The following is a 144179-nucleotide window of genomic DNA, read 5'->3' as shown; positions in this document are numbered from 1 at the left end:
ACTGGGTTTCAACATGTTGCCCAGGCTGGTCTCGAACTCCTGGGCTCAAGCCGTCTGCCCATCTCGGCCTTCCAAATTGCTGGGATTACAAGCGTGAGCCACTCAGCCCAGCCCACCGTGATTTTAACTACGTTCTTTGTTCCTATAAATCCAAAGAGACTAATCTTCATCTAATATTTAATATCTTTGATCCAAAGTGACTTTATAAGACCTTGAATCATCTAGTCTTCTTGCAGTTGCACCCATTTCTGGGTTCATGGCATCATCCCTTTAATTTCTTCCTAAAAGAACTTTACTCAAGTAACACAGCTTGACAATGAATTACTAACTCTGTTGGTTTCTAGGCCCTGTTATTAAGGCAGAGGTGGGACAGACCATCAAAATCACTTTCTATAACAACGCTTCCCTACCACTCAGCATTCAGCCTCATGGACTCCTTTACAACAAGAGCAAAGAGGGCTCATTCTACAAAACACCTGGAGAAAGTAAGTAGAGCTCAAGGGAGGTCCAAGTGAGCCATACCGCCATATAATGCCAGCAAGAAATATAACTCCTATTGTGCAGCCTACCTGTCACAGTGTAACAGCTCTGCATACTTATTGTGGCAGAGTTATTACTTTAGTTCCTATTCAACTGTCACCCAAAGAGAAAGATCTGTTCTTGCTCTCAGAGAACTCACAGCCTAGACTAGTGTACTTATGGTTTTAGGTTATATTCTATAAATGTTTATTTCTTGTTAGGTACCCCTCCACCCTCTTCACATGTAAATCCTGGCACAACATTTGTCTATACATGGGAAGTTCCAAAAGATGTGGGTCCCACCTCCACAGATCCCACCTGCTTGACCTGGTTCTATTACTCTTCAGTAAATGAGAAAAGAAACATCAACAGTGGCCTTCTGGGGCCTCTCCTTGTATGTAGAAATGGAAGTCTTGGAGAGGATGGCAAACAGGTGAGTCCTGAGGCATATGGCCAGGTAACCCTTGGTGAGAGGTGCCTGAGACAGAACTGCAGAGGAATGACAATGTCTCAGGGCCAGAGGAATCAGCAGCTTCAACTTCTGTGTACTGATGTCTCCCAATTCTATTCTTTCCTCAACTAAACACCTGGTTCTGCCCAATAAACGTGCACCCTGGCATGTCCCACAGACATCTCATCCTTTTGGGCAGACCTTTACCGCCCCTCCCTTTCCTAAATCAGCCTCTTTTCTTCCTCTGCTCTATGCCTTAGTTAATAATATCACCAAACCTTGGACTTTCGTCAACAACTCCTTCTGTCTCACATACACATTTATCACTAAGTCTCCAATACCTCTGCATTATTTTAGGCACTATCATCTCTTTCTGAATTCCTTTCATTCTTAACTTCCGTCTCCACTCTTATCTTGCTTTAGTACAGCTAGTCCACATCCCTCCCTAAGGAATCTGGTTATAGCACTCCTGAAACAAAATCTCCCCACAATTTGTTGACGCAGAAACCAACACATCAGATCCTGACAATTCCCTCAGATTTATGTCCCCTCCTACCCCTACACTGCTGAATTAGCTTCTTCTAAATGGCAAAGTAGAATTCTGCATTATGGTGGAATTAGCTCCTTAGGCCCTGAGTAAGGAAGGTTATTTGACCTCTCTGATTTTCCCCTCTTCTCTCCATCTGGAATGGCCTTTCCTCACTATTTTATCTGCCAAAAGTGGGAGACATTTTTGAAACTCAGACTGAGAGTACCTTCCTTTGGACAATGTTTCCTGACTAATGTCAGTTGAAGCTCCTGCAGGTTACCATAGTCCCTTAGGTATGTTTCTATTAGCATATTTATCCATGCAATTGTTTTCATTGGCCTGTTTCTTCCACTAGGCTGTTTCTAGTGGAAGTATACACAAGGTTTTCTAGAAAGTTTCTAGAAAGTATAAACAAGATTTTATTAATTTTTTAATAACAACCACAGCTCCTCTTGGGCATATAATAGGTGCTCAATAAATGTTAGTTAAATGAATTTCCCTTTTTTCTCACTCAGAAGTGAACTAATATCTAGTTCTTTTCTACATTTATATAAAAAGTATAGGTAACAAAGCTTTATAAATCCATACATATATAACAATGTATATCTTATTCAAAATTATAAATATATATTTATATTTATCTATATAATGAGTCATATTTATAGTGTCATCATTCTTATAACACATATAATTTTTACATTTAATCTAGTAATATGTTTATATTAAATTTGTTCAAAAGCCCTAAAAATTCAGACTTTCTAGAATTGAAAACTATTTATTTAACTTACTTTCCATAGAGTACATTATGTTAAAAGCCACTATAAACATCTTATGGTTTAGTTTATGAAGTTTAGATATAGGAATCTCTGGAGTAAACACTTTATATTAAAAAAGTCACAGAGATTTCTCCCAACTTCTTAGTTCTGTGATAATTCATTCACTGGGAGTTGTGCCTTTCTATGGACTATCCAAAATCAGAAAGTCCATTGATCAAATTTTTCACAAGTACACAATCTCCTTGTGTGGGAAACACTGTATGCAGATCAACCATTTGGCTAGATTTGAATATGGACCGTCTATACTTCATGTCTATTCCTTTTTCTATTCTCTTCCACAGAAAGGAGTAGACAAAGAGTTTTACCTACTTGCCACAATATTTGATGAAAATGAAAGTGATCTCTTGGAGGAAAATATCAGAACGTTTATCACAGAGCCTGAAAACATAGATAAAGAGGATCCAGACTTCCAAGCCTCAAATAAGATGTACTGTAAGAAACAATTTAACTTACAAGATAAATGCATTAAACACTGAATTTTATTTTGCCTAAAGAACTATGGATTAAAATGGACTTAGGTTTTCCCCACAACAGTTGGCTAATACACTTATGTTTCCTTTAAATATCATTTCCCAGTCAGGTGCGGTGGCTCACACCTGTAATCCCAGCACTTTGAGAGGCCGAGGTTGGTGGATCACCTGAGGTCAGGAGTTTGAGACAAGCCTGGCCAACATGGTGAAACCCCATCTCTACTAAAAATACAAAAATTAGCCGGGAGTGGTGGCGCATGCCTGTAATCCCAGCTACTTGGGAGGCTGAGGCAGGAGAATCACTTGAACCCAAGAAGCAGAGGTTGCAGTGAGCTGAGATCGTGCCATTGCCCTCCAGCCTGGGTAACAAGAGCAAAACTCCATCTCAAAAAATATATATATATATACATAATAAATAAATATCATTTCCTAAGAAGAATATTATCTGCTAGGGTGATTATTTTGAATTTAACTTACCAAATATTTACCAACACCTTCATGGTGCAATATATTTTATCTATAGCTAAATGTGAAAGGTCACGTACTTCTCTATTGCCAAATTCGAAGAGTGGGTGGAGTAGGGTGTTTGTTGAGCTGGTTGGGTGGGTTGGTAGGTGGCTGGTTGGTTGGTTGTTGGTTTTTGAAGACTGTACAGTGCAGTGGGAAAAGGGTTGATCCACAATCTGGAGACTTGGACTTTGGTCTTAACATTTTAGTTTATTAGCCATATGACATTGGACAAGTAACTACTTCTCTGGCCTTGGTTTCCTCAACTCTAAAAGGAAGGGCTTGACTGGAATAACCCAGTGAGAGTATCATGGAATTCTGTCATTCTCTAATTCTATAATGTCATTTTTAGCCCCCATGAAGTGATTAAATAACAATAGAGGACAGGAAAGTTGACAAAATTGCTTTGCTTTTTTTACATGAATGAGCTGCTTCATGATTAATACTTTGTTGGGTTTCAAAAGATATCAAGTACCAGTACATTAAATACTCTTTCCTTTGTTACAAATGCCTTACAGCCATAAATGGATACATGTATGGAAATCTGCCTGGATTGGATATGTGCTTAGGAGACAACGTTTTGTGGCACGTTTTTAGTGTAGGATCAGTGGAAGATTTACACGGGATATATTTTTCAGGAAATACCTTCACTTCTTTAGGAGCAAGAAAGGACACAATACCTGTGTTTCCTCATACTTCTCAGACACTTTTGATGACACCTGATTCTATAGGTGAGCAGTGGGTCTTTTCATTCAGCCTGAAACATTAAAGTATGCAGAAGCACTATCTTTATATGCACTGAATATTCTGTACAGAAAAAAAAAATTGAACTGATACAAACAATGCTTGAGAAACCTTTGCCCTGCTCCATTTCATTTATAAGAGCCTTAGTGTCTCATTTTCCTGTACACATAAATCCCCTCTGTTTTTTCAGGTCCTCTTCCTAGTTCTTTAGGCTTTAAACCATCCCAATGCTCTTCAAACATGATGCAGATGTTTTAAGCCCTTTAAACTCATCTTCATTTTGTTGTCTTCTGCATTTCTTACTCTTCGGTCCATTTGTTTCCCAGACCTTCCTCCTGCTTCGACCTTACCCTGCTGCCTTGTGCCTTCCTCTTTCTATCCTCCTTACTTGCTTTGCTCTCTAGATCAATGTTTTAGCTTCAGTGAGGTTGATCCTTGCTGGCAACATTTTTTTTTTAAGAAGGCGCCCCGTATCAAAGAACTGTGTGGGGATCAAAGGAAACCAGCCTTCTTTCTGAACCTCATTTCCTCATTTGTAAAATAGCAATTGTAAAAACTTGTAATTTGCAAAAAGGAATAGACAATGATCAATGAGATAGGTAAAGTATAGTAAAGTGCCTGCCATATGTTAGACTTTCAATAAATGCGAGTTCCTTCTTTAATCCAGTAGATCAACCCTTGTCCTTTACACCTGTCCCCCCAAAATCCATCTATCTTGGTCAAAAATGACTGATACCAACCAAAACCAGGCTATATGATAAACTACTGTGTAAATACCATGAATTGGTATCTTGACTCTTTGTGATGCCAGATGTTCATTTGACTACATTTTCTTCATTTCAACATTTAAAATTTTACTTTTCAAACAAACAAAATTTGTGATTCAGAGTAATTGGAGGGGAAAAGAAAGAGATCTTTGGCCGGGTGCGGTGGCTCATGCCTGTAATCCCAGCACTTTGGGAGGCTGAGACGGGTGGATCATGAGGTCAGGAGATCGAGACCATCCTGCCTAACACAGTGAAACCTCATTTCTACTAAAAATACAAAAAACTTAGCTGGGCGTAGTGGCAGGCACCTGTAGTCCCAGTTAGTCAGGAGGCTGAGGCAGGAGAATGGTGTGATCCCAGGAGGTGGAGCTTACAGTGAGAGATCACACCACTGCACTCCAGCTTGGTCGACAGAGCAAGACTCAGTCTCAAAAAAAAAAAAAAAAAAAAAAAGAGAGAGATCTTTCTCTGGTGCTTTTTTTCCCTCCTCTTTGTTAGAGATGTACCTGCATGCTCATTCAGGGACAAGTTATTTCTTTTTCCTGCCCCAGTCCTTCCTCACCTCTCCCATGCAGGTGTTTTTCTGGATTTAAAAACTACCTTGTCTCATTCTCTTTTCCAAGGCATATCAACTGTAGCAAACAAGTGGAGACATGTACACTATATGTCAAACATGGTGCTAGAGCTTGTACAGGGATTATTTCGTTTTAAACAAATTCTTTTTCTCAAACCCTCTGAGTCTGAAGGTTTTGCTTTCTCGTACATCTTCTTAAACCTTACCCTCAACAAAAGTCACAGCAACAACAGAAATATGTAGAGTTGAAAAGAGCATTCGTCAAGAAGCAGTGTCAGCACGTGGTGGGCCTAAAATTACCAAGGTAAAAGAAAGAAAACTGGAATTCAGGTGGAATGTTCTGGTCGGAATCAGGCTAGAGTTTTTTTTGTTATGGTGGTTTGTTTTAGTTTTTGTCATTGTTTTGGATTTTTAATGTATTTTTAATGTATTCAACTTTTTTTCACTCCCTCCTCTGCTATCTGCCACTCTGATCAAAGCCATCATCTCTCATCGATTATTTTTGGTAGTCTCTCAACAGATCCCGTTTCTTCCACCATTGTACATGCCAGTCTATTCTCAGCACAGCTGCTAGAGTGTCCTTATACCCTTCATTGACTTAAAATCCCACAGTGGCTCTCCATTTCACTCAGTGAAAGCTATCATGTATTCAGTGGCCCACAAGAGCTCCACGACCTGGCCCTCCGCTCACTAGTACTCTCACCCTCTCCCTCCCTCCAGACACACTGGCCTCTTGGGTGGTCTTCATACACACCAAACAGACTCCTGGCCTGGGGCCTTTGCTACCTGTTTCTTCTGCCTAGAGAGAACACACTTTTACACTTTTCTTCCAGACCCACCTCATCTCTTATAAATTTTTGCCCAGATATCACCCTCTCATCGAGGCCTACCCTACTTACCCATGATATTGCTCACTGCTTTCTTGAGCCCTTCCCAACACACAACCAGAATTCTCAGTCCTCCTTATGCTGTTTTCCTTTTTTTCTTTAATCATAGCTCTTATCACCTTCCAGCATACATACAAGTTGCTTAACGTGTTTCTTGTCTGTCTCCACAACACCTTGCAATATGAACTCTGAGAGCAAGAATTTTTAACTATTTTGTTCTCTGATGTTTCCTGAATGCCTAGAAATACGTCTGACACAAAGAAGGTGATCAATAAATATTTGTTGAATTAATGAAAGAATGAATGAATGATTTTACTATACTTCTTTTGAGGGTTGCAGCTTATGAATAATTTTACAGAGGAAAGAAATCTGAAGGCAAAGCTTTAACCATTCCTTTCTTATTCGTCTGCAGGAACTTTTGATTTGGTTTGCATAACAATAAAACACAATCTAGGAGGCATGAAACATAAATATCACGTGAGGCAATGTGGGAAGCCAAACCCTGATCAAACACAATACCAGGAGGAGAAAATTATTTACATTGCAGCCGAGGAAATGGAATGGGATTATTCTCCTAGCAGAAAGTGGGAGAATGAACTCCACCGCTTACAAAGAGAGAAGTATGGTGATAGCTCCAGTCTCTAAATGGGAAGGGTTCTAAGGGTTCTTTCTGAGTCTTCCTGTCTTTCCTTTCAATCTGTCTGTGTGTGTCTGTGTCTGTGTCTGTGTTGTATTTATTTGTGTTTGGTATGGTGGGTGTGTGTGGTATATTTGTGTTTGTTACGGTGTATGTGTGCATAATGGGTATATAGGTGTGATATTTGTGTGTTTAGGATATTCTCAATTATAAATCACTTCAAAATTTGTGTGTGTGTGTGTGTGTGCGCGTGTGTGTGACATATTCAATTGCAAAGGGCTTCAAATCTTTCTAAATATCTATATAACTTACTTATGGGCTTCATTTCTTCCTGCCTGTCTTTTCACTTCATGCATCCTTCCTGGACATATGTTACTGTCTGATCTCACCACAGGAATAGTAACATAACTTCAGCTACTTTCAGTATTTACAATCTGTCAGGTTTTTCTTTTGTCTTCATTTTCTTCTACCTCTGTTCTTCTGAGAACTGCAAATTAAAGACACCCGTTTTTCTCTTTTTGTACAATTTGATTTCTTTTTCTGGTTTTTCTCTCTTACTATTTATTTATAAAAACTAAATTTTATCCAGAAAATATGCTTTAAAATGTAGAGTGAATAACTATCTTGCTAGAATTAATATATTTTTTAAAAAGATGACTTATATTTTTAGGTAAAACCGCTTCCAGATATAAGAAGTTCTTCCATATGAGTTCTTTGTCTAAATTAATGGTTAAATTAACTAACTTTGTGGGGGTTTTTTGTTTTTGCTCTTATTTTCTTAAAGCCAAACGAGCATGTTTGTGGATAAAAGTGGAACACTTCTTGGGTCCAAATACAAGAAAGTCTTATATCGTCAATATGATGATGACACGTTCACAAATCAAACAAAAAGGAATGAAGATGAAAAACATCTCGATATACTAGGTATTGATATGCCATAAGATTGGTTTTCGAGTTTTTCTTGTCCTCAGCCATTAGAAATTGTTGTACGCATGGAGGCCGTTGTCAACCTCTACTTTGAAAGAGGAAAGTTCCTGTAATTCTAATTTGTTTGCTGATAGGCATTTTCACTGGGGAAAAAAATGATTCAAGTGTTGTTTCCTAAAAAATAAGGAGAATGTGGAAAAGTAATGTGCTCAGTGTCAGATTATCTGGATTCTTGCTCTCGGAATTAAAAAAATTCTAGAAAGGAGTTTAGAAGTAGCATTTAGGGATCATTTCAATAAAATTAAAACAAAGTCCAGGGGACCCTAGTAGAGTGAGGAAAGGAACTTCTTTATGTAAATTGAAGTGTCTTCTGTCTGAGTGAGGACATTACAACTCTTTCTTCCACCCTTGATAGATCAACTAGGAAACCTCTGAGTCACCCCAGGTGCCCACATGCGACATTTCCACACGACCAACTCCTGTTTCAGTCTTAATATCTATGTGTATGTTAGAGGTTATTTTATGATGTGGGACTCTGAGGAGATGGATTTACATGCTGATGAAGAGGAACTTTTGCTCCTCTTGGCTCTCCGTGAGCCTCTAGAGCTTGTCTCTTTGTGAGCCCTGGAGGGAAGCCTCTTTGGAGGGAAGCCTATGCTATCCTGTTGTTGCTGCTTTTGAGTGGGCTCCTATCTTTAGTAGCCACAGGATGTTTGTTTTCTCTAGGATTCTGGCTGAATGCATGAAGAGAAATAATGCAATCTGACCCTCAAGGTTCTATTATTATGTATGCAAAAAGGAAAACACTTATTAAAAAGAAAAAACATGCATATTGTTTGGGGAGGTGAAATGGTCACAGGCAGCAAAGAGGCCCTGTCTTTAGCTAGCATTTAGCCACCAGCAGGCATCTTCAGGGCTCTAATTTTAGTAACTGTAGCACAGGTTTGCAGAGTTCTTGCTGCTTATCTCATCTCAAAACCACCTGTGTTTCAGAAGTTTTCAGAGCCACTGATTCAATCTGCTTCCAAATAGAAAGAAGGTTTAAAATTAATTTTATACTTGTAGTTCTTGGCTTAGGATGAAAGGGAGAGAGGGTAAAATGAAGGTTTTTAGTCTGTAAGAGAGAAAATCACTTTGGGTCAATAAACAGGCCTTGCAGCTCCTTGCAATCCTCCAGTAGAATAAGGAGCAAGAGAATAAAAGCCTTGAAATTTGAGATTGGTCAACAAAGAATAGAAAGGGTTTCATCTTTAAATTGTATGTTTTCCTAGGCATAAACCGATGTTCATTAAAATAAGTTTTCTGGCAAAAACAAGACAAAACAAAAACTCATAAAATTCTAAATGATTTAAAAATTTCAGGCAAAAATCATGTCTCATAAATCAGCAGTGATCTACTTGTTAAATGTTTTTATTTCATTTGGCTGCATGTTAAGTAAAAGGATAAGAATAAGTCACTGTGTAAATACTTAAGAAGACAGATGACTCATAATTTAAAATAAATAACAATTATCCAGACATATTCCTTTTTATATTCCCTAGGTCCATTAATATTGCTCAACCCTGGTCAAAGAATTCAAATTATCTTTAAAAATAAAGCCTCAAGACCGTATTCTATCCATGCTCATGGAGTGAAAACAAATAATTCCACTGTTGTTCCAACTCAGCCAGGTAATTACTCTGGAAGAAAAAAAAAAAATCCCCAAAGCTTTTATGCAGGACTACGAGGCTAATGTTCTTTTAAATATATGGGTGCAGTTCCAGATGAGAGAGACCAGTGGACTAGTAAGATGGGCCTGAAGAAAGCATTTGGCGGGGAAATTCCTTCTGCAAGTCAAGTTTACTTCCAGATTGGGGCACCATGAGCAAAACTGTGAAGTGAAGGTTTGGTCTTCAGGGACCACCTCCCCAGTGTATCAATTTCTCCTCTAGATCCACCCTCCCTTCCACCTCTTTACCTGTCCAGCTGCCAGGTATTCTTATACTATATTCAATCTCTCCAACTAAGGTGCTAAAGTAGGAGTTGAGTACAAGATGCAATATGTGAGAAAGCAGGGGAGGATTGAGCCAATAAGAGGAAATGATGGACCCCGTGTATTAACATTTCCATGAAATGGAATCACTGCTACACAGCATGCCATTCAACATAATTAACTCAGAAGAACATTCATATTTTTTAATAAAAAATGTCCATTAAGCAGACTCTGATATGAGGATTTGTGTGTAGATAGTGCTCTTGGAATCAGCTAGTATGGAAAGAATGAGAAATGAGTAGGATTGGACAGGGAGTGAGGTTGAGCAGAGATGCAGCCTCAACAGAAGTCACAGTCAACCCCGCTCTGATGATAGGGTGACCCTCAGCTGTCCTAAGCTGGAGTGAGAGAGCTGGGCTGTTATGTCCCTGCAGCAGTTATTAGATGCAATCTTGAGCAAGGTGGCTTTCTTCAGCCAAGTCTCTCTCTAAAGCGGGCTGACACCTGCTGGAGTGAAATGTTCTTCATTCTTGATTGGGGATCTAGGGATGTCCTAGAATGTCCACTATAGTTGCTCACCAAAACAAGTAGTTTTGGAAATTAAGAGTATCAATGAAAGCCAAATTCAGAAAGAAATGATTTGTAAAGCAGAGGGACTGATGATAGACTTTGATGGTGGGCAAAATATTTCTTTTTGTTTTTAAAAACAGTCTTATGGTCTGTTGAGTCTCGTATTAAGGGAGTTTGCAAGTCAGCCCTCTGTTCTGATTAGTTAGGAAAGGATCTACTACATGCATTCCACAAACACTTCTGAGTACTCTACCTGCTATATGCCAGGCATTGTGTGGTGTACTGGAATGCAAGGGTTAGTGCTAAGTAGATTGTTACAGATTTGGGAGCTGGGGTTAGGGTTGGTTAATGTCACAGGACTATAACTCCCATGGAGCTTTGGAAGTGGGAGACACAGGATTATGGTGGGGAGGGAGCAAAAGAACTTTACTGCAAGAATATAGAATTAAGATCCAATAGGACTAATATGCACAGCCTTGAGGTCAGGGAGGAGGTACATGTGATCCACACATTGGAAGGTTCAGAGCTGGGATTCAAGGCTTTGTCACATTGAGTAATTGCCACATTGACTAAGATCAGAAAGCAAGAAGTGAAACCAGAAGTGAAAGCTAGGACTATGCTGCCTACTATTTTTATAGCTTCAGTGTTTGCTCATCGTCTGGTTCTCCATAAAGAAGTCTGATTTTAAAAGCTCTATTTAAATACACTTCATTTGTCTATTTCAGGAGAGATTCAAATATATAATTGGCAGATACCTGATAGAACTGGTCCAACCTCACTGGACTTTGAATGCATACCTTGGTTTTACTATTCAACTGTATCTGTGGCTAAGGTAAAGTTTAAATCAAATAAGAGTTATTATCCTATCTCCTCTTAGAAATTATAATGGAAGAAAGAAGGTGTTTATCATTGTTCTTAAAAATCTTAGTTCTGTGTAAACTTTCTATTAAGTAACTTAACTACTGTTCAGCTTTTATTCCTACATGGGTCTGCGTTTTTCAAAAGCAAAATAAATTATTACATTATGGTTACTTAAGTTTATAATTCATTGCATAATCTCACTGTGAATTGAAAAATATAACTAATTATACAACAATAGACTATACTTTGTTCCACTGAATAGTATTTGGATTACAGAAAACAACATACTGTAAAGAATTTTAAAATTCAGTTGGATGTGGTGGTTGATGTCTATACAAAAAATTTTAAAATTAGCCAGGCACAGTGGCACGTGCTGTAGTCCTAGCTATGGGAGGCTGAGATAGGAGGATCTCTTGAGTCCAGGAGTTCAAGATTATGCTGAGCTATGGTCACACTATTGCCTAGGTGACACAGCAAGATTTGGTCTCTAAATAATAATAATAATAGTAACAATAGTAATAATAAATGAAGAATGGTATAATTCTATGATTAATAAGAAATGAATATATACATATTGTGTGTGTGTGTGTAGGGGGTGTATGTGTGTGTTTATATTTAAAACCCTCAATTACAGGGTTCAGGTTTATTTGCACTAAAAAAAAAAAACAGTGCAAGTGTTCTGTTTGAACTCTTATCTTGGCCCACTCTGTCTGGAACAAGAATCTACACAGAGATTTAATTCAAAAACAAAATGAAGACTCTCAACTAAAATTTGCTGCAGGGGCAAAAGCACAAAGGTGAAGGGACTAACTCCTTTAGACTTCCTGCCAACCAACTTCAATGCCAGGAATTCTAATTAAAACCAAAATTCTTTTTTTATTAAAATGTCAAAAATAGAGCTAAATCCACTGAAAAATGTATCTAAAATCCCTTTCAGAGGTCTGGTGTTCTCTTTAGACTTCAACTCTAATGAATGAGGTTACAATTTTTCTTCAATCAAGCCTTGAGCACGTCAAACATTTTGTTCCTCATTCTCAGAATCCTGATAATTAAAAACTCAGGATCTGACCTCATTAAAAACTAAAACTTGAATCTACCTCTTTTATTTTGTGAGGGAAAATGTTAGTTGTGGCCACAGTGAATGATCTTGCTTTGCCTCCTCAGGACCTCTACAGTGGACTGGTAGGCCCTCTGATTGTATGCCGCAAAGACATCAGCCCCAACATAGTTCACCGTGTTCTCCACTTCATGGTTTTCGATGAGAATGAATCCTGGTACTTTGAAGACAATATCAACACCTATGCTTCAGAGCCAAACAAAGTGGACAAGGAAGATGATAATTTTCAACTCAGCAACCACATGCATGGTAACATTCACTCACTGACTCACCAATGGTAACCCACAGGTTGCTCTGCACAAATGAAACAGATGAAAGGGCCTCACTCAGCACAGTTTATAGAATTCAACTACATAGGACTGGTATAGATCATGTAGGCCAGGGGTCGGCAAATTTTTCTGCAAGGGCCAGATAGTAAAGAAGTTAGGCTTGCAGGCCACATGGTCTCTGTCATAAGCCATACTCTACTCTGCCACTGTAGAACGAAAGTGGTCATAGACAATAGGAAAGCAAATGGAAGTGACTGAGAGCCAAAAACTTCATTTATGGATGCTGAAATTTTTATCTCATATACCATGTCAAGAAATAATATTATTTACCTTCTTTTTCCAACGATTTAGAAATTTTAAAACCATTCTTAGCTCATGGGCTGCAGTAACAGAGGCAGTGTGTTGGGCCTTGCCCATATGCCACAGACTACTGACTTAGCCAGCACAGCAAATGCTCATGCTTTCTAGAGCTATGCAGACAATGTAAAACCAGGAACATCAGCTGTCATTTCAGGAAGGCCTTACTATCATAATTTTCTAAGTATTTTGCCTGGATGAACACAGGGAGAGGTGGGGGTTGGGGCAAACCAAAGTGAACATGGCCTCACCCTTCCATCACATTACCTTCACAGGCAGAAGTTTTGAAAACTTCATGCTCATCAACCAAAATTATTTTATAGGTTGACTGTGACTAGATGCATCTAGGTACATCTAGATGACCTCCCCCCATCTAGAATCACAGTAACAAGACAATTATTCCAATAGAAAGCACATAAACAATCTCACTTTCTTAGCCAGGGAAACTTCTGGTCTTAAGCTGCTCAGCTGAGGGGGTTCAGAGATATGACTGGGTAAAAGATCCTTAACTAAGGCAAATTCAAATATAGTAATTTCCCACTTCTAAGGTTTTTTTTTTTTTTCCTTTTTAGAAATATATGTAAATATTTTTAGAAATATATGTCAAGGGTGACATCCATTTTACCAATAGTCTTTTTAATAAGTGTCATAGAGGGCACAAAGCACCTTGCAAGGCCCTAAAGAGATACAAAGGCCCATAATATGGGTCATCTGCCCTCATGTTGTTTACAGTCTAAGGGACGCCAGACTTGCGACAATCCAAGGAGTATGACGCGGGATGGGATGCTGTCATGGGAATTTAAACACAGTGCAGTGCTTTAAATCCTTATTTGGAAGATTTGGAAAGGCTTCATGATAGGGAAGAGACATTCAAGTTGATTTTGTAAGGTTGCATAGGAGTCTGTCCACTTAGAAAAGGAGGGATATGACATTCTGGGTAGATGGAAGAATGTGATCTAAGTCACATGGCACTTGGGAAGAAAGAGCCAACAGAATTGTGGAAGACCTCAAACACCTTGTTAAGAATTTAGACTTAATCTAAACCAGAGTTTCTTAACTTCCTGACCTTTTAGGTTAAATAACTCTTTGTTGTATGGAGTTATCCAGTGCATTGTAGATGTTTATCAGCATCTATATCCTCCACCTACTAGATGCCAGTAGCAGCTCCCCACAAGTTATGACAACCAAAAATATTTCTAGGCATTGCCAAATGTCTCCTGTGGAACAAAATCACCTCCTGTAGAGAACCACTGTACTAAAGCACCAAGTATACTGAGCTTGGTGGGGATAGATTTTAGGAATAACTCTGGCACTCGTCTGGGCAATTGTACTCCAAGTATGGCCCAAGGACCAGCAGCATGAGCATCATTTGGGAGCTTGCTAGAAATACAGAATTTCAGGCTTCACAGACCTAAGTCAGAATCTGAATTTTAACAAAATCCCCAGGCCATATTCACATTAAAGTGTGAGAAGCACTAGTCTAGAGCAGTGTCTTCTAGTTTCTTCTATTACATCCCTCCATCAGCTGAAAGCATTAGAGTTTAGCCTCCATAGATATATTAGTTATAAATTATATACTTGTACCACTGTACCAATGCATTTTATACATTTAAAAAATGCACACAAAATAGCAAAGTAAAAAGAGGATATGTGTGTGTGTATGTGTGTGTATGTATGTGTGTGTGTGTGTGTGTGTATGTGTATGTGTGTATATATAATCTTCATATTTTATTTACATTACCCTTTGGAGACCACACCTATAGAGGATAAGAGGGGGCCCGGACCTCACAAATGGCCATTCCAGACATACAAGTGGCAGATCACAGAAGTTTGACTTAGGGCAGTTAAATAAGAATGCACGCTCTTAATATTTTTCTTTGTCTTTTATGGAGACAGGGTCTCACTATGTTGCCCAGGCTGTTCTTGAACTCCTGAACTCAAGTGATCGTCTTGCCTCAGCCTTCCAAAGTGCTAAGATTAAAAGCATGAGCCACCATGCCTGGCCATTCCTGATATTCTAAGCCTCTTGTGATAATTTTAAATACACAATTCACCAATATAAGTATGCTTAGCTGTGAAATAGTCAAATTCAACCCGATCATGTTAACACAAAGTCAGTGCCTGATTTCCTTGGGCAAAACAAACTCCTTAGAATTAGACACATCCATGAATGGATGTCTTGGTCACATTTAACAGCTTCCTCAGGCTGGCTTTAAAATCCCCATTGCTTCTGAAAACATTCATGATATTTTCTATAAGGATGATTATGCTTTTATAAAGTGGTTATTTTTAAAAAGCCCACATTATTTTAAATCCTTGTTGAATATAATAAACTGTGCCTTTCCCTGCCACCCACAGCAATTAATGGAAGACTGTTTGGAAATAACCAAGGTCTAACATTTCACGTTGGGGATGTAGTGAATTGGTATCTGATTGGCATGGGAGATGAAGCTGACGTGCACACCGTTCACTTTCATGGCCATAGCTATGAATACAAGGTAAGAGCCTTCGACGGGTCCATATACTGTGAGGCCTTGTAAACCAGTTATGGAGTAGTATGGCAGGATAACAGGGCTGGAAAGAAAATGACCAAGTCAGAAATTTGATCCATATCATCTATATCAGGTACAAGAAAATAATTATAATTTAGCTCTTTATATCCCATGGTCCCTTGATAAATGCTGACCAAAGAATGAAATGCCGACGAAAGAAAGAGATTCTCACTCTAATCTATTGTTAGTTAATAGATAAATAAGACTTTTATAGTCATTTCTAGTTTTTCACTTTCTATCCCAACTTAAAAAAATTTTTTATGCCCTCAGTAACATAAAGAAAAATACTCTGAATGCTCATATGCATTTTGCCACATTAGCTTTCTCTTCTATGTTTTTTTCTGAATGCAATTCAAAGTACGTTGCAAACTTTATGACTCTTTACCCCTAAATACTGAATCATCCCTAAGAATAAGGACAGTCTCCACCCCAACTACAATAAAATGATCACACCCCCAAATTAACATTAATTCAATAATATAGTCTAATGTACAATACATTCAAATATCCCAAGTTGTCCTAAAAATGCTCTGTATAGCTGTTTTTTGTTTAAAACCTAGGACCTGATCAAGATGCATACATAGCATTTGGTTGCCATTGCCATACCATTCCTAAAATCTGAAGAGATCCCCTTGCCTTTTAAAAAAATTCCTCCCTCATAACATTTCATTTTTGAAGGGTCCAGGCCAGTTGTTTTGTAGAATGTTCCATATTCTGCATTGGCCTGATAGTTTCCTCATGATTGGATCCATGTTTAACAAATTTGCCTAGAACACCACAAAGGTGATGTTGTATGCTCCCCATGCATCACATCAAGAGGTACATGATGGCAATAGGTCCTCATATTGCTGAGGCTAAGTTTAAGAACTTGATTAAGGTGATTCTGAGAATATAGGAATAAAAACCGTATCAAAGTGATTTTCCTGTTCTCTCACTCAAAATCAGTTACACAGAAGACTTCTTTGATCTCTGGTCACAAATAAGGGTGGGGAGATTTCCCTTCCTCTGCAACCAATCAATCAGTTCTGCATTGGACACCATCTAGGTGTCCTCCAATTCAATTTTGACACTATCTACCTGGATACAGCGTCAGATCCCACAGGTTGAGAGCTCAGTTCTACAAGGCTGCCCCCACTTCCAATGCCAATCATAAGCTCCAGGTTGTTTTCATATGCTTCTGTGCAGCAGGCTATAAATTGGGATTCCTATGACCCCCTCCTTGAATTCAATTAATTCCCTAGAATGACTTACAGAATGAAGGGAAATACTTGCTTACATTTACTGGTTTATCAAAAAGGATATTAGAAAGTGTGTTAATGAATACCAGGTGAAGAGATGCTAGGGTAAGGTATGGGAGGAGCACATGGAGCTTCTATCCCTTCTCCAGGTGAGCTACCCTCCAGGAACCACATGTTTGGCTATCTGAAGCCTCTCTGAATCCTGTCCATTTGGGTTTTTATGGAGGCTTCATTACATAGGCATGATTCATTAGATGATTGGCCATTGATGATTAATTTAACCTTCAGCCTCTCTTCCCTCCCCAGAGGTTAGGGGATGTGGCTGAAAGTCCCAATCCTCTAATCCTGCCCTGGGCTTTCTGGTGACCAATCCTCACTGTAAACCAAAAATAAAATTCTAAGCCCCCCAAACAATTGAAAAATTGAATAAAATTCTAAGTATCCTCTAGACCAAGTGCATTCCTAAGTTAACCTGAAGAACTAATTCAGGCCATGATGGGAAGTGAGGGTTGGATATGCCTCATTATACTCTCCACCCTTTGGAATTCATTCTTAGCTGACCAGCATTAACATTAAAATGAAGACCTTAAGACTGAAAGAACAGACTCTTTGTAGTAATAAGATACCAACATGACAGTTAGCAGGCCCTAAATTAGGAAATCAAAGTATTTTACCCTAAAATATATTTCTTTGACATTTTTTGAAACAGCCCTGCAAATCTAACTGTTATGGGGAAAATCTGTATTCTGCAGAGAATCCTCTTCTCTTTCCAGGTCTTTTTCCTGATCCAGGAGAGAATGAACTTACAAGAGTCTGGTACTTTTTTTTTTTTTGAGATGGAGTCTCGCTCTGTTGCCCAGGCTGGAGTGCAGTGGCATGATCTCGGCTCACTGCAAGCTCCACCTCTCAGATTCATGCCATTCTCCTGCCTCAGCCTCCTGAATAGCTGGGACTACAGGTGCCTGCCACTACGCCTGTCTAATTTTTTTGTATTTTTAGTGAGATGGGGTTTCACTGTGTTAGCCAGGATGGTCCCGATCTCCTGACCTCATGATCTGCCCACCTTGGCCTCCCAAAGTGCTGGGATTACAGGCATGAGCCACCATGCCCGACTGGTTTGGAATGAGTTTCTTAAAATGGATTTCTAATTTGATCATGCTGTGGTCTGAGTGACTGTTGTGGTTTTAATTATTTTTGCATTTGCTAAGGAGTGTTTTACTTCTGATTATGTGATCAATTTTAGAGTTAAGTATCATGTGGTGATGAGAAGAATGTATATGCTTTTGTTTTTGTGTGGAGAGTTCTGTATGTATCTGTCAGGTCTGCTTGATCCAGAGCTGAGTTCAGATCTTGAATATCTTTGTTAAGTTTCTGTCTTGATGGTCTGTCTAATATTGTTAGGAGGGGGTGTTAAAGTCTCCCACTATTATTGTGTGGAAGTCTAAGTCTTTTTGTAGGTCTCTGAGAACTTGCATGATGAATCTGGGTGCTCTGTATTGGGCACATATATATTTAGGATAGTTAGTGCTTCTTGTTGAATTGAACCTTTTACCATTATGTAATCCCCTTCTTTGTCTTGTTTTATTTTTGTTGGTTTAAAGCCTGTTTTGTCAGAAACTAGGATTGCTTTTTTCTGTTTTCCATTTGCTTGCTAAATTTTCCTCCATCCTTTTATCTCAAGCCTATGGGTGTCACTGCATGTGAGATGGGTCTCTTGAAGACAGCATACAGATGGGTGTTGGTTCTTTATCCAGCTTGCTATTCTGTTTCTCTTAACTGGGCCATTCAGCCCATTTACATTTAAGATTAGTGTGTGAATTTGATCCTGTCATCATAATGCTAGCTGGTTATTTTGCAGACGTGTTTATGTGGCTGCTTCATAAACCACTATATGGTTGCTTCATAGTGTCACTGGTCTCTGTACTTCACTGAGGTTTTATAGTGACTGGTAATGGTTTTGTCTTTCCATATTTAATGCTTCCTTCTGGAGCAAAGCAGGGTGGTGGTGACAAATTCCTTCTGCATTTGCTTGTCTGAAAAGAATCTTATTTTTTCTTCACTTATGAAGAAGCTTAGTTTGGCCAGATATGAAATTCTGGGTTGGAAATTCTTTTCTTTAAGAATGTTGAATATTGACCCCTGATCTCTTCTGGCTTATAGGGTTTCCATTGAGAAGTCCACGGTTAGTCTGATGGGCTTTCCTTTGTAGATGACCTAGCCTTTCTCTCTGGCTGCCCTTAACATTTTGTCTTTCATTTCAATCTTGGAGAATTTGATGATTTTGTGTCTTGGGTTGATCTTCTCATGGAGTATCTTACTGGGGTTCTCTGTATTTCCAGAATTTGAATGTTGGCCTGTCTTACTAGGTTGGGGAAGTTCTCCTGGATGATATCCTGAAGAATGTTTTCCAATTTGGTTCCATTCTCCCCATCTCTTTCAGGTACCCTAATCAGTCATAGGTCCAGTCTTTTTATATAATCCCATATTTCTCAAAAGTTTTATTCATTCCTTTTTATTCTTTTTTCTCTCTTCTTGTCTGCCTGTCTTATTTCAGAAAGATAGTCTTCAAGCTCTGAGATTCTTTCCTCCATCTAGTCTATTGTACTATTGTTACTTGTGATTGCATTGTGAAGTTCTCGTGTTGTTTTTCAGCTCCATCAGTTCAGTTATGTACCTCTCTAAACTGGCTATTCTGGTTATCAGCTCCAGTATTGTTTTATCATGATTCTTAGTTTCTTTGCATTGGGTTACAACATGGACCTTTAGCTCAGTGAAGTTTGTTATTACTCACCTTCTGAAGCCTACTTTTGTCAATTCAGCCATCTCAGCTTCAGCTAAGTAGAAGAGGCACTCTGGCTTTTTGAGTGTTCAGCATTTGCACGTTGATTTTTTCTCATCTTTGTGGGCTTATTTACCTCTGATCTTTGAGGTTGCTGACCCTTGAATGAGGCTTTTAAGGGGTCTCATGTCATTGTTGTTTTCTCTTTGTTTATTTTTAACAGTCAGGCCACTTTTCCATAGGGCTGCTGTGGTTTGCTGGGGGTCTGCTCCAGATCTTAGTTGCCTTGGTTTTTCCTATACCTGGAAGTATCAACAGTGAAGACTGCAAAACAGCAAAGATGGCAGCCTGATACTTCCTCTGGAAGCTCCATCCCAGAGGGGTACTAACCTGTTGCTGGCCCGAATGCTCTTGTAGGAGGTGTCTGGAGACCCCTGTTGGGAGGTCTTGCCCAGTCAGGAGGAACAGGTTCAGGGACTTGCTTAAAGCAGCAGTCTGGGTGCTTTTTGGTAGGGCAGGAGTGCTGCATTGCTGGGGACCCTTCCTGGACTCTTCAGAGCCAGCAGGGTGGAATGGCTGAGTCAACTGAACTGCAGAGATGGCAGCTGCCCATTTCCCTGGGAGTTCTGTCTCAGGGAGAGGTCAGAGTTCCGTCTGTATAACCCTGGCTAGAGTTGCTGAAACCCCTGCAGGGAGGCCTTGCCCAGTAGGAGGAATGGATCAGGGTTCCACTTAAAGAAGTAGTTTGGCCATGTATGATCTGGCAGAGTGACGGTGCTGTGTTGTAGGGGATCCCTCCTCATCCGGACTGCCTGGGCTTTCCAGAGTTGGCAGGCTGAAACAGCTGAGTTGATTGAACCACAGAGATGGTGGTTGTCCTTCCCCCTAGGAATTCTGTGCTGTCCCAGGCAGTTTCCAACCTGTTTCCATTGGCTGCCTGGAATTCCAAGCCAGTGGGTCTTAACTTGTGAGGTGCCATGGAATTGGGGCTTGCAGAACAATGCTGCTTGGCTCCTTGGATTCAGCCCCCTTTCTAGGGGAATGTATGGATGGATCTCCTGACTTGCCAGGATTCCTGGGGCCGGAGTATATAAAACTTCTGCGTCTCCGTGTGTGACTCCATGGCTGCTCTGCTGAGTCCATACAGTTTTGTGTATGGGACCAAGGCCCTGATGGCATGGGCTCATGAGGGGATCTCTTAATCCTCAGGTTGCAAAGATCCATGGGAGAAGCATGGTTTCCTGGGTGGTGTCACACAACCACTCACCACTTTCTTTAGCTGGGGTTGGGAGTTCCTTTGGCTCCATGCCACTCCCACATGGGCTGTCACCACACCCTGCTTTTGTTCATTCTCCATGGATCCGAGTGGTTTGCCTAGTCAGTCCCAATGCAAGAACCTGGATATTTCAGTAGAAGTTGCTGAATTCACTTGCTTCTTTCATTCCTCTCCGCGAGTGCTGCAGACCACAGCTGCTTCTAATAGGTCATCTTGGCCCCTCCCCCACACTTCTTTACAATTGTTATCATGACCACTTTTGACTCATCATTTCTTTATGATAAGTATTTTAAATTTTATCCTTCCTCTTTCAGTTTCCAAGTTTGTATCATTCATTAATGTTTACTTAAAGAGCTTTTTATTTCTTCATCCTAATTCCTTATGTAAACATTAATGTATAATTTAGGATCAATTATATTTTCTGTGTTTCACACCTTAGACATTTAATCCAACCACTAGGCATTAGTACAGTTCACCTTTTCCACACAGATAAAAGTTTCAGATAAAGCTTTCCTGAATTCCAGATGTATTATGTTAATAGCTTCTTTAATGCAGTGTCTATCGTACAAATAACTTAGATAAGCAAGCACCTTTTGGTTTGCACAAAGCCTTATTGGTGTGCTGCTTTATTTCCCACCATTTAATGAACAAATTTATTCCTTTTAAATTTATTTTTGGCATAAAAACTCTTTATTACGGAGAATTTTATATAATAAACAGAATAATGTAACGAAACTCTATTACCCAAATCTAATCACCGTAAACTCACTACACTTTCATCTACACTCCCCATTTTTTTTAAAGCAAAAGCCTACATATTAGGATTACTCATTTCATAAGTGTTTATATTAAAGACTTTTAAAATTGGGCCAAAAGAGGGCTGGGTGTGGTGGCTCACGCCTGTAATCCCAGCACTTTGGGAGGCCAAGGTGGGCAGATCACAAGGTCAGGATATCGAGACCATCCTGGCTAACACGGTGAAACCCCATCTCTACTAAAAATACAAAAAATTAGTCAGGTGTGGTGGCAGGTGCCTGTAGTCCCAGCTACTTGGGAGGCTGAGGCAGAAGAATCACTTGAACCTAGGAGGTGGAGGTTGCAGTGAGCCAAGATCACGCTGCTGCACTCTAGCCTGGCCAATAGAGTGAGACTCTGTCAAAAAAAAAAAAAAAATTGGGCCAAAAGAGATATTTAAAATCTGGTCATCATGTTTTACAGATTATCTGATTTTGTCAAATATAATAGTTCAGTCCAGCAAATGCCTCTAACATGCCTAGAACCATGCTAAGTGTTGCATGGAGCTGAAAGGAAATCAGAATTGTTTTTCAGGGACAATTGCAGGGAAATTATATGAAGCATTAACAAAATAGGGAACTTTCCTACAAGCAGGAAGTGATAGAAGTTGGATTTAAACCCTGGCTCTCACTCTAGAGTCTGAACTCTTTAGTGCTTCACAAAACCGCCTCCCTTAAGTATAATCCTATTTATATCACAGAGCCTAGTATCACTGGCTCTCAACTTTAACCACTCACTCTAAACCCATTGCAGGATATATCTAGCCTCCCACCTTGAGGCAGAATGCTATCACACCAGCATCTATGCAGACACTGGGCCCTATTCCCTGAAACTCCCAGGGCAGTGAAGCAGCCCTCTGTGGTTACTAACTGAGTTCTGGGACAAGCCAGCCAGTCACAGCTTGTTCCCTAAAGCTACAGTCTGCTTGGGTGCCAGGGCTCTAGGTATATTTTCCACATTTACTGGTGCTTTGGACATTGCCAATTTGTAGTTAGATTTTTTTTTTCATACTGTTCTCTACATTTTTCTGATATTCAAAAAGTGTATCCTAGGTCATCTGTATTATTTTCACTTTAGTTGCAAAATTAAGCCTTCCGATATCTGCAGGGAGTCTTGAGAGCTTAAATGTCTTCTATTCACCCCAACTCTAACTTCCTGCTTCTGCTCATCTCCCTTGCCTCTCAACTCCTGTGGCTGGTATTTTTTCATATCTGTGTGCAATTCCAAACATGCAGCAATCCCATTTCCTTTGGTACTCTTAACCAACCACAAAATCAAGGTCATCGTGAGTCACAGACTTTTAGTGAAAGAGTAGGGATAAATGAAGTTTTTTTTTCAGTGCTACATAATGAAAGCACTTACCATGTGACATTAGATGCCCCACCCCCAATTACCCTTTCACCACCATCACTGAGAGCCTCTAGCTCATTTGCCTTTTATGCTTACCCTCAGGACTTGTTTCTCCACATTTTTCCTCTCTAGACTCTCTGGCATCCCTTCTCTCCTCAAATTATTCAGAACTCTTAAGCTGCAGTTCCCCAACCCACCCCTACCACCATCCTCCAAATACTTCTCATTTTATTTTGTAGAGCAATTCACCTTCCTTTTAGTCTCTTTCAATCCATCTGGACTAGGGCCTAGGACTTCATCTCTAAAACTCTAAGCAGCCTACAGAGATAGTTTCCTAAATATTGCGTTCTTTGCTTAGGAGAGAAATTAGCTAAAAAGTGCCCTCAGCCCTCAGCTCCAATCTCCAGAAGGCAGACTTGGTTGCAGATGCCAAGGGAGCTCCTCCTCCCTTCTCCTCCCTTTCCCCTTCTCTTTCCTGTAACAATGAGTTTTTCTGATTAGCTGCATCTCAAGAAATGACAATCTTTCACATCAACATGTTATGTCACATCAACATAACATCTTGAGTTAGAAATATGTCCGTTAGAACCTTTGGGATTTGAGACTAGAAGTTCTCTGAAATCTAGAGTGCTCAGTGGTGTGAGACATTGGCAAGTTTCTGACACCAGTACTAACTACAGGTACCCTTGTAGAGTGAAACATTTTCTTTGCGTTCTACCTAACACTGGAATGTTCTGGGACTTACTTCTCCAAAGCCTCAAGTGTACTCAGAGAAGAGAACAAAATAGCTTTAATAGCTTAATCCCTGCCCTGCCCTGCCCCGCCCCGCCCCGCCCTGCCTCGCCTCGCCTTGCCTTCTCTTCCCTTCCCTTCCCTTCCTTTCCCTTCTCTTCCCTTCCTTTCCTTTGCTTTCCCTTTTCTCTTCCCTTTCTTTCTCCCTCCCCTCTCCTCCCCTCTCCTCCCTTCTCTTGGCTTCCACTCCCTTCTCTTGCCCTCCACTCCCTTCTCCTCTCCTTCCCTTTCTTTTTCCTTTTCAGATGGCATCTTGCTCTGTCACCCAAGCTGGAATACTGGAGTGCAGTGGCGTGATCATAGTTTACTGCAGCCTTGAACTGGGCTCAAGCAATCCTTCCACCTCAGCTTCCCAGGTAGCTGGGACTATGGGCACGCACCACCGCCTGGCTAATTTTTAAAAATATATATATTTTTAGAGATGAGGAGCTTGCTATGTTGCTCAGGCTGGTCTTGAACTCCTGAGCTCAAATCATCCTCCCCTGCCGCCCCAGCTTCCCAAGTGATGGATTACAGACATAAGCCACCGTGCCCAGCCCAGCACCTAATGCTTTCTAATTGTTACCTAATTAGGTATATCAGAATTTGGGAATTATAGCAAGTGGTAAAGTGACATCTTTTAGAAGCCATGTAATGGTGTTTAATCTCCTTGTTAAGGATTGGGGAGTGTATCGATCTGATGTTTATGACCTTCCTCCTGGGGTCTATCGAACTGTAAAAATGTATCCAAGAGATGCTGGAACCTGGTTATTTCATTGCCATGTTTTTGAGCACATTGGTGCTGGAATGGAAAGCACTTACACTGTACTTGAAAGAAAAGGTAAGATCCATTGGCTAAATTAATTAGAAGTGATATTTAACAAATGTAGTATTTCTATAAGGATATTATAAATGCATTGTACAGTCACATAATGTGATGTGCCACTCATTCATTCAAAGATTACTATTTGGAGATGACCAAGATACTCTAGTTTTATTTTCTTTGTAAAACTCAGATAACTTTTCATGATCTGATAAAAGATACTCCAGAGTTAAATGTAATTTCCAGATTCACATAAGATATGCATATAAGGTATAAACAGACAATTCATAGAAGATCAAAAACAAATATCTTTTGAACCTATAAAAATATCCAAACTTGCCAATAATCAAATCACTTCAAAATCACATTTAAGCAACAATACAATACCTTTTTGAGTATATTTTGGCAAATATTTATCTATTTTTAATGATAGCATCAATAACAGTGCAGTGAGATAGGGTGCATTGCATATACTTTGGTGGATGAGTAAATTGGTTCTGCAGATCTTGCAGGAACCTAAATCATGATCCCCATATTTTGACTCAGTATTTCCACCTGGCATTTGATCTCAGAAAATTATCAACAATGAAGAAAAATATGTATCACCACATTATTTTATGCTAATGGAAAACTGAAAACAAGCAAATGATATACGTAATGTGTGTAAAAATTGCAACATATCATCTAAAATATCCAACTTTAAAAATTATGTCTTAAAAATTTTAATCAGTAAATGCTTATAATACCATATTGGGTGGCAAAAAAAGCAGTCTACAAAATAGTGTCTGAAATATATATATGAAGACTGAATAGAAATTTAGTGAGATGTTACTGATGACTCTCTCTAGGTAGTGAAATTATTAGTGAGATTTATTAAGAAAATGATAAGATATGTATTAAGAAAGAATAAATCTCACTAATAATCTGTTTCTTCCAAGGTTTCTGTAAAGTTTAAATTACTTTCAAAATTAGGAAACCTATTGAACATATATATCATACACAATTTAAAATATACCATGCAGCTCTCAAGTTATGTGAATATTTTCTCTGTGGGGCTCTTCGCAGGGCTGATGGAGCGGAGCCTCTGAAACAGAGAAAGGAGTGTCTGCATGAACAGTTTCTCAGAATCTTCTCTCAATATCAGGACTACGTTTGTCAACAAAACCAAAAACTGATTAGCCACCAATATAATTTTTACCTACAACATCCTATTAATGTCAATAATATCATTATTGATACAATTCTAATAATCATTACCCTTATTCCTATCAGTGTTCATGCACATTCTTAGTAAAAGAGACTTTGGTGTGCTGTCCATGAAATAAATCCCCCACTGCTAACACTCTTTCTTTGGGAAAGTAGATTTTGCATTTCAAAGAATATAAAGTCAAATTTGATTGGATTTATAGGTCATCTGTTCCCACAGAAGGGTGATATTGATGTTGCTATTAACTTAGTAAGTAAACTTTTTGTGGCAAAAGTGATGGTAATCATTTTAAGGATGTTCCTAAGACTAATATATATTTTGTGTTTATTCCTTAAATGTATGCAATCATTTTGGTTTAGTATTTTAACTTAGAACTACATGCTATTATATAATATTATCTATTTTTGAAACTTCCTTTTCTACAGCATAAATATTTGATATGATATGAATATTGACAAGCTTACAAACCAAGGTAAAGCTGCCAAAGAAGGAAAACTCCAGGGACAAAGGAGTCTGGGAGGAACCAGCTAAAGACTTTCATGACAATGTGCCAGGAAAAGTAGTTTGAAATAAAAGTTTTCTTAGTAAGTTTTGTGTGAGAGCTGCTTCTTGTTTTCATAAATTGACCCTGAAGTGGTGTCTGTATTGTCTTGTGAGTGATGTAATAAGGTTTTAACAAATGCAATGGGGGTAGGTAGGAGAGACAAAGAGAGCAAGAGCAAAGTCTTGCTCAGTTATAAAATGTACCAAATGTATGCAACCCAAGACTTTACCCTAGACTGCAACATTTGTAAACCTTTAAAAAAATTAAATTCTCATAGCATGTGTAAGCATTTAAATCAATCTTTGAAATGCAAATCTATATATTATATTGTGCCTTAGGATTGGAAGATGATAGATTACAGAATATGTAATTTTCAGTTTTCCAGAACAAAAAAAAAGGTGGGGGGGGGCGAGCCGGGGGACTCAAGTTCTGAGCTCATATCTGGCAGTACTAAGCAGTTAGGATGTGTTCTATAAGCAACAGAAAACCCAGCTAAGAGAGAATTATCAGTGCTGTTTGTCTTATATAATAAAAAAGTTTGGAGGTAAGTGGCTGCTAGGATTGGTTTAGCAATTTTTTAAGACAGAATCTCACTCTGTTGCCCAAGCTGGAGTTCAGTGGCATGATATTGCCTCACTGTAACCCCCACCTCCCTGGTTCAAGCAATTCTCCTGCCTCAGTCTCCCCAGTAGCTGGGACTACAGGTGTGCACCACCACACCTGGCTAATTTTTGTATTTTTAGTAGAGACAGGGTTTCACCTTGTTGGCCAGGCTGGTCTTGAACTCCTGGCCTCAAGTGATCCACTCGCCTCGGCCTCCCAAAGTGCTGGGATTACAGGCATGAGCCACTGCACCCAGCCTGGTTTAGCAATTTGATGATATGAGGGCCAGTGTCTTTAATTCCCTTGGCCTTTTCCTCATAATTGTTGCCTCACGGTTGCAAAATGGTTGCTGCAGCTCCAGATATTACATCCACATTGAAGGCAGAGAAGATGGAAAAAGGGGGAGCATCAGTCACATCTGAGGAGACACCAGCCAATTTCTGCCTTTGTCTTATTGGTCAAAACCATTATTAGCTGGCTACTCCTAACTGCAGAGGAGACTGGAAAAGAATTTTGTAGCCTCTATCATGAAAGGAACAAGGGAGACTGGGTTAGAAATGTCTTGTGAGTTGGCTAACAGCCTTTTCTTTAGACAATAAGTAAGAATACTTGAAATCAGAGCTTGGTTAAACAAGAGTTCAGGTTTTTACTTTCTAGCTTCTTAGCTGTGTAGGCAGTACATGAAAACCTGGAGTGTAATCAAGCAAATTCCTGATACTATATCATTTCACTCCAAAATACTCCACTATGTATCTCCAGCATAAAATAACTTTTAAAAAGTAATATAGTGGCTGGGTGTGGTGACTCACGTCTGTAACCCCAGCACTTTGGGAGGCCGAGGCAGGCGGATCATGAGGTCCAGAGATGGAGATCATCCTGGCCAACATGGTGAAACCCTCTCTCTACTAAAAATACAAAAATTAGCCAGGCGTGGTGGCACATGGCTGTAGTCCCAGCTACTCGGGAGGCTAAGGCAGGAGAATCACTTGAACCCAGGAGGCAGAGGTTGCAGTGACCTGACATCACACCACTGTACTCCAGCCTGGCAACAGAGCGAGACTCTGTCTCAAAAAAAAAAAAAAAAAAGTAATATAGTAAAAATGCTATTATAAAATCAGACAAAATTAGCAGTAATACCTCATTATTTGATATTAAAACTATTAAGAACTTATGAAATATGGATGCAAGTAACTCCCTCCATAGAAACATTCAAGTCTGAGACTTTCAAAGGTGCTGATAAAACTAGAGCATTCTTTTTTTTTTTTTTTAATTTATTTATTATTATTATACTTTAAGTTGTAGGGTACATGTGCATAACGTGCAGGTTTGTTACATATGTATACTTGTGCCATGTTGGTGTGCTGCACCCATCAACTCATCATTCTTTAAGAAACTGCAAAAGATATTGCCCAAATTTCACCAAGAATGTTTAATTAACCAATTCATTCATTCATTTAAGAACACAGTTCCAAACTTTGACTTATCAGGTGGACGAAGTATGATTTAGTAAATGGAGTTGAATGGAAGGGTAGTAATCTGTATGAATTCTTAACAGAAGAGATTCAAAGACTAAGAATGTGTCAATGGAATGTGTCACCTGCACAGCTGTTGGAAGGTGCTCTTATTCTAATAATGAGTACTCAGTATTCAGACAGAAATCATGTTAATTTTTAAAATGTCAAAGAAAAAAGAAAAGAAACATGCTTTAAGAGTATCTTCCCTTTTGTGAATGAGATCATGTCCTCTGCAGGGACATGGATGGAGCTGGAAGCCATTATCCTCAGCAAACTAACGCAGGAGTAGAAAAACAAACACTGCATGCTCTCACTTATAAGTGGGAGCTGAACAATGAGAACACATGGGCACAGGGAGGGGAACATCATACACTGGGGCCTGTCGGGGGGTGGGGTAAGGGGGAGGGTGAACATTGGAAAAAATAGCTAATGCATGCGGGCTTAATACCTAGATGATGGATTGAAAGGTGCAGCAAACCACCATGACACACATTTACCTATGTAACAAACCTGCACATCCTGCATATGTACTCCAGAACTTAAAATACAAATTAAAATTAATTTTACAAAATTAATTACAAAATTAATTTCTAAAAAATACCTACCCTTTTGCTCAAACTCTATACTTGGGAAGGAAACTGTGTTCCATAATACAATTTTCTGAGTGAATCTATAAACAAGGACGGAATGCCCCCAAATTGAAAAAAAACCAATAATATAAATGATATAAATTATGGCTATTATGCTTTATTATACTTTAATTTTACATGAATTATTTAACTTTATTAATGAATAATGATTTATTCTCCAAGCTATTCACAATCAATCAGCGCCTTTAAACCCAGTCACCTTTAAGTAAACTGACAAAACGAAGGTTTGGAATCTACCATGTGACAACCCCAACCCAGGCAAACTCCTTCTAGAGTGCAGACAGACTGGGAAGCCCGGCCTGGAGCTACTCCGGTGCTTTCCCACATGGCCCTCTATAGTGTGCTGTGTCTTCTGCTTCCAGGGGAGCCATGAGTAGCAGTAAGCTTTTCTCTCAATGGCATTGGCCTCTCAGAATTGTCACTCAGTCACCTTTTGTAAATTAAGACCCAGACACAAATCAGTGTTAAGAGCTATGCAGTGTATAGAACCCTCACATGGGGTCAAAGCAAGAGAAAATGGGCCAGGGGTGTTGTGAGAGGAGAGCATTTCAAGAAAGTCATGCATTAAATTTCTGTGTAGTCAAAGTAGTGAATTAAGTTATTCCTTTAAAAAGGGTTGTTCTTTAATCTTTTTAAAAATTATAATTATATTATTGTGGTTCTATTTCATTTTTGATAAATCACATGCTTTGATTTCTATAGCAGTCAAGGTAGTGAGAGAACAAGAATGGAGGATTCAGCTACATTCTTATGCTGTTTTTTTAAAGTCTCTTTCCCATAGTACTACTGTATGTTAAGGCTTTCTGTATGTTAAGAGTCTGGGCTTTCTCTCTTCCCTTGCCTGGGACCATTTTACATCCCAGGAGCTGACGACTAGGGCCATGACCCCATTAATGTGCAGCCAAAGGGGGATGGTGACATGACTGAAGACCTATCTGACAGATCATTTCCAAAATAGTCATGACCTGACCGATAGGGGAGAATAGTATCAGCAATGCTCACACTGTGCTAGGGCAAGTCAGTGTACTCATTAGCAAAGTCTGTACGTGACCACACTCACCTCTAAAATTCCAGAGTTACACAATTTCCTGTGAAAAAGAAAGCAGCATGGTTATCTGTCCAATTGGTCATAGTCAGAATGACCTGCTATTTTGTACTTAGAGTCTCCAGCTGTCACAAAGTGAAGGACAGTTCTCGATGGTTTCCTAATAATTCTGTTGGCATGGAGTAGAGGTTAAGAGCCAGTTCTCAAGGGTCAGCAAAAAATGGAACTAGAAGGTATATACAGGAATAGTGGCAGTAAAGAGAGATTGCATCCTGCCAGACAGAAATAAACAGAGGGGATATTCTCTAAAGAAGGCAGCTTCCTTGACGTTAGCCATCCACAGTCTCAGAATCGTGATTGCCAAATGCAGATAAGATTCACCCAGTCCAGAAATCCTTAAGATGACAAAAAAAAAAAAAAAAGTGGAAAATGATTAAAACTTCTGTTACATAACTGTACTCAGGTTACTAAGCTGTTAACTTAGACATATACTTGTTGTTTATAACAAAGATATACCCTGGGATTCTGAGGTAAAAACCTTTTGACAAGCACAGCGAAGAGGACAGGCTGTTTCGCAGTCTAGATTCCTCTCTTTCTTGCAACGCTGTAAGTTTCCTAGGCTGCTTCTGGTGCCCCTCTGCTCCTTCTTGTCTCACCCCAGTCTGTGCTGTTGTGGTGCATTTCTTGAGTGCAGAAAACTCTCAACTGCAACATTATGCAAAGTTCATTTTAAAGTACTATCTCTGGAATCACTGTAATGAAGTTTGCAGTGCAAAATGACTCTGCTAATGGCTGAGCTTAATAGCTCCCAGGGGCTTCTCCCTCCTATTTTTATTTATTTATTTATTTATTTATTTATTTATTATTTGTTTATTCTTTTGAGACAAAGTGCAGTGGCGTGATCTAGGCTCACCACAAGTTCCGCCTTCCCGGGTCACACCATTCTCCTACCTCAGCCTTCGGAGTAGCTGGCACTACAGGCGCCCACCACCATGCCCGGCTATGTTTTTTTTCTTTTTTTTTTTTCTTGATATTTTTAGTAGAGACGGGGTTTCACCGTGTTAGCCAGGATGGTCTCCATCTCCTGATCTCATGATCTGCCTGCCTCGGCCTCCCAAAGTGCTTGGATTAGAGGCGTGAGCCACCGCGCCCGGCCCCTCTCCCTCCTGTTTAAATAGTCCTAAGGCTCAGAGAATTCTCCCAACTTCCTGTCACATGCCCTTTGATGACAAGAGTAATTACCACAAAACAGAACAGAAATATGGACTGCATGACCTTTTTTGCGTTACACCATTAAACGTTCACAAGGGCACTGGTCGCAGTGTTACTGTTTAACCATTTCATTTCACCACCAATATGAGGGGTGTGCTATGCATACATTCTGGAACCTTCAACAACTATTTGAACAGGTTTGTTTGTTCGATGGTTGGTTGGTACAATTTGCTGAAACAAGTGACTTTGGGCATGGTTACTGTGCTCTGATCAACATCTTTCCATCCACAGGATTGGGGTGGAGTTTGCGCACTGAGTGAAAAATGAAACGCAAATGGCTGGGACAGTTGCTGGTTCACATCATGGCTTCATGCCAATTAGAAAAAACACTGCCCCCTTCCCCATGCTCTGGGGAGGATAAACGGCTGAAAGATGCCCCCTATCTGTGTGAACCATTAGGGAAAGCAGCTTCTTGCAAGGCACAGGGTTTGGCCAAGGGCAAACCTTGGCCGGGGTTGACATCTGGGCAAGATTTTAATCCCTCGTCAGTCCTCCCAGTGGACATGACAGCACAATTATTCAAGGCAGTCCTAGAAGGAGGTCTTGGGGCATCCTGGGCAACATGATTCAGTTTTCTGTATCATGCCATTTAGTTAAGGTTATTACCAGCTGGTGAGAGAAGCTCCTCCACCGTCTGCTTTAACATGGGTCATTTCAAGTAACCTGAGATTTTCAGATGAGGAAACTGAGGCTGAGCTGAAGTATCTTACTGGAGGTCATGTGGTAGCATCAGATTTTGATCTTTACCCTGTTGTTTTCCCTAGCACTCCTTATTCTCCTTCTCTGATTTATTTTTCTCCATAGCACTTACCACTAATACTGTGTATTTCATTTTCCATTTTCATATTGTCAGTTTCCCCCAAGTAGAATGTAAGTTCCATGATGGTAGGTGTTTTATTCACTGGCTGTATTCCCAATGACTAGAACAGAACTTGGCACACGATGAGGCTCATTCAGTAATATTTTCTAAATGAATGAATTTTTCAAATATCAGGATGCTTTCTTCTATACCAATCTATTTCAACAAGTGACCTTTAGCAAATACACAATATTTTGAGGTATTTGAGAGAAAAAAAATTATACTAACACAGTGTCAACTGTTATCAGGATTTTCTTCAGCTAAAAAAGCCACTTCATACTTTTAGACATATACTTCCTGACTAAAAACAGGGTTTTAAAAAAAAGCCTTCCACCTTAAAATTCATGTCCACTTCAAAGAGAGAAATCTCACTCTTATATAATAAACTGGGGTACTTTCTATTTACTAAGACTAATCTTTGCTTCTGAAGACAGGTTTAGTTATGGTTGGTTTATTTGATGATTAAAATAAAGTTATTAGCCCCTGTTAGGCTCTGCTAGTTATTTGCATATAGCAATACAGAATGATCTGGTAAAGTTTTTATGCAGATGTGGTCCAAGCTCATAAAATAGATACATTCTTCTAAATTAAATTCTTATTTTTGTTTACTTAAATTTGGCATGCTAGATATCATGTTCCATATCATAAAGCTGCAATTAATCACTTGTTAGACTTTTAGAAATAGTCATGAACCACATAATAATGTTTCAGTGTATGACAAACTGCCTATGTGATGGTGGTCCCATAAGATTATAATAATGTATTTTTACTGTACCTTTTCTATGTTTATATATGTACAGATACACAAATATAATTGTGTTACAATTGTCTACAGCATTCAGCATAGTTATATACTGTACAGATTTGTAGCCTAGGAGCAATAGGTTATACCATATAGCCTGGATGTATAGTAGGCTGTATCATCTAAGTTTGTGTAAGTACATCTATGATAGTCACACGGTGAAAAACGAGCCTAACAATGCATTTCTCAGAACATATCCCTGTCATTAAGAACGACTGTAGTAAAAAGCTACATGTTTTTTATTCATTTTACATAATCCTTATCCTGATTTACTAAAAGTGCACTGTTTGCAGGACTCTGTGCTGTGACATATTGTCAGAGGAACAAAGGGAGCATTTAGACATGTTGTCTGCCCTCCTGGAATTTACACAATGAATGGAAAAAGGCGCAGAGTTATGCACACTCTAATGTCTCCAACAATAACTGTTGACTTTTTATTTTCAGTCAGAGAAGCCTGGCAACCAAGAAGTGGTTTTTTGGTGGTTTACGAGAACTTAACTGAATTGGAAAATATTTGCTTTAATGAAACAATTTACTCTTGTGCAACACTAAATTGTGTCAATCAAGCAAATAAGGAAGAAAGTCTTATTTATAAAATTGCCTGCTCCTGATTTTACTTCATTGCTTCTCAGGCTCCAAGAAGAGGAAAAAATGAAGATTTTGATACTTGGTATTTTTCTGTTTTTATATAGTACCCCGGCCTGGGCGAAAGAAAAGCATTATTACATTGGAATTATTGAAACAACTTGGGATTATGCCTCTGACCATGGGGAAAAGAAACTTATTTCTGTTGACACGTAAGTCACTATTTTTATTGTTTATAGACCAAAATTTTAAATTATTTTTAAATAATAGAGCCAATAAGATGAAATATTTTTAAAATATCTTATATACAGAAACTGCAAAATGTGGGTTTGAAACCCAGGACACTTGAATCAATCTCCCTTATGTTCCTGTATATTTTTTATTTGGGGGACTACTCTGCTTCTTTCCTGTTGTTCCTGGGATCTGTGTTCACCTCTTATTACCTCCCATGGTCATTACTCCATCTCTGATTAGGATTCTGTCTTTTTGTCTGTTTATGCAGAACTTCTTTAATTTAAACAATTACTGTATAAAATGTTATGTTTATTACACCATTTAATGGTTATTCATGATAGAGATAAATTTTTTTATATCTTTCAAAACATCACTTATAGAAATAAAATATGATTTTAGCAAATATGATTCTGCCTGATATTTATTGAGAGACTCCAGACAGTTAAGTAGGTTAATCTTTGACAGCGTCAGACTCCTAATTTGTAAAATGAGGATAATAAGCATAGCTCATAAGGTTACTTAAAGAGTGAGTGCATGTAAAACTCTTAGTACAATGCTTGGCACATATATGCATAAAAAATGTCAGGCACTTATTAGGATGGTCCTCAAAAAGCTCCATGTAACTTAAATGTCTTCATATTTCAGTTGGAAAATCCTCTTATTGAAAGCAATATTCACTACACAGAAAAACAAAAAATGTTTAGTTCTCCTTGAAGTTTTTTGTACCGAAGTTAATCTATACCGAGGTCTTCACTTTTAGTAATGCTAATTAAACATTAACCACCAAATGGGAACTTGGAATTCAAAATCAATATTCACTACATTAAAATGTATTTCAGTGGTGATAAAACACAAACAAGCCTAATGACCACCAGCTGCTAAGATTATATCTTTAAAAAGTAACTAAATAAGGATGCCAAAGTTTGTAATTATTGAATGTTATTGATGAGTATATACTATTCTCTTTAAATGTTATGTAAAGTTGAAATTTTTCACCATAAAAATAAATACATAACTGATAATAATATCCTATTATTATATTATGAAGTTAATAATATACAGTAAGGAAAGTTTCTGACCTGAAGATAAGTGGTTGTAAATAAAACTAATACATCTTGTAATTATTTCTTTTTTTAACCTGTTTTAAGATAGTATTATCTTCTAAAGAATATGACATGTTTTTACAGCTTCACCAAAAACATTATTTTGCATGGATTCAGTATTTTCTTGATTAAATATAATATAAATTATACAAGATTTTTATTTCCAAGGAAAAAGTCAGACACATTAAAAAAATAAAAATACTATCCTTTTCCATGCCCCCACTCACCACTACTCTGTCATTGTTCATGATCAAAAATCAAATCAGCTTTATCAGGCATAAACTAAATGCAAGACATTGCCCTGACTATGCTTCAATTTAAAAAAAAAAATCTTTCATTCTAAAAATCAGGGAGTAGAAGAGTGAAGGAGTTTATTTAGAATTTGGTGAATGGGGGCAGAGGAAATTCCTTTGTTTTTAATTACTCCCATGGCCTGTCTGTGCCAGGGAAGCTATCCAATGAGTACAAGCTTGTTTACCCCATTGTGACTATATTAGTCTCTTCTTATGCTGCTAATAGAGACATCCTCAAGACTGGGTAATTTATTAAAAAAAAAGAGGTTTAATATACTCACAGTTCCACATGACTGAGGAGGCCTCACAATCATGGTGGAAGACAAAGGAGGAACAAAGGCACGTCTTACATTGCAAACTTTCCCACACCTTCCCGTCTTCTGAGCCCTCCAAGCCCCTAGGAAGTTCCAAACTTTCCCACATTTTGCTATCTTCTTCTGAGCCCTCCATACTATTGCAGCCTCTGCCTGCTACCCAATTCCAAAGTCATTTTCACATTTTTAGGTATCTTTACAGTAGTCCCCCACTCCAGGTACCAATTTACTGTATTTGTCTGTTCTTACACTGCTAATAAAGACACACTCAAGACTGGGTAATTTATAAAGAAAAAGATGCTTAATGGACTCACAGTTCCGCATGGCTGGGAAGGCCTCACAATCATGGCAGAAGGCAAAGGAGGAGCAAAGGCACATCTTACATGGCAGCAGGCAAGAGAGAGCTTGTGCAGGGGAACTCTCATTTATAAAACCATCAGATCTCATGAGACTTATTCACTATCATGAGAACAGTATGGGGGAAACCACATCCATGATTCAATTATCTCCACCTGGCCCCACCCTTGACATGTGCGGATTATTACAATTCAAGTTGAGATTTGGGTGGGGACACAGCCAAACCATATCAGTTACTTAAAAACTATACTTAATAGCGATACTTTAGGATCCTTAAAAGGAAAAATGGAGCATCTTCTAGTTGCAAAGTCCACCTCTCTTTTTGTCATTGTCCTGTGACTTTAACATCTCCCTTGGCTTCAACAATATGCTACAGTTGTGCCAACTCTAGGTGGGACTGCTTGCTCTGTGATTTTTTTACCCCCATATATCTGACCAGTGAATTTTGAATACAACTTCAGCAATTTTGCCAATACTATGCTAAACTTTTTGCATAGATGTGTGCAGATAGCAACCTTTTGGTCCCTTCTTTGTCCCAGATTTGCAGCATGTTTAGCCCAGTCAGTGAAGGATGATGGAGTATCACAAGACATGGTTGGTACTCCTTATTGTGTGATGACTACAAAGGAGTGGAAATAAATGGGCTGAAGAATAAGATGTGAAAGAGTGCAATATAAGTTTTAGGTAAAGAATCGAGTTTAAGCTGAATGTTGATCTTCAAGGTCTTGGATGATGAACAGGAAAATATGCATTGAGATGACAGGAACTAGTGTTTGGTCACTAGTACCTAGAATATAGAAGACACTAAATAAACATTTCTGAATAAGTTTAAATGAGTAAGTAAAAGATACATAGGAAGATAGGAGAAATCATAAACTGTATTGTAAAAACTTTTCCTTGCTCCTCATGTAGAGAGATTCATGCTATAGAACAAATCAGGCAACAGAATAAAATAGAAAAGTCACCTTAGGGGATTATATGCAGGGTTAGTGCAACTGAAAACACTGACAGATACTAAAAGACAAAAATGTATAGGTTTGGGGGGGACTAAAAAAATAGAGTTTACTTCTCTGGTATTAATGCCAATGATATTTATTTCTAAAAGGGTGAAGTGGAAAATAATTTCCTTATACTCAATACTGCCATTTACTTGGGTTGGTGCCTTATCTGTCACTTCAACACATCAATAAATATTTAAAGACTTTATAAGATATAATTCCGGATCCTAAGTTATATATATTCAATTAAAAACAAATGACATACACATAAAAACAATTAGTAAACACAGTAGTGTGTTCTGGGCCCATAGTAGGCATTAGTTAATTATTTACTGAATTAATTGACTATATAATAGCCAAAATTATAGTAATTCTGATATCTTCAGATTACTTTTTTTTCTGATGACCTCTAGGAAGCTGGAAATAAGTCAAAAAATTTTTAAGCATAAGAGCAGCCATCACAAAACTCTTTTACACTTGACTTCATAGGCTCTCACTCAGGCTTGGAGACTTTCTTAACATGGAGTTCTTACAAACATTATTACTGGGTTTTTCATTCCATTGTAGGTGTCCAAAACAAATGGTACAGTGAAGATGTCACTATAAGCAGGCCTAATGACCAAGAAGAAATAACAGCTCAAATCCTGACCAAAAAACTAGACAACAAAGAACATTCCACCCTATAGTAATCATAATTCCTATCATTATGATCTTGAGTGATCAGGATGTAATAAGTATTCAATAAGTGTTCATTTCACTATTATTATCCAAAAAGTTGCTTTTTCCCCATTATATCCCCTGTTTTGGAAAACAAAGAAGCAAATAAAATATTTTTAAAGAAAAAGCTTGCACTAAAGGCATTGATTTTACCCCTATTAAAAGACAAACTTGGGCATATTAAAAGTTTAACAAGTTTATTCAAGCATTCAGCCACATCAGTTGGGTGCCCTAGGACCACAAGCAGTTCAATCAGTGCTCCTCTAGGCAGAGAGGAAACTTTTTTTTTTTTTTTTTTTTTTTGAGACGGAGTCTCGTTCTGTCGTCGCCCAGGCTGGAGCACAGTGGCGCGATCTCGGCTCACTGCAAGCTCCGCCTCCCAGGTTCACGCCATTCTCCTGCCTCAGCCTCCCCAGTAGCTGGGACTACAGGCGCCCGCCACCCCGCCTGGCTAATTTTTTGTATTTTTAGTAGAGACAGGGTTTCACCGTGTTAGCCAGGATGGTCTCGATCTCCTGACCTCATGATCTGCCCGTCTCGGCCTCCCAAAGTGCTGGGATTACAGGCGTGAGCCACCGCGCCCAGCCAGGAAAGTTTTATAACGTATTCTCAGCCTAAGAAATAGATATTAGACTGGTTAAAGTGGAGACTCCCTAGTTAGATGTTAGTTGGTGGCTTCTGATTGGTAAAGTCTCTAGTTACGGATTAGAAGTTTCATTTTACTGTTTACTACACTGAATTGGGTTTTGGTTTGCTTAGGTAGGAACCCAAAGCACTGACACTGTCTCAGCCTAATGGCCTCCCAATTTATTACCATTCCTTCAAAAATGATTTTTAAATATTTAAATGATTCTTAAATAGGTACAATTACTAGCTAAAATTCTCTGGAAAATTTAGTTTAAATGACTCATTCTCCAAGGTTGCCAAATAAAAAATAGCAAGCAATAGGGCTGGGCATGGTGGCTCATACCTGTAATCCCAGAACTTTGGAAGGCCAAGGCGGGTGGATCACAAGGTCAGGAGTTCGAGACCAGCCTGGCCAACATGGTGAAACCCTGTCTCTACTAAAAATACAAAAATTAGCTGTGTGTGGTGGCTTATGCCTGTAGTCCCAGCTACTTGGGAGGCCGAGGCAGGAAAGTTGCTTGAACCCAGGAGGTGGAGGTTGCAGTGAGCCAAGATCACGCCATTACACTCTAGCCTGGGCGACAGAGCAAGAGCCCATCTCAAAAAAAAAAAAAAAAAAAAAAAAAAAGCAAGCAATCGCTAGTGCAGTACAAACACTTCACACAAGACAGCTTGTGTGGAAGAGCTAATTAAGTGACTTACATTTCACACTTACCAAACTCCATTTATCATCAAGTTTCTATTTCTCCTGAGAACACAGACAAAAGAAAATTCATCACTAGGTACTGAATTCGTGCTGTGCCAGTGGAGGAAGGCTAGTTAGAACTGGCAAATCACTTGAATTTGTGTTCTATACACCTAGGTTGAGTCTCTGCCATATTCTTGCAGTAGTTAATTTTTGACTGTTTTCCTTATGATTCTTGTTTATGGCAGGCAGCATTTCCAAAGTGGTTCCAGGAAGAAATCCTATCCTAAATCTCCAGAACCTGTGAACAGGATGAGACATCACCATCATGATTTATGTTTTAGTCAGTGAGATTATCTGGAGAGTCCACACACTGGAGCTGACTTGAAGATGAAAGGGGCCATCTAGGAGGGCATACAGGTCACCTTAAGAAACTGGGAGAGGCTCCTGGCCTATAGCCAGCAAGCAAACAGGAATTTTAATTCTATGACCCCATTGAACTGAATTCTGGCAATAACCCAAATGAGCTAGGCAGATTTCTCCACAGAGCCTCAGATAAGTACTCAGCCCAGCAGCCTCTTGATTTCAGCTTGGTGATGCCCGAGGCAGTGAACCCAGCCACGCCATGCCAGACTTCTGACTCACAGAATAGTGAGATTATAAATGGGTGTTGTTTCAACCTACTTTGTGATAATTTGTTATGCAGCAATAAAAAACTAATATATTATGCCTCAATTAATGAAGTCAAAAATCCAGGAACTTTTCACCTATAATACCCGAGTTTCGGGAACCATGTCTAAGCATAAACCAAGAGTGAATTCTAAATTTATGGGAGGGAATAGCATTATTAATATCTTACTAAAGCAATACTAAAAATAATTATCCTACTATTAAAAACGCATTTCTGGGTCTAAGACTACCAGAAATTATAGGAGCAGGCTTTTCTTTTTTAAAATAAGGGGCTAAAAAGAGGGAATGTGATTGATTACTTGAAGGGAGATATGTCTATAGTAATGAATAGAAAGGAACATATTACAATTGTCAACAGGAAGAACTACAATTAAATGTGAATTATTTGGTTCAAAGAACAGCTATAATAGATTCTTGTGGCTGAATATCTGACTGGCAAACTTCCCGCAAGCTTCCAGTAACTGACCCTTTGTCCCCAAGCTGTGCTGTCGAAATTAAATAGAGAGCCTCTAATGACCTTTTAATGTTTATTTGGAGACAAAGCATAAACAAATAGACTTCTTCCAAAGTGTCACACAGTGTAAAATATTTTCCAATTTGGTTAAGACAGTTTTTTTCACAATAAAAGGCAAGATGCAAAAAGCAGTTTGCATATTGCAATATGTATAAAAGGAATTTCAAATGTTAAAATGCCTAGACATGTTGTACCTTCAGATCAATAATTTTAAAAGCAATTTTAACCCCCCAAAAAAATTTGCTTAGAAAAATTAGTTACAAAGCTTAGGCAATGTAGGTCTTGGTCTTGGTCTTAGGTATTGGTTTATGGCAATGTTCTTCCTATTTTAGGAAATGATTAATACAGGAGCATTTCAATGCAATAAAAGCATTTTGACAAAGCCTGCTATCGTTTATCAAAATAGGATGTGATGTATGCCAAAGTGTATTTACATTCAGAAAACATAAATACACATTTTATTTAAATGAAGCCTTAAGAATTTGAGGGTTAACTTTTAACTTTGACCTACGTAAGATGTGTACCAATAGGACATGGTAAAGCACGGAGTAAAGTCTCCAAATATTATCAAATTCATCTCTCAGAAATAAAAGTGTGTTCAGACTCTTAAGAAAGTTTACCCTGGGGCTCAGACAAGTCTCTGTGAGATTGATTGGTCCAGGGTTCTGGTGGGACCAGAGTGGAATTGTACCTTTGTACTGTAGACTTTGCAGCTGCAGTTGTGTACCTAACTGAAATTGCACTCTTGTTGTCCTCTTATCAGTCATATGGACTGAATGACTCTCTGCTTTTAATCTCAGTGGTCTTTGATGCAACAATTTTGCTGTTGTTAAGGCATATATTTATTAAGACTCTTTCTGCGCGTTCCTTGCTATGGGTTTAGGGACAGAGTTCACACCAGTGTCTTGCCCTTTTCCCATGCCTACCTGTGTCCATGAAGTCTCTCCCAATCTTTTCCTGTTTTGCTTTAACAAATTGGGAAATGGCAACAAACAACTAGAAGGTGAAAACAAATAGGAAAAATGAGGGTATACCCACAGTTTTGCTGCTCCACACAGGCTGCAAATAAGGACACTTTATTTTTCTAACTTCTAGCTTAGCCCTCCCACCAGGGTGGGGGATGGGCAGGGCTGTTCAGCCTCCCAAAGTGCTGGGATTACAGGCATGAGCCACTGCACCCAGTCAACTATTTTATTAATAGGTACTTTGTTTCCATATAATAATAATGGCATATTTCTCAGTCATTTTTTTAGTGAACAATTTTATCTTCTTTGGGAATTCGGGTTTATACAATTCAGGGAAATTGGCATTCCCAATGTATTGGTATATGGTAGTGACTAGGAGGAAACGCTCATCATAGAAACTCCTTGATCAATCCAGAGAATGGTGGCTCTTATTTCCAACACCTGCTCACTCTGCCCAAACTCAGCCACCAGGACCATTGCCAAGTGGCTATGCTACCTGGCCCCAGCACTCAGGCTTAATCTACATAGCCACCACCGCAGAGGTCCTGCCACCACCATGTATGACCTGGAAACAGAGCTTTCTACCTTTCTGCCTCATGGTATCAGAAATCCCACTGCCTCTGGGATTGGGCAGCTCTCTTAACCTTCAACCTTAGAGCCTCTTCAACACAGGTTATCCAGGGGCCCAGAGCAGCCTATCTCATCAAAAGACACCAGTGTGTTGGTTAATAATGCAGATGCCTGGGCCCTGCCCCGACCCACAGAATCAGAATCAGTGGAGTTGTGCCCCAGGAATTTCCACTTCACTAAGTTCATCAGTAGATTCCTGTGCATTTCAAACTTAAGAAACACCAGGCCTTAGACTTTTGAAAAACCACATCTTTAAATTCCGTAGCAGTGAAAGTCCAGAGTTCTCGCACGAGCTCTGCTCTTGTCTTGAAGAAGGGAAAGAAAAATATATCTCACTTTTACCAATGAGCTTACAACTGAGGAAACAAGACAAAATTTGTTCCTCAGTCAGGTTACTCAGCCCCACAAATGTTGAATAGAAATTGGTAAAGTATCAAAGATCACTAAGATGAAAGAAGGCAACACACACACACACACACACACCCACACACACCCACACACACCCACACCCACAATGATGAGCAGTTTTTATTCAAATGGAAGAGCCTTGGTTGTGGAGGGGCTTGCCAAAGGCCAGAATCTAAGTGGGTCCTGCCAAATGGCTACATGATATTGCCCATGTATAGATCCCACTGGGCTATATACAGCCTTCAGTTGGATAACACAAGAAATCAGTTCAAACCAAATTTACTTTCTTTCCATCTTTTCTTTTCCAGATTGCTATTTTCTTCACTGATATTTTTAAGAAAGTTTTAAGCAACTATTAATGGGCATTCACTAGAATACAAACATTCAATGTTAAGTATCTGCACTAGTGAGGGATTAAAAAACACAGGGATTATTTAAATTCAAAAGTAATTTAAAAACCACACACATTGCATGCATCAACAACTCCAGCTTTGATTTAGTGCTGTTAAAAGAAATTAAAAAGAATTAATTTAGCTTTATTAATCTTACTTTAAGGAAAAAAATATATAAACACACACACACATACTTTGAAGTCTCAAATATCCAGATTGATTAGTTATAAACTCAAATTTTTCCAGAGCTAAGAAAGGTATAAGTGAAAAATGTCTTAATTAACTGGTTTATTTTAATATTTCAGCTTAAGTTTGTATTCTATTCCATTACATAATATGTCTGTGTTTTAGTATAAAAATCATGGAAGAATACTTCAGTAAGATGCACTATATTTCTATGACGCCTTCGCAGACAGTTCTCTGACATATATCTGATAAGGAAGCCTCACATAATGAAAATAACAGGGCTAACGGCCAGCCCTCCACTTCAACTTTGGAGGCATCCCTACAACAGGCAAACATTCAATGTGATGTGGTCATTAATTTCTCTAATTATAATGTTATTAAATTATAATGATAATGTCATCCCTAGAAATGATGGCTTCTGATAGAGTTGTCTTCTTTCTCTTTGCAGGGAACATTCCAATATCTATCTTCAAAATGGCCCAGATAGAATTGGGAGACTATATAAGAAGGCCCTTTATCTTCAGTACACAGATGAAACCTTTAGGACGACTATAGAAAAACCAGTCTGGCTTGGGTTTTTAGGCCCTATTATCAAAGCTGAAACTGGAGATAAAGTTTATGTACACTTAAAAAACTTTGCCTCTAGGCCCTACACCTTTCATTCACATGGAATAACTTACTATAAGGAACATGAGGGTAAGTTTAGCTCATGTAGCTGGAATTTCCTCTTACTTTTCAGTAGAAGTGACTTTTAGCTTCTACAATTGTGGACTTCTCTCCTGGATAAGACCTATAACTGCCATTCAGTTCTTAACTATTTTATTTTATTTCATTTTATTATTTTATTTTATTTTATTTTATTTTATTTATTTGAGATGGAGTCTCACTCTGTCGCCCAGGCTGGAGTGCAGTGGGGTGATCTCGGCTCACAGCAAGCTCTGAGTCCGGAGTTCATGCCATTCTCCTGCCTCAGCCTCCCAAGTAGCTGGGACTACAGGCACCCACCACCACGCCTGGCTAATTTTTTTTTTTTTTTTTTTTTTTTTTTTTTTGCATTTTTAGTAGAGACGGGGTTTCACCATGTTAGCCAGGATGGTCTTGATCTCCTGACCTCGTGATCTGCCTGCCTCAGCCTCCCAAAGTGCTGGGATTACAGGCATGAGCCACTGCACCCAGTCAACTATTTTATTAATAGGTTCTTTGTTTCCATATAATAATAATGGCATATTTCTCTTGGTTGCACTCATTCGTGGAAAGTGTGAATGTGAGAGAATTTCTAGGTGGACTCAGTTAGAGTCAGAGAGAGCTGGAGCTTCTTCCCCTGTGCCCAATCCTTTCTGGCCAAATAGTCAGTATAAGAGAAATGGACAATGTGCTTTAGAGCCTAGAAGAGGCAAAAATCCAGAGGGAAGAGAAAGAAGGACTCAAGATGTGAATTGCCTTATCTCTGAAGTTCCTACATGTAAACATACTGTGGCTGTTGTTACCTCCTATCCTAACTTTAGATAAACTCTGCCCCAGCTAAGGTGGCATAAGTAGTCTCATATGTCAGTCAAATTGTACATGTGCCTGGATGACTCTAGTCACATATGAGACACAATTAACTGAAAAAGTCATTTGAATGTAGAACTTGGAAAACTTGAAAATATTACCTGAAAAACAAAGATAAGGTTTGGTGCCAGTGATCTTATTCTTAGTCCTTAACAATGATGGTAAAAAAGGTGGTATTTTGTAGTGATGAAAAGCAAGGTGAAATTAATAGACCAAGGTCTGAGCCCCAGCCTTACCTTTTACTGGTTGAGTGACCTTGGACAAATTGCTAAAATTCTTTCAGCTTCAGTTTCCTCACCTATAAAATAGAGACAATGAGAATACATAGTAATACCTCAATAAATATCAGCTGTTGTCATAAGCAAAAATGCTGAAGTCATGCTACAGTTCATTGAAATTATAATGATCAAGTAGGGAAATTAATTTAAAATTAGATTTGATTCAGTATTTGTTGTCTTTTTAAAAGAGATATTGTTTTAGAAGGTGAATGTGTTGACTTTTCTTGTTTTTGTTGTTGTTTAGGGATAATTACATTCATAGCATAAAAGGCTGACTGTCATCCTATTTCTTTTTAATAATTTCATGGTTTATTAGGGAATTACCATTCATTTTAAAGTTATGGTAATGGTACTGTGGTTTTATTAAAAGAAAAAAAGAGTTCCTATCTTTTAGAGATACATACTCCAGTATTTATGAATGGAATATGATGTCTGAGATTTGCTTTAAAATAATTTGATGATACTGGGGATAAGAGTATGTGAGGGTACAGATGAAACAAGATTGGCCTTGAGTCGATCACTGTTAAAGCTGGTTTGATGGGTACACGGAGGTTCAGCATTTTCTTCTCTCAACTTTTGTGTATGTTTGGAAATTTCCAAAATTAAGAGTAGAAATTTTTTTAATTTTATGGCTAATTCATGGGCAAAATTCTGAGATCACATAAGAAGTTTTGAATTTAGAAGAGGGTAGCCATTTTTCTCAGACTTCCATACCATGACCCGAGTTCTTTACATTGCAAACAAAAAGTCATTTTGCTTTCTGAAAACCCAGTCAGATACTAAAAAAAATTAAAAATGTCTGTGAAGCTTCTAAACACCCTAGCCATTAGCCTTTCATTTTCCTATGTCCAAATAGGATATCACATCCCCAAGGATCACACAGTAGATGCTTAATAAATGTTTGCTGAATGAATTAATGGACTATCTGTTCTCTCATTTAAGTTCAAACACATTCACTTTGTACCTTCATTGCATGTTGCTTCCTAGGGGCCATCTACCCTGATAACACCACAGATTTTCAAAAAGCAGATGACAAAGTATATCCAGGACAGCAGTATACATACTTGTTGCTTGCCACCGAAGAACAAAGTCCTGGTGAAGGAGATAGCAATTGTGTGACTAGGATTTACCATTCCCACATTGATGCTCCAAAAGATATTGCCTCAGGACTCATCGGACCTTTAATAATCTGTAAAAAAGGTACATCTTTTTTACATTATTTTTTACATTATTAAAGACAGGGGCAGGGCAGTTTGTCTTTTAAAAATAAGTCAAGTCTTCTGTGTTGAGATTGAGTAGGTAAGGTAGAGAGGTGGTGACTAGAAAAAAAGGCAGGGAAGAGCCAGGCAGGACTAGCAGAAGAAGGGATAAATGGAACAAGCATTCATATGGGGAAAATGCCAATGAAGCTAAGCTGAAAGAAATATATTCTCCCAGGGATCAGTTTGCTGTATCTAACTTTCAACAGTGGTGCTGAAGAGACATATGACTTTACCAAATGTGACTACCAAAAAGGCACTTCACGGTGATAGATCTGTAGTTACTCATACTATATTGGTAAACATAATATCATAGTATTTATTTCTAACATCATGAAAAAAACAATGTAGCTCAAGAGCCTGAAATACAATCCTAACTTGAACAACAGTTACCTATAAAGACTTGTCTCAGTTTGTGGCTATATGCACCACAAAACAGACACACAAGTTTGAATTCCAATCTTCCCATTTGCCAAAAAGCATTTAATAGTTATGTGGTCAGCGGATATCCAGATATAGGAATGTCTTCCAAGCACCAGATACTGATCATAAAAATTCCCTGAGTGTTTCTATGTCTGTAAAACAGGAGTGACTGGTCCAGACTTATGATTTATTAGAAAAAAATAAATATTAAAATTTTTTAAAACTATAAATCACCTGAAAACATAAGTCAAAATACATGCTAAAAGTTTAATCTTACTAAAATAGTAATTTTAACTCCAGATTCTCTAGATAAAGAAAAAGAAAAAAATATTGACCGAGAATTTGTGGTGATGTTTTCTGTGGTGGATGAAAATTTCAGCTGGTACCTAGAAGACAACATTCAAGCCTACTGCTTAGAACCAGAGAAAGTTGACAAAGACAACGAAGACTTCCAGGAGAGTAACAGAATGCATTGTAAGATTATAGAAGACATGTTAACTTTACTTTTTTCCCCTTAATCCATTAATTCTGCTAAGCTTATTCCCTCATATAAGTAAGTACTGCGTGTCTAGTCTGTGGTCCTTATAACAAAGCATATTGGATGTGCAATTTGATATTCAGCCAAGTAAGTCAAAATAAAAATTCTAAGCCAGGTAAAGCCAGAGGCACCAAACTTGTTTCCCAAACTGGTAAGGATAAAACATCAATTATGGTTTAATGCATATGTATGTGACATTAATACATTTATTTATCCACTAGACTCATTCTAAAAATTATTTGAGGCAGTTCCAAATTATTGAACTAAATACTTAAAACTACATTATATTTTAAAGCATCTAACTATATTTAAGAAAATAGTTCAAACCACGAGTTCTGAAAGGTATTCATTCTACATACTATGTTGCCCTCACTGGGCCCCCTAGTCTGCATCATTCTTTTCTACATTTCAGTTCACTTTACTTTTCTAGAAATGCTTTTTTTTTTTACAGTTTAGACTTTTTCTTAATTCTCAGACACAAAATAATGAGCTTAGTAAGATTATCTATTTCTCATAATTTGCATGAGAAACAGAATCCCTTAACAACAACTAGACCAATAAGTAGAGATTTTTGTTTGTTTGTGTTTAACTTCTTCAAAATAACCTGTACTCAGAAACCGAGAGCACAAAAATAACTATACTACCAAAGTAGAAAAAGAAACTAATTAACAAAGTACAGATTTTGTTTCTAACTTTTACTTTTATCTGGGTGGAAGGTCCTCTTTCCATACTTTAATCCTATCTCTGTTGTGTACCAACAAAAATAGTTGCTATAAAAAGATACTCAAAATTCTAGCCTGAGCAGGTTTGATTTGGTACCAGTGTCACATGTGGTAAACTCAGGATTCTTCCCAGAACTAATTTCCACTTTGGAAATGTTTAGGGCCACCCAGTTTGAACAATGACCATAAGTTTCTTCTGAGTGTTTCAGGCCACCTTGCATATGAACTTTTAGGTCTTTGTGGCTCTGTCCCTGCTGTCCTTCTTTATTTTTTCCCTCCTTCATATCTCTTCCAATCTTAAAAATTTTGTCTGGCAATCTTTTAAAAAAAGCTATTCTTATGTTCTTTTTACAAAAGAAATTTATAGTAGAAAATTGGAAAATTTCTGATAAGCAAAAACATCCATACTACTACTCTACCAACATGATTAATAACTCATTGAATACTAATCTTCAATCTTTTTTCTATTAATTCTATGTGTGTGTTTTGTTTATATGTATGTATATATGCACACATCTGTATTTACACACACATACACACAATGTGTATAGTTTATAACAAAGACAGCAAGTAGGTTTTATCTTCAGTATTGTGTTCATCTGTTACTATGGTATTGATAAGAATCCTCAGGCTGAATTCAGTTCCAAAATGAAAGAGTGCTGTGATTGATTAGCAATGTCTGACATGAGTATAGGAGGGAGGAATACCAGCATGTGTGCCAGATATTTTCCATTCCAAATTGATTCTATTTATATAGAGGTAACTCTCACTATCTCAAGCATTAATGATTATTAGTCACAAACTCTGCTCTTGACTTACAGCTGTGAATGGATACACTTTTGGAAGTCTCCCAGGACTCTCCATGTGTGCTGAAGACAGAGTAAAATGGTACCTTTTTGGTATGGGTAATGAAGTTGATGTGCATGCAGCTTTCTTTCACGGGCAAGTATTGACCAACAAGAACTACCGTATTGATACAATCAACCTCTTTCCTGCTACCCTGTTTGATGCTTATATGGTGGCCCAGAACCCTGGAGAATGGATGCTCAGCTGTCAGAATCTAAACCATCTGAAAGGTAGGATATCTTTATCTGAAATTAGCAGTCAGCTGAAAAAGGTGGTTACTGGGAATCAGAATATAAAAGCTAAATATCTTTGAAATAATCTGAGCGTTGAACTGGCATCTTAGTGTTATTCCTATGATAGTATATATAAAATAATGTAATAAAAAAGACTGTAAGACAAGAATATTATAAAGTAATGAAATCTGAAAATATATTAGTTTTTGGAAAGAACAACTGGCCCTGAAAGTATAGTACTATATATACTTACTCAACTTTGTAAAATATACAGTGTTGTAAAATCCAGAAAAATTGTATGTGGCAGTGGAAAGTACCCTGTTTTTCGACTTATTTCCATCAAGTATAATTAACTTTGTTCTTTATTTGAGCCTGGCCATCCCCTAGTTTAACTCGATAAATTCTTCCTTTATCTCTTTAACTTAGGCAATAAAAACATTCCTTGTTCTTGAAAAATATTAGTTTTTAATATTGGTCTACTGAATAAATTAAGTTTAACATAGGAGTTCGGATACTTTACTTTGACCTGCAAATATAATTGCTTTTATCAAATATGCTCTGGGCCACAGAAGGCCCAGCACAGCAGATGCACAACCATCTTGTACAAGAGAGCTATAATACATGCTCATTTGGTACCTCCTCCTCCACCCAATACAACCCCTTAAAATACATCAAAGCCTCTCTTCTCTGCATATCTACAGATTTGTTCTTTTTCTCTCATCAAAAGAACTACCAAGTGAAACCCCACAGAAACTGGTACCATATTTTAAAAACACATATGCTTAATATCTCTATGCTGTATGTACATAAAAAACAAAGTATGTCTGTTTTAAACTTGAGTTTTCCATCACGAATTTATTTACAGTTGTTTGCCCTCCTTTATAGTACTGTTTCTATCTGTCTATTCCTTCAATTTCTACTTGTCATCACCCGAGCAGTGTTTACAGGGCAATAGGAGAAACATTGGCTCCATTAATCAATGCCTCTTTCTGTTTCATTTCAGCTGGTTTGCAAGCTTTTTTCCAGGTCCAGGAGTGTAACAAGTCTTCATCAAAGGGTAATACCCATGGGAAGCATGTTAGACACTACTACATTGCCGCTGAGGAAATCATCTGGAACTATGCTCCCTCTGGTATAGACATCTTCACCAAAGAAAACTTAACAGCACCTGGAAGGTAATTCACAAAAAGAGTACTATTTCAAAATATGCTCTCCCCTACACAAAGGAACTACAAAAGGTTAATTCAGCAATTACAATTTTAATTGGTATCTGATATTGAGTAACTAGACTGCTAAATATTTATTAAGGTATTGGGTGTAAGAGTCTGAGTTTGAGAACTATGAGTTTTGAGTCCGTGAAAAAAATTGGGTTCAAAAGATATCAAATGCTTGACAAAGTCCTAAGAAAACACTGAATACAATTAGATAAATCAATTAATTTGCTTTCCATTTCAGAAAACATGACACTGTACAATTCAGCAGCATGAAGTACATTTACAGTGCTATATAGCCATCACAACTATCCACTTCCAGAACGTTTTTTTATCATCCCAAATAGAAACTCTGAACCCTTTAACAGTAACAACCTTCTTCCTCTCTTTCTCCACTCCCTGACAAGCTCGATTCTACTTTCTGTCTCTATGAGTTTTCCTATTCTAGGCAACTCATACAAGTGGAATCATACAATATTGGTTCATTTGTGTCTTTTATATCACTTAGCATAATGTTTTAAGATTTGTTCATGTTGTAGCATGCATCAGAATTTCATTCCTCTTTAAGGCTGATTAATGCTTCATTGTATGTATATACCACATTCTGTTCATTCATTCATCTGTTGATAAACATTTGGGTTGTTTCCACCTTTTGGCTATTGTGACTAATGTTGCTATGAACAATTGTTATACAAATATCACTGTTCAAGACTCTGCTTTTAATTCTTTTGCATATCCAGCTACAAGTGGAATCCCTGGATCATATGGTAATTCTATTTTTAATTTTTTGAGGAACCACATTACTGTTTTCCATAGTAACTGCACCATTTTACAGGATCATCAGCAATGTGCAGGGGTTCCAATTTCTTCACATTCTTATGAACACTTTCTCTTTTTTTTTTTTAATTAATAGCCATCCTAATGAGCATGAGTGATATTTCATAGTGGTTTTGATTTGCATTTCCTTAATGACTAGTAATGTTGAGGATCTTTTCATGTACTTTTTAGTCATTTGTGTATCTTCTTCAGAGAAATATCTATTTAAGTCCTTCAGCCATTTTTGAAGTGGGGTTTTTTGTTGTTGTTGACCTGTAGGAGTTCCTTATATATTCAGGGTATTAATTCCTTATCAGTTATTTGCAAATGTTTTCTGGCATTTTATGGGTTGTCTTTCACTTTCTTGATAGTGTCCTTTAATGTACACAAGCTACTCTTTGTACATGTCTGAATGACTTCCACGGCCTCCCAGCCATTCTTTCTGTTTGTCTTCCTTTCCTACTATCGATTTTTTACAAAGCAGTACTGTGATCTTTCAAAAACGTCAATGAGATGATGCCACTCCCCTGCTCCAAGTCTTTACTCATTTATCACTTCCTCAGAGAATCCCTGTTTGCCATCCATATTAAAAATACCCTCCTTGGAAAGGTTAAGTAATTCATCCAACATCACACAATAAATGGATAGCTAGGCCTCGCGCTCAGCCCAGACCTGTGACTCCTGAAGCAGAGATGTCAGTCCCAGGCTACACTGACACCTACATGTGATTACTCCTAAAGCTGCATCTCCAATTCAGAAGGCTTTTGTGAATTTCAGATTTGCATTTCAAACTTTAGCTTAGTGACATCCCCACTTGGATGAGGCTGTTCAAACTTCTCTCCTCATCAAGTACTGCCTCATTTTATAGAAACTATCTCTGAAAGCTATCTACTTTCTTTGCCAATACCTATGAACTTATCTCTGCCTCTTACTGAGATTAGAAAAGCAGGCTCCTGACTGGTCTCCCTACTGCAATCTTCTATTTTCCAATGCATTCTCCAAACAGCTACCAGAGGGATCCTCCTAAAATGCTAATCCTGGATGCTTAAATCTTTCAAATGCTTCTCACTGCCCTGGGATGGGCTGAAACCTTAACTAGGTCCTCCTGCCTATCTCCCATCTATCTAAGCCTCATTCTTCACTCCTCTGCCCTGCCCTGCATGCTATGCTTCTGCCATATTTTCTAGAACATGGCACACTCGCTGTTTTCTCTAAGCCTTCTCATAGGCAGTTTCTTCTTTGTATACACCAGCCCTAGTCTCCGCACTACACACACACTTCATCTTGCTAACTCTACTCCCCCTTTAGATAGTTTTAAGTAATCACTTCCTCTGGAACATCTTTGTGGCCTCTTCGCTGCACTTTTCCCCAACCTCAAAGAAATGCTCCATAACACCCTGTGTTTATTACACTGTATTATATTGATGGGTTCTGGACTGTCTTCTCTGCTAGATGTAAGGTTCATGTGGATAGGGATGAGTCCACCTTGCTTATGATTAAGTCATCAACACGTAGCAAGATTCCCAGCAAAGAGCAGGTGTTTGATGCAGTTGTCAAATGAAAGAAATGATGAATGAGGTGGCTTTGTGCAAGTCAAATAATTACCTTTCTGAAATTTAATTTCTTCATTTGCAAAATAGGGAGAATAATACCAACTTTGTGGTGATGTCACGTGAGTTTCAGCTAATAAACAAAAGCTCCTGGCCGGGTGCGGTGGCTCACACCTGTCATTCTAGCACTTTGGAAGGCCAAAGCGGGTGGATCACTTGAGGCCAGGAGTGCAAGACCAGCCTGGCCAACATCCCAAAGCCCCATCTCTATTAAAAACCAAAAAATTAGCTGGGCATGGTGGCATACGCCTGTAATCCCAGTTATTTAGGAGGTTGAGGTATGAGAATCACTTGAACCAGAGAGGCAGAGGTTGCAGTGAGCCAAGATCGCACCGCTGCACTCCAGCTTGGGCAAGAAAGGGAGAGACTCTGCTTAAAAAACAATAAATAAATAAATAAATAAATAAATGTTCCTGAGCAGCTGGCCAGTGCTAATACACAACAAAGAGTAGCCACTGTGGGCCAGGCGCAGTGGCTCATGCCTATAATCCCAGCACTTTGCAACGCCGAGGTGGGCGGATCATGAGGTCAGGTGATCGACACCATCCTGGCTAACACGGTGAAACCCCGTCTCTACTAAAAATACAAAAAAGTAGCTGGGCACGGTGTCACATGCCTGTAGTCCCAGCTACTCAGTAGGCTGAGGCAGGAGAATCACTTGAACCTGGGAGGCAGAGGTTGCAGTGAGCTGAGATAGTGCCACTGAACTCCAGGCTGGGCGACAGAGCAAGACTCCCTCTCAAAAAAAAAAAAAAAAAAAGAGTAGCCACTGTGTTTTTAAACATTTCACAATTTGATAAAAAGAGTCTATGGCAGAATCCTTTGTCAAGGGATTGACAGGGGCCCTTTTGAAAATTTTCTCTTCACTTGAAAAAATAAACATCCTCCTTGATTCTCTACTTCTTAACTGACCATCCTTCTATGAGTGGCCTGGAACTGTCTGATTTGATTGAGTAACTGGTACAGATTGCTCTAAATCATGGATAATATTCATCTCTAAGCACTGGTCAGAATTTTTCTCTTAAATTAGCACCTTAAGTGAATACCTGCTTTCTGTTCTACTTCAACCCCAGCATTAAACATTTTTTCCCCCGGCAGTGACTCAGCGGTGTTTTTTGAACAAGGGACCACAAGAATTGGAGGCTCTTATAAAAAGCTGGTTTATCGTGAGTACACAGATGCCTCCTTCACAAATCGAAAGGAGAGAGGCCCTGAAGAAGAGCATCTTGGCATCCTGGGTGAGTCCGTGCAGAATATTTATGGTTGGTATATGCTTCCCATGGGCTAAATCAACCTCAGAAAGAATAGTAACTTCAGGACCTACTGCATGATTTCTATGTGTAAAGTAGGTGTGTGGAAGATAAAACAATAAAATGCAGCAGCTAATTACTTTTCCAAATGTAAATTATCAATAGTAAATTCTCATCATTAAAAGCCCTACTGACGGCTGGGAGTGGTAGCTCACGCCTGTAATCTCAGCATTTTGGGAGGCCAAGGAGGGCAGATCACTTGGGTCAGGAGTTTGAGACCAGCTTGGACAACATGGCGAAACCCCATCTTTACTAAAAATACAAAAATTAGCAGGGCGTGGTGGCAGGTACCTGTAATCCCAGTATCTCGTGCCTCCATGCTGAGGCATGAGAATTACTTGAATCCGGGAGGCAGAGGTTGCAGTGAGTCAAGATCCTGCCACTGCACTCCAGCCTGGGAGACAGAACAAGACTACATCTTAAAAAAAAAAAAGAAACAAACAAACACACGCGCGTGCGCGCACACACACACACACACACACAAACACAAACACCCATGCTGACCTGACTTCAAATGGTTATTTTTTTTCTTCAAAGAAGAAGGGGAATTGTGTGTTGTGTATTTATGTGACTTGGTTTAAATAGATAACTAAGTTGTGAGCCTCCGCACTTAAAGATATGTTCCCTTAGAAATAAAATCCAGGCTAGGGCCGGATGCGGTGGCTCACGCCTGTAATCTCAGCACTTTGGGAGGCCGAGGTGGGCAGATCACAAGGTCAGGAGATCAAGACCACCCTGGCTAACACGGTGAAACCCCATCTCTACTAAAAATGCAAAAAATGAGCCGGGCGTGGTGGCAGGCGCCTGTAGTCCCAGCTACTGGGGAGGCTGAGTGAGGCAGGATAATGGCGTGAACCCGGGAGGTGGAGCTTGCAGCGAGCTGAGATCCTGCCACCGCACTCCAGCCTAGGTGACAGAGCGAGACCCCGTCTCAATAAATAAATAAATAAAACAAACCCAGGCTATAATGAGACAAGCAGGATCTGTCCTAGAGCCCTCTGCAGGCTGCCCCTAGGCAGAGTCCAGAGACCTGTTCTCGCCAAGGCACTCAGGCAGAAAAGCCTAGTGGGTGAGCAAATAGAGTATGGATTCAGATTGTCCTGGCTCTTCACTTTTATTTTTCTAGCAGTGACTCAGAGGTATAGTACTTTTTGAACAAGGTATTACAAGAATTGGAGGCTCTTATAAAAAGCCGTTTTTTTGTGAGTACCCAATGCATACATTAGCTGCGTGACCTTTGAAAGTTACTGAACTTGGCCGGGCGCGGTGGCTCACGCCTATATTCCCAGCATTTTGGGAGGCCGAGGAGGGCAGATCACTTAGGTCAGGAGTTCGAGACCAGCCTGGCCAACACGGCGAAACCCCATCTCTACTAAAAAAAAAAAAAAAAAAAAAAAAAAAAAAAAAAAAAAAAGAACAAAAATTAGAAGGGCATGGTGGCGAGCGCCTGTAATCCCAGCTACTTGGGAGGCTGAGACAGAAGAATCGCTTGAACTTGGGAGGCAGAGGTTGCAGTTAGCGGAGATCATGGCACTGCACTCCAGCCTAGGCAACAGAATGATACTCCCTCTCAAAATAAAGAAAAAAGAAAAAAGAAAATTACTGTCTGTCCCTGCTCCCTTCTGTAAAATGGGAACAATAGTTACTAAAGTTGGTATAGGGATTAAATGAGTTACTAGACATAAACACTCAGAAAAACAGGAAGCTCTCAATAAATGTCATTTTGTATAGTACATAAAATATTTATGTAAAATATATATTTTTATTCTATAATTGGTAATCATTAATTTTGGTCATGGAAAATCCAAAACAGTGTTATCCTTCACATCCAAAACAATTCAACTTACCTGCTTTGGGTGGTCAAAGTTTATAGCACCTAACTCTTGGTACAAATGACACACCTCTGGCCAACAGAAGATTAGGCTGAGGAGTGTCAACATTCTGAATAGTTTTTGTAGATGTGTAAACTTACTAACTGGCTTGTACAAAAATGATAATCAATTTCATTAATCTGAAGTTGATTAAAAAGCCCTTCTCTCCTTCCAACCTCTACATATCAGATTGATTATGGATTTTTCAAAAACCAAGCTTTCCATTCACCACAAATAAGCATGTTGCTCCTAGTAGTTCTTGCCAGAGAACACAGTCAAAGAAGATAACTATCTTATACATTCTGCATGTTATATACCAAGGAAGGATAATAATTCTCTCTTTGTTCCCAGGTCCTGTCATTTGGGCAGAGGTGGGAGACACCATCAGAGTAACATTCCATAACAAAGGAGCATACCCCCTCAGTATGGAGCCGATTGGGGTGAGATTCAATAAGAACAACGAAGGCACATACTATTCCTCACATTACAACCCCCAGAGCGGAAGTGAGTACAGCACTGTAACAAATCAACAATGTTTAATAACCCACTGTACTGGTCACTTACAGTGTCCTGCAAAAACTGAAGGCAGGAACTCCCAAGGAAACTGCTCATATATCATTTCTAGGCATCATGCCAGGAAACAAATAAACCCCTTCTCCTACCTCCAACTGGTTTATGGAATTTTGTCCTGCCTTAATTGGATGATTATTGACAATCCTGAGAGTAATTTAGTTGGGTTGTATCAATTATACATTTCTGGAGTACTCTGGGTGATTTTTAATTTTTAAAACAGTTCTTATAAGACTGTACCATGTTAACTTTAGAATATTTGAAGAATTTAGAAAGGTGTAGCCCAAAATATTATCTATAGTTCTATAAACAATCACTCATATTTTTATATAATTCTTCCACTTTCATCTGTATACATATAATATATATTTTAAATATGGTTGAGATCATAGCAAATAAATGTTATTTTAATTTCATAATCAGAGTTTGTTCTTTTAGCATTGCAAGGGTTTTAGAAACATAATTTAAATGATATAAAATATTTCATCATGTGGATTTTTTCACTATTTTTACATATCAAGAAGGACCAGTGAAGACTGGAGACTTTGCTACCACTTGCAGTATGACTGTGAGCAGGTTATTCAGTCTTTCTGGCTTCAGTTCTCTCGAGTGTAAATCTGAGAGATTTAAATAGGATCACCTGCAAAGTTCCTTTCAGTTCTACAATTATTTTCAGTTCCATTTTATTCAATAGACAATGCATTGATTACACTGTATTGCCAGGCATTGTTCTAGCTGATAGAAATATAGAGTCAGCACCTGCCTTCAAGAAAGTTAAGCTCTGTTCAAGAGAAATACACACAAAATAACCTGAAAGGTGCTAGGGACATTCCCGGAAGATGTGTGAGCACAAAGAGGGACACCAATCCCAGGAGAAGGTTTAGAAGAGTCTGTCTGGATGCAGTCACATCAGTCTGTTATCTGACACCAGAGCATAAGTGGGATTCCATTCCAATTTATAACAAAGAACTCAAAAGTGGGTTATTCTAGACTAAACTTAGTCTACTTTGTGGCTCAAATGACCATATTAGAAAGCACACTTCACCTCTCTACTGTGACCTTTCTCACAGGTGTGCCTCCTTCAGCCTCCCATGTGGCACCCACAGAAACATTCACCTATGAATGGACTGTCCCCGAAGAAGTAGGACCCACTTATGCAGATCCTGTGTGTCTAGCTAAGATGTATTATTCTGCTGTGGATCCCACTAAAGATATATTCACTGGGCTTATTGGGCCAATGAAAATATGCAGGAAAGGAAGTTTACATGCAAATGGGAGACAGGTAAGTGCAATTGGGGGAAAAAATTGTTCAATCTCTTTGAAAATGATCCTTTGACAGAAATAGAAATATCTAACTTCATCATTATCTCCAAAAATACCTTAGTATATACCTTTAAAAGATAAGGACTTCTTTAAAAATGCCCACAATGATCACACCTTAAAATAATAACCACACACATCATAACTCTTTAAAGTTATCAAATAGCCAATCAATGTTCACATTTCTCCAATTGACTTACTAGGTCTGTTGTTTGGATCAGTATCCAAACAATTACACATATTACAATCAATTTATATGTTTCCTAGGATTGTTTACTTGCAGTTTTTCTGTTGCAAGAGTCATCGGTCTGGTAGAAGTTTCCCATGTCTTGATTTTATTTATTTTATCGTATGGTATCATTTAACACAGGGGTCCCCAACACCCCCCCACACACACACCCATGGGCCACACAGCAGGAGGTGAGCCTGTTAGGTGTCTGTTAGGAACTGGGTTGCACAGCAGGAAGTGAGCAGCAGGTAAGCAAGCATTATCGCCTGAGCTCTGCCTCCTGTCACATCAGTGGTGGCTCTAGATTCTCATACGAGCGCAAACCCTATTGTGAACTATGCATGTGAGGGATCTAGGTTGCACGTTCCTTATCAGAATCTATGCCTGATGATCTGAGGTAGAATAGTTTCACAGAAACCACTCCCCTTTCCCAACGTTTTGTAGAAAAATTGTCTTCCGTGAAACCGGTCCCTGGTGCCAAAAATGTTGGCGTTCGCTAAAACATGGTTCTTTCTCTCTGCTTCTATTTCCTACAACTAGTAGTTAGATCTAAAAGTTTGATCTAATTCAGATTTCTTTTTTTTTCTTTCAAGACTGCTTCAAATGTGGTACTGGGCACTTCCATCAGGGAGTACATAATTTGTAGTTGGCCCTTAACTGGAGATGTTATCAGCACTGATGATGGTTTCCTAGATTCATAAACTAATCAGGGTTGCATAATGGTAATATTCTAATTCCATCTTCCTTTCTTTATTAGCTGGCATACTTCTCTATAAACAGAAACGTCTTAATGAATTATTTGGTTACCCTGAGGTACACAGTATACAGAAAGGGTATGACAAATACTTGATTCATTCCTTGTATTTACAAGTTTTCAAATTAATCACTCTCCTCTAGCATTCTTCAAAAGCCTCTAAATAATTTTTTTACTTTTAAGTAGTATTGTGCACTCACGGATTTAAGCATATTTGGTGTGTTACGATTCACTGCCATTATTCCTACTGACGTTCAAAGTATCCTTTTTGATACCGAAGGACTTGTTCAGGTTGATTCCTTTATTTTTACATCATAGTAGTCTGAAGATTCTTTGCTTTCTAGTATAATGAGACACCAGGTTAATTTTGCACATTTTCTGAGCCAGAACTGGAACCATTTGTTCCCAAAAGCCCTGTTTTTTGTTTGTTTGTTTGTTTTTTTAGTGAGGAATCATTTTTGGAACCACAATGTGGGCACTAGAGCTGCTTGTTGCTATTGGGCAAACAATTGTTTCGGGGCCTTTTCAGTGGAAGAACATGGGAAAAGACTTTTCAGATGAATTCATCATGATTTCATACTAATACTTTCTATTCAAATTTGAGTCTACAGATTTTTTGGTTTGTTATTGACTGCATCAATCTTATATTTGTATCTGCCTTAAACTGCACTAAAAAATCTTATTTTTTTAATGACACCAACATATTCACTTGATTCATCTTATAACACACATACAACAGTCTCAGAATCACAATTACAACACTACAATCAACGATATGATTACTAAAAACAGTTTAAGATTTGTTTGCCAATCTTTTTGTCCTTAGGGTAGATCCTACCAGAGATTTTTAGCCAAATTACATATTTAAAGTCACCTGGAATAGTTCTTCTCTACATAGTTTTGCCATCACTGGATATACGGGTTAATTCATTATACTCCTCTGTTTCAGCAACTGCTTTTAAAACTGTAATATTATTTTATGTAAAATATTCATAACTCACTATAGTAAACTTATTTATTTATTTTTTTGCTTTATAGTTTATTTATTTTTTTGCTTTATAGTTTATTTATTTTTTTGAGACGGAGTCTCGCTCTGTCACCCAGGCTGGAGTGCATTGGCAGGATCTCAGCTCACTGCAAGCTCCGCCTCCCGGGTTCACACTATTCTCCTGCCTCAGCCTCCAGACTAGCTGGGACTACAGGCGCCCGCCACCACATCCGGCTAATTTTTTTTTGTATTTTCCGCCCGCCTCAGCCTATCCTTCCATTTTTAAATAAACAAATGTGTGTGTATTCATATCTTTGCTTTTTTCACTTCACAATAGAATCTGAACATCTCTTCATAGTATTGTATGGAAATATTGCTCATTCCTCATTTCTTTGCATAGTATATATTACTCTGATGTGTGGACATGCTACAGTTTATACAATCAGTCCCTTATTTGACAAGTGTTTGGGTTGCTTCTAGTCTTTGCCTTCACAAATACAAAATAATGTACAGCTTTGTTAGCCTTGTTCACGTCTCTTTGTATTTTTGCCAGCATACCTTTATGATAAATTCCTAAAAATTGTATTGTTGGAACAAAAGGTAAATGCTTATACAGTTTTGTGAAATATTGCCAAATCCCCCTCTGTAGTTGTGCCAGTTTGTATTTCCAGAAGTTACAAGTGAGATTATCTGTGTTTCCACAGCATTATTACAAACTATATTGTCAAATTTGGGGATTTGCACAAATCTGATAGGAAATAAATGGTACAGTCAAGGAGTGGATCCTATTTATCTTTTTCTATATGGCTATCCAGTTATCCACAAAAAAGCTAAACTTTCCCGCATTGATTGAAATGCTGCCTTTATCATCTACTAAAATATTTATACATAAGTGAGTCTATTTCTAGATTTTCTATGCTGTTCTGCTGGTCTTTATCTATTCATGCACCAATACTATACTGCTTTAATTGGAGGGCCCTTTAGTATGTTTAATGGCTATAGCTATGTCTCATTTCTCTTCTTTTCCTTCATTTTAATGACTAATTTTGCTTACTTATTCTTTCTACTGAACCTTAGAAAAACTTACCTAGATCCAGAAAAAGGCTTGATAGTGTTTTATTGGGATTGTTTCAAACGATGTAAGTAGGGAGAACAGACATAATTATGAAGTTGAGTCATCCTACATAAGAATGTATGTCTTTCCATTTGTTCAAGTCTACATTTGTGTTTTTCAAGAGTATTTTATAGTTCCTCTTATATGGATCTTGGATTTTTTTTTAAGATTACGCCGAGATGTTTTATTTTTATTTGACCTTTGTAAATGGTAATACGATCACTTAAAATTTTAAATATGTGGCCGGGTGCGGTGGTTCACACCTGTAATCCCAGCACTTTAGGAAGCTGAGGCCAGTGGATCACTTGAGGTCAAGAGTTTGAGACCAGACTGGTCAACATGGTGAAACCCTGTCTCTACTACAATTACAAAAATTAGCCAGGCGTGCTGGCACATGTCTGTAATCCCAGCTACTCAGGAGGCTGAGGCACGAGAACTGCTTGAACCCGGGAGGCGGAGGTTGCTGTGAGCAGAGATCGCGTCACTGCACTCTAGCCTGGGGGACAAAGCCAGACTCTGTTTTGAAAAAAAAAAAAATTTTTTTAAATATGTAACTGAAAAAGAAAAAAAGGTTTTCTACTTTTAGATTCCTATTCTTGATTTTGTGCTTACTTTGGAAGGAATAAAACAAGACTAATATTTATTAAACTCTCTCCAGGTACCGTCACACATATTACCTTATTTAACCTTTGCAACAACACAAGAGGCTATGTATTTTTATGCTCATTTTGTAGACAAAGAACTGATGCTCAATGAGTTGAGATTTAAAATGAGATTTACCTTCTGCATATTTCATTATCTTCATTTTGCAAATGGAGAAATCACAACACAGGAAGGCCTACAGAGGCATCAGAAGTCCTCATCCTGGTTTTCTCAGTTACTAGTCATGTGGCTACAGATTAGTTATTTAGTATTTCTCATGTCCATCTGAATCATCAGTAAAATGGAGATGAAACCTGCCCTGCTGACGCATCTTGATGGGTTGCATTCTTTCTTTTTGAAAGAAACAAATGGAATGAATATAGGTTAAAGCCCTGGGCAAGCTAAAATATATTAAGCTGACAAGGAACGGTTATCTTGTCTAAATGCATACAACACAATGTGAAGTCAATCAATTTCTAAAGCAAGTTCCTGACCTTTATAACTATTATTTTTTTAAAAAAAATCAGTTTAATATGAAAGTATTTCATAAACACTTTTAAAATTATGAAAATATACGGAAGTAAAAGAAAATAGTCTCAACACAAAAAAGGGATCACAATTGCATATATTGTTTGCAATTTGCTTTATACACTTAAAATATTATGACTCTCTTTCTATATCATTAAAAAAACTTCATCATTATTCTGAATGACTGCAAAGTATTTCATGATATGAATGCACCATAATTTATTCAGTCAGTTCCCTATTGTCAGACATTTAGATGGTTTGCAATTTTTTACAGTTATGAACCCTGTGTATTTGGCATACTATTTTTTAACTAAAGAGTAGGATATGTCCATTTTTTCTTCATGGGAACAAATCTTGGGACTTAAATTTCTAGGTTACAGGCTAGGCACAACTTATGTGCTTGTCAAACTGCTCTTCATAAAGTAGTATTTTTCAAACTGCAGATCATGACCCATTTAGTCGGTTGTAACTAGCAAGTAGAATTTTTTGAAGTATCAAGTGGGAAAGAAGAGACAATGTCAATGTATACCACATACAGTAAGTACCAAGTAAGTGTTGTCAAAGTATACCACATACAGTAAGTACAAGTAAGTGTTAAGGAAATTTCTTTTCTGGTGTGTGTGTGTGTGTGTGTGTGTGTGTGTATAGGATCATAACATGAAATGTACTTCTTATGTGGTTGCAATAGAAAAGTTTGAGAATCACTGCGTAAAGTGTAGGAGAGAGGCTGTTCTCTGCCGTTTTACTAATACTTAGTTTTACATTTTTACAAACAGCATAGGTGAATTACTGCACCTCATTCTCATTTAAATTTATAGTTTAATAATTTTTTTGACCATTTGTACTGCTTTTGTCAATTTCTTGGTGATGGCAGATATTCATTTTCAATTATTAATCCATAAAATATCTACATATTAAGTCATATTATATATATATGTGTGTATATACTACATACATATTACCTTTGTTACGTATAATGCAGGTCTTTTTCTTTTTTGTGTTTTTTCATATTCCATTATTGCTTACAGTTGAGTGTTTTTATTTTTTGTTTGCCTATGATGATATAGCTGTTTTCAGTGTTGCATAGCCAAATTATCAATTCTTTTATTTTTTTTGCCTTTTGTATCATACTTAGAAAATTATTTTCTATTCTATAGGTAAGTAAATATTCATCTACATTTTGGTATCTTAAAATTCTACTTGTAACACATTTTGAGTTTGGCGAGTAGAGCTCTAAGGCTCTAAGTTTACCTTTTCTAAACAACTATTAGATTATCTGAGCATTATATATTAACCAATCTATTCTTTACTCACTGATTTGAAGTGTCACCTTTATCACATTGTAAATCTTGAATATATCTGGATGATTTTTCTAGGTTTCCTAGTTTACCGTGTGACCTATCTGTACCCTACCTGTACCACATTGTTTTTATTATTATAGCTTGTAAAGTTTTAAATACATGATAGAACATGTTCATCCATTACTGAAAAGAATTATTTTCCCTTTTATTCTTAGATGCCCTCACGTGCACATTCTTCTAGATCCATTTTAATAAAATTTTGTTAAACTAAAAAACTGCCATTGGTAGTTTTTATTATTATTACATTAAATGAATAGCTTTAGTTGGAGAGAATTCATCTCTTGGCTATAATTCATCTCTTAGCTATAGTTAGTCTTTCACTCAGGAGCCCTTTAATTCAAGTTATTTTTTTAATTATTCAGTAAATTCTTAGTCTTTTTCATATTTGTCCTGCATGTTTCTTATTGAATTCCTATTTTTTAAAATATTATGCATTACATGGTATTTTCTAATTGCATATTGTCATTATAGAAATAGCTGTTAGTTGCTTAACATTTATTTTGGAGCTGGACATCTAAATATTCATTTCTTAGTTCAGTAATTTCCAACTGATTCATATAGGTTCTATGTTATCTACAAATAATGCTAATTCTCTTTGCCAGTATTTCAAATTTGTTCTATGTTCTTGCCTTATTATGATAGGTAGAATATTACAAATAATATTAAACAATAGTGGTAATAGCCAGTAGCCTTGTTTTGTGTCTGATCTTAATGAGAACATCTCTATTTATTTTACCACTAAGTATGAATTGGCTAGTGGTTGTGCTTTATTCTACTTCTAGTTTACACAGAGTGTTTTTAAAACAAATCACTTGTTTAAAAAACAAATCACTTGAGCTGCTCAAAAAACATCCTGTGCTAGGCACAGAATTCACTGGTAAATAAGACAAGTAAGTTTCCTGCTCTGACAGGTTTTTATTCTAGTGTATATGGGAGGAAGGAGGGGGATGGGAGGAAAGGAGATGAAGATAAGCAAACAAAAGAAAATGAAATAGATAACCTCAGAAAGTGACAAGTTCTGTAAAAAAAAGAAAAATAGGGTAATGAGATAGTGAACAGAAATTCTAGTTCAGATAATGTGGAGATAATATTTAATGTGATACCTAAATTTCAAAGAGGCAGCCTTGCAAAGATCTGAGAGAAAAGCAAAGGGAAGAGCTAATGCCAGAATGTCATATTTTATAAAAATTTCTTTTTAGATTTTCTTGAAATTATTATATAATTTTTCTCCTTTAATGTGATCAACTACAAATAAATATGACCAGCTACATTAAGGACTTTCTAATGTTAAACTATCTTTGTTAAACTATCCTTGCACTCTGGGGGAGAACAATACTTGAGTATGGTGAATTTTTCTTTAATATATTGGTGGGCTGAGTTTGATCATGTTTGATTTAGAATTTCTCATTTAAGCTTATAAATGATATTAATATCCATGGTTATACTATCTCTATTAAATAAACTAGGAATAGTTTAAATAGTTGGGAACCATCTGCTCCTTAGAGAGTTGAAAGAAACTGCCTGTAAAATTATTTTGACTTTAAAAAAGGAGCAGTTTTGTTGTTTATGTATGGGACTCCCCCCATCCTTTTTTTTGTTTTGTTTTGTTTTGTTTTGTTTTTTAGACACAGTCTTGCTCTGTCGCCCAGGCTAGAGTGCAGTGGTGTGATCTCAGCTCACTGCAACTTCCACCTGCTGGGTTCAAGCTATTCTTGTGCTTCAGCCTCCTGAGTAGCTGGGACTACAGGCACGCTCAGTTAATTTTTGTATTGTTAGTAGAGATGGGGTTTCGCCATGTTGGTCAGACTGGTCGCGAACTCCTGACCTCAAGTGATCTGCCTGCCTCAGCTTCCCAAAGTGCTGGGATTACAAGTGTGAGCCACTGCACACAGCCTGTTTATGTTTTTAATCACTATTTCATTTCAGCCATGAATACTGGTCTAGTCAGGCACTTCTTTCTAAGTCAGTTGATCACACTTATTGCATATAATGGTTTACATTTTTCTTCCCTATATATGTGATTATATTCCTTTCTCATTTCTAATGTGGTATTTTTTGGTTCTTGCCACCTTTTTTATTAGACTTGCCAGAGATTTATATATTTCTCTGGTCTTTTCACAAAATATATTTTTGGGTTTAATCATTTTACCTGTGTTAAATTTGTTAATTTATGCTTTTGTCTTTATTAATTTTTCTCTGTAACTAATTTAAAAAAATTTTCAGATATTTACATTTATTTTTATTTGGTTTTAAGATAAAAAGCTTTTCAGATTCTTAGTTTATATGTTTACATTCCATACATTTTTCTTTACAGCGTTCTCACAGACATTACTTTATCTCAATTACTTGAGATTTGTTATCTCAATATTTCATTTTTATTTTCTCTTTGATCTAAGAGTTATTTGGATCAAAAATGACATTCTTTTTTACTTTTTGTCCATGACTAGTAATTTTTAATTTTATTGCATTATGATCAGAAAACATGCCTGAAAACATTTCACTAAAGTTTTCTCTGTTGATCAGTATATAGGTGATTGTACCAGTCCCTGCTGGAATCCTTATACATCTGAAAATGACTTGTTGTTCTTTACCTGGTGTTACATTTTTGTATCATAATGTATTCTTCTCAAAAAGATAAATGCTACTTCACCTTCTTCTGGTATTTATTGTACTTGGTAATTTCAATGTCAACCTGATTTTTTCCTTTCATGATAACATTTTTAAAATGGAAAATTTACCAGGACATTTTTAGGTATAGATGTCTATTACTAATTTTGTCTTGTTTTCAGGAGGCTTTTGAATCTGAATCCTCTAGTCTTTTCCCTTTGTGGTGGCAAACACTTCCACTAGTATTTCTTACGATTGTGCCTCCTCCTTTTATAACTTCTAAAATTATTACAGTGTGTATATTTTTCATCTTCAAATGCTCTCCTCCGTTTTATGGGAGATTTCTCTTTTTATTTTGAGACGGTAGTCTCGCTCTGTTGCCCAGGCTGGAGTGCAGTGGCGCGATCTCGGCTCACTGCAAGCTCCGCCTCCCGGGTTCACGCCATTCTCCTGCCTCAGCCTCCTGAGCTGCCAGGACTACAGGGCCCCACCGCCACGCCCGGTTTTTTTTTTTTTTTTTTTTGTATTTTTAGTAGAGATGGGGCTTCACCGTGTTAGCCAGGATGGTCTTGATCTCCTCACCACGTGATCCGCCTGCCTCGGCCTCCCAAAGTGCTGGGATTACAGGAGTGAGCCACCGCGCCCAGCTAATGGGAGCTTTCTTTAGATCACCTTCATCATTGATTCAGTTCTCTGCAGGCTCTAACCTTCAGGTCTTTGCTTTAGTTCGACTTTTTCAATTTGATAATCACCTTATCATGTATCTGAAGGACTAATCTCAAGGGAAAGACAGGCAATAATCTTTATTCTCTCCTTTGAGAGTCACTTATTCTCGGCTCATTTGGTTTGATTCCTTTGACTGCCTTCTTCTGAACTACTGAATCATTTCAAAGAACAGATAGCATTTCTGCTTCCTTTGGGAGAAGTGGGAGGAGGTGATAATGTTTGAACAGCTGGCTGGAGATTGTTTGAATCTCTGTTGGAATTCATTGGGAGGTTATTTCTTCATCCAGGATGATTTCTTCCTCAAATCTGCTTCCATCCTGCTCCGCCTTACAGAAATTCTTCCGGTTTTCATGAATGTGGATGGCATCTTCCCTGATTTCCAGCACAGACCCATATTCTCTCCTATTTTAACAATTTTTTTCCTCTGGTGGCTTCAACTGGTATGTGCAATGTGAGCAGGAAGGCAGAGTTAGAACCTTTAGATGCAGAGAGAGGCTCAGATTACTATATTGAACCACGAATCCACTAAACAGATACCAAAGAAAGCTCTGGTGGTGAACTGAAATATTTCATGAACCCTAGTTTACAAAGAGAAACAGAAACTTCTGTTCTCATTCCTTCCCTTAGGTGTGTTTGTGCACAAATAGCATTGTGCACATGGAAGTCTTCTGTTTTACTCATTCCGTCTTCATCTCATTTTGTTTTGATTTACAGAAAGATGTAGACAAGGAGTTCTACTTGTTTCCTACAGTATTTGATGAGAATGAGAGTTTACTCCTGGAAGATAATATTAGAATGTTTACGACTGCACCTGATCAGGTGGATAAGGAAGATGAAGACTTTCAGGAATCTAATAAAATGCACTGTAAGTACTGCATCATCCACCAATCTACCAAGTTATTTTAGTACTGCATATGTAATGCTTTTAACTAAACCAAAATGTGAAGAGCTTTGCTCATTGATTATTTTTCAATAAATGATTACAATAGTGTCCTGAAGGTAATATCATTGGTTATTTGATGTGTCAGTCAATTAGTCATTATTTCACTTAATTCAAGATATGTCAATTACATGAATGGTCCTTAAAATGTGGTCCCTATATCAGCAGCCTCAGCATCACTGAGGGACTTATTAGAAATGCAAATTCTTAGACCCCTACCCTGAACTACTAAGTCCGAAACTTTGGAGATGGATCCCGGCAATCTATTTTCAACAAACTCTGCAGGTGATTCTGATGAACGCTACAGTTTGAAAACTACTGGAGCAGATGCTTTTCTCATGTGTGGCTCAATAATGACAGGCTCATTTGATTATTCAATATGCAGAAAGAGATGATCTCAGCCCTCAATGATTCTAACCCTTGACTGCACATTAGAATCACCTGGGAGCTTTCAAAAAATGACCAGTGCCCTGGAATACCCCCAGAGATTTTTATTTAAGTCTAATATTAGATTTTTTTAATACCTAGTGTAATTCTAAAAAGTGGTTAGAGCTCAGAGACAGTGAGTTCATTATTCAAAAGGCCCACACCATTAATGGACATCAGTAAAAATTATTGTAGCTAGTAGAAGAAAAACATGTAAAGTTGTGTTACAAACTGGTATTTTCAAGCTAGGTACTAGTCACGCTACCCACAACCTTCAAAATACTCCTTTTGATTCTGCATTTTTGTATATTTGGAAGCACTGAGAATATTATTCATCAAAAATAATTAAATATGCAAGATAAAGATAAAAACCTCCTACATATGACCTTCCCTGTTATTCAAGATGAATTAGACTTTTTCACCTAGAACAGCAACACACTCCCAGTATATGGTGCACAGAAAAAGCTGTTATAATTCGCAGATTTGGGTGCTCACAAATATAATCACTTAAAGAACTGGAAATGACAGAATCACTGCTTTAGCCAGGAAGAGCAGTGGGATTCTCAGGTTGCTAGGGACACTAGCATAGAACTTCAAGAACTATGCATTCAGCTCTGGTCCTTTCAGCCAGCGTCTGCTCTGGAAGTGCCAGGAACGGCAAGGAGTTGCAAGGACACTCCTGACACATAAAGCGTGGGCAGGCCTGAATAGGCCTTTTAAAAATTAAAAATTAAAAAAACAAAGTTGGTCCTAGAAAGTCTGTGAGGTTGTCATGTAGTAGAATCTAAACCACTTCCAAAATGTTACTTCCCAACTTTCACAGCCATGAATGGATTCATGTATGGGAATCAGCCTGGTCTCAATATGTGCAAAGGAGATTCGGTCGTGTGGTACTTATTCAGCGTTGGAAATGAGGCCGATGTACATGGAATATACTTTTCAGGAAACACATATCTGTGGAGAGGAGAACGGAGAGACACAGTAAACCTCTTCCCTCAAACAAGTCTTACACTCCTCATGTGGCCTGACACGGAAGGTATATTTATTTAAAGCCAAGTCTCTAGTGGATGAATTTGTGTAGCTTTGGTTTAAAATTCTGTAGCAGAATGTGTTGGGTGATAAACGTATTCCTTCCCCAAGCCTTCCAAATGCCCTTCCTATCTCTGAAAGAGCAAGTCCAGGCTACTATCAGCTGAAGTATGTACCAGATGGGTCTGTTTCGTAGTTACTGAGGAGAATGCGGAGTAAGAAAAGAACAGGGTGTGGTTTTCTCCGTTTCCATAGGCTCCTCAAGATGATCCCTTTTTAGATTATGGTCCTTTTAAAGAGAGCTGGAAAATCAGACTAGAAGGGGAATGACTCCCATAAATATTCTGCACCTAAACTTTTCATGTCTCTGTAGCCTAGATGTAGGCTATAAGTAGAGGCTTGTTGGTTGCAAGTGAATATTCTATTCTAGCATTGTAGCCATGCAGATTCAGAGACATCTATAGACCTGGCTCTGAATGAGTAAAACAAACTAAAACAGAAGAGAAAGAATTTTAATCAAAATGTGAAAATATGCTAGCTTGTTTCAGGCTTTATTTGGTTTACGATATGCCACTGAAACTTCAGACCAATCCAGTGTCACCCTTTCCTTCCTTCAACAAATGTAAATACAACAATGAACAAAAGAGATAAGATGTCTTAAGCTGCTGCAATTCTAATGCAGGGAGACAGACAAGCCAGTATATTAATACATGTATGTCAAGTCATTATAAGTACATAAAGAAAAATAAGGCAGGGGAAGGGGGTGGTGACTGAGAGGGGAAAGGGTCAAGATTCTCTCAGGAGGTGCTACTTAAGGAGAGACCAGAATAAAATGAGGACATGAACCATGAGGATATTTTGGGGAGACAGCACAGGAAACAGCAAGTGCAAAGGTCCCAAGGCAGGCACACACTTGACCTGTTCTAAGGAACAGCAAAAGGCCTTGGTGCATGGAGCAGGGTGAGCAGGAGGGGATGTAATCAGAGGTGTGGAAAGCTAGATCACCTAACTGAGGCCACAATAAGGACTTCAGCATTAATTCTGAGGAAGGTGGAGAGCCCCAGAGGGCACTAGCAAAGAAGTGACATGTTTTCTTATTTACCACTCCAGGGACTTTTAATGTTGAATGCCTTACAACTGATCATTACACAGGCGGCATGAAGCAAAAATATACTGTGAACCAATGCAGGCGGCAGTCTGAGGATTCCACCTTCTACCTGGGAGAGAGGACATACTATATTGCAGCAGTGGAGGTGGAATGGGATTACTCCCCACAGAGGCAGTGGGAGAAGGAGCTGCATCATTTACAAGAGCGGAAGTAATTCTCCAGACTCTGATTCCCAATTTCAGCTGTAATTTTAGGTTTCCTTTTCAGAGAAGTAAGAATTACACCAAATTTTAGAGAAAAAAAAGTTGCATTAAACAATAACAACAAAAACAACAACAAAACACTTCCTAGGAACTTGTCCTCATTCATTTCTGCTTCTCTCAATTTCCTCAAGGGAAAATTTCCATTTACCTCCTTTGATCCTTTGGAGTCTTGCTTTCTTTTCTGCTGCAGTGTCTTCTCACATTCATGTGCCCTCATGTGTCATTTGTTTTCAAACTTAACAAAAGTTAATTTCCAAATTCAGAGCAGAAATACTATTCCCCTTAGCAACAGTTTGTTGCTTATTTTTCCTTCAGAGTTTTCATTGTTAGTCTAACAGTTAGTCATTTCACATTCTTAAAACTGTTATGTATGGAATATTTTAAATGCTTGAAGGTGATATAGCAGATACAGTCTCTACCCTCCAAGAACTTATACAGGAAAATATGACACAAAATTACCAGTAACATGTGCATTATGGAAAAGTACAAAATAAATTCTGTATGAATAGATGTAAGTAGAGGATGATTACTAGAGCTTCAGAAACATTCATTTAGAGCAGCATCACTCATCACTTCTAGTTAGCCCTTTCTTCATACTTTTCCAAGCACCTTCCTCTCCATCATTCCACTTACATCATGCACTGACCGCACGGCGATGATCTGAGGGATTGGGGTGGGCAAGTGTTCGGATCCAGGGTGCATAGCACAACTGGTGACCTGTGGCTACCAGTGGTTACCTGGTTAGCTGCAGAGCAGTAGTGAGTATGGTTTGCAGTGTAAAGGAGTAAACATTTATTTTGTAATTGGGTAAAATGGTTAAAAGGCTACAGGTGCCATTAGAAGTGAAAACTTCAGGAAAAGGGAATGCCTGGGAAAATATGTCCATTTCAGTTCCTATAAATCAGAAATACCGGACTCATAAAATTTTAGAGTTATAAAGTAATCTGAGAGACGATCTGTTCAAATATCTCATTTTAGAGATGAAAAAACTGAGGTTCCAATAGGCAGTGACTAGCTGGAGGAAATTTTCACTAGTGGTAGGGTAGAGGCCAGGACTCAGATGACTACACTCAAATGGCTAGGTGTGCCTTCTACCACACATACTTTTAAAGTCTTATTATTCTTTCTTACTTGGATAGAAGAGTGATGATTAAAAACTACTATAATTACTCTCATAAAAACTATATTTTTATTCAAAATTTAAAGTTTAAAACTTAAGTTACATTTTCATTAAGACAAATACTAACCTTAGTTTTGTTTTTTAAAGTGTTTCAAATGCATTTTTAGATAAGGGAGAGTTTTACATAGGCTCGAAGTACAAGAAAGTTGTGTATCGGCAATATACTGATAGCACATTCCGTGTTCCAGTGGAGAGAAAAGCTGAAGAAGAACATCTGGGAATTCTAGGTATGTTAATAGCTCCAGTTTATTAGGTGTGGGTTAATGATGTGATGCTACCTGCAGTAACAGTCAATTCATATCTATGGGTTTCATTTTCTTGGTTCATATATCAAAGTTGTTCAAATAAAAATTTAAAACTTAGTTATCTAATAAAATAAGACCTAAGTTTATTAAATAACATGGCATACTAAAGTATTGCTTATTTCTCTTAGAAACAATGTATTATCCCATATACTGATAAAATTATATATATTTTGTTTTTATCGAATTGATGCCTGTAGTTTTAGTGAAGTTCCCAGAAACTATTTTCTAATGAAATTCTGTATTTTGACAGAGTCTCGCTCTGTCGCCCAAGACGGAGTGCAGTGGTGTGATCTCAGCTCACTGCAACCTGCCGCTCCTGGGTTCAAGTGAGTCTCCCACCTCAGCCTCCCAAGTAGCTGGGACTACAGGGATGAGTCAGCACGTCTGGCTAATTTTTTTATTTTTAGTCGAAATGAGGTTTCGCCATGTTGGCCACGCTGGTCTCGAACTCCTGGCCTCAAGTGATCCACCCACCTCAGCCTCCCAAAGTGCTGGGATTACAGGCATGAGGCACTACACCTGGCCCTAATGAAATTCTTAACCAAATTCTCCCCATCATCCTACTCATTTCTCACAAATTATAGCTATTTACTTTTAAAATTAAAATATAAATGATTAATTACAAGAAGAAATATATAAAAGGAAATTAATTACAACAGGAAATAAAGAAAAGAAAAAATGGTACCACACACTGCACAAAGCAGCGCAAAAGCTTCCTTCAATTTTTTAGGATTCACTTTAAGACAGAATGTCTAGAACTCGAGCAACACTGGTCTTGAGACATTTCTATAAAACTATCAATTGCAGGGATCCCCACTTCTATCCCCACCCCACTGTGTTCCCATATGGTCAGCATTCCCCTGAGGCTTGGTTATCCTCAACCCCTACACTAAGACACCAAGGCAAAATGGCATTGTTCCTGGAGCACAAAAATCCTACCAGGTAAGAGACAAGCTAAGATTTGATAAAGGGTAGAAATGGGAGGGGTATCCCCACACCAAGGGCTGCAAAATGACTCCTGGCCAGATATCCAACCCACCATGATTAGACCAGTACTCTGCAAAGGACTTTCAGGCCAAACCTCCCTAGAACTCTTAAGAGATAAACAAATGGTCTCCATCTTTATTTCCAGTGTGTTGATTCCAAATTCCCTGGGATGCAGTATAAATCCCAGAGTATTATAGCATAAACCCATGGGGAGAGAAACAAGTTATCTTTGCTGATCTTTGCTTTTATTACTAAGTTAGACCTTCTGCTTGGACAGATATACAAGCCACTTTTCCTTTTCACTTTTGCCAGGTCCACAACTTCATGCAGATGTTGGAGACAAAGTCAAAATTATCTTTAAAAACATGGCCACAAGGCCCTACTCAATACATGCCCATGGGGTACAAACAGAGAGTTCTACAGTTATTCCAACATTACCAGGTACTCATGGTGCAGAGTTGGCGGGGGGGGGGGGGGGGGCATTTTAACAGGGGTATACAGCCTTTCCACAAATGACTTTCATCATAGAGAGTCTGGACCAAGAAAGTGAAAAGGGAGGTAGTTGTGAAGAGGGGATGCAAGGAGGTATCTGTGTGTATGCAAGTACATGCACATGTTCATACTAAAAAAAAAAGTCCACAGGAGAGCTTAAGAGAAAAACCCGAATGTAGTGGACATCTATGAATCCTCAAGGGTGAATCAGAGATGCTGTCTCCTCGCTCAGCTAGAACACAGCTCAAAGGACATCTACCACACCGCATGTGGCTGGATGTTCCCACGCCTGCCTCCAGCACATGTGGTTCTAAGGGCCAGAGGCTGCCACTTGGAACTCTAAATTCCCCCTATCTAGTCCAGTATCTGGCATGTATTAGGGGATCATCAAATGTTTCTTTAATAAACACAGAGTAAAATCTTAAACAGATTATATACATAGGTGAGCATTTTCTTTAACAAGAACCATATTTTTCTTCTATTAGTTATAAAGTTGGCTTCCAGGAAAAGACTATTTCTCAATAACTTACCAGAGAGTAGCAAGGGTGCTCTTTTAGGTAGGGTGGTCAGGAGGGCTTCCTTGAGGAGGTGGCATTGTTGAAAACACCTAAAGATTGAGAAGTAATGAAATTCAGGTAATTGTGCACAAAGAGATTCTAGGCCCTGAAGATAGGAGCATGCCTGGTGTGTTTGAGCAGCAGCAAGGCAACCAGAGGATAGAGAAGAGCACACAAGGGACAGAATGCTAGAGATGAGATCCAGGGAGAGCTGGAACCAGATGGAGTAGGGAGGACCTCAGACTCGAGATTTAAGACTGATATTCTGATGGATACTTTTTAAGGGGCTGTTCTGGCTGATGTGTGGTTAAGTGACCATAAGGGGGCAAGGACAGAATCTGGGGTCAGTTAAGGACCATTGCAATAATCTGGGTAAAATCATCATCATCATCATCATCGAGATTTGGAACATGGTGGAAGCAGCTGAAGTGGTGAGATGTTATCATATTCTGGTTCTATTTTAAAGGTGGTGCTAAAAGGACCTGCTGGAAAATGGGCACTAGGGAGTGTTAGGGAAGAGAGGAGTCAAGCATGATCCCAAAGTTTTGGGCATTGACCACTGGTAGAAGAACAGGTTGTAAAGGGGTGTGGAAAAGAGAAGGGAATGTTATTTTGCAGCTTATGAGAATAAGTAAAAGCAGAGATGGCAAGACAGTAATATGTGCAGGTGGTGAATCAATACTTTATATTCTAGTGAAATTTTCTGCTTAGAAAAAGGGTGAGGACATAGGAACAGCTCAGATTGAGGCTTGAAGAAAAAGTAAGATGTCTACCATATCACTTGAGACCACCTCTGTCATCTTGCTTGATTCTCTAGTGAATGTCTGTCAGACTCTGGCAGGTTAGTGTGATAGCATGAAGATGTAATGGTGTGGTCTAAATAAATGGGATGGAAAATGAGTGTGGCTGGGATTGGTGAGTGGGCATGGCCAAAAGCCGAGGTCTGTGAGCAGTTGCACAGGAAGCCCTGAAGTGACTGGAAATGCAGATCAGACTGGAGAAAAGCCCAGAGCACATGGGAAGAGGGTAAGAGCCTTGGCAAAGTAGGAGGGTGAAGCAACTAGTCGTCTTCAAAGTGCCAAGGCCCAGGGTGTGGTTATGTCCTGTATGTGGGAGTAGTGACAAAACAGCCCATGGTGTGATCGAATTAGAGGGACTGGAGGCGAGGTAAACAAAACTGTGGCAAGTCGGTGACTCATGAGATCAAGAGGTCTAATGGCTCCTCGCCAGGAATCATAAGCTCACTAAGGATGATCACGAGAGAGGACAAGGAAAGGAAGACCATGCTGAAGCTGAGGGAATTACACAACATAGTCCAGATACACACATGCAGAGAAGATTACGGGAAAGGTGCCAGCCACTGGGGAAAAATCACTTGGTATCTGAAGAGAAAAAAGTATGTTAGGAAAACATACTTCAAGCTAAGAAGAGATTGGTTGCAAACTTTTTTCAAATTGTAATATTGGAAGTGCACCTCCTAGCTTTGTGGTATGGCAAGTGGGTTATAGCTAATTTATAATTAACCCAAAAATGACAAAATGTTGTCTTAGTTTGTCTTAAAACTAAATTCCTGAAAAGAATCTTGAGTACCACAGTTTTTAAAAACTAATTACACTGACATTTCCAGTTCCTGGGTCCTAGTTATCCAGGCTGTGTGCGTGTGCGTGTGCGTGTGTGTAATATAAACCAAAACAACCACATCCATTAACACTTGATGAATTTAGGTGAAACTCTCACTTACGTATGGAAAATCCCAGAAAGATCTGGAGCTGGAACAGAGGATTCTGCTTGTATTCCATGGGCTTACTATTCAACTGTGGATCAAGTTAAGGTAAAATGTAAATCATATGTTTTGTGACACTTCCCAAAATAGACACAAAATTGAAGGAAGATGAGGTTAGCATTTTCCTGTGGTCCAATTATATGTTAAAATCCTAGGAAAATAAGCTGTTTTGCAATCTACTTTAGCAAATATGCTGCTACCTATGACACACAAGACAAAAATCTAACATTTCCTAACATGATACAGCTCAAAGGCCTTTCAAGATTATATTCGGGAAGTTTCGATATTGTCTTGTGGGTCACAGGTAACCACTGAAAAATTGACAAAGAATGGCAGTATATTTGCATTTCAGATCATTCATTCTGGTGGATGAAGGAAGGCTTGGAGAGGGAAGAGACGGGAGGTTGGGAGGCCGTTGTAATACATGAGGCAAATTTCAAGGACCTCTACTGTGAGGAGGGAGAAGAGAAACGGAGTGAGTTATAGATAGGTGGGTGAAGTGCCTAAGTGAGCCAGGGGGAAGTAGCTCCTTGATAATTCAGAGTTCTGGCTCAAACAAATGAGTAAATCTGGTATTTGTGGTGCTATTTATTATTATACATTTCATTCATCTATGAATTTTTTAGAGACTGCCATAGTGCTTGGCTCATACTCAAGAGTTCATGAGTTTACAGAACAAACCAACACTGTTCATTTGGGATTCTTTTAAAATCACTGCTCATTAGCTGAGTTAATTTTTGCCTCTGCAGACATTGTTATGTCAGCATCACCACATGACCTACCTACTACTCACCATTGTTCCAATTTAACTACTTCAAGTAAAAAGTTACTAAATTGGCAGTACCACACTGGGCAAAGTCTACTTCAATCAGTCTCTCCAAAATTCCTGAGGCCGTGGGTGTAAAGTCTCAGTTCTCTGAAATCCTGACCTACATCACAAGGGTTACTGAAGATTTTCCTTGTTTCCAGGATCTCTACAGTGGATTAATTGGCCCCCTGATTGTCTGTCGAAGACATTACTTGAAAGTATTCAATCCCATAAAGAAACTGGAATTTGCCCTTCTATTTCTAGTTTTTGATGAGAATGAATCTTGGTACTTAGATGACAACATCAAAACATACTCTGATCACCCCGAAAAAGTAAACAAAGATGATGAGGAATTCATAGAAAGCAATAAAATGCATGGTATGTTACATTATTCTAAAAGAATTTTTCTACTTTTTTTTTTATCATTTTCTCTTTCAAATAAAATTATTTTGGAGACTATTCATTTGTTTTGTCTTAAAATAAACCACTTCTGCCTCACTTTGTATGTGAGGTAGAATTCTGTTCAAAACAAAAAGCGGATTATGCTCAACATCATTTGCTAATTTATTTTCCGATTCCAAAATCTCATTTCCTTTGAAATAATCCACAATTAAGATTAAGACTTTTGGTGCAAAGTGCCTAGAAAAGCAGTGTATGATATTATTCACTTTAAAGTATCGATTTCCCTCATTTGTAGTAAAATAAGTCCTATTACATCAAAAAGATTCTTTACATTAACCTAATAATCATATTTTCTTTGAAATAGCCATTGGTTTAAAATATCCTGAAAAGTAACATAAAACCATATGCTTTCCCCAGCTATTAATGGAAGAATGTTTGGAAACCTACAAGGCCTCACAATGCACGTGGGAGATGAAGTCAACTGGTATCTGATGGGAATGGGCAATGAAATAGACTTACACACTGTACATTTTCACGGCCATAGTTTCCAATACAAGGTAAGAGCTATCCACGGCAATTACTCTTGCTGTTTGAAAATGTTTTAATACAAGTGAAGAAAACATTTCCTCAGAGAGACTTATGAAAAATTAAAAGCTGCAAAGAGTATAGCTGGTGCTTCATATCCGTGGATTCCCCATCCAGGATTCAATCATGGATTGAAAATATTTAGGAAAAAATAATTCTGCAAAGTTCCAAAAGGCAAAACTTGAATTTGCTGCACTGAGTACTATGTTGAATCCATGGAAATGAAATGATTTGTAGGCATTGTATTAGGTATTATAATAATCTAGAGATGATTTAAAGTATATGGAAGGATGTGCGTAAGTTATATGGAAAATGCCATTTGATATAAGGGATTTGAGCATCCATGGACTTTGGTAAGGGGGCATTCCTGAAACCAATCCTCCACGGATACTGAGGGATGACTATATAAGGCACAGCAATTTCAATGGACACACCAGCCTTTGTTACACCTTGAGCTCTTCCTGGGATTTGGATTTTTAACTGAATTTTCTGCTCACAGATTCCTGATTAAGGCAACTGAGTGGAATTGCTAACAAAGAGGGTAGGAATGTTCACATAATGATGGATGAGAGTAGAGACCACAAGACTTTATTATAACCCTTTCCCTGCCTGTTCTAAGTTCTGTATCTTAAATGGTTCGAGGTGAGCAAGATTAGTTAGGTGACAAGCAACTTGGTCTGTACATCTCAGTCTTACTTCTGTTCTTTCTCAGTACTGATTTCAGCAGAAGCCAGTGGCCCTCCTGGAAATGCTTTTTCCTTATGCTTTGGGCTAATTTAGAAAATGCAGAAGTTATCAAAAAGCATACTGCAGAAAGCCTGTTTTGTTATCTGCATTTTGTTTTACATAGATATATTGTATTCTTAGTGGGCTTTCAATTCTATCCTTGTAGAAATAGACTATTAGCACCCAACTATTGTTTCCAGTTGATACTCCCTGAAGTGCCTCTGGTTTTTGTCTTTTTCATCAGCCTCCTTTTGTGCTTCCTTTATTATTTACCTTGACTTAAAGCTTCACAGACAAGCTAGGATAGATTCGGCAAAAGTGAGGCTAGGGCTGAAATGGGGCCACAGCTGAGCTCCTTTTGTGTAGCTTAAGTGCTATGACAAACAGGCAAACCAGAATCAAGGTATAGGAGGTTTGTGGGTAGTCCTGATTGATGAATTCATTCTCATCACATCTTCACACCCACTTGATATGGATATCAAAGACTTAGTAGGAAGATAAAAACCACATTTTACCGTTTGTATTAAACACAGAAACAAGTTCAATTTTTTAAAAACAGATTTATCCATTTTTTCAATATCCTTGAGCTGACCATTAACAAATGACATGAGTGAACTCTCATATACAATATTATACATTATTTGTCATTTTTCTAATTAAGCACAGGGGCGTTTATAGTTCTGATGTCTTTGACATTTTCCCTGGAACATACCAAACCCTAGAAATGTTTCCAAGAGCACCTGGAATCTGGTTACTCCACTGCCATGTGACCGACCACATTCATGCTGGAATGGAAACCACTTACACAGTTCTACAAAATGAAGGTGAATATCCAGGTAGTAATTCTAGAAGCCATATATAAAAGATATAATTAAAGGAACTACTTTCCTAAATACTTCCCCCAATATGAAGCATCAATATGAAGCATTTGTGAATCTGCTGCCCTGATTTCTTCCTTCTCTACCTCCAAATACGTTTTTTTCCTGCTAAATGGTGAGGGATACTGCTCATTTCCTGACAGCCAGTGCTTGTAACAGCACCAGTCATTTCTAAGTTAATACATATGTGTAATTATACCTAAAGCTGATATAAGGGAGCAGTCATGTTGTTTACCAAGAAACAAACCACTATTTACATAAGACACATTTACAATCTAATTTCTTTCTTAATAAAAAACAATTTTTTTTTCTAGGTGGCACCTCCATGTAAAAGAAGCCCAAGACAATCCCAAATAATATAATTTCAAATAGGCAGTGTCTTTCTGTGCTTCCAAGGGAAAGGAGGAACCTTACTGATTATTGTTTGTGAAAGATCCAGGGAAGAAACAAAATTTACATGCACTGCTCCCCAACCCCTGCAATAACCCTCCCCATGTGTAGGTACACACACACACTCACACACACACACACACAAAAACTTAAAATGGAGAAAAATGAACAGTTTTTTTTTGTAGGATTCCTGCACTGTGGCTGCAGGTTTTGGTCTTTCCTGGGTCTTTCGAGTTGAAGATTGTTGTAATTGGAAATGGTAAACCCAAAAGGAGGAAATTATGTAAAGAAAACCAATCTATGTCTTTCCTCCCTAAAATGGGGGAAAAAGGGAACATACAAATGAAGAAAATATAAATGTAAATATATTTCAAGATTTAAAAAGCTCTGAAAGGTTAACCTTTAGTGTAAATGAAAAGTTTTAATTTCTACTCCTGGGTCTTATACTAACAACTTATATCATGAAAAACTATTTACATTAATGCCCTTTTTATTAGAGCAGTCACTGATAACACTAGAATATCAAAGACTCTAACAGACAAGCCACTAAATTTAATGCCAATAACTTGAACAAGGTGAAGAGAGCCAAATATGATGACAAAGAAAACTTTAGTCTTTAAATAACACTAGTAAACCATGTGGTTACATGTGGTTGCATGTAAACCACACAAAAGGATGGTCTTGCTCAGAAAAATAATGGTGAGTAAGTAACATGGAGGCATTTGGGGAACTCATGTGTGCAAATGCCTGGCATGCAGAGTATGGTACTACAGGGCAACCCTACACACACAGCCACAGAGAAGATTCCTCCAGTGTAACAACCGTGAAAGAAGAGGGAGATTACTGCTTGGTTAAGAAAGTCGAGATAAAGCTATAGGACAAATTACAGAACAAATAGCAAATATGAAGGAAAAATCAACACTGGATAAAGAATTAAAGAGAAATTTGACTTTTGCAAAGAGAAAAAGTATTGCATGAGACTGAAAGAAGCAGACTGAATAAAAAAAAGATAGTTTGAACTATCTTTGGCCGATAAAATCAGTAGCTAAGTTTATCAGTCTGAATCATCTTTAAATAAGTCCAATAAAGCTTTGAGCAAGTTTACATTAATTATGAGTCTTAGAAAAGTCTGCGTAGCTTTAAATTTCTTATAGGCAGGGACTATGTATTCTTTATTTCTAGCTAAGTACCCAAATCCAATACAATAGTTTGCTTATTGAATATATAACAACATATTAATTGAATGAAGAGAAACTTTTAAAACTTTTTTTTTTGACATAATTTCAGATTCCCATATACCTTTCACCCAGATTCCCTGAATGTTAACGATTTGTGTGGCCACATTGGCTTTCTCATTCTTTTTCCTGTCTCCCTCTCATGCTCACCCTCTGTATGTACACACACAGACGTGTATAGATACATACAACTATCTTTCCTAAAAACAAGAATATTCTTGTACATGACCACAATACAATGATCAAAATCAGAAAAGTAACAATGATTTAAAAACTAGAGATCTTCTTCCAACGTCACTAATAATCCTACTCATATTCTTTATAGAAAAAGAAAATCCCAGATCATGTACTGCATTGTTGGCATGTCTTTTAAGTTTCCCTTACTCTGAATATTTTTTTTAATACAGGGCAGCAACTTTGTAGAATGTCCTTCAATTTGAGTTTATCTAATGTTTCCTCATGATTAGATTTAGGTTATGTACTTTTGGCAAGACTATCATGGCATGATGTTGTGTTTTTCCTAGTACACCATATCAGGAGGTACAAGATATTGATCGGTTCCATTACTCGTTAACTTCAAGCTTTGGTTAAGATGGTGTCTGCCAGGTGTCTCCATTGTAAAGTTATTCATTTTCCCTCTACAATTAATAAAGATCTTGTAGGGAGGAAAGTAATCTTTCTTTAAATAAAGCAGCAATAGAATGAGAGATTTTTAAACATATGAAAAATAGAAAAATACAAATGAATCAGGAATAAAGTAACATTAAAAAATTAGAATACATTTAAAGAACCATATACTAATTTTTTAACCATATTATTATTTTTAATAATGGTCTTAAAATTTCTTTTTCTATAGACACCAAGTCTGGCTGACTGAAATAAATTGGTGATAAGTGGAAAAAAGAGAAAAACCAATGATTCATAACAATGTATGTGAAAGTGTAAAATAGAATGTTACTTTAGAATGACTATAAACATTAAAAGAGACTGAAAACATACAACTTTGTGCATTTGTGGGGGAAAACTATTAATTTTTTGCAAATGGAAAGATCAACAGACTATATAATGATACATGACTGACACTTGTACATTAGCTAATAAAATGGATTCATATAGTCTAATCATATCACCACTATTAGGGTTGTATAAAATTGCATTTAAAAAAAGATCTATGACCAGATATTCTCCTGGGTGCTCCTCAAAGGAACACTACTAAGGTTCATTGAAATGTTTTCAATCATTGCCTTCCCATTGATCCTTCAAACATGCCATTGACATGACACCTAATATTCAGAGGGAATGGGCAAGGTATGAGGGAAAGAAATAAAAATAAAATAAATAAAATAGAATGACGCAAATCTGAGTTTTGTGAACCCTTGAAGAGATGGTCTAAAGGATGTTATCTGGAATGTCCAATTCTGAAAAGCAGAGTTGAGAGACAATTCTATAGATCAAATCCTGGTAAGGATAAACATTGCCATTAGAAGAAAAGCTTCAAAATACACCTGTGGCAGATGTCACGTGAGTAGAATTTCTGCCCAGCCTTAACTGCATTCAGAGGATAATATCAATGAACTAAACTTGAACTAAAAAAATTTTAAACAAGAAATTATAAATAAAGACACATGGTTGTGAATACAATGATATATTTCTTTATTTTCACATACACTCTAGCTAAAACAGCAAGAGTACACATCAACAAAAAATGGAAACAAGGCTTTGGCTGAAAAAAAACATGCATTTGACAAATAATGTTAATAGCTAGACAAGAAGAAAGTTAGCTCTGTAAACTTCTTCATTTGATTCAGAGAAACAGAGCATGAGTTTTCTTAAAGTAACAAGAAAAGGAACAAAAAAAATGAGGTTTGAAATTTTTTACCATGGCAAAACATTAACATCTTTCTCAAAAACATAGAGAAATCTGGAAAAATCAAGAAGATAAAATTCTGGACCAGTTAGTGACATTCTTTCAAGCATACTTGCAAAATGTTTCCTTAAAGTGTTCTTGGGATGAAAATGATTGTCATATCTCCAACAGCAGCGAACTGATGTTGTTCCTTGGAATAAAAGTCAATCCCCACCTTAAAAAATATATGGCTTCTCCGAGGAATTCTTATGTCTTAAACACTTTTTACATTCTAGACAATTAAATTGATTGAGGTCATAAGTTAAGAAATGAATAGTTACCACTACATGGTAAGGTAAGCAGCCTGAAAACATCTGCATCATAAATGTGTGTGTGTGTGATATATATAAAGTCAAAAACTCCTCTACTTGTACTTTGGCATTCAATTTTTAGAAATTCAGTCTCAAATGCCATTATGGTATTTTTCAAATGATACCTTTAAGTCAGTGATTTCTTTCGACTGCAATAGAGAAGATATGGCAAGAAAAATGCTGCAGTACCATCTTCTGGGAGAACATTCATGAAATCCTTCAGTTCTAGTTCCACAGCAACAATTGACAATGTTTCTGTTTGTAGAAAAGAATATCTGAATTAGAACGGAAACTCTGTCTTTCATTCAATCTATTCTTACTTAACCAACCAATTAGAAGCCAGTTCAGGCTGGGCGTGGTGGCTCATGCCTGTAATCCCAGCATGGGAGGCCGAGGTGGGCGGATCATGAGGTCAGGAGTTCGAGACCAGCCTGGCCAACATGGTGAAACCCTGTCTCTACTAAAAATACAAAAAAATTAGCCAGGCATGGTGGCACAAACCTGTAATCCTAGCTACTGAGGAGGCTGAGGCAGGAGAACCGCTTGAACCCATGAGGCAGAAGTTGCAGTGAGCTGAGGTCACGCCACTGCACTCCAGCCTGGGTGACAGAGCAAGACTACATCTCAGGGAGAAAAAAAAAAAAATAGAAGCTAGTTCAGGTAACAAAATGTTATAACTTCAAAGAAAAAAATCAATCTCTTAAATCCATAGGCTTCTTTATGGTTGTAACTTATTTTTCCTTATTAGAATCCTTTGAAGTTTATTTTATATCAACCACATGAAATTTGGATTTATTATTTCATTGCTGAATTACTATATTATTTTGCAATTGATTTCTACTGTCCTCTAAAGAAAAGTACAATCATTTAAATACTTTTTTTTAATGCTAAGGCTAGACTAAAGCTAATTTATAAAGATTGTTTGATAGGATAAGAAACACCAATGTTTTCCCAAATTAGTTCCTATTGTAACATTTCATGTTGTTAATAAGCACAAATCTGTTTTCATGACTATTTACTTCTTTTCCCCCCAAACTGCAACAGTGTTCTAATGAACATTTTTTTTTTTTTTTGAGACGGAGTCTCGCTCTGTCACCAGGCTGCAGTGCTGTGGCACGCTCAGCTCACTGCAACCTCTGGCTCCTGGGTCCAAGAGATTCTCCTGCCTCAGCCTCCCGAGTAGCTGGGACTAAAGGTGTGCACCACCACGCCCAGTTAATTTTTGTATTTTTAGTAGAGACGGGGTTTCACCATGTTGGCCAGGATGCTCTCAGTCTCTTGACCTCATGATCTGCCCACCTTGGCCTCCCAAAGTGCTGGGATTACAGGCATAAGTCACTTTGCCCAGCCCCAATGAACATTTTTAATATTAAGGAATGTAACATACATTTTAAAAAATGCAACTTTATGATTCTCCTGCTTCTTAATAGATACATGCTGCCCTCTCCTGGAATAGAAGGGTGAAAGTTATGAACAATGTTCCCAATAAACATCCACTTGGTCTTACATCTTCTATCCACATGTCAGTGCCATTCCCTTGTGATCGTTGCATGCCCGTCACTTCCTCTATTTGTAGAGTAAGTGAAATATAAGATCCATTCCAAAGTCATCTGTCCAATATGCAGCCAGCTAAATTTTTCTTTACACAAAAGAATGAACTGCCTTTGTTGCTAAATAGTTAATGAATAAAGCAGCAATGGTTTTTAGAAAAGACTCCTAGTTCTGGAATCCAGAGAGACTTGGGAAGAGATCCAGACTCTTCCACCTACTCACTGAGTGGCTTTAAGAAAGTCACTTCATCTCCCAAGTCCTAGGTTCCTCATTTATAATGTAGTTGTACTGTCTGCTAGCTTCCACAGTTCCTGTGAAAATTCAGCTAAAATACAATGATGCACATCTGACATAAAATCAGACCTTAATAAACAGCAACTACTAACTAGCTTGCAAAATATATGTGAAAAATATGAATTATTGATGTTTTCCTATCAAAGCAGTTTACTTACCTAAATGTGGAACCTGTAAGTAGTATCTCAGAAACAAAAAAATTAAGTTGGAGAGCTAGTGTGGAGTTGCTACAGAGTCAACAAAAATATCACCACTTCCCAATTCTCCTCTTCTCCCAAATAAGGAGGGGATAATACAGGTTATCACTCTAAGAACAAGGTCAATATCTTAAATTCATAGAGTACTTTAAAAATTAATAAAATACTTTCATATATAACTTCCCTTTAATTCCTTCTAGAATCCTTTGAGGTTTTTATTTATTTAATCCAAGCCCCATCCCAAACAGGGTAAACTAATGGGTATTATCCCTGATTTAGAGTTGGGAAAATTGAGGTTAAGAGAAGGTTAAAATTACTTGCTCTACTCCACTCACCAGCTACCTAAATCTACAAGTTACATATAAATGATCTATCTAAATGTAAACATGTGCCCTTAAAATCTTTCTTCAGCATGTCTAGAAAATATTTGTCAAAGGTTAAAAATAGTTATTTCTGGATGGTGGATTTTAAATTATTTTTAAATTTAATGTTTGTAATTTACTACAGTACCAGAATTTTAAAAAATAAACATGGCTCATTACAAAAACAGTACTGAATATTTCCTTAAAACAACCAACCAATCCACTAACCCCTGTTTTAATGGTTCTGCATTAGTGTGGTAGCTGTCAACCAGGAAAATTTTGCCCCACAGGGGACATCTGGCAACATTTTTGCTTGTTATAACTGGGGCAGTAGTATTGACATCTAATAAGTAGAGACCAGGGATACTGGTTAATATCCTAAAATGCACAGGGGAAACCCCCATGCACACGGACAATTATCTCGTCCAAAATGTCAACAGTGCCAAGGTTGAGAAATGCTGTATTACAGAGATAAGAAATCCAAACTCCTAAGCATGTAAGTCCCTGAGCTCCATCTCCAACCTCACCCTCTTGCAATTTGGCCTAACATTTCACTTTTGATTCAGTCCTGAACTTCTCATTTAGTCTCACGACACTAGAAAACTGGCTTGCTCTAGGACACTTCTAAGTAGCACACCTAGAACTCAGTTCCAATTCTCCAGATCCCAATACAGGGCTATTCTCAGTGTACAAGTGTTAAGAAAATGCCCTTCTGTGAAACAAACGTAAAGTTCTTTAGTTGTCTCTGTTTCTAATCAATGAACAGTTACAGAATGCTTCCTATACGAGAGGCATATTGCTGGTGAGGAAAGTGTAACCATGAAAAATGAATAAAACACTATGCCAGCTCTTGAGGTATTACAGTCTAATAAAGGTAAATCACACATGGCACTTAGTCTCATTAGCAATACACACACACACACACACACGTATGCACACAAATGTATTCTGAAGACAGAGAAAAACGCAACATTTGGAGGAATGATTATGGGTGAGTTGGGGTGGAGTGTGTGGATGTGGATCAGAAAAGGATGAAGAGTCTTCTGATTAAGATAATGATGATGCTGAGATGTAAAGATGCGGGATGTCTGTACTGGAAAGTGCTCCACCAACACAAACAGTCAGTGATAAATTATGTAAAGGGTATGCAAGTAGGGCAAAGCAATCAGACACCTGACACTTCCATCTTCTGAAAACCTAAAGCAATCAAGGAGATGGGTAGGACTGAGAATAAAGTCACCACTTTCCCTTCCCAATCACAAGCATACAGCTTTAATTAAAGGGGGATCTTCAGAAAAATAATCTCCAATGGCCACTGCCTCGGCCTTACATTTTAAAAATCAACTGTCTTGGCTAGAAAACACAATTTCAACACTGTCAATTTCTAATATTTTATGTGCTCTGCAATCGATACACCCATATCCTTTGTCATCAGGAAAGCAATTAACTAATTATATTAATGCACAGCAGTATGGAAGCGGATTAGGTATCTATCAAGATTTATGATTACGAATTATGAAAATTCCAATAACTACTATGCTGTAAAATACTGTACAATCTAGATACTCAACTTTTAAATCCTTGAGGTTGTTATTCATGAATACTTGCTTATAATTATGTTTAACAGTAACGATCTTAACTTCCTACATGAAGTAAATTAAGTACTCTGATCATTGATAAAAGATGTAATTGCCTTAATGACTACTCACATTTTAAAACATTGATGCTGTCATTTTCTATGACTGTGATAATTTGTTAAGTGTTTGAAAGGATTAAGTTAAAAGAACATAGTTCTGTGACTAGGAGATAAATGAATATCAAATGTCAAAGGGAGGGTATGTGAATGCTGAAAAGAAGCTCCCCAGACGGGTTCTGAAAGGCCCTCAGTCTCACTTGAGAATCACATGAAAATACTTGAGAAAGACGGCTTCACCAAATTTAAAACTGAGACTCTTTAAGTTTATAATCAAGCAAAAAAAAAAAAAAAAAATCATTTTACCTTTTAATGATGACAGGTAGAGCTGATACTTCTCTCCACCACATTTAATTCTCCGACAAAGTTCAGGTAGCAGTTTTTTCCACCACAGAGTCTATCTTAGGAAAAAATGAATAAATTTTAGTTTGATGCATTTTATTCTCAGATTTCAAACAAGAATAAGAAGATTGTGCAGGAAAGCACAGGGCAAAAATACATCATTTTGTCTAAGGCAACTAACTTTGTTATAACAGAAGTTATATCAGCAGCCAGTCTTTTGCCTTAACTATAACATAAAAGTCAGGTTTGTAACTTGAAAACTCAGTAATACATATGTTGTACATATGTACATGGCTATTTTCAAGAAGTAACAGACATATCCCGTTATCATCTCTTATGTGGCAAGAAGGAAGGAATGAAGAAAAAAAAGAACTAAGGTCCAAAATTATTCTAATTTCTAAACTAAAAATCGTATGGCAGAGAAAATATTTTCCCATCATACACTGTTCCCAAATCTTCAGGTCATCAACTATTTAATCTTCAAACAAAAGATTTTTAATGATGATAATATACCATCTCACATATTTAACAGCATTTAATAGTACTCAAAACACATAACATTATTTAACATATATGCTCACTGGACCCACACAGCCCTGAGGTTGGATTAGCATAAATTGTCCCCATTTTGCAGGAAAGGAAATGAGGTTATCAAATCTGATTATCACTGATCAAGCCTAAAAACATAATCTGAAAAAGCATACCCGGTTCTCTTCTTTCAGTTCATGATTAGCATATGGAATGACTGCCTCTGGGCATCTCTCTAACAGTATGTCTATGCACTGTTCATACTCTTTCAAGCGTGTACGACACAGAACATGGACACTAAGGCCGGCAATAGTGTCTTCTGAAAGCGGCTCCAAGAACGGAATAATGGAAGCTATGTCAAATGAAGGACCACATATAAGAGACTATGAACAGAAAAGTGAAATGTTATGAAATGAGGCACCTCAAAAACTAAAACACAACATACAGAATTTAGTTTCTTAAGACTAAACACTCACTTGCCAAAAGTAAAATAGAAAAAATGCCATATTAGAGTACATGCATGTGGTCCTTACTTACTAAATCTAAGTAAAGTATAATCTTGAAACTACCTCTAGTTTAAAGATCTGTTTAATAGAAAGCAATCATTGTTAAATAACATTATTTTATTTGCTTTGTGTGGACTGCAAATTAAAACCAATGGACATTCTTCAGGACTCTATCCTAAGGGAATAATCAACATTGTGGTTAAAGATCTATGTCCAATGATGTTCACCGCAAGAGTATTCACAATATAAATAATCTACATGTTTAACAACAAAGGATAAGTAAACACATATGGCACACTCAGATAATGGAACATTACACAGCCATCAAAACTATGTTTTCAAAGGCTAGTTAATAAAAAAATGCTTATGATAAAATGAGTAAAAAAATTTCAAAATGAAATTATATTCTGAACATCATCAGTTTTATAAAATCTACATAGGTAAATGCACATACAGAAATACTGTCGGAAGAGCATGGCAATTTGAAACAGCACACAGGATGGGACAACAAAGCCTACTCTTTGTTTTCTTTACATCCCTGCCTGCCATTTTCCAAATTTTCTATAATAAGCATGTGCTACATACATATGCAAAAATACAATTTAACACTTAATAAGACTAAAGTGATTGTTTAGAACTAATCGTTGTTATCAATACCACTTTGTCACAAGATGAATAACAGCGGGCTGTATTATCTCGGAATTTACAACTTTACCAACATATACTTTAAGCAATTAAACTATATATACTACTTTTGATTCTACCACCAAAATAATCTCCATTTTCCCTTTCTCCAGGATAAAGATGAGATGGTCATATCCTAATTTTCTTGTCCCTGCCTCCTTTTTGCTACAGCATCTTCTGAGGCTCACAGGAGAATATGGAATGTGATCTATCCAATCACAGTCAGTGTGATGATTTTATTCCAAATATCTACCAAGGAATGACCAGGAGAATAAGGTTGGTCCCTTTTCTTCCTGCAAGTTTAATAAATTATTCATGTGAATAATTTCCTGACAATCAGATGGCAGAGATGAAATAAGGTTGATAATCTCTCACTCAAAGGGTCTCTCAACATGGAAGAAAAGAGATTATCTCTCTATTTAACTCTTGACTAATTCAGATAATGGGGAAGGGAGTGGGGGCAGTACGAAGGAGCAAGGCATGTGTACCAAATTATGACTAAAATAAAACTAGTCGTAACTTCAACTACCCATGAACTTTTACTTAGTTTTATCCATGTAATCAGGAAGTTTGAAAATAAGGCCAGGTGCAGTGGCTCACACCTGTAATCCCAGAACTTTGGGAAGCCAAGATGGAAGGATCGATTGAGCCCAGGAGTTCGAGGTTACAGTGAGCCACAACTGGCACTGCACTCTAATCTGGGCAATAGAGTGAGACTCTGTATCTCCAAAAAAAAAAAAAAAAAATTATAAAAGTTTAGGCAGATTATGTTTCTCCTTCAATAGCAAAGATTTTGCTATTTAATAGCAAAGATTTTCCTCCTTTAATAGCAAAGATTTTCCTTTAAATATATTTTGAAACAAATTTTAAAAGATCACTGAATTATACTTTTTCAAGCAATGATTATAAATATGCTTTAAAGATTTATCAAGAAAATTTAATAGCACTTATTCCAATTACAATTTTAAATATGTAATTAGTATATATGTTCTAGGAAGGCAAAGTTCCACTGTCTTGTCCAATGCTCCCCATAACATCTACAGCACATGCTCAAGCAATATTTGTAAGGTGAACAAAATCTGAGGCTAGGCCCTCAGAAGGCTTTGTATCACAATGGTACTAGAGACAAGAAACAAGAAGAATCTTCTTTTGTTATTTTTTAAAGAAGCACATAAATAATGCCATCTCTGGGAACACCACAGCCCCACCTGAAGGCTGAGTCTAAGCAATATGGCCTCTTCAGCTTCCCTCCTCTAAGCCCCATTCCCAACTTGATACTAAGTAACAACTACATTTATATCAGTTCCCATAGTGTAAATGAGGCATTGCAAATTCAAAAGCCTAAAGAGGCCAATCAAATGATGAAGATGCATAAGGGCAGCTGGGATAAGGAAAACAGACACTCAGCATTTGGGTCAGGATACCCTAAAGATGATAACTGTGCGGGAGGACAGTGTGAGCACTGCCTAAGGAGAGGCTCCGGGTCAGTCCCAACCCTCAGGTCAGAAGCAATGAGGGCCTTGGGTTAACAGAGCTGCTAAATTTTTCAATAGTGACTTGAAACTCAGAATTCTTAATAGGAAATCTTAATTTTTGTATGTTAGCGCCTACACTGGGAAGACCAAAGAAAACAGATGTGGGAATTATATTGGTCTTTGGGCCACTAAACTGCATTAATAAAATCATACGCTCATGTGGCCCAGCCTGATCCACCAAAAATGTGGACTTTAATTCTCACTGCCAGCCAAAACACTGCTGCAGTCAGAATTATTAAAGGATGATCCACATTCTCTAATCATCCCCCTCATTTCTGAAAAATCCTTTTCAGGAGCTGGATAAACTGACTACTTTGACCTGTTTCTTATAAGAGAAATAGCAGTGCCTGGCTTGGGTGAGAGGCCTCAAATGTGTAAGTCAACACTAACAAAAACAAACTACATCAATAAAAACACCACTAAACATTTGCCACACTTTCATTTCACAAAGTGTTTTCAAGTGCATCCTGAAAATGAGGAAATCAGCCAGGAGACTTGGTGAAGTTTGTCCATCCACCTGCAACGAAACCAGCCACTCAGCACAGGTGTCCCATCCATCAGCAGTTTCAGGCACAGGCAGGAATTCCCTCCAAGTGTCCTGAGTATGCCTAACTATGGATTTTGCCCCTCAAAATTCTACATTCTAGATTAACAGGACACCTGGGGTCTCAGCAAATTTAATCTTACACTACATTGTAATATGCAATTTCATAAGGAGGTATTTTTACTTACCTGTAATTTTGAAAGATCTTCTGTATAATTTTTATCCGCTAATGAATCAGATGATATTAAGATGTGAACCCATGGATAAATTAAGCCATAATGACTACAGGCATTTATCTAAAACATAAAAGAATTTCTCATAAACAAAATATAACAACAAAAGCTTGCTTATCCATTCCACGAAGAGCAAGCAATCATTAATTCTCTGCCATGTCATAGAATTAGGTATACACTTTCCTGGGAATGGGAAGGACAGTTTTTAAGAATGTATTCCCCTGGAAAATATTTCAGTCTTGCTTGCTTCTACACTAAATATTTCCATATACTTTAAAATGTAAATACTCCAAAGACGCACTTTCTAGCAAAAAGAACAATACTGCATTTAAGCCAATTATACCTAACAAGAATATTGGAAATAATTTTTATTAATACTACTTTCTTTAGAAGGCAAAATATCTTTCATAAATTCTCAAGACAATTCCCAAGAAGCCCTGCTTATTCAAGAAGCTGGTAACTTTTCCACTTAGCCCTCCATTAGCCATGGCTAATGAGCTGTGAGAGAAATGGGCTGGGAGCAAGAAGGGTAGAAAGAGTTATTACTGGCTGCCTCAAGTGCTACAGAACAGCTCCTTTATGTGAAACAGACAGGAAATGGGGGCCCACTAAGGAAGTCTCCCTCCCACAGCGTTCTGCAGTTCCTCTCCCACCAATGAGGTCTGTAGATGTCTTCTCTCTTATGTTCTATTTAATGATCCTCTGCTGAGGAAGGACAGATGTGATGTTCTGGAAGAAGTCCCTTTCTCCATGCTTTGGCAACTGAGCTACCACTTCAAGTAAGTGAGGGAAATTAATAAGTGGAGGACATTCTTTAGAGTACAAAATTATTTAAAATGTAGGCCACTTCAGTTATAGACAAATTTTAAGTGTATTTTTAACTCCTGCGTAAATAAGATACCTGGTAATAGAAAACTAGGTTATATTTTATAATAAATTATTAAAAAGAAGAAGGTATGTTTTTGTAATGGGCAATGCATAGGTTAAATTTAAGGTATTATTCCATTATCTTACCAGATCCTCCGACGTTCGCAATGGTGTGGTGTCAGGAGGCTGCCTCTTAGACAATCTCCAGATGTACTGGGATGTGAGCTTGAAAAAGAGTTCCTGAAGTACCACATCTGGGAGACATGCCACTAGCTGAGCTTCCCAAAAGTCTACCAAGAGCTGAGGAGTTGTATCTTCATCCTTAGCACAAAGCACCTTGAAAACAGTAAAAGAAGCCTCTATATTCCAGATAAATATAGCACTGATAAAGCGACAGCTGGGCTGAATATCAAAGCATCACATGGGCCATGCAATTAATAATTTACCATTAGCATTAGTGCCATGGCGAAAGAAAATTTAGACATTTTTTAAAGGAAACAGATTTTAGGTTGTACAAATAAAGTTTCTTCAGATATAATCTTTTAATTAGTACTTTTATAACTGATTATGTATGTATGTTTTCTCAATAAACAAATGAAAAACTCACTTCTCTTATTCTGTCCCTCCCCACCACCAATTTAATGAGGCCATCCAGAAAAATCACATTTTCAAAGTGACATACCTTAAAAAAGGAATCTGCTTCTTCAATTCCAATTTTGTTGTTCTTCTGCAAGCCCAGAACTGAAGCCACAAGCAATCCAGGCTGAGTCTCCTTCAAGTGAAGTGCAAGCTCAGTTGGAACAATCTGTCCCTTTCTCTGTTGAATCAACAGTCGAGGTTCCAGAATGAAGCCACATACCAACTTCATCTTCAGATAAGAAAGAAATTTAGGAACAAAAGGTACATTATATTTAGATTGTCCACCTTAGAAATACTAAACATGCTAGTGAATTCACAATGCATGGTTAAGCTATTAATAATTTAATCACAATGTTTTCTTTGACTATAAAGGCTAGTTCTTACCCAAAGAAGGACACCACTGACTGTCTCACAGAAGTTACTAACATTTCACTAAGCATCAAGGTGTCCTATTTTTTGTAGAGAGCTTTATATTTAGCTCTACTTGATTTGAAAATGCAGTCAATTTTCTGTATCTGTGGGTTTCACATCCATGGATTCAACCAACCACAGATCAAAAATATTCGGGATGGCTGAGCGCAGTAACTCATGCCTGTAATCCCAGCACTTTGGAAGGCCAAGGAGGGCAGATCACTTGAGATCAGGAGTTCAAGACCACCCTGGCCAACATGGTAAAACCCCGTCTCTACTAAAAATACAAAAATTAGCCAAGTACAGTGGTGCACACCTGTAATCCCAGCTACTTGGGAGGCTGAGGCAGGAGAATCACTTGAACCCAGGAGGTGGAGGTTGCAGTAAGCTGAGATTGCACCACTGCACTCCAGCCTGGGCCACAAAATGAAGCTCTGTCTCAAAAACAAACAAACAAACAAACAAAAAAAACCCCAAAAAATGGCGGGGGGGGGGGGACTGCCTCTGTTCTGAACATGTACAGATTTTTAAATTATTATTCCCTAAATAATTCAGTATTAACAACTGTGTACATAGCAGTTGACGTTATATTAGGTATTATAAGTAATAGAGATGATTTGAAGTATATTGGAGAAAGTAGATAGGTTATATGCAAATACTATGCCACTTTATATAAGCAACTTTAGCTTCTGTGGATTTTGGTAACTGTAGAAGGTTCTGAAACCAATCTCCCATAAACACCAAGCGACGACTAATATATCTTAAGTTTTTTCAAAATTATGAAAAGTCATTTTTCTAGAATTCTACTCTTCAAAACAGAAGACATCCCGATGTTGACTTGCTCTCCTCATCATAACAAAGCATGTCATTTGTACAGCGATAAAGCACTTACGTTCTTCCTTTTTTAGCAAACCAAGTCATACTGTGGGCTTTGGCCACAATCTGGCAAGAAAACAGTGCAGGAGCACAGGTTCTGAAGTCAGGCTGCCCGGTTCAATTCTGGTTCTACCACTTAACAGCTATGTGATCCTGATGAGTTACTTAACCTCTCTGTGTCTTAATTCCCTCATTTGTATAATAGTTAATTCCCTCATTTGTATAATACTCCTACCTTATAGCATTATTAAGAATTAAATAATATATGCAAGGAGCTGCTAAATAATAAGTGTTCAATTACACTACCTCTTATTTTCTTCCCTTAAATGATTAACACCTTTGGTAGTGTCCCTAAATGACCTCTTTTCCAAGGGGAAGCCTGTGTTTCTTGGTACAACATTCAAATGTCCAATCCTCCATAAAGTTATCTGTGATTTTACCAAGTGGGGGTTATTTATGCAACTACTAGACTTCTAAAGTCCATGGCTAATAGCCCCTTTGCTGTTCTTAAATACATATTACTCTGTTCTTTTCCAGTGCACACACCATATCCCTGATGCCAGATCACATCATCCCCTTGGAGCACAGCCAGTTCTTCAGTAACAAGCTCAGTGCTCTGAACACACCTGACACTAAGTTGAAGTCTTTAGATATCCACTGCTGTCATTTATCAGTCTTATTTCTTTTTCATTTGCCAGATTCGAAGTCCCATTTGGATCACTTTGTTTCTAACATTGTCTGTTTTCCATTACAACCAAGAACATATGAGCTAGAAAGAAGCCAGAAGACAGCTAAACACGTCAGGATTACCAGGTCCTATTTCAGCCTTCTGTTAGCACTGGGCAGGGATCCATACCTCTGAATGGCTTTTCATTTCATTTCTGTGCATGTCAAGATCTCCCATTTTCAGAGCCACTGCTGCCTTGGTCAATGTCACTAAGATCGATGAAAACCCAGAGGTATCCAGCTTCCTTAGATAGCTCATGGCAGTTAAAGGATTAATATTCTTCATAGAAGGACTACAGAGAATATGGGGCACTTGCTTTGGCTCAGCCACATAAAACATCTGAACCACTTTTGCTGCTAATTCCTTTGGTGAGCAAGAAGGAATAAAAGGAATAAAAGGTCAGTTGGTCAGAAGAAAGCAACAAAATCAGCAAAACATGTGCAAAAAGCCAAGACACAAACATTCCAAGTAAGATAAAACTATAGTATTATATTCTAATTTTAAACAGACAAAACTGATACTAATACAAGGGAGGCCTGAGATAACCTGAAGTGATCTCTTTGCTGATTATAATGAAGAAAAAACAATGAAAATATGTACCAGGTTATGACCAGCATTTCTAATTTCAACACTCAGAAGAAGAAAATAAACATCTGATTGAATTATAATAAAAATCCATCATAAAAACTACTATTTAGTTCAAAATATATCCAATTAAGTAAACTGTATGAGAAAATTTCATTTCAAAACCTTAGAACATTTGATACCACAATTTCTAACTTGGCATATTTGCATCCAACTATGTATGAAATACATGAGGGGTTATCTCCTCTTTTCTCTCTCTAAGACAGGGTTTTTCCGTATTGCCCGTGCTGGAATGCAGTGGTGTAACTGTGGCTCACTGCAGCCTCAAACTCCTGGGCTCAAGCGATCCTCCTGCCTCAGCCTCCTGAGTAGCTGGAACTACATACTGATGTATGCCATCAAGCCCAGCTAATTTTTAAATTTTCTGTAGAGATGGGGTCTTGCTCTATTGCCTAGGCTGGTCTCAAACTTCTGGCCTCAAGTAATCCTCCCACCTCGACTTCCCAAAGTGTTGGAATTGCAGATATTAGCCACGTGCCCAGCCCTAAAAATAATCCCTAATAATGTCTTAAGGTCACTGGCCTAAGGTCAGAGTTTTGTAAGTGAAGTTTTGGACACACGGAGTAAGGGATAATTAGGGTTGCGGGAAGGACTACAGATGAGAAGATGGAAGGCAAGGGCCGCATTCTGTGTAGCTCTTCTGAGGACATGCTACTGTCACTGGCAGGTGTTGAGACTACAACAGACCTCATGTCCCTGTCTGTATAATGAGAAAGTATGAGAAGATTACCCATAAGTTCTTTTCCAAGCTATCATTCTATCTTCATCAATGAAGAAAATGGCACATGACTTTTTTAGAAAAAGAATATCAAAGAAGAAAAATATTTGGAACCTGATTTCTAAACAGTACTACATAAAATAAACCACTAAAATGAAAAGTTAAAAATATTAGATCTAAAACAGAAAACTATAATCACTTCACTTAATTCTTCATCCAGGTTTTCATAAAGTGAATGATTAATGTAAAAGATTAATCCCCTCTCGTATTTCTGTAATCCATCCTCTACTGTCCAGTCCATGCGGGCCAGAACTTCAGCCATAGACAAACCAGACATCTTATAGTATGGCAAGGTGAGATGAGAATGCTGGGAGTCAAGCCTAAAGGGAAGGAAATAAAAAACCTGAAATTTGTCATTTTTTTAAAGACAGGGTCTCACTATGTTGCCCAGACTGATCTCAAACTCCTGATCTCAAGTGATCATCCCACCTCAGCCTCCCAAAGTGCTGGGATTCCAGGTGTGAGCCACCATGCCTAGTCAAATTTGTGATTTTTAAACCTGGATATCTAACACATTCTATAATAGAATATATCATGCTTTCCAGAAGATATAAATTCCAAAATACTTTTCTACTGCCATTAGTAACTAAAACAAACTCCTAAGTTTTATTTTACAAACTTCTAATTAATGCAGTTTCTTTTTGCCTGCTCATAATAGAAACAAAAACAACAATTTAAGTTAATTCTAATATTCATGATCAGACTCTAAAATAATGGTGTTTATAGGAGGAAAAGTCTGTTTTATTAATTTTTAACCATTCATGTGGATCAAGTAAGTCGAAAACAATCATATGCAAAACAATGTATAAACATTACTCTCAAAAATAAAAACACTATTCATACTAGTGTCCCTTTCTGACATCATAAAAGCACTGACTACTAAGATCAAAATCATAAGACTGTCCAACTGGCAGCTCTCCCTTAAGCTACAGACAATAAACTAGTCATACAGCTATGTCAGGGATTTTCAAAGCCTGAGAAAAATGTCAAAGCCCTAAACAGTGGGAAAATCACAAACTTGAGACTTACTGCTCATCTTCTAAACTGTGACTCCTTGAGAGCAGGAAATGGGTCACATTCATTTTTGTATGTTGAAGCCTAGCACAGTATCTAACAGAGTATGTGCTCAATAAATGCTTGTGGAAGAAGTGAATAAATGAACCACCTCCCCATTTATCAGGTAAGTACCAGAGATGGAAAAGCTAACAAGTGCACCCAAAGTTCAAGATGGCTTCTGTAAGTTCAAGATGTTTCAAGAGGTGTCACCCACCTGCTGTAACAGTCCCCAAGGTGCCCACAGCTTTCCTTAAATGCTTCCAAAAGCTCTGCCTTCTCTCCAGGTTCCAGCTGACTGGCATCCATCAGGGCAGCTCGCACTAACAGATGAGCCTCACTGAGAAGGTGAATGCAGCTCTGGGTTTTGACGGTCTTATAGGTATTGCTATAGTCTATCTAAAACAAAAAAGACAAACACTAATGTTGCTGAAGAGAGACTCTCAAAAGTTCCTCAGTTCTTAAAATAATTTATATATTTTGTTAGTAAAGTTAACATTTGGACATATTAAACCCTAAAAGTAAACAAACTAGTTATGTATCATTCTGACAAGCGCTTAGCTGAAGGGCTTTTTTCCCATCATCTATGAGCCAGTTTAATACATACATGATTAGAAATAATACCTTGTTAAACAGCTCTAATCATTAGAAAGGTCCAAATAATACTGTAATACTAATAATACTGTAAACTTAGCAACAATTTTATCTCAATAAGACTAGTGAACGTACTAATATTTGAAATAGTTAAGCTTAAAAAATTATGATTTAATTCTTTCTCAAATTTAGACTGAGTATTCTTCCCCTATTTTAGTTTCAATTTGTAAGTTTAGGCTTTACTACATCTATTTCCATAACTCATAGAGGGCTCGTAAAAATTATCACTAGCTAATCTGACTCAATCAGTATCTTCAGACTCTAGCAGTCAAATCACCTAAATGAAGACTTTCAATTAAGCAAGACTGAAAAGACAGGGCACAGCTGACATAATAACTGGCATTAAATTATTGGCAGGGACAAATCAGGCAACACCTTGACCTGATGATAAAATTAACATCACCAAAGAGGGGCAGATGAACAGCATGTGCCTCCAGATGTGATACCCTTAACACAAAAATCACCTATGCAATATTCTGGCTGAAAATGCATAATCTGAATCTAACCATTAAAAAAAAGAGCAAACCCTAAATAAGGAGTACTCTCAAAAAAAAGTAAAGGGGAAAACTGTATTTGTCAAAAATATCCATGTCATAAAATATAATGAAAGGCTATAGAAATATTCCAGATTCAAGGAGGCTAAAGAGACACACTACCTGATCCTAGACTGGGTCTTGAACTGGAGGAGGGGGAATGCTATTAAGCCACTGAGTCAGCTGACAGAATTAGACTATGAACACACTAGATAAAGCACTGTGCCAATGTTAAATGTATTAAAACATACTACTGTATTGTGGTATCCAAGAGAGTATCCTGATTCTTAGAAAATATATGCTGAAGTACTTAGGGGCAAAAGACTGATGTATGCAGTTTACCTCCCAAAGAATCAGAAAACAGCGTACGTATACGTGTGTGCACAGAAAGCACAGAGTGCATAAAAGAGAGAGAGAGAAGCAAATAGGGTAAAATGTTGACTGTGGAGAAATCTGTGTGGGGAATGGGAATATACAGAATATTCTTTTTTGAAAAAGAGTCAAAAGAGTCAGGGTCTTGCTGTGTCACCCAAGCTGGAATGCAGTGGTACGACCATAGCTCATTGTAGCCTTGAACTCCTAGGCTCAAGTAATCTTCCCATCTTAGCTTCCCAAGTAGCTAGGACTACAAGTATGTGCCACCACAACTGGCTAATTTTTTTATTTTTTGTACAAATGGGATCTTACTATGTTACCCAGGCTAGTCTCGAACTCCTGGCCTCAAGCAACCCACTTGCCTCAGTCTCCCAAAGGGTTCGGAACAATATACTTATTCTTGTAACTTTTCTTTAAGTCTGAAATTGTTTCAAAATAAAGAGTTAAAATAATTGCCAGGGAGGAGTAGGAAGCTGTCACTCTTAGATCAGGAATAAGGATGCTCCCTCTGGGTCCCTCCCCCCAGGACAATGCTGCAGTAGCTGTAGTGCCCTGGGACAATCTGCTAACATTTCTAAATAAGAAGAGTGGGACAGGGATACACAATCCTAGATTTTTTTTTTTTCTCCATTTCTTAGCTATCTTTGCTAGGGTTCAAAGTTAAGGTCAAAGACTATGTTTAGATTGGCCAATCGATCTTCTTCGGAGAGTGGGTATGAATAAGGCAGTCTTATTCTAGTGAAGGGAATTTCTACTGGTCCCTTGGATGTCAGAAGCTGTAAAAATAAAGACACAGAGAGAGAGACACATTCCACTGTCAGACAGAGTCAGGAAGCTGAATGGCTGTGGCATCCTGAATGTATGATAATTAGAATCAGTTTCTGATCATTAATTTCAGTCTAAATATCTACAAACAAGAATCAGAAGTGTGAAAAGAGTACCATCTCTTTGTACAGCTGCACTGGTGAGATCGTATTCACAATATACAAATTCCACCCAGCCTCAGCTGCAGGAGGTATTTGGATCTTAACACTGGTATCTTTTCTAGAACTAAAAGCAAAACAAAGGACAATAATTTTAAAATGACATTATTAATAAATGGTAGTTGCAAATGGTAAATATTGGATATAAAATAACTCTAAAATCATTTTCATTTACTATCTTCTTAAGTGATTAACTGTACACTCTATTGTTATGGAATATTAGTTCATAATACTACATAGGCTAACTGCATTTAATATTCTGTAATTTTCATGTAATGATAAACCAACTGCTTCCAATTCACTCCACAAGTATTCTCAAATGAGCAATAAGTTCAAAGAACAGGCAAGTCCCTGTCAAAAGGAAAATATCCTTGACTGTGGAAGTCCCCATGCCCAGGCTTGTTTCTGCATTTGACTTTCACGAATCTAGCATGCCCTAAGCCACAAATCTAAGCAGAAGCAACATCATGGCTGCTGAGAATATGATGAAGACACATAAAACTGTTAAGTTTGCTTAAAGCACTATCTTATCTCTTGCTTTCACTATGTGATGCATTTTCTTTAGTGTATAATCTTTTAAAATTGTTTATCAAATGAATTAGAATTTTTAAAAGCTCATTTAAAAAGTTATATCAAATGTGCAAGACTACAAACTGCTTTTCCTCTCGCCAGAAAGCTTTTAGGATCAGTAAGCCCCATACTCTGTGTACACTCAAAGTGATCAGTTACCAAAGTCCCCCTCTGATTCCTGTTGATGCAACAAAGCATAGCCACTAACAATTTGAAAAAGTAAAAATCCATGTTAAAAGTAACCTATGTTTGATATGACATACACTATATGCTTCACTCCCTGAAGAGATTTCTTTCTTGATTAGATTTTCCTTAGAGAAGTTAGATTGCATTCTCTACCACTAAGTAAGAAAACATCAAATAGAAGCATAACTAGTCTGGAATTAAGCATTCTATTCTAAACAATGGGAAAGCAGAAACCTAACAGATAACAAGAGATGAATGTTATCAAAATACAACTTTATTTTCAGATAGATCGCATATCTATAGATCATAAATGTGCTTTAAGGTAAAACATACATTATTAATTTCTTTTGTAATATCAGAAAATAATTTTAGATAAAAATGTAACTACTGAAAGGGTCAAAGAAGAAAGACAGTAAAAACTCCTATAGTTTCAATTAGTATTACAGGCTCAGTCTTTCCCATTAATTACACAGAAAAGCATGTCCTTTAACTAATCTAAAACACCTTTGATTTTTACTGAAACTATTTTATAATCCATTTTCTCCTAAAAGTTCCCAGGTCAGTTATAAAGTGTATTACAGAGATTGTTAGAACCTTTTCTCTGGAAAAAGACTACCATAAAAAAGCCATTTGATCATTCCAAGTTACGATTTAAAAAAAGATAAACACAAAATATACCAGTTACAATTCATTCCAGAAACTGGCAGGAATGCCTGGGGCAAGGGGATGCTTACAGAAGCCTCTTGGGTGACTGTCTTCTCTCTGGAATGGCCTCAGGGTCTGCTTTAGTCAAAAGTATGATGTGGTTTTTAAAGTGACAGATGGCTTTCAAGCCTATGAAAAGCTGTATTCTTAAAGCACAGACATCCATACTAACAGGTGGGCAAGCCTAGTAAAGGAAAACCACAAATTTAAGCAAGAAATAAAGGTACATGCACTTCAATCTTCAAAAATCAGTCAGTTTATTTGATAAAATCTCCTGCTGCCGCCATCCCATACCCACCACCACCAAAAAACAAATAAACAAAAAAACAATCCAAATGCCTATTCTTAACAGAGGAGGTTATCTAAACCTATGTAACCAATAGCGCATTCTATAGAGCTACTCAGTCAACAAACTCAGTTATTTACTGATTGAATAAATGTGGAAACAGGGTCCTACAGCTGCAGGAACTTCTGTGTGCGCCCCACAGATACCTCCAAGAGAGGAAGCTGGTACCCTGCCACCCAGGGAAACCCCTACTACTAGCAGGATGGTTAGGGGTATGCCGAAATGGGGTTTTTAGGCAAAACCAGACACTATGAAAGGACATTCTACTGCATGCAGAGTACATAAAATGGTTTCTTTGTGGATGTGTGTGTGAAAGAAATGCTTGTAAGTTCCGATGGCCCCTGACTGTTAGTCTATTAGGTATGAACAGTGCATGGAATGGCTGACAGACTGGAACATGTCAGATAAACCAGAGGAGCTAGCCTTTTGCTCTTGTAAAGGACCATTAATTCAAGTAGAACGAATAAGAAAACTAATGGAAGAGCTCTATTCTGGCATGCTGCCAGGACCCTGCCTTCTTGTCCATGCATGCTGTTTTGATTCTGAGGTCATCTTCACTGGTACCTCCATGTAAAAATAGTTCAGGTGGCTTGGCTAGTGCTGAGCAGCCAGAATCTCAGAGGAAAAGGAGACAGACCACATGCACTTTCAACCAGACTCTGAGGTTGTGAAACTTTTTCCAGATGTCACAGCTCCAAAGCCTGAGTCGGCAGGTGGGCTAAACGTGTGCTTGTTTAACTGGCACCTAGGGCTTCAGAACTGGTGGAGTCGCAGGAAAGGAGCAACCGTGAGGTGTGATCATCCCTTCTCCCTCCTACCTCCACAGGCCTCAAGGGCAGCATACCCCCACCAGACGCCCACCTCTCCTTATCCCTCCCCTTTGTCTCTTCCTTGTTCCTTCGTTCTGCTTTTAGAAGACTCTGAAAATACATGGAATTATTTTTTTTCCAAATGTACATTGATCCTACTTCAATCTATAAGGTACTTTAAATCACACCATCACCCCTATATAAGCCTATGTCTTTCTGAGGTTTGAAAAGGCAAGGAGGGAAAAGAAGAGGACAAAGAATGGAAGCTTTACTTTTTTAATCTGTTACTTTTCTATTTTTACAAAGGAAATAATCCTGATTTTAAAATAATCTCTCAAAAAGGCCATGTGTGTATCTTACACAGACAAAGGCACAGGAAATCTGTGGTTCTGGTTTCCCAAGAGGCTGAGAGCAGGCAGTAAGCCTGGTCAGCAACAGAAAACCACAGGCAGGCCATTAAAAAGGGTCACTAGGAACTCAGAGACCATGCTTTCCATAAAACACTATCATATGACACAATTTGGGCGACAGTGACTGTGAAAGAGTATCTCAGACACATTAGGCACTGTGTCGGGGCTGGTTTGTTAAAACAACCATCATTATTGAAGGCTTATTTTTCTGGAAAAAGGTATTCCAGTTTCCAGACAGATATAAACCAATTTTTGAAATGCAGAGCATCATGATTTGGGAGCTTCTTGCAGCATGTATATTCCTAACAAACAGCCAATTCAACTAGCTTATATTTCAGCAGTAAAATAACACAGGTGAATATAATGTACATGATCAGCATATTTCTGAGAACAGAAATTCAAAGTCAGAAAACACAGAATCTCAACATAATAATGCCTACATTTATTTTGTGGTCAAGAGGATTTTTTTAGAGACCAAGCACTTTACTTCACATTAAAAATGAGATTACTGATCTACCATATCCATTAACTCATAGATTAAGTATAGAAGGTTATCAAAGGCTTATAAAATACAGAATTACAGGCATAGCTGATAATAGTATAAACAAATCATTTTAATGCATTGTATTCAATTTTGTGCTCTTAAGTATATTGATTTCTGGACTGTTTTGTTAACAGCTCTGTAAAACTGCCACCTATATTTCCATTTAATAAAATACAATTGCTCCAAGCATGGTGGCTCATGCCTGTAATCCCACCATTTTGGGAGGCTGAGGCAGGCAGATCACTTGGGCCCAGAAGTTCAAGACTAGCCTGGGCGACATAGCAAAACCCCATCTCTGCAATAATAATAATAATAATATTAATAATACAAAAGAAATGAGCAGGGCATGGTGGTGCACACCTGTAGTCCCAGCTACCTGAGGGGCTGGGGTGGCAGGATCACTTGAGTCAAAGAGTTCGAGGCTGCAGTGAGCTATGATTGTGCCACTGCCCTCCAGCCTGGGTGATAGAGCAAGACCCTGAATCGAAAAAATTAAAAGTTAAAAATAAAAAAATAAAAAATAAAATTGTAGTATACTATAGTTGTGAACTGCTCTCAGTTCACACTTTTTATATTCTTTATCAAACTTTAAAAACTATGCACTAAATCAATTCAGAGTGAAATGTTTGCAAAGCAATCTTAAAAACTGTCAACTAAGCCATGAATCACAAAATCCTTACTATTTTATATCTAAAAGTTCTAATTCAATACATTAGACAACCGTAAGCTCTTTCGTTCTTGCCTAGCTTAGGTCTGAGAGCAAATCTACGAGTATTCATGTGCTCCTTTGTGATCGTAAGGTTTCACTGTCTTCATAAGCCAGTTCTTACCTTCAGGGTGGTGTCCATGTACGGGTCCTCCTCACGAGCTGCCGCCGCACTGCACCGTACAGTGAAACACTGCAGGTTGTTACTGAGGAGGAAGAACCAGGCTGCTGAGCAAAGTGAGGCCAAGAACCAACATACCCACACCAGGGAGGGTTTCACAGGCAAACACGCCAATGGCAGGGGTGGCAGTCAAGTATCTATCAAATATTGCCAAGGTAAACTGCTTCTCAGTAAGAGGAATGCCTCAGAATCCCTGTGGTTTTTAAAAATATACAACTGGTCCCCATAACACCCCCAGTGAATCGCAATCTCTAGGGGCTGAATCTAGACGTGTATATTTCTACAAAACTCCGTATGTGACTCTGACGTGCATCTATAGTTAGGAACCATGGAACTGGGTCAATATCTTCATTTTACAGACAAATGATGCCCCCAGTACCTGCCCAAGGTACAGAAGGGTGTCTATCAAAACCAAGATTAAAACCCATTTCTTAACTGTTGTTCTTCCTCACCCACCTCATGATGAAATCCAACCTGGATTATGCTGGACAACATAGACTATGCAAACTCAAATCCAATGGTCAAATTGAAAATGAGAGACCATCTAAAGGCATCTTCAGAATTACCTAGTCCAGCAGCTTGTTTTAAAGATTGGGGCATGAAAGGTTCATGACTGGTCCACCACCTCTCTGGAGAGTACAGCCAATTAGATCCCAGGTCTCCTGACCCCTCACACTCCTCTACCTCTTTCCACAACTCCAGGCTGCTTCTGCATACAAAAAGGACCTAGGGACTCCACAGTAAGTGCCTGGTTGTCATCGAGGTCAACCCTCGAATATTGACATTAAAAACAGTTAATTAACTTAGAAATTGCTATACAATGATGTATATTTCTGTCCCATTATGTGATGGGACAGAAATTAATATTTTTATTCCTTCCTTCTCCCTCCCTTTTTACAAAAAAACTATCAAGTGGGAGAAGCAAAAATGAACTCTTTAAAATAAAAAAAAAGGACTAAAGCAAACCTAACAGTAATATTAAACTTAAAAAAATTCCTCAAAAAGAAAGGCATTCTGATATTTTTAGTTAGGAGACTTAGCACATTTTAAGAGGTAGTCAGGCCTCTCTCCATCTGCTGGTGCTTCCACTTCAGCCTCAGTCCACTGCAATCTCTATCTCTGCAAAGTTCTAGGAAATGACTCCTGGAGTCCTGACAATAACTAGGACGGTAGCACCACCATTTACAAATCTGGAGTACAGTTAGCAACCTTGGGAAGTAAACTGAGAGAGAGGGAAGCAAAAAAGCACCTGCAGTGGGACCAGAAGGACAGTTGAGAATAGCTATGACCACAAAAACAAATGACCTTTAGATTCTAGAGATAAAAAGGCAGGGTTTCGGCTGGGCATGGTGGCTCAACCCTGTAATCCCAGCACTTTGGGAGTCTGAGGCGGGTGGATCACGAGGTCAGGAGATCGAGACCACCCTTGCTAACACGGTGAAACCCTGTCTCTACTAAAAATACAAAAAAAAAAAAAAAAAAAAAAAAAAAAAAAAAAACCACATGGCCAGGCACAGTGGCTCACGCCTGTAATCCCAGCACTTTGGGAGGCTGAGGTGGGTGAATTGCCTGAGGTCAGGAGTTTGAGACCAGTCTGGCCAACATGGTGAAACCCTGCCTCTACTAAAAATACAAAAAAATTAACTAGGCGTGGTGGCAGGCGCCTGTAATCCCAGCTACTCAGGAGGCTGAGGCAGGGGAACTGCTTGAACCAGGGAGATGGAGGTTGCAGTGAGCTGAGTCATACCACTGCACTCCAGCCTGGGCGACACAGCGAGACTCCATCTCAAAAAAAAAAGAAGTCTTGATGTGCTTAACTCTGGGAGAAAAGGATTTCATGGGGGGCTTTCCTACTTACATATTTCTATAAAGTTGGCATTTGACATGATTTTATTTTGTTCTTTGCTTCTTAAAAAATCTCTATTGCTTTCTTTGGGCGTATACCAATCTTCAAGAAACTTTTCAAGACCACCTTACGGGACAAGCGATTTTGAAACATTTATCTATTGGGTAAAATAAAAAAGATGGGCCAGGCGCAGTAGCTCACATCTGTAATCCCAGCACTCTGGGAGGCCGTGGCGGGTGGATCATCTGAGGTCAGGAGCTGGAGACCAGCTTGGCCAACATGGTGAAACCCCATCTCTACTAAAAATACAAAAAAATTAGTCAGGCATGGTGGCAGGTGCCTATAATCACAGCAACTTGGGAGGCTGAGGCAGGAGAATCGCTTACACCCCGGAGGCAGAGGTTGCAGTGAGCTGAGACCGTACCATTGCACTCCAGCCTGGGCAACAAAAGCGAAACTCCGATTTGATTTGAAAAACAGGAGTGGAGATTCTTATTAAGAATCTGAATGTAGAGCAGTGTGAAGAAGAGGCAAGAACGACCCCTGGACCGACCAAAGTCTGCGCGCGCTGCATCCCGCGTCCAGCACCTACGTCCCACTGCCTTCCCCACCATGCCCAAGAGAAAGGCTGAAGGGGATGCTAAAGGAGATAAAGCCAAGGTGAAGGACGAACCACAGAGAAGATCCGCGAGGTTGCTCCTCCAAAGCCAGAGCCCAAGCCTAAAAAGGCCCCTGCAAAGAAGGGAGAGAAGGTACCCAAAGGGAAAAAGGGAAAAGCTGATGCTGGCAAGGAGGGGAAAACCCTGCAGAAAACGGAGATGCCAAACAGAGCAGGCACAGAAAGCTGAAGGTGCTGGAGACGCCATTTGAAGTGTGTGCATTTTTGATAACTGTGTACTTCTGGTGACTGTACATTTTGAAATACTATTTTTTATCAAGTTTTATAAAAATGCAGAATTTTGTTTTACTTTTTTTTTTTTTTTAAAGCTATGTTGTCAGCACACAGAACACTTCATTGTTGTTTTTGGGGGAAGGGGCATATGTCCCTAACAGAATGTCTCCAAAGCTGGATTAATGTGGGGAAAACACCTTTCCCTTCTAGTTTTGAGAGACTTCCTCTTGGCTCCCAGGAGGAGGGATTCCCTGACTTTGACACACATGGCCACCTTGGCACAAAAGCCTTGTGGTATGGAAAAACAAATTTGTTTTTATGTCCTCTTCTCCCTTTCCATCTTTCAGCATAGACTTAACTCCCTTAAGCCCAAACATCTGTTGAGAACTAACCCCTAGTCATTGGTTACCAGTGTGTCCGGCAATCTGGACTTTCCAGTCCAGAAAGCCACTGAGATGGCACCTGTCAAAACAGCAGTGGTTCCATTTCTAGATTGTGGATCTTCAGGTAAATTCTGCCATTTTCATTTCACTTCCTGAAAGTCAGGGTCAGCTTGTGAAAAGTTGTTAAACAACATGCTAAATGTGAAATGTTAACCCTCACTCTAAACTTTCCCTGTTCAGAGCATGAGATGAAGACTTCATTGGGTTTTATAGTGGCTTTCTGATTTTTGGCAATCCATTGAAGAAGGGAGTTCGAAAGTTGTTGTATACTATTAATGATTGTCTGCCCATGTCCTGCCTGAAATACCATGATTGTTTATGGAAAGTATCTTTAATAAAGCTGGATACAGCTTGGTTTGGAAAAAAAAAAAAAAAAAAAAAAGAATCTGAATGTACATAAAACAACTGCTATTCTAATGTCTAATGGTTTCACAGTCAAGTTAATGATGTCAGTCTCCTTTAGTGCTGATAATAAGCTCAAAAATTTCCTATCTGGAGGCAGTCAAAATGCACGAATTAAAAGTCCATTCAAACTCATAATATAATGCTTTCAGGACTCTACACTCCAAACTTGTACATAACTTATAAATAAGACAGATGGGGCAATAGATTTAGTGGGTCCACTCACTAAATTCTCAGTGTACTTCAAGTATATGCAATCAGATGGGAAAAAGATGGATAGTCTTTTACATCTATATGATGGGACAGAAATCAGTATTTTTATTCCTTCCTCTTCCCTTTCTTTTTCCATTGTTTCTGAGATGGTATAGTTTCCTAGATTCTTCTGCATCCTTAAAAATTTTCATCTTTCTCCTCTTGCTTACTGAGTAACACCTTCACCAGAGTTTAATTCTTTAATAACTTTTCACTCTCTATATACACTCTCACTACTTTAATAATCAACTGTTTTGTTGGTGGTAATAAAACTTCTAAGCTTTCCTCTTTACCCTAATCTACAGTTCTATGTGTCCAAAAGTCTACTTAGCATTCTCTCCATAATCTATAAGCATTTCAAACTCAAATGTCTAAACCAAACATCTCTTTTGCCCCACATTTCACCAGCCTCCAGTGTTTCATAAAAGCAGACAAAACCATGGTGGGATTTTTCATGCCTCCTACATCCCCATTATCCCATCAGACAAGTCTTTTAACTTTCCCACTGAAACCTCTCCCATCCATCCTCCCTTCTCCTTTCATTACCACTACCCTGCCTGAATACCGCCCCTTAATATCTTTGCCTGAACTATTCCAATAGTTTATTTATCTATGTTCAATCCACCTTCCACCACAGCCACCATTAATTTTCCTAAAATGTTCTGATCATATTACTTTATCTGGTTAAAACTTTAAAAGTCCTTAGTTTAATTTTCAAATCCTTGAGCTCTCTCTCAAGCAGTTTCCACCACCTGTCTACTTTTCAGCTTCTTCATATTTAAAGAACATCACTACCCAACACTTTGGACATTGGAAAGACTAGCTACCTCCACATTGTTCACTTAAGAAACACACTGCCAAGGGCAGCATTTCTCCTTAAGCCAGAAATCAGGTGGAGAAGGGAGTACAACCACTAAGAGTGGATATCAGAATCTCCAGATTGGTTCTATGCAGTTTGGAAGCTCCAGCACCTGCTAGAGATTCTGATACTACCACTCAGTGGTGGGGGGATCTCTGTCCTGTGCAATTAACTTTTGGATGTTCCTAAAAACTTGATACAGTTTTTGTTTATAGTCTTCCTTCAATCTATAATGCACATCTCTTTCCATCTTCATCTACCAAAATTCTAGCTAGCTTTCATGCTTCACTTCAAACACAATCAGCTATCTACAACTTCCCCATACAACTTAGCCAGAAGTAATTTCCTTCCTCCCAATGTCAATGGCACTTTCATGAGGTCTTAAGACATTTTTCACAAATCTCCCAGTGTCTATGACTCTTGTATGTCTCTCTTTCTCTTCTATTGTTGTTTTAGAAAGTGGTTGGTGTATCTTATTCACAGTTGCTTGGTCAGAGGACACAACGAAGTGCCCTGAACATAATCTAAGCTCAAAAAACAGGAAATAGAACCAAAACCATCATATGCTGCTGAGATTAAAAGGAAATGAAATCAAGCTACTGCTTGTGAACCCAGTTTACATGCCAGCATAACAGGGGAAGGCAACTCAACACATCTGCCACCAAATAGCACATGACTTTGACCAATTCTAACCTCTCTGTAACTACTTCCCTATCTGTGCCAATCAGGGAGAGAATAAGATCATCTCTCTGGCCCCTTCACAGTTCTAAACTATTACAAAATAACTCAATTTATACTAGAAAAATATGGTAGCAGTGAGAAAAAAAAATTAGGAAATCTAAAAAGAAACATAAAGAGACACTCTGACTGGCTGCATTGACTTTTCATTAAAATTCCCTATGAAAGTCTTCTTTTATGAAGAACCTTATACTTCTTTACAGGGATCCCATTCAGTCTAAGGAAACAAAACAAAGAGAAAACCAGGGTCTAAATCTTTGACATTCAAAAGGCAGGTATGGGTCATCAAAAGACGGACTTGCAATGACATGTAACTCATGCATTTAGAGTACTCTCTGCTAGTTCACAAAATTCTTACAGATTTAGGCAGTACCTCAAAAATTTACAAATAAGTGACTCACAGGCCAGCAAGTGACCCTGTAACAGTACCTTGTAATGACATGCAAAAATTGTGGCGTGAGTACTGCCTGCTGAGACTTCTCAGGATACTGGTAGACTGACATCAATTCAACAGATTTCACAACCATGTAGAGATAGCCCACATGAGGTAAGGAGAAAAAGCAAAAGAGACTCAGCAACTCTTTTTCCTGAGACAAATTTTTTCCATCAGAAGTAAGAGAACCTGCATGCAAAAATGAAAAAAATAAAACACCATGAAACCAGTAAAGGGGGAAATAATCATATGTTGACTTTGCTATGCAAACTGTATCAGCGGGTAACCAAAGAGTTGCAAAGGGGAAGTTGCTCTTTATAGAAGAATGCTGACAAGAAATAAAAAAGGAGTAATATAATTAGAATATCAACATTGTACAACCCCTACTAAATTAACAGATCTAAGTAATGATCATCAATGGCTGTTAACATCACAAAAAGAGTCCACTGGCAGAGCTCAACACTACTTGTGTTTCAAAATAATAACAATAATAAAAAATAATCTGAGCAAGCCTGAGGATAGACCGGCAATGTTGATAGAAATATGTGAGCCACATCTGTAATTTAAAGATTTCTAGTAATCGCATTTTAAAAAGTAAAAAGAAACAGCTAAAATTTTAATAATATTGTATTAACCGAACATATCAAAAATATTACCATTTCAAGAAGCAATAAACAAAAAAATTAATGAGATATTATATACATTTTTGTACTATGTCTTCAAAATCTAGTGTGTATTTTATACTTATGCCATATCTCAATTCAGACTAGTCATATTTCAAGTACTTAATAGCAGTATGTGATCAATGGCTACCAAAGTAAACAGCATACATTTCCATCTACCAACTCACATGGAAATACGGTGGACAGAGAAATATGTTAAATGACACTGTAAGGATTCAATTAGCAAAATTCAGATTGTGGGAAATTTTATAGTAAAGAGTCTAATTTCTTGTTAAATAAGATGCAAAGAAAAGAGAGGAGGGAAAGCCTAGATATTAAAAGAGCCTTAAAAGACATAGCAATCAATTGTAATATATGAACTTTATTTGGAACAGGATTCAAACAAATGAATTGTAGAAGTTTTTTAGTCAATCAGAGACATGTGAACACTTATTGGATATCTGTTGGTATCAACAAAAAAATTTTTTTTTTTTTTGAGACAGTCTCACTCTGTTACCCAGACTGGAGTGCAGTGGCATGATCTCGGCTCACTGCAACCTCCGCCTCCTGGGTTCAAGCGATTCTCCCGCCTCCCGAGTAGCTGGGACTACAGGTGCCCGCCACCATGCCCGGCTAATTTGTGTGTGTGTATGTATATGTGTGTGTGTGTGTGTGTGTGTATATATATATATATATATATTTTTTTTTTTTCCAGTAGAGACGGGGTTTCACCATATTGGCCAGGCTGGTCTCGAACTCCTGACCTTGTGATCCACCCACCTTAGCGTCCCAAAGTGCTGGGATTACAGGCATGAACCACCACGCCCGGCAACAATTTTTTTATAATGTGAAATAGTATTTTAAGTAAAAGAATCCTTTTAGAGACATATGTTGAAATATTTATGAATAAAATAGTATGAACCCCGTGATGTGCATCAAAATAATGTAGCATGGAGCAACACTGTTGAAGCTGTTTGATGGGTACATGGGGGTTCACTGCACTATTTTCTATCAACATGTGGCTGTAATTTTTTATAACCAAAGTTGTTTAACAAGTACCCTGACTGACACCCTTCAAGGACACCAATTAATAGCAGAAGTCCAATTCTGTACTCTCCATATTTGGCAGAAAGCCAACTGTCCAGTTTTTTTCTCCCTATTTTTTTTTCACACATATGCGCTCTGGCCAAAGAGAACTGCTCACGAATCTCCAAATACACATAATTTTACACCTCCTAAAATGTTGGTTCCCATTATGTAGTATCTTACCAAAATCTCTATCTTCTAAAAATTCTACTCATCCAATTAGGGCCCAGCTCAAATACGTATCACCCATCCATTCGTCTATTCAGTCAGTATTCATCAGGTACTTACTAAGTGCTGCTGTTTCAGATTCTAGGGATACAACAGTGCACAAGACAATGTAACTGCTTTCACAGAGCCTTCATTTTAGTGATGGGGATTGGGATGGAGAGTAAACAAGTAAACCCCAGTGTGAGTGGAGAAGGGATAGTTTAAATTGAGAGGTCAGAGAAGTCCTCTGTGAGGAGGTAACACTTCAGCTGTGAACTGAATGACTTAAATGCACCAGTCACACAAGGTCTGAGGGGAGTACACTCTAAGCACAAGAAGGGCAAATAATAGGTCTTAGACAAGAGTGCATGTGGCGTCTCTAAAGAAGAGGGAAAGGCCACTATGGATGAAGAATAGTAAGCAGGGTGAGAGTGGGACAAGATGGGCTCAGAGTTAAGGTTATGTAGGCCATGGAGTGGATTTGGAGTTTTTATTCCAACTACTATGGGAAGCTCACTGGATCTTTAGCTGGCCCTCTAATAAGGCTGTTGGCCCTGTCCGGTCTCCAGCCCTGTCTCACTGCTGCCCCCTTAATTTTGCTTCTCTCAGTGTCTCAAATGTGATCCTCCCTCTGCCACAGAGCCTTTGTTGCTGCTTCTGCCTGGAAGGCTCTCTTCCCCTCCCCTGCACCAACCGAACCCTATTCCCAAGTGCGTCCAATTCGCCCTTCAGATCCTCTTTCTCAGGAAGCCTTCTTCCTCATCTTGAAGAAGACCTCATCTTGAGGTCAGGGTCTTTTGTTATAGGCTCCCACAGGGAGTTTTACCACAGATCACTCATTTCAGGGTGCAACTGTCAATCTGTCTTTATTCAACTGTCTCCTTTCCCCCATTAGACAACTGGCTCCATAAGAGCAAGCACTTCACTCACTGTTAGTTCCCTAGTATTCAGCACAATGCTCAACATAGTAGGTACTCAATAAATATTTACTAAAAGAAAGAAAAAACAAATGAAGGCTAAAAAGACATTTAATCGGAATAATATTTGTATCTTTCTCTAGATAACAGCTAAAGATGTTAATCAGACCAGAACTGAGTGCAGGGCCTATTAGTGATTCTCAATCATGGTGCCCATTAGACTCTTGGGGGGCTTTAAAAAAATACTAATGCCCAGGCCCTGTAACTGATATGCTGCATGTAGAGCCTGAGCATCAACATCTTAAAAAGCATTCAGGTAAGTCCATTGTGTGGCAGGGTTGAAAACTGCTCTAAATTATTTTCCATTCAGTCCACATTTTTACACCTAGTTCACAAGCCAATCATGAGCTTTGTGAAATACCTAGCTAGAACCCAGCTCTAAAGGTCTCCAATTTCCTTTTTGGGTCTAGAGGCCATTTCAAAAAGGGAAATGAGTTCAATCTGTCACGCCTTCTCCATGGCTTCTCGAACTAGCAGGTATGACTTCCCTTTCTAGTACCCACAGGTATTTGCTAAGAATTTTGGGCCAGTCGCGGTGACTCACACCTGTAATCCCAGCACTTTGGGAGGCTGAGGCGGGCAGATCACCTGAGGTCGGGAGTTCAAGACCAGCCTGACCAACATGGAGAAACCCCATCTCTACTAAAAATACAAAATTAGCCGGGCATGCCTGTAATCCCAGCTACTCGGGAGGCTGAGACAGGAGAATCGCTTGAACCCAGGAGGCAGAGGTTGCAGTGAGCCAAGATCATACCATTGCACTCCAGCCTGGGCAACAAGAGCAAAACTCTGTCTCTCAAAAAAAAAAAAAGTGAATAAAAAATAATAATAATAAAATAAAGGTTGGGCGCCGTGGCTCATGCCTGTAATCCTAGCACTTTGGGAGGCCAAGACGCGCAGATCACAAGGTCAGGAGGTAAAGACTATCCTGCCCAAATTGGTGAAACCCCGTCTCTGCTAAAAATACAAAAAAATTTAGCCGGGTGTGGTGGCAGGCGCCCGTACTCCCAGCTACTTGGGAGGCTGAGGCAGGAGAATCACTTGTACCCAGGAAGCAGAGGTTGCAGTGAGCCTAGATTGCACCACTGCACTCCAGACTGGCAACAGAGCGAGACTCCGTCTCAAAAAAAAAAAAAAAAAAAAAAATCTATTGTCATCCTCGCCATTTTTCCAAGCTTCAACTCTTGGGATTTTAGCATTCATGACACCACTTTACTGGTGCATACCGCTCTTTTATTGTTATCCTCGTATATACCTTTCTTTCCATCTTTTTTATTACATAATACATTTTTACGAACCTGAACTCAGGAGTCCGAGGTGGGCAGATCACAAGATCAGGAGACTGACACTATCCTGGCTAACACAGTGAAACCCCATCTCTACTGAAAATACAAAAAAACTTAGCCGGGCGTGGTGACACACGCCCGTAGCCCCAGCTACTCGGGAGGCTGAGGCAGGAGAATCACTTGAACCCAGGAAGCAAAGGTTGCAGTGAGCCGAGATCGCACCACTGCACTCCAGACTGGCAACAGAGCGAGACTCCGTCTCAAAAAAAAAACTTGTTAAAGGGCCACACGGAGACTCCAGTGGAAGAACCAAACCACCAAACCTATTACCCACATGGGTCTCCACTTCCGGCCCAGACAGAGCATTTTCACCTTGCTGCACTGTCACATTCCTGCACTATCACGCTTACCAGTCTGGTAAATGGGCAGCAGCTGGAGGGAATGCAGCTTGATGTCATCAGACAATACATAGGACGAAATATCAGGAGCAAAACGTCTATGGGTTAGACAGAGAAAGGGAAAAATATAACTTCCATGTACTTTAAGCAGGCATATATACATTAAATGCTGTAAATAAAAAGCACTATAATACCTATAGAGCAGGTGCTGAAAGTGGGAATATTTTCTTTTTTCATCAGCTAATCCCGTAGACTCCAGTGTAACAGATAGTCCAGACTGTTCACTTTTTTCACCAAGAAGTTCCAGGGGCTTCTGGCAGATAACAAAATCATCTGACTCAAGCTGTGAAATTTCATTACTGATGCCTTAAAAAAATAAAATATAACAGTCCTGCTTGAATGAAAATTAGATTTTATAACATCCTCTCACCAATTAAACAGACATACAGTAATTTTATTTATTTATAATATGCACATATTTACAAGGCACTATGGTTGTGAAAAGACTTAGCGTTTGCTCATTTAATCTCCACAACAACTGATAAAGTACAACAGGGTAGGCATTATTATCCCCATTTTACAAATGAGGATATTGAAATTCAGAGATGGTATTATTAACCCAAGGTCATTCAACTAGTAACTATGAGGACTAGGACTAGAAGCCCCTCATCTAGCAGTGGTCATTCCTTTACTTCTACTGATAAATATATTCATGTGCTACAGAATAAGATATGAACAGCCAGATCATAAACTCAAATCCCATGAAATAGGAATAACTAAATCTATAAATAACATGGCCGGGCACCATATATACCACGGACCTTCAGACTGCCAAAGGTGAAGGTTTTCTATATTCCTAAAACAAGAAAGCAAGTCAGATTTATTATTTACCTTCTTCCGTCCGTCTCATTCGATTGTTGGTCTTACGTGGATTGTGGTGAACTCTCTCTCCATTTTTAGAGCCTGGCTCCAGTTTTAGGATTAAGACTTCTAAGTCTGACATGACAGCAACATATCCAACACAAAAAGAAATCTCAACAGGAGTGATATTATCTATGTGTATAATTAAAGAACGTTCAAAGTCCAATAGTGAGAATTCCTCATTAATGATCTGGTACTTCAAACTAAATAAGACTAATTTATTTGTGCAGCCAACGAGAAGGTCTCCTTTCACAGGGCAGCAGGAAATGCACAAGGGGACCTCCGAAAGCGGCATTTCAATAATGTACATCTGGTCTCTGAAGGCTTTGCTGAAGGCTCCCTCCACATTATGCCCAATCATTCGGATACACACACGAGAGTTTTCAGTCCTTTTACTTCTCCAGTTCACATAAGCACGTAGAAAGGTAGCTTTATTTTTCTCTTCAATTGCTACCAAATAATCTCCTGAGAAGGAATGAAGATTATACTGAGAATTTGTAATTAGAAATACAACCACTTCCCTTGCTGACACGAGTACTATTAATGAATTCTAACACCAACGGTTGAATTAAAGACTGAGTAGAATAAAACCCTAAGTAACAAAATCTTAGGTGTATTTTTAACCGCCATTAGGCTTTGAGGTTCTGAAATGCAATCTCTCCCCATTTTAGTGTCTTAAGACAACCTATTAATAGTCCACGTAACACACAGAAAGTTAATATAAGGAATAAAATGTAAAATTAAGTGTTTACTGTAGCTCTAAATCTGCAGTTCCAACAAAGCTCTACTAACACAGAATTCACTACTAGTATGACATGTGACACCAAAATTAAGTATACATTAAGGAATTCTCAGATTAGCAGAACTTACACTTCAAACCCTCTCCTTCCCACAAGTCACAAGTCTGAGAAACATGATAAAGCTGGAAATAGCAAAGAAAATACAATTCCAAGTTAATTTTCTCTAAATTGTTGATTGTATAAGTTTTAACTTATAAACATATATTGGTTGTGGGAAGCCAAAATGGTAAAGTGGTAAAGAAATGAAAAATGAAAAGCATAATGATCTCCCCCTTGGGGACCCAACATTAACACACAGCCTGGTATGTGCCTTTCAACACCCTTCTCTCATATAAACAGAGATCACAGAGCGGTATTTTGTCTTTTTTGAAAACAAAAACAAAAATGTAATCACATTAAATATATTTAACAATCTGCAACTTCTAAAAATTATTAATAAATCTCTCCCTCCCGGCTGACACATGGATATCTAACATCCTTTTCGATATGTTCAACATCCCATATATACATATGCATAATTTATTCAATAATTCCCTTACTGATAAGCATTCAAATGTATTTCCAGGTTTTTTTTTTGTTTTTTGTTTTTTTTTACTATGCTTCATAGTAATACATAGGCTTATATCTATATATTTCCTGGGGGATTTATTGTAATGGTACAGATTCCCAAAAGTGAGATATGTTGGGCCAAAGGCCATAAGCATTTTAAATTTCAATATTGCCCAATTACTATCAATTAGATAATAGAAATTCATGTCGCCAGCAGCACTACTTAAACTAACCTGTTTCCCCACATCCTCTCTAGCACTGACTCTACACAATGGGAGAAACATGGACTCTCATGGCTATTATAACTTACATTTACGAGACCTTTTTATAAAGCTGGCCATCTTTTCCTGTGTCTATCAGCCACGTATAGCTTCTCTTCTGCATAATGTCCAATTTATATTAAGTTGTTCATTTGTTTTTCTTATAATGACACTGTAGCTCTCTACTTAGAAGGGATATAAACCTTTTGTTGTCTATAAATAGTAAATGGTTTTAGATAGTCTATTGTCTGATTTTGACTTTGCTGATGGCATCTTTTACCATACCCTTTTTATTTACTACTATATGTATCTTTTCCTCCTTGCCTTCTGAGTTCCCATCCATGTCCTCCAAATTACATAAATATGCTCCTATATTTTCTTCTATTTTAGTGGAGGTTTAGAAAATATACATTTTTAATCTTTAGAATTTTGTGGGTAAAGAAGGGGATAAGTCAGACGATCTAATTTCACTTCTTCCAAATGTAGACTCTATATAATTAACACTATTAAGCAAACTGGCCTTTTTCCAATGAATTGAAATTGAAATGCTGCCATTACATTGACTTCCCATGTACTTATGAGGCAAGCAAGCAGGTGCTGCCCCTTTCTGCAGACATTCACTGGGTTGACCAGGTTCCCTCCTCCAAAATGATCCTGCCTTCTAGAGGTAGCAAGCTTTCTCCTGGTGATGGTTCTTTTTATGCCACAGAGATGCAGCCTGAACCTGTTCTTTCTCTGGAGATCGTAGAATGCCTAAAGGGATCCTGTAGCTGCCCTAAGTTTGCTCACTTTTCCAGGGAAGCAGTTTGGACAGAGTTGGGATGAAGTTGAGGCCTCCATCTTTCTAAAATTCCCCCAGTAAATAAGTGAAACATTTTTTTATTGTAGTATAATACACACAACATAAAATGTACATTTTCACCATTTTTAAGTCTACAGATCAGTGGCACTGGTATCTTCTCATTGTTGTGCAACCATCACTACCATCCATCTCTACAACTTTTTCATCTACTAAAAAACTCTGCACTGATTAAACAATAATTCCCTATTCCTCTCTCTCTCCCCCCAGGGCGACACCACCATTATACTATCTCTATGAATTTGACTACTCTAGGTACCTCATGTAAGTTGAACCATACAGTATTTTTCCTTTTGTATCGGGCTTGTATCACTTAGCATAACTTCTCCAAGATTTATCCAGGGTGTGGCATGCATCAGAATTTCATTGCTTTTAAGGCCAAATAATACTCTATTGTATGTTCATACAATATATTTTATTTACTTATTTACCTGTCAATGGATCCTTGGACTGTTTCCACCTTCTGGCTCTTGTGAATAATTTTCCTACAAACACTGGTATGCATGTATTCATTCAAGTCCCTGCTTTCAATTCTTTTGGGTATATACCCAGAAGTGGTATTGCTGGATCATATGGTAATTCTATGTTTAATGTTTTGAGAAACTGCCATACTGTTTTCCACATAGGCTGTGTTTACATTCCTACCAGCAACGTATAAGGGTTCCAATTTCTCCACATTCTCCTCAACACATGCTAATTTCTGTGGTTTTTTTTTTGTTTGTTTGTTTGTTTTAAATAACAGGCATCCTAATGGTGTGAGGTGCCATCTCACCGTGGTTTGGATGTTGAGCATCTTTTCATGTTTTTTGCTGTTTATGTATTTTCTTCTTTGGAGAAATGTCTATTCAAGTCCTTAGCCCATTTTTTAATCAAGTTTTTTTGGTTGTTGGTGAGTTGTAAGAGTTCTTTATTATATATATTCTAGATATTAATCCCTTATGATATATGATTTGGAAATATTTTCTCCCATTCCGTGTTGTCTTTTCAATCTGTTGATAAGTTTTTTGATATACAACAGTCATTAATTTTGATAAAGTCCAGTTTACCTATTTTTCTTCTGTTGCCTATACTTTTGGTATCATATTCAAGTTAGTAAATAAATTTTAAAACTAAGAATATTTAATTACAATACAACCTTTTTATTCATATACCTATAAATACATGCCCATTTCTTCTATAAAATTCATATATTAACTAGTGTTTATAGTCTGCAAATTGTAGATAGTGTCCATGTTGTGTTGTGTGTTTTCAGATTAACGAACTGGTCTTTAAATGATGATCCAGCACTTGCTAAATGTGCCTACCTGACAATCCTTATGATCAGAGCTTTAGAGTTCCTTCAATTAATTCTCACAACAGCCCTTCAAGATATAAATCTCCCTCCTCATTTTATACATCAGGAATCTGAAGCACAGACAAGCAAAGTAACTTGCCCAAGGCAACACAACGAGCAAATCAGGAAACTGGGACTCAAACCTAGATCTGGTTAGCTCAAAAGTTTATGTTCTTTGCCCAACAATGCTGATTCCCCAACTGATAGAAGGGAAATACAAGTCTACAGGAGTCTGTGGAGGCTATAACCCTTGACAAGAGAAGGGAACTAAATTTTTTTAAGCATTATGTGTGCGGTGCCTCATTTTACCTTTTTTAAATTTAAGTGTCTTGCTCTGTTGCCCAAGTTGTCTTGGTTCACTGCAACCTCCATCTCCAGAACTCAAGTGATCCTTCCACCTCAGCCTCCCAAGTAGCTGGAACTACAGGTGTGACCCACCACACTTGGCTAATTTGTGTGTGTGTGTGTGTGTATATATATGTCTTTAAATGACATGTACACACACACATTATATATATATAAAATGTATATATACATATACGTGTGTGTGTATATATATACACACACAAACACACACACATATGTAGAAACAGGGTTTCACTATGTAGCCCAGGCTCAGCTTCTGTCTTTATTAAGTACATTGAAAAATCATTCTCATTTTTACTCTTGAGCTTAGAGTTACTGATTTTTAAAAATAAGCTTTCCCTTTTATGTAGCAAGATCACAAACATGGCTAACAGTAACACCAGATTAAAGGTTGTACTCCTATGACAAAATTGTATCACAAGGCAGAAATAATTTATAAGGCATCTAAATATGTTTTAAGACTTCAGGAAAACTGAGAGAAAGTAGAGCTTGTGGGAGGGGTAGATGGGCTGGGGCTGGCTTAGCACACTTGTGCTAATGGCCAGGCATTGGCCAGCACATTGGCCCTACACAAGGCTAATGGCCAGCCTTGTGGTCTGTGTCCTCCATGCCCCACCACCCCTAGACACCCCATAAACAAGTGTCTACCACCAATGATCCCCACACAGCACTTGACCCTGGCCACCAGGTCTTTTTTCAGGAGTGGGGAGTTCTCAGGTCTCCCCCACTCTTCTTTGCTTTACACACTGTATTAGTCTATTTTCACACTACTGCTATAAGCAAATACCTGAGACTGGGTAATAAAGAAAAAAGGTTTAATTGACTCACAGTTCTGCATGGCTGGGGGGACCTCAGGAAACTTATAATCATGGTGAAAGACACCTCTTCACAGGGTGGCAGGACAGAAAATAAGTGTGAGTAGGGGAAATGCCAGATATTTGAAAACCATCAGATCTCATGAGAACTCACTATCATGAGAACAGCATGGGGGAAACTGCCCCCATGATCCAATTACCTCCACCTGGTCCCGCCCTTGACACGTGGGGGTTATGGGGATTACAGTTCAAGATGAGACTGTAGGTGGGGACACGGCCAAACTGTACCACACACAGAGCCTAAATTTATTTTCCCTTACTGATGATGATGTCAGGGGCCCCCATCCTTCAAAATTTCTACCTACTTTATCCCTAATACCCCCAAATTTTATTTTAAAAACAACTTTCAGCTAATTTGAGATTTTTTTTTAACCTGAAAATGTTTTCTGCTTGAGTAGAGACCTGAAAAGCATTTTTAGTAAATACAGATGATTGATGTAAGATTCCTTCCATTTTTGATGAGGAGACTTGCTACAGAGGAGGACGCTGGGCATTGAGCAGAAATCCTCATGTCCCAGTTATTGTGAATTGAAGGAAGGGGCCAAAAGGGAAACGCTGTGAAGTGGAAAACAAGTTATCTGGATACCATCATAGCCAGAGTCAGCCCTATTTATGTTCCTTTACGGGTAGATTAATAGGAGCTGTACCCAGGGGGTTGAAGTTCAAGCTGTAGACTGAAACTTATCCTTGAGCCACATGACCCGTGATGCTAATTCCATCCCACATGACTCTTGAACTTGCTTTAAGGCAGCCAACTGGATTATAAAAACATATTTATTCTTCAAGGCCTCGTTAATGAGGTTACAATACTACTCATGGCCTCCTGCAGTCAGTACTGTTCTAGGTCAGTGGTTCTCAATCCTGATTAAATATCTGACTTACCCCAGTGCTGGCCTCACTCCAGGGAAACTACTACTGTTATCTCTGAGGGTGTGGCCCAGGCATGGGGATTTTTAAAAACTCCCCAAGTGATTGCTATGCATAGGTAGTGGCCATCCAAGGATCTGACAGGCAAGAAAGCTAGAAGTTTACATAATACTTGCCACTCCAAATTCTAAAATAAACATCCACGTGGAAGAAGGAAGTAAATCATGTAAACATACTATCTGTCTGTGTGTATGCTTGTCTCTGTCTTTCTTTCTCTCTCTCTCTCACACACACACACACACACACACAAAAGTTGAAAGTGGTGAGTTTGTTACTCAATAGAACTCTTGAAAGTGAGAACTGTTATGCCTTAAAAGGGGTGGCGTAGAGAAAACTACCAATGTTGTAACAGATCTGACCATTAAAGACAGATTTTATAAGAAATACCAAAATTGGAGTATTCCTGCTAAAAGGGAACTTAAGTTAATGAGAGGTTTTCAAACAGGTCCGTGGCCCAGTGCAGGCCTGTTGATGTTGTCATTAGGCAAAAACAAAAACAAAAACAAAAAACCAATGACAGCAGAGTAAGTTGCTCACAAAGCTAAAGATATCCAATGTTTGATGCTAAGTGTTTTTTCTTTTATAAATAATGACAATAAATAGTAAGCCTTTTCGTTTTTTAAAAAAAAACACAGGTATATCCCAGAGATATTGGAGGACTGTTTCCAGACCACTGCAATAAAGCAAGTAACACAATAAAAAGAGTCACATAAATTTTTTGGCCTCCCAGTACATAAAAAAAGTTATGTTTGTACTAGATTATAGTCTATTAGGTATGCAATTGCATTATACCTAAAAAAATAAATAAATAAAAAACAAAGCAATGTAGATACCTTAACTAAAAATACTTTATCACTAAAAAATGCTAACGATCATCCAAGCCTTTAATGAGACATAATCTTTTTGCTGGTGAATGGTCTTGCCCCAATGCTGATGGCTGCTGACTGCTCAGGGCGGTGGTCACCAGAGGCTGGGGTGGCTGTGGCAAATCCTTAAAATAAGACAACAATGGGCTGTGCACTGTGGCTCACACCTGTAATCCCAGCACTTTGAGAGGCCGAGGTGGGTGGATCACCTGAGGTCGGGAGTTCAAGACCAGCCTGACCAATCGTGGAAAAACCCCATCTCTACTAAAAATATAAAATTCGCCGGGCATGGTGGTGCATGCCTGTAATCCCAGCTACTTGGAAGGCTGAGGCTGGGAATTGCTTGAACCCCGGAGGTAGAGGTTGTGGTGAGCTGAGATCACACCATTGCACTCCAGCCTGGGCAACAAGAGCGAAGCTCTGTCTCAAAAAAAAATAAAATAAAATAAAATAAAAAAACAACAATTAAGTTTGCTCCATCAAATGACTCTTCCTTTCGCAAAAGGTTTCTCTGTAGCATGCAATGCTATTTGACAGCATTTTACCCACAGTAGAACTTCAAAATTGGAGTCTGTCTTTTCAAACCTTGTCACTACTTTATCAACTAAGTTTATGGAATATTCTAAATCCTTTGCTGTCATTTCAACAATGTTCACAGCATCCTCAATAGAAACAGACTCCATCTCAAGAAACCACTTTCTTTGTTTATCCATAAGAAGCAACTCCTCATCCATTCAAGTTTGATCATAAGATTGCAGGAATTCCATCACATCTTCAGGCTCCACTTCTAATTCTAGCTTTCTTGATATTTCCACTACATCTACTGTTATTTCATCGACCTAAGTCTTGAGCCTTTCAAAGTCATCCATGAGGGTTGGAATCGACTACTTCCAAACTCTTGTTAATGTTGGTATCTGACCTCCTTCCCTGAACCTGAATGTTTCTAATGATGTCTAGAATGGGTGAATTCTTTCCAGACGGTTTTCAATTTATTTTGCCCAGATCCATCAGAAGAATCACTATCTGTGGCAGTTATAGCCTTACCAAATGTGTTTCTTTAATGAGACTTGAAAGTTAAAATTACTACTTAATCCATGGGCTGCAGAATGGATGCTATATTAGCAGGCATGAAAACAACACCAATCTCCTTCTACATCTCCGTCAGAGGTCTTGAAGGACTAGGTGCATTGTCAATGTGCAGTAATCTTTCGAAAAGAATACTGGTTTCTGAGCAGATCAAAACAGTGGGCTTAAACAATGCTGTAACAGCTGTGCTGTTACCCAGGCTTGTTTCATTTCTAAAGCACAGGAAGAGTAGATTTAGCATAATTTTTAAAAGGGCTCTATGATTTTCAGAATGGTAAATGAGCACTGGCCTCAATTTAGTCACCAGCTGCACCACCCCCTAACAAGAGTCAGCCTGTTCTTCGAAGCCAGGCATTATCTTCTCCTCTCTAGCCAAGAAACTCCTAGATGGCATATTCTTCCAATTTAAGACTGTTTTGTCTACATTGAAAATCTGTTCTTTAGAACAGCTGCCTCCATAAAATCATCTTAGCTGGATCTTCTAGACTTCTGGATAACTTGCTGCAGATTCTACATCATCACTTGCTGCTTCACTTTGCACTTTTATATTATGGAGACAGCTTCTTCCCTTAAACCTCATGAGCTGAACTCTGCTAGCTTTAAACTTTTCTTCTGCAGCTTCTCACCTCTCTCAGCCTTCACAGAATTGAACAGAGGGCCTTGCTCTGTATTAAGCCTGGGCTTAAGGGAGTATTTTGGCTGGCTTGATCTTCTATCTAGAGCACTCAAAGTTTTTTTCCCAACAGCAATAAGGCTTTCTAATCATTTGTGTTCACTAGAGTAACACATTTAATTTCAAGAACTTTTGCTTTGCAGTCACAACTTGGCTAAGTGTTTGGTGCAAGAGGCCTACCGTGCAGCCTATCTCAGCTTCTGACATGCCTGCCTTCCTCACTAAGCTTAATCATTCTAGCTTTTAATTTAAAGTGAGAGACATCCAAGTGTCACTTGAACACTTAGAAGACATTGTAGGGTTATTAATTGGCCTGATTTCAATATTGTTGTTCAGGGAATAGGGCAGCCTGAGGAGGCAGAGACTATCAGAGCAGTAATCAGAACACACATAACACATGCCAATTAAGTTCACCATCTCATATGGGCACGGTTCATGGCACCCCAAAACTATTACAATAGTAACATCAAAGATCGCTGATCACCATAACAGATATAATAATAATGATAAAGTTTGAAATACTGCCAAGAATTACCAAAATGTGACTCAGAGACATGTAGCGAGCACATGCAGTGTGAAAAATGGAACTGGCAGATTTGCTCCACACAGGGTTGCCACAAACTTTCAATTGGTAAAAAAACAAAAAACAAACCAACAACCAAAAAGAAAACGCAGGATCTGCAAAGTACAACAAAGTGAAATGCAAAAAAAATAAGGTATGCCTGTATATGTCTTGACAAAATAAGCAGTCAGATGCTATGTATGGTAACCCCACAGTTTTTAATTGAGCCACAAAATCCCAGTGTCTGGATATCACTAACACAAAATCTCAGTGTCTGGATATCACTAATCTATTAATTCGACTTTTTTTTTTTTTAACATAAATTCAGACCCCACGGTTTCTATAAACTCACACCGAACCAGCTGCAGGGTAGGGATTAGAGACATCTCCAATCTTCCAGGTTCAAGCTCTCCGCTTCATTAATACCACAGCCACCAGCTTTTGCACCGTAAATATCGAACTTTACACCCATCTTGTAAAGTATGAATCGAAGGTAAGTGTATTAAAGGAATTCTATGGTAAATTCTTCTGTGACCTAAAAGGGATCTAGTTTTAAATGTTGGATTTTTCTAAAATAGGATTCACCCACACAGTATTTCCTTGGCATTCCTTTACATTTCTGGTGGGAAAGAGTAATGGCTGCTCTTACAACTGTTTTGTTTTTGTTTGTTTGAGACGGAGTCTCGCTCTGTCGCCTACACTGGAGTCTAAGGGCGCAATCTCCGCTCACTGCAACCTCCGCCTCCCCGGTTCTAGCGATTCTCCTGCCTCAGCCTCCCCAGTAGCTGAAACTACAGGCTCCCGCCACCACGCCCGGCTAATTTTTGTATTTTCAGTAAAGACGGGGTTTCACTAAATTGGCCAGGCTGGCCGAACTCCTGACCTCGTGATCCGCCCGCCTCGGCCTCCCAAAGTGCTGGGATTACAGGCGTGAGCCACTGCGCCCGGCCACAGCTGGTTAAGAGAAGAGAAGGGGCGCAATCTAAGACTTGAGTTCTATTAACACAGATTTAAAAATCAACACATAATGTGAGCTTTCAAAAATCGACCGGAAGTGGATGGAGGTACTGATGTGAAAGGACTGGCCGTGAGTTGGAGTAATTGTTAAAGCTGGGAGTACTTGGAGGTTCAGGATACAGTACCAGTCTCCTTACTCCTACTTTTTTTTTTTTTTTTTTTTTTTTTTTTGGTAAGTCTTTGAAATCTTTGCACTAAAGAGTCTTTTGTTGTTGTTTGCTTAAGTATCCGAAATGAGTGGAATCCAGCCAGAGGCCTTTCTGCGGAGACCCAAAACGAAGAGGAGATATCAGCGTCTCCGCCCCGACAGAAGCAAGCTCATACCTATGCTTGCCGCGACAACCGCATAGCTCAATGCGACTTCAAGCAATCAGATGCCAGACTCAGGGAGACCATCCGGCAAGTTCCGGAAAGCAAGAAGTCCCATCCCCAGCTAGAGCTGCAGCACGGACGCTCGGTCCGCTAGCTAGGAGGCCCCAAGCCGGGCCCCAGGCGGCCTCTGGCTCTCCGGATTACTCACCCGCCTCACTGTAGGCCAGGCGCAGCACCCGGCCCAGCGTGGAGAAGGCGCACCGCGGCTGGCACAGCTCCTGGCCCGCCACCGCGAAAGCCTCCACCTTGCAGCCCGCAGCCACGAAAAGCGCGTCACGCCCCCCGCCGCAGAACCGCTCCGGCTCCAGCTTGCAGGGCACCACCTGCTGTGACCCGAACGGGTGAAGGTTGTACAGCTGCACCATCCCGACCTCCGGCTGCTGGATGGCCCAGCCTGCCCGCCCCGCAGGGCGCCCGGAGACCCCCAGCCGAACGCGAAGGTAAGACCACTTCCGTGAGCGAGCCGGCGACGCCGAGTCACGTGAACGCCAGCCGGCCCCGCCCGCGGCTAAGCTACTTAAAGGGGCAGCCGCTGGGCGTGGCGGGCTTCGGGAAAGCGGTCACGCCCATCTGGCCCGCGCTCAGGCGTTGCGGTGCTTTCGGTCTCCACGCCTCGTACTCCGCCGCCCAGAGCGCGCCACCGCTCTACGCTCAGTGGCTGGTGGGTGCGGGGACCGCTGGGTCCTGCCTTTCGTCTTTTACTGCTTCGGGCCAGGCGAGATGTTTTGATTTTTGAATACGTTCTGACAATTCATCATCTATCTTGTAACATTTTGTACTTACTTTCAGGAGCGTTATTCATGCCTCTTCAGTAGCCCCAGAGCTTCTGGAGGATGGGGTTGCAAAAACTGAAATGGGGTGCAACTCGGGGCTAAACACTCTGAAGAGTTGCTAAAAAATAGTGGAAATTCTAGAATAGTTTAGCAGGAAAGAGCAACGCCTTGAACGTGCTTGGCAAAAAGATATTTGTTTAATGAAAGAATTCATGGATTTCATCTTGTAGGCATTTGACAAAAGACTAGTTTGAACCCCAGAGGATAGAAGAACTAGGAGGGAAATTCCCTGGCTTTCAGTCCAGTGCTCCTAAAACTATGTAGTAAATGATCCATTCCTGACATCTCAGCGTGGAGTTAACGATCGCAACGCTTTCCCTTTTTTTAAAACAGATTTAGATGAAACAAGTAGTATAACTTTTTCCAATTCACCTAGAAAATGTATGTGTTAGCATGGATTGAGGGATGCTGTTTTGTTTAGGCACACAGGGACATAAATGAAAGTGCAAAATTTTCTTTAGTCAGTTTCCAGTTCAATCACCCTCTTGAGCCCTTTATTTCAAGGATTTGTAAATTAGATGCAATTGGATTGCAGTTAAACTTGCCTCCCTTTCCTAGGCCCTTCAGATGAATAAAGTATCTCTAAGTAATGGGAGACAACAGATTCTTCAAACTCAGTGAGGCAGAGAAGTAGACATGGAGGTAGCTCAGGTCAGGAACTAAGGCTGCAAAAAATCACAGAAAGCTTCTGTGGAAAACAACCAGACTAATAGTTCACCAGTTATTTGTTCTAGATACAACACTTGAGAGCAAATATCACAATCAATAGTAAAAAAGGTTCGTTTCTACAAATATCTGCCATATTATTCTTTTTGGCTTAATTTTCTCCTTCAAGACTTAATTCTCCTACTTCAATTTCCTCCTAATGAAGACTGATATTGACTTTAATATAATCTCACCTGCATAAAAAGAATATCTATTTTGGATAAAGAAGTGAGATTTGCTCAAAGCCTGGAACCCCAGTCCTTCCTAGAGATAGTGTCTTCTTCCTTAGTATAGTCACTGCACCTGACTCATCTAAAATTCTTTGGGAAGAGACATGCTACCCAAGGGAAGTTGGGGCATGTGTCTGGTTTCCACATTTGTCAGGAGCTGTGAGCAGGAGCTGCCCACTTGCATTCCCGTTACAAATGCAGGGGCAGCAATGGCACACCATCAATTCCTTATGGGAGGTTGTATTTGTTTGCAAGGGCTGCCATAACAAAATACCACAGACTGGGTGGCTTACACAATAGACATTTCATTTTCACAGGTCTGGAGGCTAGAAGTCCAAGATGTCAGCAGGTCTGGTTTCTCCTGAAGCCCCTCTCCTTGGCTTGAAGATGACTACCTTTTTATTATGTGCTCATATGGTCTTTCCTCCATGTGCCTGCATCCCTGGTGTCTCTCCCTCGTCTTATAAAGACACCAGCCATATTAGATTAGGACCTACCCTTATGATCTTATTTAGTCTTCTTTCTTAAAGGCCCTATCGCTATATACAGTCACATTCTGAGGTATTGGAGGTTACAGCTTCAACATATGAATTTGGGGGCAAGACAAAATTTAGCCCATAGCACATGCACTTAGGGTAGCACTCTGTTGAAAAAGGTTGTCTTGAGAACATCCCTCCCTCCCTCCTTCCTTCCTTCCTTCCTCTCTCTTTTTTTAAAGAGATGGGGTTTCGCCTGTCACCCAGACTGGAGTGCAGTGGTGTGATCTTGACTCACTGTAGCCTTGACCACCTGGGTTCAAGCAATCCTTCCATCTCAGCCTGCAGATTAGCGGGGACTATAGGCACATACTACCATGCCTGGCTAGTTTTTAAATTTTTTTGAAGAGATAGGGTCTTACTATATTACCCACGCTGATCTTGAACTCCTGGACTCAAGCGATACTCTTGCCTCAGCCTCCCAAAGTGCTAGGATTACAGGCATGAGCCACTGCACCTGGCCCTAGAACTTCTTCAAGCTGTATTTGCCGGGGAGATTTAGGATACTATATGGGTAAAAAGCTCCCCCCAGTTTCTTCTGGGTGACAGCACTGCTGGGGATGGCTACAAAAATGGTTCTGCAACAACATGGACAAAGAGCTCTACTCAACCAGCCTAGAAAAGAAAGATTCTGGATCTCTGGAGCACTGATTCCGTATCGCATCTGTGAGGTGCCTCGGGATATCTGCATTGATCTTAGAAGATGTGTTGAGAAAGTCACTCACAAAACGCCATTTACTTCTCATTTATTTCTATATTTCCTCAAAGTTCTTTCTGGAAAAGTCACAAAAATCGAACAAGGAAAGTGTATAGGAATTCCCAAAAGGTAGCTGACCACTCTTTGCATAGGTGGCTCCATTATTTTTGCTTCTTAAAAAAGGGGCCTCTGAAAGACTTTTTAAAAATTAGGTTGGTGTTGTAAGCATGCTTCCGGAAGAATAGAACATGACTCTCTCAGAGCAATGGATGAAGTGGTTTCTGCATCTCTAAACACCACAATCACGACGGTCAGAGAAGCCCAAGGCACTTGGGGAAATCAAGTGCCAGCATTGAGGTGTCCAGCCCTTAGCCTTCAGATAGAGCAGTTGGTGGGGTGTAAGGAGGTGCAAACAACAGCTCCACTGGCCTTCCTTCTTCTTCCCTAGCCTCCTCTTCTCTCCCCTCTCTTCCCTAGTTTTCTTTGCCAAAGTGGTACAGGCAGGCCACTTCTGTAGATTTCCTGGCTTGCTGCATTTAGAGGGTATCCTTGCCTTTAAGATCCACCACATTGCCAAAACTAGTGCTTGCATCTTGACCCGTCAGCACCATTGTATTACTCTGTCTTCTTAAATCATTCTCTTCACTGGGCTTCTGACAGTCCACTTCAGATTTTCCTCCTCTGTCTACTTTACTAGATCCTATCCCTCCTTTCTCTAAACTCTAAAATTAGATGAACATGTTCTCTCCATCTATACTCACTCTTTCAGTGAAATCTACCAATCCCATCACTTAAAAAATTATCTAAATATTAAGAACCCCTGGATTTAAATCTCCAGCTCTCAGCTTCCTTGAGCTCTTACCTTGAATATCCAATCGTGTTAGGCTAGTCTCACATTGCTATAAAGAAACACCTGAGACTGGGTAATTTATAAAGAAAATAAGTTTAATTGGCTCACGGTTTTGCAGGCTGTGTAGGAAGCATGTTGCTGGCATCTGCTTAGCTTTTGGGGAAGTCTCAAGAAACTTAGAATCATGGCAGAAGGTGAAGGGGGAGCAGGCATATCACATGGCCAAAGCAGAAAAAAGAAAGGAGAGAGGTGCCACACACTTTTAAACAGCCAGATCTCTCAGGAAATCACTCCCTATCATGAGGACAGTACCAAGGGGAGGGTATTAAACCATGCATGAGAAATCCACCCCCGTGGTCCAATCACCTCCCACCAGACCCCACCTCTAACGTTGGAGATTGCAATTCAACATGAGATTTAGGTGGGGGCACAGATCCAAACTATGTCACCAATTTAACATCTTTATTGCCTAACAGTCATTTTCAGACTTCAGATGTCCAAAACTAAACTTCTGATTCCTTCGTGCCCTGCATCCACCTCTTCCCTAACTAGGTAACTAGCACCAGTCACTTAGGCCAAAAGCCCTGGAATGTCACTGACCCATCTTTTCCTGTATTTTTTTTTTTTTTTTTTTTTTTGAGACGAAGTCTGTCTTGTGCCCCAGGCTGGAGTGCAATGGCACGATCTCGGCTCACTGCAGCCTCCACTTCCCAGGTTCAAGCGATTCTCCTGCCTCAGCCTCCCGAGTAGCTGGGATTACAGGCACCTGCCATCATGCCCAGCTAATTTTTATATTTTTAGTAGAGACTGGGTTTCACCATGTTGGCCAGGCTGGTCTCAAATTCTGACCTCAGGTGATCCGCCTGCCTTGGCCTCCCAAAGTGCTGGGATTACAGGCATGAGCCATCATGCCCGGCTGACCCTTTTTCTCTCACACCCTACATCCAATCCATCGCAAGTCCTGTCTGTTCTGCCTTTAGAATCTGACCACTTTTCACCATATCACGATTACCATCCCAGTCCATGTCACCATCATTTCTTACCTAAGCAAATGCCTTCTAACTGGTTTCTCTGCTGTACTCTTTGCCCACCTCTAGTCTATTCTCCATAGAACAGCCAGAGACCTTTTTAAAAAGTACTGCACCTTCTCCTCCCCCTCCTTTTCACTGTCACCCAAAAAATTCATCTTAAAACTATTAAGTGGGGTAAAGTAAGACCACCATAGTAGGGGGAGGAGGAAGCCATGCAAGTGAGGAAGCAGAGCCAAATGTAATGAAAAGGGCATCCATGATGGGGTGGTACAGCCTAGTGTGGGAAGTCAGAGGCCATAATGGGTGAAGAGGGCATTGCCATGGTGTGTCAGAGCCTGATTAGTGAGGAGAGCACTCATGCAGCACAAGGAGGGCATCCACACATGGGGTGGGCTTGTTTGAAGTGTTAGAGCCTGAGCAGAGAGGAGGAGTGTTCATGTGAGGGTGTTCGTGTGGGAGGCGCAGCCTGACATGGAGGGTTGGTCTATTCAGTAAATACAGTATATTAAGAAGAGTGGGAGGCAAGTTTCTCCCTGCTGACAAAGGAAAGGACAATATAATTACTAAAAGGAGAAAATCAGAATTAGTCAATAGGAAAAATCGGAAAAATCGAAATTGTGTATCATGTGATGGGAAGCAATAAGAATACAGCATCATTTCTGAGACACTTTTATTAAAATTGCACAATTTAATAATGAGGAAAACATCAGACCAATGCAATTCTTTTTTTTTTTTTTAAGACGTAGTTTTGCTCTTGTTGTCCAGACTGAAGTGCAGTGGCATGATCTCGGCTCACCACAACCTCCGCCTCCTGAGTTCAAGCAATTCTCCTGCCTCAGCCTCCCGAATAGTTGGGATTACAGGCATGCACCACCACACCCTGCTAATTTTTGTATTTTTAGTAGAGACAGGGTTTCACCATGTTGGTCAGGCTGGTCTCGAACTCCTGACCTCTGGTGATCTACCCACCTCGGCCTCCCAAAGTGCTGGGATTACAGGCATGAGCCACTGTGCCTGGCCAGACCAATGCAATTTGAGGAAGATGCTATGATGAATTAAACTACAAATTAATGACAGAAAGATGTCTGGAAGATCTCCAAATATGTAAGAACCAAATAGCATACTTCTAAAGAAGCCATAGTTCAAAGAATTAACCAAATGGAAAATTAGAAAATTTTTTGAACTGAATGAAAATAAAAACAAACAAACAAAAAACAATACCTACATTAGAAAAGATGAATGGCTTCAAATTAATGACTTCAGCTTCTACCCTAAGAAACTAGATCTCAGAATAGGGGAAAATGATTTTAAAAAGAAAAAAATTTTTTAAAAAAGAAACCAGAATAAAGAAGACTAAATTAAACTCAATGTAATCAAAAGAAAGCAAATAAAGTTCAGAGCAGAGTTCAGAGAAACCAAATACAGAAAATCATTGGATAAAATCAATAAAATCAAAAGCTGTTTCTTTGAAAAGATCAATAAAATTGGTAAAACTCTAGCCAGACTTATCGGGGGGAGGGGGGGAAAGAGTAAAAATACACATTACAAGTATCAGGAATTAGAAGGGTGACATCATTAAAGATTCTTCAGATATTAAAACAATAATAAGGGAATATTATAGATAATTTTATGCTAATATAGTGAACAAAGTACATGAAATGGACAAAAACTCTTGAAAGCACAAGCTACCAAAGCTCACTCAAAAAGAAATAATCTGAATAGCTGTATCTATTTAAGAAATTGTATTTGTAGCTAAGAACCTTCTCAAAAAGAAAACTCCAAGCCCAGATGATTTCATGTAAACATTTACCAAATATTTAAGGAAGAAAAAGCAAATACCAATTCTACAGAATCTTTCAGGAAATGTTAAAAGAGAAAATGCTTCCCAACTTATTCTATGAGGCCAGCAGTACTCTGATGACTAAGCCAAAGCCATCACAAGAAAAGAGAACTACAAACCAATGTACCTCAACAGATGCAAAAATTCTAAACAAATGTTATCAAATTGAATCTAACAATATATAGGAAAAATAATATATTAACAAAGAAGAGTTTACCCCAGAAATGCAAAATTAGCTTAACATCTGAAAAAAATCAATATAATTCACTATATTTAATAAAAATATATTGACATTGTTTTTGACAAAGGTACAAATGCAATTCTGTGTAATAAAGATAGTCTTTTCAACAAGTAGTTCATGAAAACAGTTAATCAATATGCAAAAAGTAAACTTGGAAACATCGTACCATATGAAGATTAACTCAAAATAAGTAATAGACAATGTAAAACCTAAAACTTTTAGACGAAAACATAAAAGAAAATCTTTGTGACTTTGAGTAAGACAAAAATTTCTTAGATACAACACCAAAAATACAATGCAGAGAGAAGAAAAAAATTGATATATATTATAAGTCGGGCTCGGTGGCTCATGCCTGTAATCCTAGCATTTTGGGAGCCCGAGGCAGGCACATTGCCTGGGCTCAGGAGTTCAAGACCAGTATGGGCAACACGGTGAAACCCCATCTCTACTATAAAAGAAATTAGCCAAGCGTGGCGGCCTGTGCCTACAGTGCCAGCTACTCGGGAGGCTGAGGCAGGAGAATTGCTTGAACCTGGGAGGCGGAGGTGCACTGAGCCGAGATCACGCCACTGCACTCCAATCTGGGTGACAGAGTGAGACTCCGTCTCAAAAAAAAAAAAAAAAAAAAAAAAAATATATATATATATATATAAAATATGCATATAGGATAATATGTATTGGATTTCATTAAAATTGAACATTTCTGTTTCTTGAAAGACATTGCTAAGGGAATGAAAAGACAAGACCAGAAGAAAATATTTGCTGGTTTCCAGAAATATATAGAACTGTCTTTAAACACTACAATGGAAAAAAAAATAAAATGGGCAAAGGATTTGAACAGATATTTCACCAAAGAAGATACATAGTGGCAGATCAGCACATAAAGGATGGATGCTCAGCATCATTAGTCAAGAAATGCAAGTCAACACCACCATTAGAAATTACTACAAACTTACAATGACTACAATGTAAAGGACTATCATAAGTGTAGATGAGTATGGAGGCAACTGGAGCTCTCATACACTACTGGTGGTTATTCAAAAGGTATGACAACTTGTAAAAACTGTTTGGTAGTTTATTACAACATTAAACATATACCATACACCTACCACATGATCCAACCATTCCATCTCCTAAGTATTTACTCAAAAGAATTAAAAGCATTTGTCTTTAAGAAGACTTGTGAACACATTCATAGGAAGTTTATGTGTAATAGAATGAATGGATAAACAAATTGTGTTTTATCCATACAATGAAATACTACTCAGCAATAAAGAGAAATGAACTATTGATATACACAACAACATGATTGGATCCCAAAATAATTATGCTGAGTGAAAGAAGCCAGACAAAAAAATAGTTCATCCCATATAATTCCATTTATATGAAATTCTAGAAAATATAAACTATAGTAACAGAAAGCAGTAGTTTGCCTGGGTCTGAATAGGGGACAGGGGTGTGAGAGGGGGAGAGATTACAAAAGAGCACAAATAAACTTTTGGGAGTGATAGAGCACAAATAAACTTTTGGGAGTGATGGATACGTTCAATATCTTGATTGCGGTGATGGGTTTATAGGTATATGCATATATTGAAACATTACAGGCATATACCTGTAAGGATAAACGTATATACTTAAAATATGTAGGTTTTTTTTAAAAGACCACAAGACATATGACTAAGAAAATTATTCCAAATTATACTTCTACTTAAAGGTAAAGCTCACTATATGTACCTAACTACATAGTAGATACTTAACAAATATTTGTTCACGAATTTAAAATGTGAGAGAGAGGGAGAAAGATAGTGCCACTTTCCTACTCAGAACATCCCAATGGCTTCTCATGATACTGAGATTAAAAGTAAAATTTCTTAGGTTGACCTGCGAGGCCCTGCATTATCTGGCCTGTGTTTCTCTCCAACTTCCAACCAAGCTTTCCTACCACTATCTTTCATTGCATCCTTGACACAGAACCCCTCTCAAAATGCCTAGACACAGAAGTCAGTATTTTTTAAAGATTCCAGTAGGAACCACTGAGTTTATAGACCCCTTTTTTTCTGTGCTTAGAGCACTGAATAAATCGAAGCTCTTACTCTAAGATGTTGTTTCACTTTTCTAACTAATGTGTATGAAACTATGAAAGTATGTCCTCAAGTTCTAAACAGACTAAATAGCTCTTCAGACGAATACTGTTAGTCAATAGCGACCTCTGGCGGTCTGATGAGAACCTAAACGAATGATCTAATTTTCTTGGTGTAGGACCGCTCTTAACATAGGAAAACACTTCCCCCCGCCAACACACCCCTCCCCTACATACACATATTATACAGAAGTGGAAACGGAGACCCAGAGAGTAATTGATAGCTGTGGAACTGGAACATGACTGGTCCACCTACCTCCCCTTCCTCTCAAGGGCATCCTCCCCCAGAGTGGCCTCATATTCGTATCTTCCCATTATAAGGAACACCAGCATTCACCAGTAGCTTCCAGGGCTTTTCTAGCTCCCAAGCATGACCCTGGTTGATACCTGCAACTGCCAAACACAGCCACATGACTAACCTCAGTCAGAGTATCTGGAGAGTAATGGTGGTCCCTCTCCTCTATACCCTATGGTTTTGATTTCCCCTCTGGGTAGAAAGAAAAAGTTGCACTGTTAGGTAGGAAAATCTGATGGATGGGGACAACGTATAGGCTGAGTTTTCCGGTTAACAATAATGGTTCCCATTTAACAAATTAGAGGACTAAGGCCCATTGAAGGTAATTGCCAAGACCATTTATCTCCACATGTTCTTCCTCTCTGTCCTGAATCCAAGGGCCTTCATACCAAGTGGGGAAACTGAGACCCAAGAACAGAACTATGCTTTCCAGGTAGGCTTCTGAAAGCCCCTGGCTGACTTGTAGCATCAACAGTAATGGGACACCAGAGGTGTGACGTTCTCAATATGAAGTAACAATGGATGATGCCAGAGTCCAAAGGAAAAGTAGTCTGAAAGAAGCTAGGATATCAGAGTTGGAGGGCAGAGGTTGAAAATTCATGCTGGAGGGGAGGGATCCTTGAACCTAGACTGGGGGAATTCGTTCCTGAAGCAGGAACTGAGTGGAATTTGAGGACTGAAGATCCAGGAGCAAGAGAAAAGGGAAGGCTGGGGCCTTATGTACGTGTCCCCTCTAGAGACAGAGAACAGCCAGTGGCTGCACTGCTCCTACCTCATTTTGTGCAGCAGATGCCTAAGGTGTGGATGCCAGGGCACTGGGACCACTAAAGAACAAGAGACCTTTCAAGTCAGTGTGAGCAGGAAAAGACCTGGGGGATAGATAAGGTCTCCTATCCCTTTCTATTCACCTGTCTCTGCTTGACACAGGAGAATCCAGCGGCAGCAGTGGAGAGTCCTACCCTTTCCACTCCATCCAAAGTCTTAATTTCTCGGAACTTTTATTGACACCATGAGGTGCCAAACTGTCAAGTCTAAAAGAGGCTTCAGAGACACCTTCACCAGGAGAAAGCTAGGGGCTGCCCTTGTTTCCTCAGCAAAGGGAAAGATACAGATTAATCCTGGTCTCTGTAGTCCAGATGAAAGAAAGGCTTTGAAACCCAGCACAAAGCCCTGTGGAGCTTTCAGGGAAGCGTAGCCCTGAATGAAGAGGGTACATTTTCAAAGCTCCCTGGAAATAGTAGTTTTTGTGCTCCAGATGCTCATGACCTGCTTGGCATCTGTGCTGCACTTGAGGCTGGGGCCCGATCTTGTGCCAAGCAGGCACATATGGCCATCCTTCAAGGCTGGCCTGGTGCCACTGTGTCCAGAATTGGTGGGTTCTTGGTCTGACTTAAAGAATGAAGCAGCAGACCCTCGCAGTGAGTGTTACAGTTCTTAAATATGGTGTGTCCGGAGTTTGTTCCTTCAGATGTGTCTGGAGTTTCTTCCTTTTGGTGGGTTCGTGGTCTTGCTGACTTCAGGAGTAAACCTGCAGACTCTTGTGGTGTTACAGCTCGTAAAGGTGGCACCAACCCAAAGAGCGAGCAATAACAAAATTTATTGTGAAAAAGAACAAACCTTCCACGGTGTGGAGGAAGACCCCAGCGGGTTGCTGCTGAGGCTTCCTGGCCTGCTTTTATTCCCTTATCTGGCCCCACCCACATTCTTCTGATTGGTCCATTTTACAGAGAGCTGATTGCTCCATTTTACAGAGAGCTGATTGCTCCATTTTACAGAGAGCTGATTGGTCCATTTTACAGAGAGCTGGTTGGTCTGTTTTGACAGAGTGCTGATTGGTGCATTTACAATCCTTTAGCTAGACACAAAAGTTCTCCAAGTCCCCACCCATCCTAGAAGCCCAGCGGACTTCACCTCTCACTGGCATTTGCCCTGGACTTTGTGGCACCCTGCCCGGGCACTCCGGCAGCCCAGAGGCAGCTCCTCACAGACAGCCAAGAGGCAAAGAGGGGAAGCGAGAAAGAGACAGAGACCGGCCATCGTGGCCAATGATCCCACGAAGAGGGAATGGCAGTAGCGCGAGGTGGAGGAGGCGCTGAGAGCCCGAGGGCTGGCTAGCACGTCATCGCCTCTCACCACCAGGGGTGGAGTGGGTGCGACTGTTACCCTTCCGTTTGCCTGTCTGTCGAGGGTGGAGGGTCGTTAAGACTTTACTGTAGCATGGGACTTAGTGTATCCAGAGCTCACAATCTGGAAAGGGCTAACAAGCAAACCAACAAAACAATCATATGTTACAATTGCTATGTTGGGCAGAAGTGCGTGGGTGGGAAAGTTTCCCAGAGGCACTGAAGTTCGAGCTGAAATCTGGGGAAGCTGGAAGCTGGCAAGGCATACAGGCAGGCCCAAGGTCTCCGGGAGAGGTATCACAGGCCCAGGGACCAGAGAGGAGTTAACAGAACTTAAACCTTTGGTGGGAAGAGTAAAGAGGTAATGGGGAGAGAGGTAGGAGTAGGGAGAAGGACCACCCAAAGCTAGATTGAGCAACTTGGACTGTGTGTCTAGGATAGTATGGAGAAATTAGAACTCCAGGCAGAGGTCTTATCTACTCAAAATTGGATTTTAAAACAATCCATTTCCATTATGGAGGGTAGATTGGAATGACTGACATTGGGGTCAGGACTTCATGGGAAGAAAATGATAGTGATCTTGGCTAGAGCAGAAGCAGTGGAGATGGAGAGGAGACGATATCATGGCAATGAGATGTATTTAGGAGATAGGCTGGGGGAAAAAATGGTCATTGATTGGGTGGGGGATGGTAGATTACTTTGGGCCTCCTGGGGGTAGGGTGGGTGCCATTCATTGAGTAGAGAAATTCACACACGTGTTGCCCATTTTTCTTGCACAGGATGTCCTTATTTATAAACTATCTCATTCGAATAAATAAACTGAAGATTTCCAACCATTTGCACATGTGCATGTGAACACACATAATATGCAATGCACTGATAGACATAAATGCATAAGTTGCGTTAGATTTGGAATGACAGACTAGGTCCTTGCCGCCTCACTCCTCCCTTTATACACCTCAGGGTCTGTTCCTCTTCATGGTGAGCTCTTGTGCAAGCTGCTTAGCCTCTTTTGGCTTAATTTCCAAAAGGCAACTGCTTAGAGATGGACCAGTCAATTGTTACGAGCATGTGGCAGTTTAAGCATGACCCTTAAGTACTAAAAGAATCCTAGTGCGTTTATTGATAATGGCATCTGTAGAAGAGATGCCCACTTAGAAAAGAGGAACCCAGCATTGTGTCCGGAATTGGTGGGTTCTTGGTCTCGCTGACTTCAAGAATGAAGCCGCAGACCCTCGCAGTGAGTGTTACAGTTCTTAAAGATGGTGTGTCCGGAGTTTGTTCCTTCTGATGTTCGGACGTGTTCAGAGTTTCTTCCTTCTGGTAGGTTTGTGATCTCGCTGACTTCAGGAGTGAAGCTACAGACCTTCGTGGTGAGTGTTACAGCTCTTAAGATGACATGTCTAGAGTTGTTCGTTCCTCCCGTCCAGAGTTATCCATTCCTCCCAGTGGGTTCATGGTCACTCTGGCCTCAGGAGTGAAGCTGCAGACCTTCATGGTGAGTGTTACAGCTCATAAAGGCAGTGAGGACCCAAAGAGTGAGCAGCAGCAAGATTTATTGCAAAGAGCAAAAGAACAATGCTTCCACACTGTGGAAGACGACCCAAAGGAGTTGCCACTGCTGGCTGGGGCAGCCTGCTTTTATTCCCTTATCAGACCCCACCCACATCCTGCTGATTGGTCCATTTTGACAGGGTGCTGATTGGTGCGTTTACAAACCTTGAGCTAGACACAGAGTGCTGACTGGTGCATTTACAATCCTTTAGCTATACACAAAAGTTCTCCAAATCCCCACCGGACTCAGGAGCTCAGCTGTCTTCCCTAGTGGATCCCATGCAGGGGCCTGGGCAGAGCTGCGCACCAGTCCGGCACTGCACGCCCACACTCCTCAGCCCTTGGGCGGTTGATGGGACCGGGTGCTGCCAAGCAGGGGGCGGCACCCATCGGGGAGGTTCTGGCCGTTCCGGAGCACACTGTCGGGCGGGGAGGGGGGGCGCTCAGGCATGGTGGGCTGCAGGTCCTGAGCCCTGCCCCGCTTGCAGGTGGCTGAGGCCCCGGGGAGAATTTGAGCGTGAGGCGAGTAGGCCAGTAGTGCTGGGGCACCTGGCACATCCTCGGCAGCTGCTGGCTTGGGTGCTAAGCCCTCATGGCCTGGGGCCAGCAGCACCAGCCCCGCTCCAAGTGCAGAGCCCGCTGAGCCCATGCCCACCTGGAACTCGCTCTGGCCCACTAGCGCCACCCACAGCCCCGGTTCCCGCCTGCGCCTCTCCCTCCATACCTCCCTTGCACACCTCCCTGCAAGCAGAGGGAGCCGACTTCGGCCATGACCAGACCAGATAGGGGCTCCCATAGTGCAGCAGCAGGCTGAAGGGCTCCTCAAACCTGGCCAGAGTGGGCAGCAAGGCCAAGGAGGCACCGACAGTGAGGGCTGCTAGCATGTTGTCACCTCTCAGCATGACTGTACAAAGACAAGTGAAAAGAAGGGTTGAAATAAATATATCTTCCCACGTTTAAAAATGCAAACATGGAACTTCGGGAACATTTGATGAAATGGAGATTATGGTGTAAAAATTAACAAGCATTCACAGCCTCCTTCTGACCACAGAACTGTCAACATATATACTCGTGGTGTTGAAGGGTGGACTGGGAAATGGCAGAGAAACAAAAACCTGTTTTCTTCTGGGGCTGACCCAGAGGCAGAAGTAGGCCATAACCAATGCTAGGATGAACAAAGGAAGGTAGGTTTCTTCCCCAGTAAATGCCAGATTCTTGTTGGCCAAACTGATGAGAGGTTCCACGGGGTCTGTAGCACATGTCCTTGATAGGAAGAAGTTAGATGTCCCAGATCTCCCTGGGATCCCCACAGGGAGAGAGAAGTAAAAACCAGGCTCTCTCCTTTCTGGGTGATGGGGAAGTACCTCCCGGAAATAACTAGTAACTCAGGCAACTGTGCTAATGGTTTTATTACAATGAAAAGTGGAGAAGAGTATAGAGGAGACCCCAAATGGAGCAGAGAAGAGGTGACCTCCCTTTTAGAAGCAACTTAAGTCTTCAGTAACATAACTCCTTCTGGGCCGGCTCCTAGGTGTGTGGTAATTCTAGGGGGACCTATAGCACAGTAAATCTCAGCCTCTTGGCATTGCAAAGAGGGTGGTAGAGGAATGATTTTCTCTGGGGATTGTATGAGGCTTTAGGTCCCTGAGGAATAGCCACACCTGGAGGAAACCTTTCTAAACAGAAAAGGTCTCTGTTAGTGGAGTACCTTCCCAGAGATATCTTGGAGATCCAAGCTGCTTCCTTACAAGTATCGGGGTGTCAGGGGGAAGGACAGGTAGAGGTGCATTGGGCAGTGGAGGAAAGGAGGCTACCACTCAGCAGAACTCTCCTATGCAACTAACCCATGAGAGAACCTTATAGCTCCAGAACATTTATCCTTCTGAAGTATTCTTCCTGGTGACTCTCAATGGGATAGTCCAATCTATTTTCCAATGACAGCCTGGAACTGAATCAGTCTGGCTCACAAACAGCACTAAGACCTACCCAAATAAGCTGGATTGTCAGCTACTTGTCACCTCTGTAACTCCAGTGTTTAGTAGAAAAGGCTCTGTCACTTAGGAGCTGACCAATAAATACTTTTCAAATAACTAAATGAAAAATTGAATACAAAATATTCAGTACTATCTTAGGTATTGCAGTAAAATAGTCTTGGTGGAAAAAAATGTAAGGGTGGTCTAGCCTGGAGAGAAAAGAACTCCCTAATTTTGCTAAGTCCTAGAGGGTCATACTTTAACCATTTATCATGCCTCTTGCTTAATCTTTTTTAGATAGGCCGAGTATAGGCCTCATTTTTTATTAGTTCCTCCTTAGGTGGTATTCTCGGGTTTTCCCACCTCCAGCTTCAGAGAATAAATTACAGTATTATTCAAGGTTCATTTTAAGAGTTGAATAAATTTTGAATTGGAAGGCAAGTAGAAATAATTTTAGATTTAAATTCCAAAAAACACCTTACAACTTCCTTTAGCCAAAAGATATGAAAACTTTTAAGCCTTAATACTAATTACAGTGATCTTCTATTCAAACTATTTGTCATTTAGGCCAGGCATGGTGGATCGCGCCTGTAATCCCAGCACTTTGGGAGGCTGAGGCAGGTGGATCACTTCAAGTCAGGAGTTCGAGACCAGCCTGGCTAACATAGTGAAACCCCATCTCTTCTAAAAATACAAAAAATTAGCCAGGTGTTGTGGTGCATACCAGCAGTCCCAGCTACTCGTGAGGGTGAAGTGGGAGGATGACTTGAGCCCAGGAGGCGTTGGAGGTTGCCGTGAACCAAGATCATGCCACTGCACTCCAGCCTGGGCAACCGAGTGAGACTCTGTCTCAAAAAAAAAAAAAAAAAAAAAAAAAAAAAAAAAAAAATTTATTTAAGTGGTTTAATTCCAGAAACATTTTGAGGTCTAAAAATACCCACAATGGGTGCTACTGATATTTTTATGTTTCTTGTAAAAGCACAAATTCTAAGTGGAAAAACCTAAAGAATGGCACAAAGAATATAAGAAAAGAAGGGACACAAATTGGGAGAGCAATTGGAGGTGGGATGAGAAGGGGATATTGAAACTGATCCAGTAGCCCCATGGACCAGCAGTCTCCAACCTTTTTGGCACCAGGGACCGGTTTCGTGGAAGACAGTTTTTCCACAGACTAGGGCAGGAGGCTGGGGAGGGGCATGATTTTGGGATGAAACTGTTCCACCTCAGATCATCAGGCATTAGTTAGATTATCATAAGGAGCACACAACCTAGATCCCTCGCATGTGCAGTTCACAATAGGGATCCGGCTCCTATGAGAATCCAGTGCTGCCACAGATCTGACAGAAGGCGGAGCTTAGGTGGTAATAATGCTCGCTTGCCTGCAACTCACCTCCTGCTGTGCACAGGCCCAAATTCCTAACAGGCGATGGACCAGTACCAGCCTGCCACTCAAGGGCTGGGGACTCCTGCCATAGACAGTTCTTTTGGATAAACATAGAAACTGACCCTCTGGTTTTAAAACTTGAAATTTGTATTTCTTTTATCTGAGTTCCTTCCTCCTGAGAAGATCTCCAGGCCACTTAAAAAGTATCAGAGAACTGAAACTCACCAGATCACCACATGCAGGCAATTAGAATCCCTCATTTTGTTTCATTACCCCTCCCTAGTTTCTGTTTTCCAACACATTGTTACATATGTTCCCTGCTATATAAAGCCCTAAATTTTAGTGGGTCAGGAAGATATATTTGAGACTGATCTCCCATCTCCCTAGACAGTACCTGCTGAAAGCTTTCTTTCTTGGAAAAGCCTTCTTGAACCTTGGCAATAATCATCTCAGTGATTGGCTTTCTGTGCCGTGAGCATCAGGACCTAGATTGAACCCCTGGTGTTTCAGTAACAGATTTCATACCCTGACCTGGAATGCATTGCTCAGCTGCTTTGGGGCCGGTAAGTCTTGGAAAACCTCTGATCACCTGACCTCCCAGTTTTGGCAAGAGGTAAGTTCTGGTCTGTCTATGGCCTTGTGGCAGCCAGCCCCAACTATGTGCCTGACAGCCTACAAAGAACAGCCTTTGAAATTTGACGTATGTATACGAATAGGTGAGTGTCCTTTGTGGGCCCAGACAGCAGGATCTGCTCCTCTCAATTTGAGAAATTTTTAAAGGAATTTCCATTTGCAGGATGAACAAGCCCAGTTGAGTAAGAGAGTGAAACACTTTGTTTCAGTTTGGACCCTCTTGGGGGCTTGTTTGTAATTGTGTGTGCGTCCAGGCTTGTTTGTGGCTTGTTTGTAACTGTTGTGTGTACGTCACAATTGTTGTGTGAGTCTTTTGTGGATATCAGACAGAGGGATTGGCTCCTCTTAATTTGAGAAATTGCGAAGGAATTTTTGATTGCAGGTTGGCCAAACCCAACCTGTTGAGAGAGGACACTGTTGGAGCTAGTTTGTGGCTGCAGCAGTTGGATTGTGTTTTGGTGATTCTTTCGTGTGTGTGTCAATATAGTCGTGGGAAATTTGAATTTGATAAACTAATATCCTTTTGTAATATTGTTTCACCCCAATATTGTTTGGAATCTGGAGTTTGCTGTTAAATGGGCAAGTGAAATGGAGTTCCATGTGTTCAGGTTTTTGTGCTGCTGTTCTAAGCAGGGCCTGGCCTGGTTAATATGTAGTGTTCTCCTGTGGTGTTGCTGTTTGGCTTCAGTGTTGCTTGGAGCCTAGGAGGCTTGGCCTTTAAAAATCAAACTGCCATGGAAACTGCTTTACCCAAAATTTTGGTTCACAGCGTTCACTGGATGATACAGTTTGGCTGCGTCCTCACCCAAATCTCATCTTGAATTTTACTCCCATAATTCCCATGTTGTGTGAGGGACCCGGTGGGAAATAATTTGAATCATGGGGGCATTTTCCCCATACTGTGCTCATGGTAGTGAATAAGTCTCATGAGATCTGATGATTTTACCTGGGCTTTCCGTTTTTGCATCTGCCTCATTGTCTCTTGCCGCTGCCGTGTAAGAAGTGCTTTTCACCTCCCACCATGATTGTGAGGCCTCCCCAGTCATGTAAAACTGTAAGTCCAATTAAACCTCTTTTTCTTCCAAGTCTTGGATGGGAAGAAAAAGAGGT

General features: G+C 39.0%; 3 protein-coding genes and 1 long non-coding RNA gene across 23 annotated transcripts in view; 3 read left to right on the top strand and 1 right to left on the bottom strand.

Annotated features, from left to right (window-relative positions):
* LOC102139450 (ceruloplasmin) overlaps positions 1-15649 on the top strand; it is an 18487-nt gene extending 2838 nt beyond the window's left edge. Inside the window, exons 3-12 of the mRNA XM_065539313.2 lie at positions 345-485; positions 741-952; positions 2617-2767; positions 3831-4043; positions 6697-6904; positions 7706-7845; positions 9390-9518; positions 11116-11222; positions 12416-12617; positions 15353-15649. Coding sequence (XP_065395385.1) covers positions 345-485; positions 741-952; positions 2617-2767; positions 3831-4043; positions 6697-6904; positions 7706-7845; positions 9390-9518; positions 11116-11222; positions 12416-12617; positions 15353-15534 — 1685 coding nt within the window. The 3' untranslated portion in view covers positions 15535-15649. The remainder of the gene's footprint in view (positions 1-344; positions 486-740; positions 953-2616; positions 2768-3830; positions 4044-6696; positions 6905-7705; positions 7846-9389; positions 9519-11115; positions 11223-12415; positions 12618-15352) is intronic.
* Positions 15650-23857: 8208 nt separating this feature from the next.
* LOC135969645 (uncharacterized) lies at positions 23858-26373 on the top strand. The gene is made up of 3 exons (XR_010584981.2): positions 23858-24132; positions 24434-24596; positions 26211-26373. It is a non-coding gene; the product is annotated as an uncharacterized lncRNA (long non-coding RNA).
* A 7321-nt stretch (positions 26374-33694) lies between these two features.
* CP (ceruloplasmin) lies at positions 33695-92532 on the top strand. Of its 7 annotated transcripts, none has more exons than XR_001488508.4 (21): positions 33695-33871; positions 43221-43468; positions 45589-45801; positions 46584-46757; positions 48365-48619; positions 49626-49797; positions 53358-53497; positions 55792-55944; positions 57081-57292; positions 66994-67144; positions 68469-68681; positions 69785-69992; positions 71313-71452; positions 72830-72958; positions 75291-75397; positions 76319-76535; positions 76977-77116; positions 78532-78694; positions 88919-89023; positions 90576-90656; positions 92077-92532. XR_001488508.4 is itself a non-coding variant. In XM_005546062.5 (20 exons), exons 1-19 carry the CDS (start codon positions 33726-33728, stop codon positions 89008-89010), a joined length of 3273 nt encoding a protein of 1090 aa, XP_005546119.3. In that variant the 5' UTR covers positions 33695-33725; the 3' UTR covers positions 89011-89023; positions 92077-92532. The 7 variants fall into 7 exon arrangements, 5 of the variants coding, with proteins under 5 accessions (XP_005546119.3, XP_045242733.2, XP_005546120.3 ...); XR_006696178.3 differs by having other exon boundaries at positions 78532-78706; XM_005546062.5 differs by lacking the exon at positions 90576-90656.
* On the bottom strand, positions 82003-126494 carry HPS3 (HPS3 biogenesis of lysosomal organelles complex 2 subunit 1). 14 transcript variants are annotated; one of them, XR_012430794.1, is made up of 19 exons: positions 126153-126494; positions 115829-115924; positions 115430-115591; positions 114733-114904; positions 114551-114636; positions 109919-110111; positions 104001-104082; positions 101091-101245; positions 99559-99667; positions 97273-97454; positions 96142-96322; positions 94709-94942; positions 94479-94621; positions 92609-92794; positions 92074-92262; positions 91015-91122; positions 87734-87940; positions 86994-87084; positions 82003-82845 (listed from the first exon to the last, which is right to left on the bottom strand). XR_012430794.1 is itself a non-coding variant. In XM_005546066.4 (18 exons), exons 1-18 carry the CDS (start codon positions 126367-126369, stop codon positions 82718-82720), a joined length of 2778 nt encoding a protein of 925 aa, XP_005546123.3. In that variant the 5' UTR covers positions 126370-126494; the 3' UTR covers positions 82003-82717. The 14 variants fall into 14 exon arrangements, 5 of the variants coding, with proteins under 5 accessions (XP_005546123.3, XP_005546122.3, XP_045242735.2 ...); XR_012430792.1 differs by having other exon boundaries at positions 115430-115924; XR_012430793.1 differs by having other exon boundaries at positions 86994-87088; positions 87734-87909; positions 115430-115924.
* Positions 126495-144179: the final 17685 nt, after the last annotated feature.

The sequence above is a fragment of the Macaca fascicularis genome, chromosome 2 (assembly GCF_037993035.2).
Source record: "Macaca fascicularis isolate 582-1 chromosome 2, T2T-MFA8v1.1".
Taxonomy (NCBI): Eukaryota; Metazoa; Chordata; class Mammalia; order Primates; family Cercopithecidae; genus Macaca; species Macaca fascicularis.
Note: the sequence above shows the minus strand (reverse complement) of the source record. Positions and strands in the feature narration are given on the sequence as shown.

Coding starts and splice junctions, on each gene's coding strand:
- CP (XM_045386798.3), top strand. CDS start 33,726: ATGAAGATTTTGATACTTGGTATTTTTCTGTTTTTATATAGTACCCCG. Junction 53,498..55,791: donor AGAGCATCTTGGCATCCTGG/GTGAGTCCGTGC, acceptor CTTTGTTCCCAG/GTCCTGTCATTTGGGCAGAG. Junction 71,453..72,829: donor AGAACATCTGGGAATTCTAG/GTATGTTAATAG, acceptor CACTTTTGCCAG/GTCCACAACTTCATGCAGAT.
- HPS3 (XM_005546065.4), bottom strand. CDS start 126,369: ATGGTGCAGCTGTACAACCTTCACCCGTTCGGGTCACAGCAGGTGGTG. Junction 114,905..115,429: donor AATGAGACGGACGGAAGAAG/GTAAATAATAAA, acceptor TATTTTTTTAAG/GCATCAGTAATGAAATTTCA. Junction 114,637..114,732: donor TTTCAGCACCTGCTCTATAG/GTATTATAGTGC, acceptor TCTAACCCATAG/ACGTTTTGCTCCTGATATTT.